Source organism: Coregonus clupeaformis, chromosome 27, assembly GCF_020615455.1.
Source record: "Coregonus clupeaformis isolate EN_2021a chromosome 27, ASM2061545v1, whole genome shotgun sequence".
NCBI classification, from domain to species: Eukaryota; Metazoa; Chordata; class Actinopteri; order Salmoniformes; family Salmonidae; genus Coregonus; species Coregonus clupeaformis.
The window spans coordinates 27,872,027-28,009,988 of record NC_059218.1 but is presented as its reverse complement, the minus strand read 5'-3'; the positions used below and the strand labels follow the sequence as shown (position 1 = coordinate 28,009,988).

Genomic DNA, 137,962 nt, shown 5'->3' with positions numbered 1-137,962 from the left:
TATATGATAGCAATTTGCATATACTCCAGAATGTTATGAAGAGTGATCAGATTAATTGCAATTAATTGCAAAGTCCCTCTTTGCCATGAAAATGAACTTAATCCCAAATAAACATTTAGACTGCAGTTAGAATAACAGACTGGAAGCTTTAAAAGGAGGGTGGTGCTTGAAATCATTGTTCTTCCTCTGTTAACCATGGTTACCTGCAAGGAAACACGTGCCGTCATCATTGCTTTGCACAAAAAGGGCTTCACAGGCAAGGATATTTCTGCTAGTAAGATTGCACCTAAATCAACCATTTATCGGATCATCAAGAACTTCAAGGAGAGAGGTTCAATTGTTGTGAAGAAGGCTTCAGGGCGCCCAAGAAAGTCCAGCAAGCGCCAGGACCGTCTCCTAAAGTTGATTCAGCTGCAGGATTGGGGTACCACCAGTGCAGAGCTTGCTCAGGAATGGCAGCAGGCAGGTGTGAGTGCATCTGCACGCACAGTGAGGCGAAGACTTTTGGAGGACGGCCTGGTGTCAAGAAGGGCAGTAAGGAAGCCACTTCTATCCAGGAAAAACATCAGGGACAGACAGATATTCTGCAAAAGGTACAGGGATTCGACTGCTGAGGACTGGGGTAAAGTCATTTTCTCGGATGAATCCCCTTTCCGATTGTTTGGGGCATCCGGAAAAAAGCTTGTCCAGAGAAGACAAGTTGAGCGCTACCATCAGTCCTGTGTCATGCCAACAGTAAAGCATCCTGAGACCATTCATGTGTGGGGTTGCTTCTCAGCCAAGGGAGTGGGCTCACTCACAATTTTGCCTAAGAACCCAGCCATGAATAAAGAATGGTACCAACACATCCTCCGAGAGCAACTTCTCCCAACCATCCAAGAACAGTTTGGTGACGAACAATGCCTTTTCCAGCATGATGGAGCACCTTGCCATAATGCAAAAGTGATAACTAAGTGTCTCGGGGAACAAAACATCAACATTTTGGGTCCATGGCCAGGAAATTCCCCAGACCTTAATCCCGTTGAGAACTTGTGGTCAATCCTCAAGAGGCGGGTGGACAAACAAAAACCCACAAATTCTGACAAACTCCAAGCATTGATTATGCAAGAATGGGCTGCCATCAGTCAGGATGTGGCCCAGATGTTAATTGACAGCATGCCAGGGCGGATTGCAGAGGTCTTGAAAAAGAAGGGTCAACACTGCAAATATTGACTCTTTGTGTAAACTTAATGTAATTGTCAATAAAAGCCTTTGACACTTATGGAATGCTTGTAATTATACTTCAGTATACCATAGTAACATCTGACAAAAATTTCAATAATGACAAAAGTTCAATTTTTTGCAATAACGTAACATGTGGGATGTATATTTTGGAATATAGGCGAAAAGCCTAATAACAATGACTATTGCAACAACAAAAAGTAGCTAGGTATTTACTTAATATATAGCCTTGATTAAAATTCTTGATTATAAATGGGATTTTATTCTCTCTCTCTCTCTCTCTCTCTCTCTCTCTCTCTCTCTCTCTCTCTCTCTCTCTCTCTCTCTCGCTCTCACAGACTCATTGTAACAGTTAATCTGACATAGTGGTGACGTCATCCTACAGCTTTGATTTGATTTCAGCCACATAGCAGGCTTACTCACCAGTAGATCTGAGCCAATTACTTCATTCATCATTTTTTCTACAGGGCAATTATAAACTTAAAAACCATCACATAATATCTTAAGCCTCCCCATTCACCCAAGGTCATAATGGTTATCTATCTATCTATCTATCTATCTATCTATCTATCTATCTATCTATCTATCTATCTATCTATCTATCTATCTATCTATCTATCTATCTATCTATCTATCTATCTATCTATCTATCTATCTATCTATCTATCTATCTATCTATCTATCTATCTATCTATCCATCCATCCAGTATATCAATTTTTCTATATGCTCATGGATGGATGGAGGGATGGAACACAGGTTTTTGTGTTCCACAGTAATCCCCAGTCAACAAGTCAGCCTGATCTCTTCATGCAGATTAAGGAGAAACGCCAGTAAATCTGGAAGGAGCCATACACTAACTAGGATCCTATATATAACGCTGCCTCAAAGGAGCTTATAGGAAAACAGCATAACAAAAGAGAGGACCCATTATGCAATACAGACTGTTTTCTTCTCTTTTTCTCTGCCTGCCTTTTAGATACCTGAATGTGTTTTTTTCCCAGGGATTTTCCACTAGGCCTACTGTGGGGTCAAATGTCAAGTTCGAATGAAGCACTAATCGCCTGTAGGATAAAACCATACCCTATTTCTGACACTGCTCATCCAAGGACCATATCCAGACCAAGGTCTTTGTAGCAATGCATCGTTGTTGGAGGGAAGTATGCATAAACAGAAGAGTACTATGTAGCCTGCTGAATGATGCTGCTGATGATACATATAACAATGTAATAAAAAAATTAAAACCTATAATAGTAACAACAACAAAACAATAAGAATGAAGGTTCTAGTTTTCATAATCATGAAATTATCTTTTAATAATAGTCTTTGTGCAATGTGTACAGTATAACCATGATCTACTCTGTTTCTCTGTAAGATTGTATATAATGTTAGACCACTCTATAGTTTTCTGTTGTAAAAGTAGAAAAACACTGCCAGCAGTCATGGTCTTGGAGGTCTTCCTTGGACATAAGGCCCCAGATGTGATTTCATTAAAGGGACCACCTTAAAAAGGCTGATGCTTTTATTCCACCACTCTCTGTGCACTGGGAAGCATCATTACAGGAGATTGGTAAAGTGTTAATGCACATGGGGCCCACTTGAGAGAGTGCTCGCAGTCAGATTTTAATGGTCCTCCACAAAAGGCTCCAGTGTTTACACCCCTATGTACGCCTGCCTTCAAAGCCTAGAGGTCTGGCCTGGCTTACTGTCTGAGAATACATGGAAGATGGAGACATGACACATGCCCTTCTTCTGAAAAGTGAGTCTCTTAAAGCACTCTCTCATCTCCCATCTCAGTGTTTTTGTGATGTTTCCCAAACAGACCAATCCTCTGTATCACCCTCGTGTACAGTAGAGCCAATCGGTTTTGGAGAGTTTACATTAATGTAGCTTATGTGTGTTGCTAAATATTGCTTGCTCTCCAGAGGGTAGTGCGATCTGCCCAATGCATCACCGGGGGCAAACTACCAGCCCTCCAGGACACCTACAGCAACCGATGTCACAGGAAGGCCAAAAAGATCATCAAGGACAACAACCACACGAGCCACTGCCTGTTCACCCCGCTATCATCCAGAAGGCGAGGTCAGTACAGGTGCATCAAAGCTGGGACAGAGAGACTGAAAAACAGCTTCTATCTCAAGGCCATCGGACTGTTAAATAGCCTTCACTAGCACATTAGAGGCTGCTATCTATATACATAGATTAGAAATCACTGGCCACTTTAATAAATGGAACACTAGTCACTTTAATAATGTTTACATCTTGCATTACTCATCTCATATGTATATACTGTATTCTATACTATTCTACTGTATCTTAGTCTATGCCGCTCTGACATTGCTCGTCCATATATTTATATAATCTTAATTCCATTGCTTTACTTAGATTTGTGTGTATTGGGTATATGTTGTGAAATTGTTCGATATTACTTGTTAGATATTACTGCACTGTCAGAGCTAGAAACACAAGCATTTCACTACACCTGCAATAACATCTGATAAACATGTGTATGTGACCAATACATTTGATTTGATTTGATTTTGATTTGATTGTGGCGCTATTCTGAGTTTATGGCTCACTCAAACGTGATATATAACGCAATATACTGTATAATAACAAAGTCTAAGTGGTGGGGAAAATGTCACATTCAGCCAACTGCACTTGCAAAGGCACAAACATGTTAAAAAACATGTTTAAATGTTAACATAACACAACATTTCTGCTCTTGACTTTGCAATGATTACTATTACCACAAGAGCTCCAAAGGTCAATCTTGTAGATGCAGCTAGAGTAAAAACAACCTTGCTGGTATCAGCAGAAAAAGTTTTGTTCTAAATAGGAGCACCATTTTTTTCAGATCCAACAAGTGTATTTTGTGAGTCAACTAAACAGGGCTATATTGGCAGCCGGGTCCACACACACACAGTGTCACTAAACGCCTGATGTCAGACTATAGAGTGAATCATCTGTGGAAAAGATAGTCCATTTCACAGCTGCAACACTTTCTAGGGAGACAAAATAATGTATTGCCATGCATCCTGCTTCCCCATGGGAGAATATTGGCCTCTCTCCATGCTGCCAGGTTGGCGCTTTTTAGCCAAGAAAGGGCTTTCTGTGATGTCACAGCATCCCTTACCTACAGAGGCAAAAGTTCCAGGGAGAAATGTGCCCGTCTGAACAGGTTGAGGTTGTAAAATCAGGAAGCCACATAAAACTAAGTGGAAACGTCAACTCAGTGCAACTAAACTGGGAGCAAGGGATTTGTGTTTGGATGTGTGTAAGTTTGTGTATATGTAGACCAGTATGCATCTATGCATTCTCTGCCCGTGTGTGTGTCCATCACCACATATTTACAAGTGTGTCCTCTCATGCATGTTAGTGTATTTGAATATGTGTGCACATGCAGGGTTTGTATAACTGCCAATGCACAGCTGAGTTTGGGGGAACTCACCCCAGGCCGCTTGGCTCGGCTCACCCATGCCACCCCTCTAACACCAGGTCTCCATTGTGTGCTTGTCGTGATCAATCATGTCCTCCAATGACTGACCTTGTGCGGGAGGGAGGGCACCAATCACACGCCCCATTACCCTGGCTTGGTTACTCCGAGCTCTAGTGGTCCCAGGACACTCAGCCTGTTGAGCCTGTTGGTGTATGAAGCATGGGGCCTTCACAGAAAGAGAGGGGATAGAAAGATGACTGGGGCTCATAGGCGTATACTGGGCTTTGGTCTCATAGACTGCTGAAAGGAGGGAGGAGAAACAACACTGACATGTGATATATGATGGGCTATAGTTTTTGTTGTAGTGTTGGAGTGAATATGTGAAAAGGTTGTTGGGATGACATGGGGAGGCTCACGAACAGCATCCAGATCTAGACTGGTCTGAAACAGCTGCTGTTGTCTGCTAAGAGAGGTGACCCAGGATAAGGCTGGGAAGGGGTTAACTTAGGCTGTGAAGGGGTTAATTTAGGACAGAGGATTTTAGGCTTATGGACACTAACTTCCTAGGTACCTGAAGTTTCTAAACCAGTGTCAAGCCAAAAAAACGATCACTGCTCAAATCTTAATAGAGAAAATATTACATCATGTTGTAACAGTCAGTCAGCAGAACAGTTAATTACTAGACAGAAAATGATCATAACAGATTCTATCACAATCTACTGTAAGTTAGCATAGTAGCAAATGGGAGCTAGCAACCCCTAGCTTTAACCAAAGCAAACAGCTCTCATTGTTTTGAAATGCCTCCATCTGTCAGGTTTCACTGGCCCGCAATAGGCATGGCTCCCCCAGCAGCTGGTGGCACTGCCCAACCGCTTTTCCGCTTGGCCCTCAGAATAACCGTATCGCTCACTCCGGCCGGCCCACACTGCTACGCTAACTGTCCCCCAGCCACAGGCCTGTCAGTCAGGGGGTCAGCCGGCCAGAGAGGGGGGAGAGGGGAGGAGAGGGATTGGAGGGGACGGGTGACACCATTGAGCCCTTTGTTACTCATCCCTGGGTAGGGAGGGGATGAAGGGGGAGTGGAGGGACTAACTGCCTGGTTAATATTTTGGGATAAAGAGACCAATTGTTGATATTAATTTTTATAGAACAATTGATGATATGATATGATGAGCAGTGATAGTACAGTATTTTCATTGTTGTTGAAGCTGTAGTTGGCATTGTTAAGGTACTGTAATATTGACGGTTCTATTGTAGCTTACTACAACTTTTCACTTATATGACAATATATGTTTCCAGAATTAATAATTCACCTTTTAATAAACAAACAGGTATATAAGTAAACATGAAAATGGATACAAAATAAAATGATAAACACAAATTGAACAAAGCTGAGCAACTGATTCAGACTTCATCCTCTCTTTATGAGTCTGCCATGGCCTCTTCTATGGTTGTGTCTTATCAATGATCTCCACAAGCGTTTAACTCAACAGCAGGTCCTCAGGGCCTGTGTGAGAGAGAGTGTGCTCAGCTCGGGTCTAAAGAGGCTGCCACCTCTACCCGACATCAACCTCTGAAATGAATATTGAGATGCTAATGACGTACAACACAGGGGACAAAGGCCCAACGCTACCACTGGACACCAATACAATGGCCCTTAATTCAAGTCCCTGACACTTTTACAACCCAACATGTGTCACTTGTTTCACACAGACAATGAAGGGACCAACAACTGTCCTTCCTTTTCGGAATCTCGCATGCTCACTTTTCCTTTTTGTCTTTTTCTGTCGTCTCTGCATGGCTGGCCAAGACTGACCTTCTGGGGACTCTTGGGTTTTGTTGGGCTTTGTTTCAGTGTGGAGTATCAGTCTTTTTAGTGCGACGACAGGCAACCCCAGGGCAGACACAATGTCGTGAGGTCAGGGTTCAAACCTCTTAGGCAGAGTTAAGGCTCTTCCCAGCTTGGGTTTGGGGATGCTGACCTGTCGAGGACATGCCTGTCTGGTTTATAGGTGGTCGTTGTGGGGTCTTCTGAGGGGCAACTACTGACACAGACGGACGGACAGCCAGGCAGACAGATGGACGGACGGATGGGCAGACAGCCAGATAGACGGAAAGACAAACAGACAGACACAAACAGGGACTGTTTAGGGACTGTAAGCTTTACGCCAATCTACGTTTAGATAAATTCATAATGGACTTGGAAAAAATATTACCCTTAACCATAACCCCCATATTTTGGTGGCTAACTGTACATAAGACCTGAGTTACAAATGATTAATTGCTAACCATCCTAACCTGAGCAAAGATAATTGCAGATCAGGGGTAGCCAATAATCTACAGCCAATGATGTTCCACTTTGTCCTATATTACTCATGGCATTACTCAATGATGAAAAGGAGAGGGCGATAGGAGACGGGATGTTGGTGCTTGGTACCAAAAAGATTGAAAAACACTCCACCCTCAACCATTGCACCCAAAACAACAAAAACAACCCTGAATCATTCCATATAAGAAGTAGATGTTATCCGAGGGTCAAGGTGTGTGCAATATTTAATTGTTGTATAAACAATTGTTGGTCAAAGTCACTTGTCTTTTCCAGGTGTTTATAACCCCCCATAACCTATAACTCCTAAACAAACACCTGGATAACTGAGAGTTATGATGACTTCCCATTGTAATTAAGGAGAGACAGGAGAGGAGAGACACTCAAGGTTGTGCCTCTGCTCAGGGACACTTCAGCAGGTCATCGGTGCCACTGGTGGCTCTTAATTGGATTCTTATTGAAATCTCTGTCTTGCCCTGCTCATCCCCCCACAGTTAGAGAGGTGAGATGAGACTCCCCACTCCCTTGCTTCCTTCTGCTTACCCAAAGATGAGATGAGGGCGATGAGTTATAGCTCTCGGTTTCCAGAATTACAGGGCTCCCATCCCCAAATACAAAGCCTCTGCATGTCCTCACACCCCTTGCTTCTCTCTCTCTCTCTCTCTCTCTCTCTCTCTCTCTCTCTCTCTCTCTCTCTCTCTCTCTCTCTCTCTCTCTCTCTCTCTCTCTCTCTCTCTCTCTCTCTCTCTCTCTCTCTCAGCAGTGACATTGCAGAGCAGGGCGAAACTCCTCTCCCCTAATGATGGATGTAATCATTTCGCTCCAAAATGAATGTATTTATTATTAGTAATTGATTTGCTGATTAATCATACTCGGTGTCAGAGCACGCTGGACAAACTGCCTGCCGCAAGAATCAGAGGGGTCAGGTGTTTAAAAGCCTGCATTTATCATGGTGTCGCTATTAGATGTCATTATTGCTGAGCTGGTCTTGATTCTGTAATTTAGAAAACAATTAATCGGAACACTCTGCAAATCACACACAGAGCCTGGGCTAAAAAAGCTAGTTGCTTGTCTTTGTGTGGTTGATATTTATATACTTTCCTCTTTCCTTGAACCTCCTCTAAATTCTATTTTAGTGTTATCTGGACTATGTTTATCCACCTTCCTTGCAATGGTAAGTGTCAAGAGGTTTGGAGAAGGAAGTCACCCTAAGGGCACAAACAGACTAACCCAAACAGACAAACTTAAACAGACTAACCCAAACAGGCTAAGAAAAATCAGGATGGGGGGGGTAAGGTTGTGGAGGGAGGAGAGAGGGAGGGGGACAGTTGTGGTAGTCTGGGGCATGCAAGCGTGTGTGAAAGAGAGGATGGGGATTTAAAAATCACGGATAAGAGACACCCGATGGACGACACACTACTCCCGGACAGTAATCCCATAGTCTCAGACTCGTGACCCACTTTCTTGGAGGAGTGGGACGGAGCAGCCGCAGGCCCTTGCCCAGCCCAGCCCAGGAGCCTCCAGAAGGCAGGGTGGAGGGGTTGGAGGGGTTGGGGTGATGGAGGGACCCCCAGACAAAGGGATGGACAGACTCCTGGTCCTTGGGGGCCTTTTGCTGCCACGGCTCTGTCCCAGTTCTTTGCCCAACATCGAAGTTTGATATATGTACTGTATGCTAACATCCATCCATAGACAGGCTGTTATGAAGGTGTCTGTCCCTACATGGGCTTTTGTCAAGGTGCTAGGGAAGAAAGAATGCACATAATGCTGGATCGCAGCGCTGAGCGCTACTAATGCTGCTCTCCAGTTCACTACTAGTTAGCACTTACATAGCTAAGTGTCACCTTTCACCCGTCAAGGAAACTGATATTTGCAGGTGTTTCAGATTTATAATGCATAATGGACAAAGTTTAGTGTTCTATCATTCATAAAGCAGACTGACAAGGCTAGCTACTCCAGAATAACCCTTAGAGGCTTGGGGCATCTGGTATGACCATCACCATCCTATCAGAGGCTTGACCCTTGTAGGACTATCCTATCAGACAGCTGAAGATGTCCCTTTGGATGCCCCTTGCACAGTTAGCACTATACCCCCTACTGCGAGTGCCATATAGGAGATACTCCCAGACCAAGGGGAAAGAAAATGGCGGACGAAGGGGAATCCAAGCCATTTCCTAATTAAAACAGTGAATTAATCGCTGATTATCCACCCATACAAGACAAAAGAAAAGAACAGCTTATCCTTTGTTTTATCTTACCTATTGTAAACACAGTGACTTAAGACAGGACGCGTGCCTGATGTAAAATGGGTCAACAATGCAGCGTTGAAACATTAGATCATGTTACTCTCTATATCTTTTAATTTTTGCACAACAACACACGCTGGTCTTACTTCTCTCTTTATCTTAATCTCTGGCAGACTTTAAGTGTCTGGCATCGGGGCAAAATCCCAAACTGGAGAGGAGCGCGTTTGGACTTAATCCCCTTACCCCTAGACTTGAGCCGCCCTCAATTCACCTCTCCCAAAGTAGGCCAAGAACCAAGAGCCGCATCACCGCCACCAAGCTCTTAGGCTCAGCGTCAAACATGATGCCAGCATGGACACATGCATGCACACTCATGCTTCCAGAGTGTACAGTATGACACACACACACACACACACACACACACACACACACACACACACACACACACACACACACACACACACACACACACACACACACACACACACACACACACACACACACACACACACACACACACACACACACCCCTGTGGCCTCCTCCACCCACCCCTCTGTGGCAGGCCTTGGCCCACATGGCTGCATGTAGCTGGGCTGACTGATTGGCTCAGTATGAGGGCAGCCGGCAAAGCACAGCTCCATCGCCTTTTCCAGGCTCAAGGCCTGCACCCCCAGATTAGACAGGGCACTTTCTTTGAATGCGAGTATCCAAGAACCCATACTAGTTCTAGATTCATTTTACAGTACAAACCAGCGCAAACTCTTGTGGTCCTCCGTAGCTCAATTGGTAGAGCATGGCGCTTGTAACGCCAGGGTAGTGGGTTCGATCCCCGGGACCACCCATACGTAAATTCATTGATTATTTATTCTCATGAGGTGCCAACTTCACAGGGCTGTGAGTGGAGTACTATGGGCTTGTCTCCAGGGAAACCAGTGTTTGTGAATGGCTGCCTAGATGACAGGCCTGTGACAGTGTTCCCTCAGCATATGGTCAGGTCTCCCAACTAAAAGGAAATGTAATGCAAAGTGTGGGGTGAATGATGCACATCACCTGAAATAACCTACCTGATATGTCCTCAATCAGGCAGCATTTTACCTTTTTGTCATTTAGCAGACACTGTTATCCAGAGCGCATACATTTTTTTACTTTTTCATACTGGTCCTCTGTGGGAATCAAACCCACAACCCTGGCTTTGCAGGCCCTGTGCTCTACCAACTGAATGACTATGAAGGACAATGTGCACACACTCTCACACAAACAAACACTCATCATTATGCTTTCTCAGCTATCAAGAGTCTCACAATAATGACATTAAAACAAGAATGACATGGTCAACAAATGAATAAATATCATCACTGCTGGACAAATATCTAGGAAAATATCAATGTAAAGTTCTGTCATCAATGATAAACTCTTAAATGCATTATCTCAGACAAGCATTTACATTATGGATACATAGGGCTCTATTCAATCTGTAACGCTGAAGCATTACAGATTCCGCGATAGAAATGTTAAGGTCATTTCCGATTAAGCCGACAGCATTTACCGTGAATGCAGTCTCTGCTAAATGTTTAAATTTCAATCACGCTGTAAATCTGAATTGTGGATTGAATAGCCTACCTGCAATCTTTAGAAAATATATTCAATTCCAGCATCCAATGACTTTTGTTGTAACTATCAGTAGGGAGACCAATGGGGCGGCGCACAATTGGCCCAGCGTCGTCCAGGGTAGGGGAGGGAATGGCAGGCAGGGAGGTAGCTCAGTTGATAGAGCATGGCGTTTGCAACGCCAGGGTTGTGGGTTCGTTTCCCACGGTGGGCCAGTATGAAAATAATAATGTATGCACTAACTGTAAGTCGCTCTGGATAAGAGCGTCAGCTAAATGACGTAAATGTAAATGTAAATGTATTTGCAAGCGCTTTGTTGGTTAATGTAGCAGTAAAGGATGACTGAACAACACTGCCACCCCCTGGCAGCCAGGCCAAACTACACTAAGGTTCTGAGAAAGTAAAAGAGAACGTTTGTATTTGTTAGGCAGCAGCTACTTTTCCTGGGGTTCGGCAAAATTAAGGCATTTATACAATTTTAAAAACATTACAATACATTCATTACAGAATTCACATCACACTAAGTGTGTGCCCTCAGGCCCATACTCCACTACCACATATCTACAACTCAAAATCCATGTGTACGTGTGTATATAGCCTATGTTATCATGTGTGTGCATGCATGTGTCTGTGCCTATATTTGTGTTGCTTCACAGTCCCCGCTGTTCCATAAGGTTTTTTAAATCAGTTTTTTAAAAATCTGATTCTACTACTTGCATCAGTTACCTGATGTGGAATAGAGTTCCATGTAGTCATGGCTCTATGTAGTACTGTGCGCCTCCCATAGTCTGTTCTGGACTTGGCAACTGTGAAGAGACCTCTGATGGGTGTCTGAGCAGTGTGCTAGTCGTTTAAACAGACAGCTCGGTGCTTTCAACATGTCAATACCTCTCACAAATATAAGTAGTGATGAAGTCAATCTCTCCTCTACTTTGAGCCAGGAGAGATTGACATGCATATTATTAATGTTTGCTCTCTGTGTACATCCAAGGGCCAGCCGTGCTTCCCTGTTCTGAGCAAATTGCAATTTTTGTAAGTCCCTCTTTGTGGCACCTAACCACATGACTGAACAGTAGTCCAGGTGCGACAAAACTAGAGCCTGTAGGACCTGCCTTGTTGATAGTGCTGTTAAGAAGCTAGAGCAGCGCTTTATTATGGATATACTTCTCCCCATCTTAGCTGCTGTTGTATCAATATGTTTTGACGATGACAGTTTACAATCCAGGGTTACTCCAAGCAGTTTATTCACCTCAACTTGCTCAATTTCCACATTATTTATTACAAGATTTAGTTGAGATTTAGGGTTTAGTGAATGATTTGTCCCAAATACAATGCTTTTAGTTTTTGAAATATTTAGGACTAACTTATTCCTTGCCACCCATTCTGAAACTAACTGCAGCTCTTTGTTAAGTGTTGCAGTCATTTCAGTTGCTGTAGTAGCTGACGTGTATAGTGTTGAGTCATCCACATACATAGACACAATGGCTTTACTCAAAGCCAGCGGCGTCGGCATGTCGTTAGTAAAGATTGAAAAAAGTAAGGGGCCTAGAAAGCTGCCCTGGGGAATTCCTGATTCTACCTGGATTATGTTGGAGAGGCTTCCATTAAAGAACACCCTCTGTGTTCTGTTAGACAGGTAACTCTTTATCCACAATATAGCAGGGGTTGTAAAGCCATAACATATTTTTCCAGCAGTAGACTATGATCGATAATGTCAAAAGCCGCACGGAAGTCTAACAAAACAGCCAATCACCCTATTTTTTCCCAATCGTTTACTAAGGGTTGGTAACAGGCTAATTGGTCGGCTATTTGAGCCAGTTTATTTTATTTTTTATTTATTTATTTATTTCACCTTTATTTAACCAGGTAAGCCAGTTGAGAACAGGTTCTCATTTACAACTGCGACCTGGCCAAGATAAAGCAAAGTAGTGCAATAAAAACAACACAGAGTTACATATGGGGTAAAAAACATAAAGTCAGAAATACAACAGAAAATATATATACAGTGTGTGCAAATGTAGCAAGTTATGGAGGTAAGGCAATAAATAGGCTATAGTGCAGAATAATTACAATAGTATTAACACTGGAATGCTAGATGTGCAAGAGATTAATAAAGAGCAAAATAAATAACAATATAGGGATGAGGTAGTTGGGTGGGCTAATTTCAGATGGGCTGTGTACAGGTGCAGTGATCGGTAAGGTGCTCTGACAACTGATGCTTAAAGTTATTGAGGGAGATAAGAGTCTCCAGCTTCAGAGATTTTTGCAATTCGTTCCAGTCATTGGCAGCAGAGAACTGGAAGGAATGGCGGCCAAAGGAGGTGTTGGCTTTGGGAATGACCAGTGAGATATACCTGCTGGAGCGCAGACTACGGGTGGGGCGGGGATTTGCCTAGCAATGATTTATAGATGGCCTGGAGCCAGTGGGTTTGACGACGAACACGTAGTGAGGACCAGCCAACAAGAGCGTACAGGTCACAGTGGTGGGTAGTGTATGGGGCTTTGGAGACAAAACGGATGGCACTGTGATAGACTACATCCAATTTGCTGAGTAGAGTGTTGGAGGCTATTTTGTAAATGACATCGCCGAAGTCAAGGATCGGTAGGATAGTCAGTTTTACGAGGGCATGTTTGGCAGCATGAGTGAAGGAGGCTTTGTTGCGAAATAGGAAGCCGATTCTAGATTTAACTTTGGATTGGAGATTCTTTATGTGAGTCTGGAAGTTGAGTTTACAGTCTAACCAGACACCTAGGTATTTGTAGTTGTCCACATACTCTAGGTCAGACCCGTCGAGAGTGGTGATTCTAGTCGGGTGGGCGGGTGCCAGCAGCGTTCGATTGAAAAGCATGCATTTAGTTTTACTAGTGTTTAAGAGCAGTTGGAGGCTACTGAAGGATTGTTGTATGGCATTGAAGCTCGTTTGGAGGTTTGTTAACACAGTGTCCAATGAAGGGCCAGATGTATACAAAATGGTGTCGTCTGCGTAGAGGTGGATCTGAGAGTCACCAGCAGCAAGAGCGACATCATTGATATACACGGAGAAAAGTGTCGGCCCAAGAATTGAACCCTGTGGCACCCCCATAGAGACTGCCATAGGTCCAGACAACAGGCCCTCCGATTTGACACACTGAACTCTATCTGAGAAGTAGTTGGTGAACCAGACGAGGCAGTCATTTGAGAAACCAAGGCTATTTAGTCTGCCAATAAGAATGCGGTGGTTGACAGAGTCGAAAGCCTTGGCCAGGTCGATGAAGACGGCTGCACAGTACTGTCTATTATCAATCGCGGTTATAATATCGTTTAGGACCTTGAGCGTGGCTGAAGTGCACCCGTGACCAGCTCGGAAACCGGATTGCATAGCGGAGAAGGTACGGTGGTATTCGAAATGGTCGATGATCTGTTTGTTAACTTGGCTTTCGAATACTTTCGAAAGGCAGGGCAGGATGGATATAGGTCTGTAGCAGTTTGGATCTAGAGTGTCACCCCCTTTGAAGAGGGGGATGACCGCGGCAGCTTTCCAATCTCTGGGGATCTCAGACGTTATGAAAGAGAGGTTGAACAGACTAGTAATAGGGGTTGCGACAATTTCGGCGGCTAGTTTTAGAAAGAAAGGGTCCAGATTGTCTATCCCAGCTGATTTGTAGGGGTCCAGATTTTGCAGCGCTTTCAAAACATCAGCTGTCTGAATTTGTGTGAAGGAGAAGCGGGGGGGGCATGGGCAAGTTGCAGCAGAGGGTGCAGAGTTGGTGGCCGGGTTAGTGGTAGCCAGATGGAAAGCATGGCCAGCTGTAGCAAAATGCTTGTTGAAATTCTCGATTATTGTAGATTTATCGGTGGTGATAGTGTTTCCTAGCCTCAGTGCAGTGGGCAGCTGGGAGGAAGTGCTCTTATTCTCCATGGACTTTACAGTGTCCCAAAACTTTTTGGAGTTAGTGCTACAGGATGCAAATTTCTGTTTGAAAAAGTTAGCCTTTGCTTTCCTGACTGCTTGTGTATATTGGTTCCTAACTTCCCTGAAAAGTTGCATATCGCGGGGGGCTATTTGATGCTAATGCTGTACGCCACAGGATGTTTTTGTGCTGGTCAAGGGCAGTCAAGTCTGAGGAGAACCAGGGGCTATATCGGTTCTTAGTTCTGTATTTTTTGAATGGGGCATGTTTATTTAAGATTGAGAGGAAATTACTTTTAAGGAACAACCAGGCATCCTCTACTGACGGAATGAGATCTATATCCATCCAGGATACCTGGGCCAGGTCAATTAGGAAGGCCTCCTCGCTAAAGTGTTTTAGGGAGCGTTTGACAGTGATGAGGGGTGGTCGTTTGACCGCGGACCCGTTACGGACGCAGGCAATAAGGCATTGATCGCTGAGATCCTGGTTGAAGACAGCTGAGGTGTATTTAGAGGGTATGTTAGTCAGGATGATATCTATGAGGGTACCCATGTTTACAGATTTAGGGTTGTACCTGGTAGGTTCGTTGATAATTTGCGTGAGGTTGAGGGCATCTAGCTTGGATTGTAGGATGGCTGGGGTATTAAGCATATCCCAATTTAGGTCACCAAGCAGTACAAACTCTGAGGATAAATGGGGGGCAATCAATTCACATATGGTGTCCAGGGCACAGCTGGGGGCTGAGGGGGGTCTGTAGCAAGCGGCCCATTTATCCTCAGAGTTTGTACTGCTGAGGGGGGTCTGTAGCTGAGGCTAAACATAAACAGGATGTAGTACCGTAAAAAGGAACAGTCCAGCAGATATCAGCTGTATAGCTGAGTTATCATAAGGTCCGGTGGTGAAGCACTAGTGAGTAAGAGGCCACGGCTAGCGTGTGCTAGCGGGCCAGGGCTAGCAGATGGATGGAATCTTCGTGGTTAACGTCGTAACCACATCAGACGATTTCGTCGGCAGACCAGTCGTGTAGGATCGGCGGGGCTCCGTGTCAACACTAGGTGGTCCCGTCCGGTTGACAGAGAGGTAGATAGCCGGGAGATGGGCATAGCTCAGGATGATTAGCCAGACCACAGCGTCCGTTTGTTGTAGCTAGCTGGTAGCGATGAATCCGGAGTTAAAGGTCCAGTGATTCAGTGATTCCGGCGGAAAAACTGATATGTTCTGGGTCGATAACGCGCTGTGCAGACTGGCCGAATATCCGGTGATCAATGTCCAGTGATTAAAATTAATCCACGCAAAAAAAATCCAATGTTCTGGGTGAAACACCGCTAGCTGTGGCTAATTGCAAGTAGCTAGTTAGCTGGCTAGCTAGTTTCAACTGGAGATTCTAGATTCTAGATAAAGGTAAGTCAATAATAGAATCCGTTCCACATTGAGTGAGGCGGGTTGCAGGAAAGTATATCTTGTAGAAGGATGAAAAGTCTGATAGGGAAATATGTATGAAAAATAGGGTATTTACAGGCTATTTACAGACATACGATAAAAACACAACTGCACTACTACGCCATCTTGGATACTTGATACTATTCTTAGGTAGCAGAATGACTTTTGCTTCCCTCCAGGCCTGAGGGCACACACTTTCTAGTAGGCTTAAATTGAAGATATGGCAAATAGGAGTGGCAATATCGTCCGCTATTATCCTCAGTGATTTTTCTATCCAACTTGTCAGACCCTGGTGGCTTGTCATTGTTGATAGACAACAATCATTTTTTCACCTCTTCCACACTCACTTTACGGAATTCCAAATTACAATTCTTGTCTTTCATAATTTGGTCAGATAAACTTGGATGTGTAGTGTCAGAGTTTGTTGCTGGCATGTCATGCCTAAGGTTGCTAATCTTGCCAATGAAAAAATCATTAAAGTAGTTGCCAATATCAGTCAGTTTTATAATGAATGATGGAGCTGAGTTTGCCTTTTTCCCCAAAATTTCATTGAAGGTTCTCCAAAGCTTTTTACTATAATTCTTTATGTCATTTATCTTTGTTTCATAGTGTAGTTTATTCTTATTTTTATCCAGTTTAGTCACACGATTTCTCAATTATTCAGTTTAGTCACACGATTTCTCGGTTGTGCAGCCAGACTTATTTGCCATTCCTTTTGCCTCATCCCTCTCAACCATAACATTTTTCAATTCCTCATCAATCCACAGGGATTTAATAGTTTTTACAGTCATTTTCTTAATGGGTGCATGCTTATTTGTAACTGGGATAGATCTGTCAAGTGCAACGTCTGTTTGCTCCTCATTACACACCACGGACCAACAAATATTCTTTACATCAACAACATATGAATCACTACAAAACATATTGTATGACCTCTTATACACTATATTAGGCCCAGCCTTTGGAACTTTGGTTTTCTTAGATATGGCTACTATATTGTGATCACTACATCCGATGGATCTGCATTTCTGCAGCATTAGTAAAGATGTGATCAATACATGTTGATGATTTCATTGCTGTGCTGTTTGTAACTACCCTGGTAGGTTGACTGATAACCTGAACCAGGTTGCAGGCACTGGTTACAGTTTGAAGCTTTTTCTTGAGTGGGCAGCTTGATGAAAGCCAGGAAATATTTAAATCACCCAGAAAATATACCTCTCTGTTGATATCACATACATTATCAAGCATTTCACACATGTTATCCAGATACTGACTGTTAGCACTTGGTGGCCTATAGCAGCTTCCCACAAGAATGGGCTTTAGGTGAGGCAGATGAACCTGTAGCCATATTACTTCAACGGTATTTAACATGAGATCCTCTCTAATCTTTACAGGAATGTGGTTCTGAATATAAACAGCAATACCTCCACCACTGGTATTTCTGTCTTTTCCGTAAATGTTATAACCTTGTATTGCTACCACTGTATTATCAAAGGTATTGTCTAAGTGCGTTTCAGAGATAGTTAGAATATGAATGTCATCTGTTACTAGCAAGTTATTAATTTCATGAACCTTGTTTCTTAAACTACATATGCTAATGTGGGCTATTTTGAGCACTTTTCTGGGATGCTTGCTTGTTTTCATTTCTTTACTGTGAAGCTTAGCAGAAGTAGATATTATCATGTTATTTATGTTAGTGCAGGGTGAGCTGCACACAGTGGACTTCATACTAGGGCACACCGCCTCAGTGATAACAGCATAAATCTGGTTCATAGACCCATGATTGCTGCATACAATAGCTGTAAGATCAGCAGAGGCATTCAGGGCAGTTAGAGGGACATCAATTAGTTTACTTACATTGTGTCTACCAATGCCCCTGGTATAATGTACATTTGCTAAAGCATTATGATGACTCAGCGACACAATGGTAGGGTTTAACTGAGCTGGGCTTGGGTCATTGATAAGTCATTGTCTCAATGCAGCCTTATAATGCTGTGAAAGGATCCAGGAACCCAAATGATTTGGGTGGATCCCATCCTCCTTATAAAACGTGTTTTGTTTCCAAAAGGTATCGAAATTGTCATCAAAGGTTACACCCATTGAGCTGCAATAATCACGTAGCCAGTTGTGAAGAGAAATAATCCTCATAACTGGATCCCATTATATGCACATTATAGTTGTGACGATAGGGATTGGTTGATGCTCAATGTTTAATTTAAATCTTTCTACCATCACATCTAAGCCAATATGACACCAATGTCGATGAAACATAGCAAATCAACTTGATTGGAGGTACACAACACACTCCCCGCCTCTCATTATTATCCGTACAGCCCTTACCGAGAACCACATATCAGAGTTTTTACAGGGTCATTAGTATTTGAGTTTCAGATAATATTTCTGTCGCCACCTAGCTCAAATTCTAGACATTGGATTAAAACGAGAGTATAGTGTCCATAAAGTGACAATTAGACTTCAAATTTGTCGGCTTGACTAAGTTTGCAGGTGCAACAGTTTGTATTAAAATGATAATTTATCGCTCTTATGTGCCCATTAAGAACCAACGATGTGCTACCTTTTTCAGACGAATCTCAGAGTTCTAAAACCGTGTCCAAAGCACTTGGGTTGTCGCACAAAAGCGGTAGTAGCAGGCTAACAGCTGGCTGTAGCTAGTTTACACCAGTCAGATGAGAGGCAAGCTACAAGCAAAGGAAGCTATATTTTTCTATGGAAGGTTTTTCAATGGCTAAAGTCATCTGTGTAAACTGACGACTTTGACACTTGTGTGTAATTAGAGCACAAACAAATAAGCACAAATAAGCTAGCGAATGTTCTTGCCTGCTATTATAGCCAGTTAGTTAGCCAACTAGCCAGTAGCTACAATCCAACAAGACTGTAGCTGTATGGACAGATCGCGCACCACAACTCAATGTTGACAATATATCCTACATTCTTCCACAAAGCAAAGTTAGCTAGCTAAGTAAAGTTAATAGTCAACACCAAACTTTGGGAACTTTGGGAAACTGCCATGCTGCTAATTTATAATACATGCAAGGGCATTGCTCATCTAGCTACTCCATACAGTCAAACTGGCCTGCTAACTACATGTGCAGCCAGATTTCAGTTTCAGCAAGACATGCTAACCTCTTACCATTACCAATAGCAGGGGAGGTTAGCATTCTTTTGGGGGTATGATATTTATGCCTCTGTAACTTTCTCATTCATAATTATTCATGATTTATTCATGATTATCCATCATCATGGTAGCATCCACATTAATGTAGAAGTGTTCAGAAACATGTTCTATTCTTATTTACAATAAAAGTGACTCCAAAATGACACAATACATTATTTAACATTCAATTCTACTGGGCACAACATCATCTGGAACACAACCAAAATAAACTGTAAATGAGTCACAAGCTTGATGTAGTCATTGCGTGCTAGGAATATGGGACCAAATACTAAACTTTTGGCTACTTTAATACACCTAAGTGAATTTGTCCAAATACGTAGGAAACCTCCAGATGCGGGGACTAGATACATAAAGTGCTGTCATTTCTAAACAGTACATTTTATCTCAAATCCAAAATGCTGGAGTATAGAGCAAAATTCAAAGTTTTAGCTTCACTGTCCAAATAAATACATAGGTGAGTGTGTCATTGAGAAAAATATATATTTCATAATAAAAAAGATTTGGTCAGTAGGTGTGCAACATAACAGCAGGTGGTGGTGTGTTGGACACAGTCACTCATATAGATAGAGATGTCTATAGAATCTGTCTACATTCCCAATTTCTGTAACCATTAGCTAATCTGTGTAATATTGACATTAGCTCAGAACCACTTGTTTTGCAAACATGGTCCTGATTTATCAATTGCTTGTCTGATCAATAGGCAGTTCATTAACTCTGTCAAATGAATATGTAGCTTAAAGTTACAGGTAATTGGCTAAATAATGGAAACACCAATGTAAAGTGTCTTAATATGAGCTGCCAGAACAGCTTCAATGCGCCTTGGCAAGTGTCTGGAACTCTATTGGAGGGATGTGACACCATTCTTCCATGATAAATTCCGTAATTTGGTATTTTGTTGATGGTGGTGGAAAACGCTGTCTCAGGCACCGCTCCAGAATCTCCCATAAGTGTTCAATGTGGTTGAGATCTGGTGATTGAGACACACAAGTTTCAAGTTTCACATTTTATTAGTTGTACAGTACAGGATACACATGGTATATACCATCCAACAAAACACTTACTTGCAGGTTCCTTCTCAACAATGTATCAACAATAAGAAATAATACAATATAAGAATACAAACATAAAGTAAATGGCTCAGTAGAATAGAATAACATTTTTAGCATAAGTATAATACAGAAAAAGTCACCATTTATAGTCCAATATTCACACGTGTTTTGGGGAAGGGGGGATTGGGGTGCAAGTGTTTAAATTGTGCAGTATTTAGAAATAATAATAAGAGTCTGGTAGCAGCAGTTGGGATGTGTGTGTAGCATGAATGTATGTGTGTATGTGTGTGTGTGTGTGTGTGTGTGTGGGTGGATGTGTGCATGAGTGAGTGCATGTGTGCTAAGGTGTGGAGTGTCAGTGCAGGTGGTCAGTCCAGTTCAAGTGTTCAGCAGTCTGATGGCTTGTAGATATCATACCTCATGCTCCGATACTGTCTGCCCGAGTGAACAGCTAGTGGCTGGGGTGTGTGGGGTCCCTGATGATGCTGTGGGCCTTCCTCAGGCACCATTTCGAGTAGATGTCCTGGATGGGTGGGCGCACAGTCCCAGTGCAGCGGTAGTATTTGTAGAGGACCCAGGGTGGAATGCCAAATGTATTTAGCCGCCTTAGGAAGTAGAGGCGCTGTTGCGCCTTCTTGACAAGAGTGGTGGTGTTGTTGGTCCATTTCAAGTCCTTGGTGATGTGGACGCCGAGGAACTTAAAACTGCTGACTCTCTCTACTGCAGTCTCATTGACGTGAATCGGGGCATGTTCCCTCCTCTGCTTCCTGAAGTCAACAATCAACTCTTTGTTTTGCTGACGTTGAGGGAGAGGTTGTTGATTTCCTGGCACCACAATGCCAGTTCACTTATCTCCCTCCCTATAGGCTGACTTGTCGTTGTTGGTTATCAGGCCTACAACCATGGTGTCGTCAGCAAACTTGGCTTTGTGAGTATTCACTCTTTTTAGAGTTTTCCTCACGTCAGCTTCGGAGAACGAAAGCACCTGGTCGTCCGGAGCAGCGAGAGTCTTCCTGGATGGCTCGGTATTGTCTGACTCAAAGTGAGCATAGAATGTGTTAAGCTCGTCTGGAAGGGAGGCTTCGGTGGGCACCACAAGCTGGATTTGCCTTTGTAGTCCGTGATAGTCTGTAGTCCTTGCCACATGCATCACGAGTCTGAGTTGTCAAACATCAATTCAAGTTTGAGTCTGTATTGTCTTTTTGTGTCCCTAATGGATTTGCGGAGCTGGTACCTGCTTGCCTTGTACGCGTCTCACGCCACTGAGTCATCTGGGTTTGTTCTGATGACATTGAATGTTGCAGTACGGGCCCTCAGCATGGTAAGGATATATCCGTTCATCCAGGGTTTTTGGTTTGGGTATGTCCGGATTGTTATTGTGGGTACAACATCATCAACTAATTTCCTAATGAAGCCTGTGACTGACAATGTATGTTCCTCAGTGTTGATGGATGAGTCCTGGGTGGATTCATCTTTGAACATATTCCTCGTTTGGGTGGGATTGGCGTGGGTTGTGGGGGGTGTCTGTGGATGGCTTTTGACCACTTTGTTGGATTCCTCATGTCTTACTAATTTTCTATTAAAATTGCCAATTTGGGTGCAATCAATTAACTTAATTTCTCAGACCAAATAATGTTTCAACAAAATAATGTTTCCGAAATGCTTATCTTATCCTTCTAACTATAGAAACGATTTCAGAACTAACATGACCCTGAGAAGAGTAGAAATACATTCTCAACTCAACAACTTTAATAAAGAAACAATAATCACATGATTTTGATAATTGACCACAGGCTTTATGGTTTGAAATCAATAAGGTAGCAATAAGGAACACATTGATAATGATGGATTTAGATACTACTATCTCCTAATCAGGGTTGGGGGGGAAATGGATTACATGTAATCAGTTGCATGTAATCTGATTTTTAAAAAGTAACTAACCAGCAAAAATATTGTAATCATATTACAGATACTTTTGAAAAACTAGATGACTTCTTTGATTACTTTTAAATTAAGAAAGGATGTTTGCGAAAAAATACATTATGACACCTTTCTGTTTTCTCAATGATATTCAATTCAGCATTTAAAAAGTTTAAGTTTGTTCCACCTGAGTGAGTCGGACCACAAATCAGAGAGCACTATGATGACAGACCAAATGCGTTTGATGGATCCTTTTTGTCTTCTTGTAATGGCTCTTAAGGGGAAAGTAATCCAAAAGTAACAGAAAGTAATCCGATTACTTTACTGATTACAATTTTGAACAGGTAACTACTAACTGTAACGAATTACATTTAGAAAGTAACCTACCAAACCCTGCTCCTAAATAGTGTACATCCCAAAAGTAGTATTACCTGTAGATACAAGTCCTCGTGCGTCTTTCAGTGTACAGTTATTTGATAGCGCTAAACAGATACTACACTCTACTGTGGGCATAAGGATAAAAAAATCTATTCATGTTTTTTTCATTTTTCTCTCAAAACATGACAATTGTCCAAATAACAACTTAAAAATCAGCTTTTCAGTCCACAAATTCTTTTCTGAGAACATCAATTAAATTAATTTGAAATTGCCTGTCACTAGGACAAAGGGATCATACTCTTATTAAGACTGCACTTCTTCAGATACAGAAAGCCCACTTATATGCCATTAGCGTGAAAAAAAAGGACAGAAAAAGATAAATAAACAATGACAATAACAAACAATGAACTAAAAACAATATGGATTTGAGGGGAATCATACTAAAAGAACATCCAGCCTAGCTATTTGAAATTTATCCCACTACATTTGAGCTCCTATATTGCACGTGCCCTCCCTGTCCCACACGAGAGGGCCGGCAGGCCATGTCTTTAAATCAAAACGCTAAGCTGCCAGTGCTCTAACCAGCTTACTGAAGTGGGTGAAAAAGGCATTATGGGAAAGCCAAAGTGGACACAAGTCAAAGGCAAAATGGCCATTAGAGTGAGGAGATTGGCCTGGGCTGGGGTATTGTCTTGGGGATTGTGGTGGCAGAGTGGGAGTTTTAAGAGGTTTTACAGGAGGGCTAAAAAACTTCAGCTCTGGTTGGATCCCTGAGATACAGTGGAGAGCAATGACAGAAATGCTGTGGATTTAAAGGGCTCATCCTCCTCTCGCTCTCTTTTTCTCTCCCCTTCCTCTTCCTCTTCTCCCAGCGTTGCTCCCAGATCCAGGCTTTGGGAAGATTTGTTCCTAATTTTTCATTATGCAAATTGGTTTTCCCTCCCAAAACCCCTGGCATCGTTTAGGTTCGCCAAAGAGATAGTTTTCATGTTAGGGCGATGCAGCACAGAATATGTAGCCAGATACTAAGCTAGTGTATTACACCCACTCACACACTGCCCTGCTTTCAGCTCCTATCCCTGAGCTGATGCAGAAGGCCAGGCATGTAGTGAGCTGTCCATCTGGGCTGATTATGGCAGGAATCTGTAAATTATGTGCAGGCGATTGTCCATGTAATTGGACCATAACAATGACCACCAGGTATAGCAGGGGTTATGTCTTTGTTAAACCTTGTAGGAAGGTCATTGGGTAGGTATAAGAAACATATAGGGGAACATTAGTTCTAATGACCCACAGATTATTTAAACCCGCACCTCACACCATCTATGTGAGTTTTTTTAGGTGATATTGTATTTGAAAAATATGTACTTGTCACGAATACCGCCGAGGCTGCTCCTCCTCCTTGTTCGGGCAGGCTTCGGCGTTCGTCGTCCCCGGAGTACTAGCTGCCACCGTTTGATGTTTTCGATGTTTGTTTGGTCATGTCTAGTTTAGTGCACCTATTTCGTATTCTGTCCTGATTATGTCACCTATAAGTTTCCCTGTGTTATGTTTTGTAATTGTGTGTTATTGTTCCACATGTCGTGTGTTGTAGGTTCGGTGCCTTGTCTTAGTTTAGTGTTTTACGCACTGCGCGTATTTTGTTCGCCTCCTGTGTTTGAGGCCGTTTCCTTTTGTGTCTATTTACAAGTCTAGTAAAGACGCTTTACTGATCCTCTGTGTCCTGCGATTGACTCACCACCGCATCCACATCAGCACATTCTCTGACAGTACTTGGTAAAAATCATACTACAATTCAAGAATAGAGGTGTGAATAGCCTACTGATGAGTATTGGTGCACCCCAGTGCAGACATTGTTCTGGACACATTGTTCAGGAATAAAATTAATATTCTCTCTGCTGTTAGTGTCAAGTGGGGTCAATTAACATCTGCATGTAAGAGCAGATGTAAAGAATTACACCACGCCTGTGACATTTCCCTCATTATTCCATCAAGATTCCAAAAACACAAAAGTTTCACAAAATTAATCTACATCTAGTTGATACATGATCTTGCTTTTTTATTTTGAATATGGTATCCATTGTATTTTCTTATAATTTTTTTGTGCACACAATGTACTCGAGTGGCAACAACAATAACAATGCATTAATGACAAGGTAATGGAGACAGATGGTTTTGTTTTTGTCAAATGGACAGTTACCAAAAAATACAAAAATAAAATACATTTGAGTTGCTCACTTTAAACCTAAAATCAGCTTACTCTCAATCTCATTTTGTCTTAGTTTTTTCTTGCAGCCCCATAATAAGCTGTTCTCTTTAGGAGTGACGAAATGAAAGCCCCTGGCGTACAGTCAGGGGCTTTCATAAAGTAGAAAACAAAAAAGCCAAGTGCCCTCCTGGGAAAAACAGCTTGTTTTTTGTATATCTGAGAAAACAATTTTAGGACTAATGAAATAGGTGTCTTGAGAAGCTTACTGTACTCCGCTGTTTCACACAATGATAAATACATAATATACCCCATTAAGATAAGTAGTTTCTATGTAAAATTATAGCAAAAAAATTTACTAATCTTTGCAGATATGTAACACGATACAAAACAAATATGTTTACTGACAAATACTATACAATATCTAGATTTTAATGTATTCTGGCTCGAAGGACCACATACAGAAAATGCTAAGGAATTATAAAAGGACTAAGTGCGTATGCCTGGTTCTCATTTGAATACATGTATTAATAATTCTCTCTAGCTTGCAAAATGTGGAAGCCTACAATCCATATTGGAAATTTTGGGTGAAACGGTACAGTATATTATAATATAGATAACTATTTGAATACTTATTCCTTACACCAGGACCAGAATGACCTGTATGATTGTTTGTGACTCTTTCCATTCAAATACTTATAGAAACACCCTCGAGCAATAACAATAACAACATGCTAAGTCTCATGAGTCCATATCTGATTAATTTTTGTATAGTATCTTAAATCAAAGAGTCCATACAACTACTTAATCCATACTGTTCCTCTTCTACATGCTCTATATTAAATTGCAGAATTCAAGGAAGACCTGCATTTGACAGGCTCAATAAGGGATGATCCTTAAGCCTATGCTCCAGACATATTTCATATTTGACCTGTTTATTTGGGGGGGTGGGGGGGGGGGTTCATTTTCTTAAATGGGGGGCATTATCAGTACAGGCCCCATTGGGATGCTACCGTGCTATAGTATAAACAACTATTCGTTTATTACATCAATGGTATTCCTGAAGATTTGTGCCTCATTAAATAGAGTTGCTGAAGCCTACATCCTCATCCCTTGACTACTTTGACAGATAGACTGCTGGGAAGGGGGGTGCGATTATGGAATAACTCTATGTAATTATCTCCTTATATGATAAGAGCATGGGGGTTATAAAGAGGGAGGGGGAGGCTGGGGAGAAGGGGTGATCCGGGGTGTTACAGTGTCAAGACCTAAGACGCTGTGAACAAAACAATAGGATGGATGGCAGCACGCCACGACAGCTTGAAGCCCAATTGTGGGGTGTGTTGATTTTTCAAAGTGACATCAAATCCGCTTATTAAAAGTGGGCTCTGAATGAATGAATACATTAGAGAAAATATCATCACTTTGCCTGGGCAACCAGTATGTGTATTACAGTAAATATGTGATATGTGAACTGGGGTCATTGAGTTAAGATCTTCACAGGCAGCACAATATTTTTGATTATAGAGAGATTACGAATTTCTGTGTAGTGTCATTCATGTGTGGCTGTGATAGGATTGGGTGGGAGACACGCGCCACGCGACGCTTAACTCCTTACACCCCCGTCTCACTGGGACCAGCCATGCAACAGCAAATTGGATATGATCATTATCCAGGGAGAGGGTGTGTGTGCAATGCCTGACCAAACATTGAGATGAGGCACAATGGAGAGTTAGTACAAGATTACATGTGTTGTCCTGGAAATGAACCCACACTATGCAGCAAATTAATAACTGCATGAGATCTGTATTTATTCTGCCCATCACATGTGATCCACTGCTTTGTAGGATGGCCTGTATGATGGTTCTTAAAACAAGATTAAGTAGATTAGGCAGAGAAGAACAGGGCTTTTGATTCTAATGATGTTTCATTTATAATCAAATACATGTAGGAGCTAGTCAGGATTAACTCAACAACATCATAAAAAATACACAGATTTGGTCACACTGTGTTTGATAGCTTTCGTGAGGATTTGACTCAGTTTTAACTCAGTTTTAAAGTTACTACATGGGACTGTGTGGAAGGTTAAAAAACAGTGGGAGAAATTTCTAGAGCTTTATCGTTCTACGATTGATATAACACTGCGCTCCAATGGCAAGCCAGAGTACTGCAGAGTTTCCACTAGATACCCCAGCCACAAGGTCAGATTCCACAGCCACAAAGTCAATTCTTGGTTTTAATTTAAGGTAAGGGTTGGGCACAAAGTTAGCAGTGTGTTTAAGGTTAGGGTTAGGCTTAAAATACATTTTAAGAAGATAAATTGTAGAAATGGGCGGGGTTTAGCCATAATTATTACTTTGTGGCTGTGTTAACTAGTGACGACTAACTACATTCGTATGAGGCAGTTTAGTTTTTTAAAGATTAACTCAGAGAACATTCTGACAATACATACCTCTGTAAATGTCTTTGTTGAAGAGATGTGAATAAGTAGTGAACACTTGATCACAAACGTTAAAATAGCCCTTAATTCTTCTCTTGGTTCCTGACTTCCTGGTTCTACTTGTTTCTTTCCAATCAGGATATAGATCTTGGGCGCCTCCCTGTGGCGTTACATAGTAACACAGGTTTTATAAATCCAGAAATGGAAGTGGAATACAATTTCTGCCTGTTCTATTTATGGGCAAGTGTCACACCCTGATCTGTTTCACCTGTCTTGTGCTTGTCGCCACCACCCACCAGGTGTCTCCCATTTGTTCTCATTATCCCCTGTGTATTTATACCGGTGTTTTCTGTCTGTCTGTTGCCAGTTCGTCTTGTCTTGTCAAGCCTACTAGCGTGTTGTGCCGTATGCCTGGGTTTGCCTAGTCCCTGTTTTCGAGTCCTCCCGGTTCCGACCTTTTCTGCCTGCCCTGACACTGAGCCCGCCTGCTATACCATTCAGCCTGCCCTGACTTCGAGCCTGCCTGCCGCCCTGTACCTTTCGGACTCAGACCTGGTTTACGAACTTCTGCCTGTCCTCGACCTGCCTCTTGCCTGCCCCTTGTATTTTAATAAATATCAGAGACTCTAACCATCTGCCTCCTGTGTCTGCATCTGGGTCTCATCCTGTGTCGTTAAGTATTTGTTCAGATTAGAATGGCAGAAAATAGAGAGAGGCCATATGAGTCATACGAGAGAGAGAGTCGCTTATATGGTTTGTTTATGTTTCAACTCACCAAAAAGAGGCATGGCAATACTCACTAAAAGAGAAATGTATAATGTATTACACCCTTTATTGCTTGATTGTTACACTGAAGTATTCCATGTTTACACATTGTAGTTTAACGTCTGTTTTAGTACAAGTGACTTTAGAAACTGGGAAGTGGGAAGACGTAAATCCGACATGATTGTGTTCAAGTGCTTTTGAAGTCAGAACAATTCTTCAACCGATAAGATTTTAGCTAGCTATAAGCTAGCTAACGTTGCTAATAATAAAGTTAGCTAGTTTGCTTAACATTGACAATACGATCAAACTAGCTACATTATCCATATTGATAAGGTAGGTTGTAGTTGTCAAAAACTGATTTGTTGTCCTCTTTTGGTTGAAAAGGTTAATGGTCAAATCAAATCAAATCAAATTTTATTGGCCACATGCGCCGAATACAACAGGTGCAGACATTACAGTGAAATGCTTACTTACAGCCCTTAACCAACAGTGCATTTATTTTTAACAAAAAGTAAAAATAAAACAACAACCAAAAAAGTGTTGAGAAAAAAAGAGCAGAAGTAAAATAAAATAACAGTAGGGAGGCTATATATACAGGGGGGTACCGGTGCAGAGTCAATGTGCGGGGGCACCGGCTAGTTGAGGTAGTTGAAGTAATATGTACATGTGGGTAGAGTTAAAGTGACTATGCATAAATAATTAACAGAGTAGCAGCAGCATAAAAGGATGGGGTGGGGGGGCAGTGCAAATAGTCCGGGTAGCCATGATTAGCTGTTCAGGAGTCTTATGGCTTGGGGGTAGAAGCTGTTGAGAAGTCTTTTGGACCTAGACTTGGCACTCCGGTACCGCTTGCCGTGCGGTAGCAGAGAGAACAGTCAATGACTAGGGTGGCTGGAGTCTTTGACAATTTTGAGGGACACCGCCTGGTATAGAGGTCCTGGATGGCAGGAAGCTTGGCCCCAGTGATGTACTGGGCCGTACGCACTACCCTCTGTAGTGCCTTGCGGTCGGAGGCCAAGCAGTTGCCATACCAGGCGGTCAGTGGTGAAACATCCCAACTCGTCAACTTGGGCAACAACATTTTCTCAGAGTTTCCCACTTGTAACTCCGACTTGGAGGGTCATTCAAGGGAAACTTCCCAGTCGGAGCTAGGAATTTCCGATAACTCCTATAGCACGTCAACGTGGCATAATCCATTCTCTGTAACAGTGACTTATTGACCCCTCAGCCCTGACCCTGGGATGGCGAAGAGACCAGAGGTGGCAGAACGGAGTGCTCGGTTGGGATGTAGGGTTTGAGCATAGCCTGAAGGCAGGTAGGGGCAGTTCACCTTGATGCTTTGTAGGCAAACACCAAGGCAAGCACCAAGCACCAGGATTATCTGCCAATAAGACGCCCCCACCATTCTCCCAATTCACGCCCCTCCCGCCAACCCAATGAGGGGATTCGATTAATGCCCCTGGCCTACCCCTGGTGAACCGGGTTAGCGTTGATTGCATTCGTTTTGGAACTGAGCTGCCTCCCCGGCGTGAGGCAGGTGCAGTGTTTTGGCTGAAGGAGAAGTCAGCTAAAAACAGAAGTGACGTAGGTTTAGCGTGTGCAGTAATGAATAAGATTGTGTTTTCACATGCAAACGTGATTGCTTTTGATTTTTCTTAAAACAACGCTTTATCCGCCTTCCCAAATGAAAACTAGTTAGAAAATTAAAACATATGTTTTGTGTAAAAGAGATGTTGTATGTTTCTGAATCGATTTCAGAAGGGCGCTCCTCCCACACTGCTTTTGTCTGTTCACGTCACGGGACATAGCCTGCCGCACTGTGGTTCAGCTTAATCGAACTCCCTCAGTGAATGCGTGATGAGCGAAATGAGAGTAAAAGTAGCATTGATGCTTTAGAAATATTTTGCTATATGGTGGTATCATTTCAGTAAATTAATTTGATTCAGCATTTGTTATATAATTTCATAAAAGGAGGGGGGCAGCGTTTCCTACCACACAGGCCTAAGTCAAACGAGGAGCACATACTGTATCTCAGATGCGTCAACAAGACAACCACAACTATGAGAGAGCTAACCACAGACATTCACAGAGGATCCAATGTTAGCTTCTTTGTGCAGTGTAGCTACTAGCTAGCCTATGAGCCCTCTTTAAAATACTACCCATCTGAAGCCTCCTGCTCAAGCGTTTACCTCTGTCATTCAGAATGGAAATGAGGCAGAATAGGCTCTAGGTTAAATGAACCAGAGGATTTTAAAGCTCACCTCAACCATGTTACTGTTGCCTAGCAGGCCTGGAATGAGCTTTGGATGACTTTTCCAGATTGATCAACAGACCTAATACTCTTTCAGAGTGACACAACCACCTTTGATGATTCAGTATATGGGTGGGAACCAGTGGGTCATTCTTAAAGGACAGCTTATTGCAATCCACTATTTTGTGAATCGCAACACATTCAAAAATAAAAGTCTGTTCTCAAGCACATTTAACCATATAAGCAAACACATCTCACATGCTCCTCTTGAGTCCAGTCCTATTGTTAGTTTGTTTATGTGTTTTCAGTTTATTCAGTTTTCCATATGCAAAGTTCTGACAGGTTTGATAACAGTGTTTATTCATAGAGATCAGATAGCAGTTAGTCACAAGAAGAGGGAAGCAATACTTGTGAAAAAGGTGCCGGTGGATAAACAAACACACATTCATTAGATATACAGTGTCAACATGTATGGCTGAGAATAGTACACACATACCGATTAAGTTTCATATACAGTCTGTCAACATAGCAAAGAGGACACATGCACATAATACTACTATTAGTGAGATCTACAGTGTGTCAACACCTTCTCCTCCCTCCTTAATCCTCCACCCTCTCCCCCTTCCTTCTCCCTCTCCATCTGGTCACACTCGCACATAACTACCCTACAAGACGGAGCTGCTCTTCCTCCCGGGGATGGCCTGCCCGCTCCAAGACCTCTCCATCACGGTTGACAACTCCACGGTGTCCCCCTCCCAGAGTGCAAAGAACCTTGGCGTGACCCTGGACAACACCCTGTTGTTCTCTGCAAACATCAAAGCAACGATTTGCTCCTCAATCAAATGTATTTATAAAGCCCTTTTTACATCAGCAGATGTCACAATGTGCTTATACAGAAACTCAGCCTAAACCCCAAACAGCAAGCAATGCAAATATAGAAGCACGGTGGCTAGGAAAAACTCCCCAGAAAGGCAGGAACCTAGGAAGAAATCTAGAGAGGAACTAGGCTCTGAGGGGTGACCAGTCCTCTTCTGGCTGTGCCGGGTGGAGATTATAAGAGTACATGGCCATTAAGGCCAGATTGTTCTTCAAGATATTCAAACGTTCATAGATGACCAGCAGGGTCAAATAATAATCACAGTGGTTGTAGAGGGTGCAACAGGTCAGCACCTCAGGAGTAAATGTCAGTTTGGCTTTTCATAGCCGAGCATTCAGAGGTCGAGACAGCAGGTGCGGTAGAGAGGGAGGGAGAGGGAGAGGGAGAGGGAGAGGGAGAGGGAGAGGGAGAGGGAGAGGGAGAGGGAGAGGGAGAGGGAGAGGGAGAGGGAGGGTCGAAAACAGCAGGTCCTGGACAAGGTAGCATGTCCGGTGAACAAGTCAGGGTTCCATAGCCACAGGCAAAACAGCAGAAACTGGATCAGCAGCATGGCCAGATGGACTGGGGATGGGGACAGCCAGGAGTTGTCAGGCCAGGTAGTCCTGAGGCGTGGTCCTAGGGCTCAGGTCCTCCGGGAGGGGAGAAAGAGAGATGGGAGAATAAGTGGGAGCATACTTAAGTTCACACAGGACACCAGATAAGACAGGAGAAATACACCAGACAGGACAGACTGACTCTAGCCCCCGGCATGTAGACTATTGCAGAATAGACTGAGACAGGGGGGGTCGAGGGACACTGTGGCCCCGTCTGATGATACCCTTGGACAGGACCAACAAGGCAGGATATAATCCCACCCACTTTGCCAAAGCACATCCCCCACACCACTAGAGGGATATCAACAGACCACCAACTTACTACCCTGAGACAAGGCTGAGTATAGCCCCCGAAGATCTCCCCCACTGCACGAGCCTGAGGGGGCGCAAAACCGGACAGGAAGATCGTGTCAGTTACTCAACCCACTAAAGTCAAGTATTGCGAAAAAAAAAAAGCCTGGCACGATGTGACACACCCCTCTTAGGGATGTCATGGGAGAGCACTAGTAAGCCAGTGACTCAGCCCCTGTAATAGGGTCAGCGGCAGAGAATCCCAGTGGAGAGAGGGGAGCCAGCCAGGCAGAGACAGCAATGGCAGTTCGTCACTCCAGTGCCTTGCCGTTCAACTTCGCACCCCTGGGCCAGCCTACACTCAACCATAGGATCTACTGAAGAGATGAGTCTTCAGTAAAGACTTAAAGGTCAAGACCGAGGCTGCATCTCTCACATGGATAGGCAGACCATTCCATAAAACTTGAGCTCTATACCAGAAAGCCCTGCATCCAGCTGTTTGCTTAGAAATTCTTGGGGCAATATTGAGGCCTGCATCTTGTGACCGTAGCGCGCATGTAGGTCTGTACAGCAGGACCAAATCGGAGAGATAGGTAGGAGCAAGTCCATGTAATGCTTTGTAGGTTAGCAGTAAAACCTTGAAATCAGTGCTAGCCTTAACAGCAAGCCAGCTAGCACTGGAGTAATATAATCAAATATTTTGGTTCTAGTCAAGATTCTGGCAGTCGTATTTAGCACTAACTTAAGTTTATTTAGTGCTTTATCGGGGTAGCCGGAGAGTAAAGCATTGCAGTAGTCTAATCTAGAAGTGACAAAAGCATGGATGAGCTTTTCTGCATATTTTTGGACAAAAGGTTTCTGATTTTTGCAATTTAACGAAGATGGAGAAAAGCTGTCCTTGAAATATTCTTGATATGTTCGTCAAAAGAGAGATCAAGGTCCAGAGTAATGCCGAGGTCCTTCACAGTTTTACTTGAGATGACTGTATAACCATCAAGATTAATTGTCAGATCAAACAGCAGATCTCTTTGTTTCTTGGGACCTAGAACTAGCATATATAGTGAAAACAAAAGTGGTCCTAAAACAGAACCTTAAGGAACACCGAAACGTGACATTGATTTGTCAGAGGACAAACCATCCACAGAAATGATCTGATATCTTTCCGACAGATAAGATCTAAACCAGGCAAGAACTTGTCCCTGTAGACCAATTAAGGTTTCCATTCTCTCCAAAAGAATGTGGTGATCGATGGTGTCAAATGCGGCACTAAGGTCTAGGAGCACAAGAACAGATGCAGAGCCTTGATCTGACACTGTTAAAAGCTAATTTACTACCTTCACAAGTGCGGTCTCAGTATTATGATGGGGTCTAAAACCAGACTGGAGCATTTCGTATACATTATTTGTCTTCAGGAAGGCAGTGTGTTTTATTTCAATTTTTTAAAAGAGGAATGGAAGATTCGATGCAGGCCAATAATTTGTTACAATTTTCCAGGTCAAGGTTTGGCTTTTTCAGGAGAGGCTTTATTACTGCCACTTTTAGTAAGTAAGTCCATGAATGTATCACTGCTGAAGTGAAGGCCATTCTCACCTGGGGAATGCTGCTTTTTAGTTAGCTTTGCGACAGTATCAAAAATACATTTTGGATTGTTTTATTCTCCTCAATCAGGTTGGAAAAGTAGGCTGATCGAGCAGCAGTCAGGGCTCTTTGATATTGCACGGTACTGTCTTTCCAAGCTAGTCTGTTTGGTAGAGCGCAATTTCCGTTCCAATTTTCTGGAAGCTTGCTTCAGGGCTCTGGTATTTTCTGTAAAACAGGGAGCTAATTTCTTCTGACAAATGTTTTTTGTTTTTAGAGGTGTGACTGCATCTAGGGTATTACGCAAGGTTAAGTTTAGATCCTCGGTTTGGTGATTTTTGTACTCCGACATCCTTGGGTAAGTGGAAGGATTCTGGAAGTGCGTCTAGGAATCTTTGGGTTCTCCGAGAATTTATAGCGTGGCTGTTGATAGTCCTTGGTTGGGGTCTGAACAGACTGTTTGTTGCGATTGCAAGCGTAATAAGATGGTGGTCCGATAGTCCAGGATTATGAGGCAAAACATTTAGATACACAATATTTATTCCACGGGACAAAACTAGATCCAAGGTATGATTCTGGCAATGCGTAGGTCCCGAGACATGTTGGACAAAACTTACTGCCTTTTGGAGTGGATCTGTGGACCTTTCCATGTGAATATTGAAAAAATTATAATATCATCTGCCATGACTATCAGGTCCGATAGGAATTCAGGGAACTCAGTGAGGAATGCTGTATACGGCCCAGGACGCCTGTAAAAAGTAGCTTTAAAAAGTGATTGAGTAGGCTGCATAGATATCACGACTAAAAGCTCAAAAGACAAAAAGCAGTCTTTTTTTTGTTCTTCGTAAATTGAAATTTGCTGTCGTAAGTGTTAGCAACACCTCCGCCTTTACGGGACGCGAGGGGGACATGGTCAGTAGTGTAACCAGGAGGAGAGGCCTCTTTTAAACACAGTAAATTCATCAGGCTTGAGCCATGTTTCAGTCAGGCCAATCACATCAAGTTTATGATCAATGATTAGTTAATTGACTATGACTGCCTTGGAAGTGAGGGATCTAACATTAAGTATGAAAAATTTATGACCTCACTAAACTCTAAGTCGCTCTGGATAAGAGCATCTGCTAAATTACTAAAATGTAAAATGTAAGTAGTGTTATTTTGAGATGTGAGATATTATCACAATCTCTTTCAATAATGACAGGAATGGAGGAGGTCTTTATTCCAGTGAGATTGCTAAAGTGAACACCGCCATGTTTAGTTTTGCCTGACCTAGATCGAGGCACATACACAGTCTCAATCGGGAAAGCTGGGCTAGTGGCAGTGTCCACTAAGCTGCTGCCTGGCCTGCACCCTATCTCATTGTGGAACTAGAGGAGTTAGAGCAGTGCTTAATTCGGAACAGGATCCGGCACCTCTCAGTTTTGGACTGTTTCTTTCCGGAATCTATTTGCCAGGATCCGATACCTCTCATGGCATGAAACATAATTTTCAATGTAAAAATTTGAATAAAAGCGATCAGAGTTAAATCAAGTTGCCTCTGCTGTAATTATCCTGCCCCCTAATTTTTTTTTGCCTAATGTTAAAACGTAGATTTTCAGCCTGCGCATGATATTCTAAGAATTGATTTGGGTTCGGCCAGCCCGGGTTTATGATTTGCGCAACATTGTAGCCTATAGAGACCATGTGGCAGTTGCTGTGGTGCGAGAGAGAAGCATGCCTATAGCCAAAATGAAATTCACTTTCCCCTCTTTCCCTCTCTCTGCTCTGATAGACATGAGCCTGTAACTACCATCTCTCCAAAGTTGTACTTCATCATTTATTTCCTTATAGAATCATAGCCATGGGAAGGGTGCTGGTGGTGCTGCAGCATTCCTGATCAATTGAAATAAATGTGCCAAAGTTATAGAATTACTGCCGTCTGTTCAGAAATAAATGAAATAATTCAGAATACTACACAAGGAGTAGGCCTATAATTTAGCCACAGAGGATCAATCTCTTTTAGATTAAAAAAAAAAAAGCCTAGCTGTGGATTGTGTGTAGCCCAATCGCAAGGCATTGCCTACAGGCTGGGAACGCGTGGCAAATCTGTAAGTGAATAACAACAGCATGCAGCCAAAACAGGACTTTCACAATATTTCAAATACAATCGTGGGATAGCACAGGTTGGAAAGCAAATGGCTCCTGCTGAAACAAAAATGCTTATCTGTCTGTAGGCTATTTTATTAACTTCCAAATAGGCCTATTGAGTGAACAGCATTGTTTTTACAAACTAAAATGAGTGAGAGAGGCTTTTGGCACAAGCACATCAGCCATTGCAGCATCATTGTGTGAGTCAGTGAAACTGGAAAGCTTTTTTAGGACTATAATTTCCTCCTCATATTGTACAATATGTGTGTCTCCTCCAACACCTCCACACGCCTAGGCCTAGGCTATTGATGGATTCAATACAAGGTCGTTTTTGTTGATCTCAGATTCTCAGTTTGTCAATGTATTAAAAAGTATTCTGCTAAAGTCTCCAGTCATGTAAAATAAAATAGAATTGCATGAAATGCGTTTATAAAAGGCCCAATTCTTCCCGGACCCTAGGCTTAAAAAAAAAATCTGCAAGCGCATCTACTCTACTGCTCAAGTCTAGACCACTATGCAAATGCGATGATATGCATGCAATGCTTTATTATAAAGCTGATTTTCCGGTACCTCAGAGCTCCCTAGGTCATCCTCCTCTCACGCTCACTTTTTGTTCCGTCACCTTCGGATTTACAAATTAAGCACTGAGTTAGAGCCATGACTATGTAGACAGATAAGATGAGAGCACACCTCCAGCTTGGATGGAGTCCATCACTCCTCATCAGGCCAGGCTTGGTCCTGTTTTTGGGGAAGTCCCAGAAAGAGGGCCAGTTATCTACAAATTATATCTTATGGGAGGGGCATCAAACCCCTGCAACATCTCCAGAATGCTGCAGCCCACCTGGTGTTCAACCTTCCTAAGTTCTCCCATGTTACTCCGCTCCTCCGCACACTCCACTGGCTTACAGTGGAAACTCGCATCCACTACAAGACCATGGTACTTGCCTACAGAGCAGCAAGAGGAACTGCCATTCCCTACCTTCAGGCTATGCTGAAACCCTACACCCCAACCCAAGCACTCCATTCTGCCACCTCCCGCTCAGCCCAGTCCAAGGTCTTCTCTGTCCTGGCACCCCAATGGTGGAACCAGCTTCCACTTGATGCTAGGACAGCAGAGTCCCTGCCCATTTTCCGAAAACATCTGAAATCCTACCTCTTCAAAGTGTATCTTAAATAATCCCACATCCCCCCCCTCGCACCCCCTCCTCATGCCCGTCCCCTCCTCACGCCCCTCCCACCCAATAAATAAAATAAATAATAACTTTCGTAAAATAACACTCGCACTTGACTTTTTCACCCTTACTAGCTCTGACTTTCCTGATAGCTACTATGACTGTGATATGTGGTTGTCCCACCTAGCTATCTTAAGACGAATGCACTAACTGTAAGTAGCTCTGGACAAGAGCATCTGCTAAATGACTAAAATTTTAATGTCAAGAGACAACGAGGGTGGCAGGGTTCTGTGGAAGCATAAGATTGTGTCGTCAGGGACGTAGCAGAGGTGTCACCCATTGGATCCTAGCCAATAAACCTAGCTTCATATACTAAATGTACAGGTGAAACTGTGGTCCTCTGTAGCTCAGCTGGTAGAGCACGGCGCTTGTAACGCCAAGGTAGTGGGTTTGATCCCCGGGACCACCCATACACAAAAATGTATGCACGCATGACTGCAAGTCGCTTTGGATAAAAGCGTCTGCTAAATGGCATATTGTTATTATTATTAAACTTAGTTTGCATTTGCAATAGTTGTAATCAATAATTAAACTCCTTAAGATCTTAAGATGTTATTAATTCAATTTTTACCCCCCCCCCCCCTCACTCTTGAGCGAAACTTGTCTATTGACACCATAAATGCCATGTTTCTCAAGAGATAATGACAGTTAAAAGGAAAATAACCGGACATTATTTTATATGATGTGGGGAAACGATTAAATGTAACGTGAAAATATGGTGAGAAAAGAAACTTGGAAAAGCTTCGATGTAAGCCAAATGGGGGAAGGGACCCTGTGAGAAAAACCCAGGTCTAGCTATGTGCTTTGAAAAGAGACCAGAAAAATGCTAGCGCTCAGCATACATTAAGACAGAGAAAGAGAACAAATAGAAGAGTGAGAAAAAGAGCCTCTGTGTGAGTGTGTGTGCCCATACGTGTGTATGTGTGTGACCTATGTATCAGACAGAGACAGAGACAATTTTGATTTCCCCTTTTGCAGTCAGCAGCCCTGCTTGTTCCCTCCCTCCCTCATACTCACACCAAACATGCATCACTCGCTGCTCTGTGACATCAGCAGCAGGGGAGGGGCTTGCCTTATATGGATTTATTTGCACAATACCTCACTTCCTCAGCAGCTGCCATTGCTGTGCTGAGAGAGAGGGAAGGAGGGAGAAAGAGAGTTAGAGAGAGCGTTAGAGAGAGCGTTAGAGAGAGCCGCTGGGAAGGAGGCAGTTGCAGCACAGGGAAGTCTTGAGCAGCTGGAGGAAATATTTGTGAAGGGTTAGCTACTGGAGGAGGCTGCCTATGGCTCAGTCTGCTAACACTGTGGACCAGGATCTGGCCAGCAAGAGGCTGCACTCGAGGTAGGACCTGACCCGGGGGGATGGGAGAGGGTTAGTGTGTTGTGGATTCCTGGACGGTCGGCACAGCCTGTTCTTAGTGGGGGGAGGAGAGAGGAAAGACCGGGAAAGAGGAGAGGGAGCGGCTGGGCTGAGAGACACAAGGGCTACCGGCTCGCTGCCTGAGGAGGAGTTAGACAGGGGGAGCTAACCTAGCCACAGCTCCCTGTGAGTAGGCTACAACTCCAGCCAAAGCCCCAATCCCAAGCCTCATTCCTGGCCTCGGTCCTGGATATCTTCTTAGCCTGTCCTCTCCCAGACTGATCTTGCTTCTGCTGTGGGCTCCTAAGTGAATGTGCAGACTGGAAGTTGCTGGCTGGTTGGGATTGGGCTCACACACACACACACACACACACACACACACACACAAAGGGTCAACTGAGCAAGCAGAGCACACAGCTGCTCAGTAAACTCTGTATCTGTGGTAGGTGGATTTGTATATGTAACAGTATGGCTGTCTAGGGGTGCAAGAATCTTCCTCCGTCTTTGCATGCATGTCGAGACAGCTATGCCTTTCTCTGTTCCCTTTCCCTCTGCTCTCTCTACTGCTGACTGTACTATATCAATTGGTTCCACACAGCTTTGAGGTTAAACATTGTGGGCATTTGAATTATAGACAGTACTGAGAGTATGACAGTGGAAAGAATGGTGTGTAGGTTTTATTGTAGATTTGAATGTCCTGAACTAATAAGGGTTACACAAAGTGTGTGGATCCCAAAATCCCCTCTAGTATGTTGGATTGATTAGCTTAACAAAAAGACACTGAGGACAAATCTGGATATACAGTATAAAGGATGACCACCAGACTTCATATTTGACCAGTTGGCCGTGTCAGGGATGGAATCTCTGACAATTTGTATTATTATATATATTTTTTAGGGGGTAGATCAGCTTTAATATTGCAGATAGATTGTAACTTCCATCAATGTAATTGTCTGCATCACTTCCAATCCCCCATATGTTTTTTTTTTCTCGCATATATATACAGTGGGGGAAAAAAGTATTTAGTCAGCCACCAATTGTGCAAGTTCTCCCACTTAAAAAGATGAGAGAGGCCTGTAATTTTCATCATAGGTACACATCAACTATGACAGATAAAATGAGATTTTTTTTCTCCAGAAAATCACATTGTAGGATTTTTAATGAATCTATTTGCAAATTATGGTGGAAAATAAGTATTTGGTCAATAACAAAAGTTTCTCAATACTTTGTTATATACTCTTTGTTGGCAATGACACAGGTCAAACGTTTTCTGTAAGTCTTCACAAGGTTTTCACACACTGTTGCTGGTATTTTTGCCCATTCCTCCATGCAGATCTCCTCTAGAGCAGTGATGTTTTGGGGCTGTCGCTGGGCAACACGGATTTTCAACTCCCTCCAAAGACTTTCTATGGGGTTGAGATCTGGAGACTGGCTAGGCCACTCCAGGACCTTGAAATGCTTCTTACGAAGCCACTCCTTCGTTGCCCGGGCGGTGTGTTTGTGATCATTGTCATGCTGAAAGACCCAGCCACGTTTCATCTTCAATGCCCTTGCTGATGGAAGGAGGTTTACACTCAAAATCTCATGATACATGGCCCCATTCATTCTTTCCTTTACACGGATCAGTCGTCCTGGTCCCTTTGCAGAAAAACAGCCCCAAAGCATGATGTTTCCACCCCCATGCTTCACAGTAGGTATGGTGTTCTTTGGATGCAACTCAGCATTCTTTGTCCTCCAAACACGACGAGTTGAGTTTTTACCAAAAAGTTATATTTTGGTTTCATCTGACCATATGACATTCTCCCAATCCTCTTCTGGATCATCCAAATGCACTCTAGCAAACTTCAGACGGGCCTGGATATGTACTGGCTTGAGTAGGGGGACACGTCTGGCACTGCAGGATTTGAGTCCCTGGTGGCGTAGTGTGTTACTGATGGTAGGCTTTGTTACTTTTGATCCCAGCTCTCTGCAGGTCATTCACTAGGTCCCCCCGTGTGGTTCTGGGATTTTTGCTCACCGTTCTTGTGATAATTTTGACCCCACGGGGTGAGATCTTGCGTGGAGCCCCAGATCGAGGGAGATTATCAGTGGTTTTGTATGTCTTCCATTTCCTAATAATTGCTCCCACAGTTGATTTCTTCAAACCAAGCTGCTTACCTATTGCAGATTCAGTCTTCCCAGCCTGGTGCAGGTCTACAATTTTGTTTCTGGTGTCCTTTGACAGCTCTTTGGTCTTGGCCATAGTGGAGTTTGGAGTGTGACTGTTTGAGGTTGTGGACAGGTGTCTTTTATACTGATAACAAGTTCAAACAGGTGCCATTAATACAGGTAACGAGTGGAGGACAGAGGAGCCTCTTAAAGAAGAAGTTACAGGTCTGTGAGAGCCAGAAATCTTGCTTGTTTGTAGGTGACCAAATACTTATTTTCCACCATAATTTGCAAATAAATTCATTAAAAATCCTACAATGTGATTTTCTGGAATTTCTTTTCTCAATTTGTCTGTCATAGTTGACGTGTACCTATGATGAAAATTACAGGCCTCTCTCATCTTTTTAAGTGGGAGAACTTGCACAATTGGTGGCTGACTAAATACTTTTTTTTCCCCACTGTATGTTTGTAAATTTACCAATAGAAAATACCATAGTGATTGAGTGTCCATATAGCTATACCATGATATTTGCAATGTTACTAAATAACCCTCCAATTGTTCTCCACTAATTCCCCCGCTAAAACCCTTCCCCATCCCAAGTTGGGCCGTCATCCCAGTGATCAGCATACCACCCCTGTCCCCCCGGATCCCTATGCCGCCTAGGGGCCAGGACCCATCCATCGAAAACATCACATAGTGCCAGCCACAAAACAGAAGCAGGTCAACCGCCAAAAGCATTTCCAATGCTCTCACCTCAATATATTTATATAGCTATTTAAAAAATATCTATTGAAATATCTTGCATATCTTATTTTCCATCATTATCAATTAATGTGCGAAATAATGTCGGCATTCATGTGTAGGATTTTAACCTATAACCCGAATTGCCATTGTATTACATTACATTTTTAACATACAACTACCACTTCAGCAAACAACCACTGTGATCAACCCCCCCCCCACTACACACTCAACCCCCCCCACAACCAGCCACCAAGATCAGATGCTCAATGGTTGATACATCCCAGAGCCCAACTCAAGAAAGGACCTGATTTACGAATGCATATACAGTTACAGCCGTTTGAGAAAGCATGCAAGATTGAGCAAAAGTGAACAACAATGTGAGATTTCATTAATCTATTTAATCTATGTTAAGTCCCAGGTGATGGAGATCAGATCCACCCTCTTCACTTGAGACACAAACACTGTAACCATTTGTAACCATTTTCCCAAGCATCTCCCCCATCGGGGGCTCTGGCTTTGTAGGAACAACCCTGCCAGGCAGGCTCAGAATCTTGAGGGGGCGGTGCTGTTCAAGTAGGTCTCTGACCGCATTTATTTATCTGTTTTAGGCTGCATATAGGAAATTCACAGCAGGTCCATAAAACAGATGGGAACTTCTCTTTGGTGTATGGGTTGCACGGTGGGTGTCCAGGATATAGGGTTGAGAATCGTTCCATCATGATAGGACAATAAAAAATAGATTAGATGTATACTATATTTAAAAATGTATATCCCTCATCTACACAAAATTGAAAGCTCCCTCTCACAACCCCTGCTCATAGACACCCTTTGGCTCTGGGATATGCAACCATTTCCCCTCTCACTCACTTAAGACTTTTCCAAACACAAAAACGCACTCCACATGGCTGATTGCGGAGGATAGGGGCTGAGCGTGCGCCTGCATCCCACACCTGCCGCAAGGGGGAAAGGACGCCAGGGAGAACACAGGACCAACCACAACAACCGTCCGCCAAAACAACAATTGCCTGCCAAAAATGCAATGTTCTAATTAGTTGTATTTGAAGATGTATTATTATGCTTGTTATCTTTTCTTGTTATATCGTCTTATCCTTTTATAAAATACTATACATGTTCTTTAATATTACAATCCCTATCATGGCTAGTATTGGGTGTTCCATTATTCGACTCCTCTATTAGAACTTTCAGAATAGCCATGGAGTAATCTTTGTGTCTCGGAACATTTGGTTGTCAATATATAGTTTATCGACAACGAGTGCAACACATTTCCCTTTTAATCTATTTTCCTGGAAGATTGGATACAGAACTTTGCGCCTTTCTGCAATCTCCCTCGGAAACTGATCATTCATGCCTATTTTCGTGCCAGCAAGTCTTTTACCTAGGCTTTTAACCATTGCTTTATCCTTAAAAAAAGCAAATTTGGCAACGATTGGATGCTCGTATTTCTGTCCTCTTTGTCCGAAATGGTGTACACGTTCGAGTTGGATTTTATCGACAGCCTCAAGTGGAATCTGCAGCGCTGTAAGAAGGAAGTCCTTCACAATATTCTCAGTTACTTCTCCCTCTTTTTCCTGAATACCCGTAAGTACTAGATTTTCTCTCATTGATCTAGTTTGGATGTCTAGTAAGGCTTCTTTCAGAAGGTTGTTCACCTTTTTAAGTTCCCTAACGTCCGTTTCCATCTTAGTGACTGTCACTTTAAATTTGTTGGTTTCTTTCTCCATTATCGCTGCTTTTTCGTCACTCATTTCAAGACTAGCTTTCAACTCCTTTACATCCTTACTGACCAGCTCTAGTATGCCCAGTTTGTAATTTATCGACTTCAACAGGTTGCTTTCCACACTTACCAGACCCAGTGGTGAAAAGCATAAATCATCTGTATCAGTCGAGGAGTCGCGTTTTCTCTTGGGGATTGGTTCTCCGCATTTCTCTTCCCGACATGTTTGGGTGTTGCGTGTTGTTGTACTATTTGTCGATATATTTCTCTAGCCTTATGATTTGTTTTGTGTTATTATCCAGATTGAATTTTATTAACTGCGAATATATGAAATGCTAATATTTAGTCTAATTTACTGATTTTTAATATTATGTTTTTATCTTGAGGTGATTTGTACCGCTGTCTATTCAATACGCCATCTTGTCTACGCGCGCGCGCCTATCGGTCCCACATCCAAAATGTTTGTCCCCCAAAACGTATTTGTTTGGTTTTGCACCTCATAGTCCACAAGCATCACTACCCCCGGATATGACACACAGTGGTTTATTGACTCACAACGGCCCTTTGAATCCAACCGTCCAACCACCAACCACCGTTCTAGAGTGATTCATGCACTGCATGTGTGTGTGTCAGTGGAGGCTCCTTGGAGGAGGAAGGGGAGGATCATCCTCTTCAGTGAATTTCATAAAAATAAAAATAGTGAAACATAAAAAAATGTATCCTTTTTAGATAAAACTACACTAAATATATTCACGTCACCAAATAATTGATTAAAACACACTGTTTTGCAATGAAGGTCTACAGTAGCCTCAACAGCACTCTGTAGGGTAGCACCATGATGTAGCCGGAGGACAGCTAGTTTCCGTCCTCCTCTGGGTACATTGACTTCAATACAAAACCTAGGAGGTTCATGGTTCTCACCCCCTTCCATAGAGTTACACAGTAATTATGACAACTTCCGGAGGACGTGCAGCATGAAATGACATGTTGTCCACCTAATCAAAGGCTCAGAGAATGAATCTAGTACTGAAAGCATAAGCTACAGCTAGCTAGCACAGCAGTGCATAAAATGTGGTGAATAATTGACTCAAAGAGAGAGAAAGACAATAGTGGAACAGTTTTGAACAAATTAATTTCTTCAAAAATGAAGGAGAAGCAAGAAAGCGAGAGAGAGAGCTATATTTCCTTGCATTTTTTTTCCGCTTTGACTTACTTAGCCAGTAAATGCAGCTAGCTAGATTAGCCTACTCAAACACCCGGCTCAAACAGAGAGGGATGCTATGTTAGCTAGCTGGCTATGGCTATCCAACACTGGAACTCTTCCAAATCAAGGTAAACTTTTGGTTTTATTAATTTATTGCCACAGGGGCTCACCGGTGTAACTGCTAAACTGCTTGCTGACTGTACACTGTACTGCATGATTGTAGCGGGTTTACTAACGCGTTAGTTCTATTAGCTATGTTGACTATGACGTTAGCTAATATGGTGACAACGATGTAGGCTGTGTGTACAGAGAGGTTAGCGGTTATGATATGAAGGTTTGGCTTGGAAAGGTTTTTTCACCTGGTCACAGACATCTGATGTGTTGTGCACTGAATTCCTCAAGCGAAGGTAAAAGGTGAGAGGAGGCAAGCGAGTAGATGCGAGAAGGAATTACTACCAATGTTCACTCAAATTTTTTCGCCACTGAGAAAATGTCAGGTCTGCTGAGCGCAAACTTGAACGTTGTGAAAATTCTGTGCAACTTCCAGTGCACGTTTACTGTAAACACTGAGTCTGTACCTGCTTTAAGTTACAGTTTTAACAGTGGCCAAGTAGGCTACTGTGGCTATTTGACCATACATAATGTAGGCCTACCAGAGTGGTCTACCATCAAAAACAATGGCGAAAATGCATTCCATAACATTTGAACATGGAGATAGAACAGCTATCATTCAGCCTACAGCAGCAGCCAATGTGTTGTGTTCAATGTTGGCCTACATTCCATGAGACTTTTGAAAAAAACATGCAGGGCTTGACATTAACCTGTTTATCCACTTGTCCTTCAGACAAGGAGGTGACTGAAAATGTTGTTGTGTTGTTTGATGTAAGAAACCACTTTACAAAATAAAATGCATTATTATTCCCATACCATTATTATAGAGAATCAGACAAATTATGCTACTCTCTGCCTATTGGCTACTTAGCTTATTCAAGCCTGTCTCAAAATACAACACTGCCCCTTTAAGACAAAAAAAAGCTATTTTGACTTGCTTTTAAAAGATTTGTGCTCTTGTAGGAAGCAATCGCTCCCCTATTTCTGATTACAAATGATCTATAACTGGGCTAATAACTCACTAACTTTAGGATATTAACAAAATGTGCACACGTGGTTACATGCAGCTTTGATATCAAAACAAGCGCATCTACTCACGACCACAGCTGTAAACACAGTCCAGTTCAAAGTAAATGGCACAGATCCATATATGGCAGTGGTCTATTTGCATACAGTGGCTTGCGAAAGTATTCACCCCCCTTGGCATTTTTCCTATTTTGTTGCCTTACAACCAGGAATTAACATGGATTTTTGGGGGGTTTGTATCATTTGATTTACACAACATGCCTACCACTTTGAAGATGCAAAATATTTTTTTTTGTGAAACACAAGAAATAAGACAAAAAAACAGAAACCTTGAGCGTGCATAACTATTCACCCACCCAAAGTCAATACTTTGTAGAGCCACATTTTGCAGCAATTACAGCTGCAAGTCTCTTGGGGTATGTCTCTATAAACTTGGCACATCTAGCCACTGGGATTTTTGTCCATTCTTCAAGGCAAAACTGCTCCAGCTCCTTCAAGTTGGATGGGTTTCGCTGGTGTACAGCAATCTTTAAGTCATACCACAGATTCTCAATTGTATTGAGGTCTGGGCTTTGACTAGGCCATTCCAAGACATTTAAATGTTTCCCCTTAAACCACTCGAGTGTTGCTTTAGCAGTATGCTTAGGGTCATTGTCCTGCTGGAAGGTGAACCTCCGTCCCAGTCTCAAATCTCTGGAAGACTGAAACAGGTTTTCCCTCAAGAATTTCCCTGTATTTAGCGCCATCCATCATTCCTTCATTTCTGACCAGTTTCCCAGTCCCTGCCGATGAAAAACATCCCCACAGCATGACGCTGCCACCACCATGCTTCACTGTGGGGATGGTGTTCTCGGGGTGAATAGAGGTGTTGGGTTTGCGCAACCTCGCGTTTTCCTTGATGGCCAGAAAGCTCAGTTTTAGTCTCATCTGACCAGAGTACCTTCTTCCATATGTTTGGGGAGTCTCCCACATGCCTTTTGGCGAACACCAAACGTGTTTGCTTATTTTTTTCTTTAAGCAATGGCTTTTTTTCTGGCCACTCTTCCATAAAGCCCAGCTCTGTGGAGTGTACGGCTTAAAAAGTGGTCCTATGGACAGATACTCCAATCTCCGCTGTGGAGTTTTGCAGCTCCTTCAGGGTTATCTTTGGTCTCTTTGTTGCCTCTCTGATTAATGCCCTCCTTGCCTGGTCCGTGAGTTTTGGTGGACGGCCCTCTCTTGGCATGTTTGTTGTGGTGCCATATTCGTTCCATTTTTTAATAATGGATTTAATGGCGCTCCGTGGGATGTTCAAAGTTTCAGATATTTTTTTAGAACCCAACCCTGATCTGTACTTCTCCACAACTTTGTCCCTGACCTGTTTGGAGAGCTCCTTGGTCTTCATGGTGCCGCTTGCTTGGTGGTGTCCCTTGCTTAGTGGTCTTGCAGATTCTGGGGCCTTTCAGAACAGTTGTGACAGATCATGTGACGCTTAGATTGCACACAGGTGGACTTTATTTAACTAATTATATGACTTCTGAAGGTAATTGGTTGCACCAGATCTTTTTTAGGGGCTTCATAACAAAGGGGGTGAATACATATGCACGCACCACTTTTCCGTTGTTTATTTTTTTGAATTTCTTGAAACAAGTTATTTTTTTCATTTCACTTCACCAATTTGGACTATTTTGTGTATGTGCATTACATGAAATCCAAATAAAAATCCATTTAAATTACAGGTTGTAATGCAACAAAATAGGAAAAACGCCAAGGGGGATGAATACTTTTGCAAGGCACTGTATAGGCCTACTGCAGCTCTGATTGGTGGTTATTCTGCACCGGTCTGTGTAGAGTACGGGCTGAGTTATGTGCAATAGAATCCTACTCTGAAGCGTTCTGCTTATAGCAAAACCTCTTGCATATTTAGTTTTGTTTCTTTATGTTGCATTGAAAGTGGCTAATATTGCTTTCATTCGATCACAATTGCCACAGTAAAGGGAAACGTTTATAGTGTTAACTAACAGGGAAAACTCTAAAAAGTTGAGTGAAATTCAATCTCGTGCTTCTCTCAGTGGGCTGATATTTCTTCTGCGCGGCAGTCCCGGGGAGCTGCGCGGAAGTCTCGGGCTACTGCACGCCCGCGAGCAGCTTAGAGGAAACATTGATTACAACGAGCAAAGTGATCATGCTGTTTGTATGTGGCTGCTATGAAAGAGAATTGTGTTTGCGTGTGATCAGGAGTGTATTCATTCCACCGATTCTGTTGAAAAACTTTTCTTAAATGGAAGCAAATGGATTCAATAGATACTCTTGTTTGGAACTGTTTGACTAATGATTACACCCTAGATCAGCTAGATGCAGGCAAGAGTGTGCAAGGTGGTATTGAATGTGTCACTGTCTGTCACCTTGATTACTCAATTATTTCTCTCAACCTGTGCACCTACTTTGTAAACTTTCATTCATAGGCTAGGTTGTAGCAACCTCATGATGGATATAGGGAAAATTACAGCATCATGTAGTAGCCTAAACCTAACGATCTTACATTGAGCTGGGTGAATGGAAAATGAATGACAGTCAATCAATATGCTGTAATAGAAATAAGGTTATGCTCATTAAAATATTTTTCCATTATCTATTGCATTCAATTGATGTAGATATACTACAAGAGGATTCAGTTGACCTCTACGGCCCTGTAATATCCTCAATCAAAGTGCGCCATAGCTTTTAGAGAACATTCTATTTTGAGAGGCATTGAAAATATGGCAAATTAGTATTGCTCTAATGTGATGTAGTATTGTATTTTTGGTTACATTCTTCTAATTTTTATCCCATTTATCCTATGCACAGTAATATCTGTTGACCCCATGTAATAGTATGTAGCAAGAGAATAAGTGAGATGGAGAGAAGGAGAAGACCGGGATCAGCCAAAACTGAGACATGTAATGAGGTTTCCCTGACAACCAGCCTTGCCTCTGTAATTATGGGTGGATTAATACTCTGAGCACAGAGCTCCTGAGCCAAGCAAGGATCCAGCCAAGAGAACAGTACATTATCATAACACCCAGAATCATCTTAAAACCCTTAAAACCCATACATGCTAATAATGTAATGTAATTTATTTCAGTGCATTTTTCTTGTTATTTCCTTTACTACCTTTGTTTCTATTTGTCTTGTCTGTGGGTCTGTATGTCTGTGTGTGTCTGTCTGTCTGTCTGTCTCTCCCTCCCTCTCTCCCTCTCTCTGTCTCTGTCTCTCTCTCTCTGTTGGAAGGTCAATGTTAGTCACACTCATTTTTTGTTAGGATTTGGCATGGCTTTCCCTCTCTCACTCGTTCAACTCAACTGTCCAAGGGAAAGGTCATGCAAAAATAACCCTGATTACGCAATCAAAACAAAGACTTCCATTTTGATTTGCACTATAATGCTCGACTACTGCTGGGGTGTGGAGATGGAGCACATAGATGAAGCATCTACCTGTTTAACTGGAAACAGTGTATATACATTATATATACAAAAGTATGTGGACACCCCTTCAAATTAGTAGATTCGGCTATTTCAGCCACACCCGTTGCTGACAGGTGTATAAAATCGAGAACACAGCCATGCAATCTTCATAGACAAACATTGGCAGTAGAATGACCTTACTGAAGAGCTCAGTGACGCACCTTTCCAACAAGTCAGTCAGTTTGTCAGATTTCTGCCTTGCTAGAGCTGCCCCGGTCAATTGTAATTTCTATTATTGTGACGTGGAAATGTCTAGGAGCTTGGTTGCAACACTCACTACCGAGTCACAAACTGCCTCTGGAAGCAATGTCATCACAAGAACTGTTCGTCGGGAGCTTCATGAAATGGGTTTCCATGGCTGAGCTGCTGCACACAAGCAATGACAAGCGTCAGCTGGAGTGGTGTAAAGCTCGCCTCCATTGGACTCTGGAGCAGTGGAAACGCATTCTTTGGAGTGATGAATCACGCTTCACCATCTGGCAGTCCGACGGACGAATTTGGGTTTGGCGGATGCCAGGAGAACACTACCTTCCCCAATGCATAGTGCCAACTGTAAGGTTTGGTGGAGGAGGCATAATGGTCTGGGGCTGTTTGGGGAAGGCCCTTTCCTGTTTCAGCATGACAATGCCCCCGTGCACAAAGAGAGGTCCATACAGAAATGGTTTGTCGAGATCGGTGTGGAAGAACATGACTGGCCTGCAAAAAACCCTGAACTCAACCCCATCAAACACCTTTCAGATGAATTGGAACGCCGACTGAGAGCCAGGCCTAATCGCCCAACATCAGTGCCCAACCTCACTAATGCTGTTGTGGCTGAATGGAAGCAAGTCGCCACAGCAATGTTCCAACATCTAGTGGAAAGGAGTGGAGGCTGTTATAGCAGCAAAGGGAGGACCAACTCCATATTAAGGCGCATGATTTTGGAATGAGATGTTCGACGAGCAGTTATCCACATACTTTTGGTCATGTAGTGTACTTTCCCCATATAACTTGTCTTCAGGGAAGAGCAAGCATACTCTACATAGGACTTGTAAAATTCACAGCCAACATCTGTGAACTTTATGCAAGGCAAGAGACATCCAAGTATCCATATATGTTCACACTACTGGGTCGTTCCACGAAAAGAGTGCCTTTTGCACCCCTTTGATATTTTACGTAGAAATTGTGCACCAATATTAAAAGCCTTTAATATAGACCACATGGAGAATTCCATAAATCTGATTTTCTATATGAATAAAGACTTGCATTAAGTTATCACCATAATTGTAAAGCCCTAGTTATTGTATTGCTTTGACAAAGTCACTTCTGAAGATTATTATTTATTTAATCTGATTAGGGATTCATTTACATCTGTGTGTCATTTTAAGGTCAACCCTGTTACGTGAACTGAAGTCTCGTTTTAATATAGGGAAAGTATTCCTTTTTTAAATGTATTTCAAAAGAAACATTGAACTTCTAATAGTCAAATAATAGTGTGAAAGCAGGTGAGCTGGTTCTACTCTTTTTGGCCATTTTGTGGTGTTTTGTGGTGGGAAACTGAGCGGGTCGAGCATAACACGTCAACCCTGTTACCCATAAATAGACAGGCTAGAAATGTTTTAACAATTGCATTTTTTTGTGAAGCTTACAGTGCCTTGCAAAAATATTCATCCCCCTTGGCGTTTTTTCTATTTTGTTGCATTACAACCTGTAATTTAAATGGATTTTTATTTGGATTTCATGTAATGCACATACACAAAATAGTCCAAATTGGTGAAGTGAAATGAAAAAAATAACTTGTTTCAAAAAATTCTAAAAAATAAATAACGGAAAAGTGGTGCGTGCATTTGTATTCACCCCCTTTGCTATGAAGCCCCTAAATAAGATCTGGTGCAACCAATTACCTTCAGAAGTCACACAATTAGTTAAATAAAGTCCACCTGTGTGCAGTCTGTGTCACATGATCTGTCACATGATCTCAGTATATATACAGTGGGAGAACAAGTATTTGATACACTGCCGATTTTGCAGGTTTTCCTACTTACAAAGCATGTAGAGGTCTGTAATTTTGATCATAGGTACACTTCAACTGTGAGAGACGGAATCTAAAACAACAATCCAGAAAATCACATTGTATGATTTTTAAGTAATTAATTTGCATTTTATTGCATGACATAAGTATTTGATCACCTACCAACCAGTAAGAATTCCGGCTCTCACAGGCCTGTTAGTTTTTCTTTAAGAAGCCCTCCTGTTCTCCATTCATTACCTGTATTAACTGCACCTGTTTGAACTCGTTACCTGTATAAAAGACACCTGTCCACACACTCAATCAAACAGACTCCAACCTCTCCACAATGGCCAAGACCAGAGAGCTGTGTAAGGACATCAGGGATAAAATTGTAGACCTGCTGGGATGGGCTACAGGACAATATAATATAAATAATATAAATAATAATAATATGCCATTTAGCAGACGCTTTTATCCAAAGCGACTTACAGTCATGCGTGCATACATTTATTTTATTTTATTTTTATTTTTATTTTTTGTGTATGGGTGGTCCCGGGGATCGAACCCACTACCTTGGCGTTACAAGCGCTGTGCTCTACCAGCTGAGCTACAGAGGACCACAATAGGCAAGCAGCTTGGTGAGAAGGCAACAACTGTTGGCGGAATTATTAGAAAATGGAAGAAGTTCAAGATGACGGTCAATCACCCTCAGTCTGGGGCTCCATGCAAGATCTCACCTCGTGGGGCATCAATGATCATGAGGAAGGTGAGGGATCAGCCCAGAACTACACGGCAGGACCTGGTCAATGACCTGAGGAGAGCTGGGACCACAGTCTCAAAGAAAACCATTAGTAGCACACTACGCCGTCAAGGATTAAAATCCTGCAGCGCACGCAAGGTCCCCCTGCTCAAGCCAGCGCATGTCCAGGCCCCTCTGAAGTTTGCCAATGACCATCTGGATGATCCAGAGGAGGAATGGGAGAAGGTCATGTGGTCTGATGAGACAAAAATAGAGCTTTTTGGTCTAAACTCCACTCGCCGTGTTTGGAGGAAGAAGGATGAATACAACCCCAAGAACACCATCCCAACCGTGAAGCATGGAGGTGGAAACATAATTCTTTGGGGATGCTTTTCTGCAAAGGGGACAGGACGACTGCACCGTATTGAGGGGAGGATGGATGGGGCCATGTATCACGAGATCTTGGCCAACAACCTCCTTCCCTCAGTAAGAGCATTGAAGATGGGTCGTGGCTGGGTCTTCCAGCATGACAACGACCCGAAACACACAGCCAGGGCAACTAAGGAGTGGCTCCATAAGAAGCATCTCAAGGTCCTGGAGTGGCCTAGCCAGTCTTCAGACCTGAACCCAATAGAAAATCTTTGGAGGTAGCTGAAAGTTCGTATTGCCCAGCGACAGCCCCGAAACCTGAAGGATCTGGAGAAGGTCTGTTTGGAGGAGTGGGCCAAAATCCCTGCTGCAGTGTGTGCAAACCTGGTCAAGACCTACAGGAAACGTATGATCTCTGTAATTGCAAACAAAGGTTTCTATACCAAATATTAAGTTCTGCTTTTCTGATGTATCAAATACTTATGTCATGCAATAAAATGCAAATGAATTACTTAAAAATCATACAATGTGATTTTCTGGATTTTTGTTTTAGATTCCGTCTTTCACAGTTGAAGTGAACCTATGATAAAAAAAATTACAGACCTCTACATGCTTTGTAAGTAGAAAAACCTGCAAAATCGGCAGTGTATCAAATACTTGTTGTCCCCACTGTTCACCTGTTCTGAAAGGCACCAGAGTCTGCAACACCACTAAGCAAGAGGCACCACCAAACTTAGATTCTAAGTTAGATTTTAAAAAAATATTCAGAAACATTGAACATCCCACGGAGCACCATTAAATCCATTATTAAAAAATTGAAAGAATATGGCACCACAACAAACCTGCCAAGAGAGGGCCGCCCAATCAGAGAGGCAACAGAGACCAAAGATAACCCTGAAGGAGCTGCAAAGCTCCACAGCGGAGATTGGAGTATCTGTCCATAGGACCACTTTTTAAGCTGTACACTCCACAGAGCTGGGCTTTACGGAAGAGTGGGCAGAAAAAAAGCCATTGCTTAAAGAAAAAAATAAGCAAACACGTTTGGTGTTCGCCAAAAGGCATGTGGGAGACTCCCCAAACATGTGGAAGAAGGTACTCTGGTCAGATGAGACTAAAATTGAGCTTTTTGGCCATCAAGGAAAACGCTAGGTCTGGCGCAAACCCAACACCTCTCATCACCCCGAGAACACCATCCCCACAGTGAAGCATGGTGGTGGCAGCATCATGCTGTGGGGATGTTTTTCATCGGCAGGGACTGGGAAACTGGTCAGAATTTGAAGGAATGATGGATGCCGCTAAATACAGGGAAATTCTTGAGGGAAAACCTGTTTCAGTCTTCCAGAGATTTGAGACTGGGACGGAGGTTCACCTTCCAGCAGGACAATGACCCTAAGCATACTGCTAAAGCAACACTCAAGTGGTTTAAGGGGAAACATTTAAATGTCTTGGAATGGCCTAGTCAAAGCCCAGACCTCAATACAATTGAGAATCTGTGGTATGACTTAAAGATTGCTGTACACCAGCGGAACCCATCCAACTTGAAGGAGCTGGAGCAGGAGCAGTTTTGACTTGAAGAATGGGCAAAAATCCCAGTGGCTAGATGTGTCAAGCTTATAGAGACATACCCCAAGAGACTTGCAGCTGTAATTGCTGCAAAAGGTGGCTCTACAAAGTATTGACTTTTAGGGGGGTGAATAGTTATGCACGCTCAAGGTTTCTTATTTTTTTTCTTGTTTGTTTCACAAAAATCTTCACAAAAATCTTCAAAGTGGTAGGCATGTTGTTTAAATCAAATGATACAAACTCGCAAAAAATCAATTTTAATTCCAGTTTGTAAGGCAACAGAATAGGAAAAATGCCTAGGGGGGTGAATACTTTCGCAAGCCACTGTATGTTCAATTTCCACTCCCTGTTGCACAAAACCAGCTTCCATTCCCCCTGTCACAAGTGGATTCACGGCTGATTCAAGATGAAATCGTCAAACCTGTTACGGTCAACCCTGTTACGGTCAACCCTGTTAATTTATTTGGCACTTAATAGGCCCTCGCTATACTTTTTTCAATAAAATGTTAGCTCTTGAAATGGGAAAACTTGTTTTTTATTAAGTTGAATTTGTGCTCTTAATGACAATGTAAAGATGTTTTTACATCGACTTCTCAAAAGGCACTGAATTGATGGAACAACCCTACTGCTTTGTGGCTCAGAGGCATGATGGTGTTTTATGACACATGCTGTGTGATTATTGTTTGTCTGGAAGGCTTCTAAATTCAGTGGTTTAAGCTAAACAGCTCTCCCCTTGCTTGTTTTTTTTTTCTCTCTCTCTGTTTGTGTGTGTTGTAATTTCCTTATCCTTAACTATAATATAAAGTAATTCATGAAGACAGCCAAGGTAAAAAAATAAAATGCTACAATAATAAAAACCCTCCCTTTCCAGACTAAACCATAATTCCACTACCCATTTTAGAACACCAAATCACAATATCTACAATAAGACCACATTACAGATTTTTCTACTGGGATATTATGGGGACTCAGCGTTGACTTTGTGTTACTATGCAGAGACCAACCGTCACTGAGGGAAAATATTATTATTCCTTTTAAAATACTATTTTTGGCCCTGAGTAACCATGGCTCCCCTTTTGATCCCACCAGAAACGAAATGTCCTTCTCTCTCTGGTGTACGTCTGGCATTTCTTTGGACCTCACTCCTGGAGAGGACTTTATATTATTGGACAGTTTCAGAGTTAATCTTTGGAGGTTTTTCCTGGCTCAGATTGGGTCTGCGTTCAGTAGCCAAACTGCGTGGAACGTTGCAGATAGAAATCCCATGAATAGATCTGATGTGATTCCTTGTTCTAACAGAGAGGTGTGTTTATTCTACATACCATGCTGTATCTCTATCTGAACGTAACAAAATGTTGCGTCCTGCTGAATACACCCCTGGCTCCTTCAGTAACCTTACAGTGCAAATGACAATTCGGATATCAAATGCCTGGGTAAATATTAAACTAAACCTTGCCTGTGTTATAATATTTTTGTTTTCTCCCTCGGAATCCTCCTAGTCCTAACTCATTTTATGATCTGTTCTTCTCTGGAAAACATAATTTATGTTTTTCCCCTGCACTGAATAAATGTTCAGGCCACACAGCAAAGCGCAAACACCGATATACAGTAACTACTGATATAGGGTTTAATGAGTGTCCTCCGTAGGTTTGTTTATAATGCCATTTGGCCGGGTATGAGAGCATCACATTTGTGATGCATTGTGGGTGAATGGTGACAGTCTGACTGATCTACAAATAATAATAAGTAGGTATTTTAGGATGCGAGGTGATTTGTAGATCAGTCAGTCTGCAGTCACTACCTGGTAAGACTACTCCCTGGTTGGCCTACTTGTTCGTAAGTCTCCAGGTTGTGTTTTCAGGGCTCTGACCTGTCTCTGACTCTGACTATACGGTTGGTCAGTAGCACAATCGTCTCAGCACTTTCAGCTAATTGTCCTTCTCTCTTTAATCACACTGGACTCCAATGCTAATGTGCCGTCATTTGAGATTAGGCTAACTACAAGCATGAAAGGCTGTGGTAATGCAGTGTAGGTTGCAGCTTATGATTTTAAAGAATGCAAACAAGACAAAACCAAACTCTTGCATCTTCACTGGTTACGTTTTTAAACAGTGTTCCAGTAAGGTGGTGGTGAAGGGATGTACAGAAATCTACCATTTTCACTAACCAAGACAAAATAAGAAATGTAGGGCTACAACAGTAGCTAACCAATGAAAAAGCTGAAGGATAAAAACATTGACAGGAACCTGAGTGGTGTACTACGAATCTAGCTAGATGTACTCTGTCTTTTCTGAAGTTAGCTATAGCTTCACATTCCAGCTCAGGCTTCATCCATATTACGAAGGTGGAAATTGCTTGTCCGCCTGCTGCTAACTCTAGCAGGCTTGTAACTGCGTGTGCATGTTAAACATGGCTAATCGAACGCCAAACTCTTTCATTGAGACAATACTGAACCATCAATCTATGGGCGAGTCAGTGCCACATTGTTATTTTTGCTGAAATCAACATGAAAGAAAAGTTATCTTGCAAATTCAGGAGGCTATGGTGTGAAATAGGCTATTAGAAGTGCCGTCTGTCTTTCTTTTATTAACTTACGTATCATTAATGCCGTCTTTGGTGTGCTTGTCAATGCAGGAGCACCTTTTTCCCCCACTCCTATAGATGAAATAATTGTTTAAAGTCATACAAAAGTTTTACTGTGCGTGAAGTCCTGTCATTACTAAATGTGTACTGTGATAGGTATTTTTTTTTACACAAAAAACATTTGATGAATGAAATATTTAAAGCTGCATTATGTAACTTTTTGGGCGACCCTACCAAATTCACATAGAAATGTTAGTTATTGATCTGTCATTCTCATTGAAAGCAAGTCTAAGAAGCGGTAGATGTGTTCTATGTGCACTTTTTCTATGCTTCCCGTTCTTAAGTTTTGTTTTTGTGTCTTTTACATTCGGTTTTGTACACCAGCTTCAAACAGCTGATAATACAATATTTTGGGTTATTGAAAAGATACTGTATAATTTCACAGCGGTTTAGATGGTACAATGATTCTCTATACTAAACATTGCTTGTTTTGTCACATAAACTAAAATTAGGCCAGCTATTAGACTTTTTGCAATCAGGAAATGGCCGAGCGATTTCTGCATATTGCACCTTTAATCAGTTGTCTTCCTCAAATGAAGGGGATGATGATGCAATCTTTGCGAGAGGGAGGGAATCTGATTTCATTGGTCATCAACTTGCGGCTCAGACACTTCATTCAGGCTAAGTGGAGTTAGCCTGCCCTGAAACAGGTTAGTTCTGAAGGATTCATTGCTGTAGAAATGTACCTGGCTAAAAGCTGTGAGACTTTCGTGTCACTGGTTATCCCAAGTTGAACTAAGAGTTGACCAAAGTTAGCTCGCTAACTCCTCAAACCAGATTCTTAGTACACCACTCAGACCTTTGAGAGGGAGCCTATCCTCTTATGGCTGGCTAGGCATAGCTATGAAGGTCAAACAATTGTCAGGTCAGTTTTAAGTGCACAAGGTTTCCCTCCCTCTGATTTTGACCACCAGCCATGAGAGCCCAAAGATCAAAGACAAGGCTCTGGGGTGTGGACATGGAGCTAATAGAGAGACACTGGCCTGGTAGAAACCCTAACCTAACCTACCCAGAAGCCAGTGCTGTGATCAAAACACTCAGCTCACTGCCCCTTTGTGATCACAAGACAGCAGGAGTGCTCAACTCCTAGACAATGGCCCAGCTGTCTGTGATGAATTGGTAATTAATTGATCTATTCCCGTCATTTGTTGGCTTAGGGGTCCACACAGTCTCAGGCCCTATGTCACAGTACACCAGAGGTTTTAAACCTGTTTGGAGTTTTCACTTATGTTTCTTCTTCTAAAAGGAACAAAATGATATATTTAAGTTTAATGTAGATTTCTCTCTCCTCCTCTTCAGACTATAGGAGCTATAGGGGCTAAATGATCCATCTAAGCTAAAACCTCTTAGCCCTCTTATCCTCCCCAATTCTAACCCAGTAACCCTTGGAGACCAACAGCCAGTTTGTCCTGTTTTCCCTTCCAGAGGCCTGTACTTCTCTCTATGTTTCTCTTTGCCAATCAAATGAGAACTGATTATATAACTCGGGCTCTTTACTCATCAAAAGCACCCTAATGCATGAAATAGAGCAGGCAAAAATATAATGCCAAATATTCCATATTTAATGGGATCAAAACCAATTGTGTACTGACTGCAATTTGTTTTGGATTTGTAAACCTGTGTTTATCTTTAGTGAAGATTGTATATAATGTAAGATATCAAGGGTAGGGGTGTGTGTTCGGGGAATGCAATCAAACTTTCTTCAAAGATATTCTTCCCCATGTCACCTCCCTGCTTTTACCCTTCTACCTCTGGGGCTGGTCAATGTGCCAGACCATGTGCTGTGGCCCTATTAGAATATATGTCAGGGTCAGCAGATAGCTGGATTAGACCAGACTGCCTGGATCGCTGTATGTCCTCCACAGAGGAGCTGCAGATCATTGGATTAAGGTTCGGATTAGATTCTCTCTCTCTCTCACTCACTCACTCACTCACTCACTGGGGCACCGGTTCTGCTGAGACGCTGGTGTCACACTGTTGTCACCCGCTGTCACCCAGGATCCTCGCTCCAAGACACTTCCCCTTCTCTCAGTGTGGCTCAGCAGAAATAGATAGACTACAGCACTCAGTCACTCAGTGCTGGTTGAGAGATGGACTGTACAATATTACCTAGGCAGGACAACACAATACAGTCATTTACTGACTCACCTGTTAACCTGCCTCTTACAGTGCTTCTGTAGAATTGTGGAGTTTTGCTTTTGTGGATATCCATAGAAGACATCTGTGGTGTTGAAAGGAGTAACATTGTTTCTTTGTTAGGAGTTTGTGGATTCTAATTTGAAGGTGTTTTTGGGATCCTTGTCATTGTTCGGATCGCTTCAGAGGTTCATCATAAGTACTTTGGGCAGCATTTGGGGACACCTGAGCAACAGATGTTGTGCTTGGCTTTAAAGCGTGCATAGTATCTCCAATGGGTTTCTGTCCAAGTGGTCTGGCTGCACTGTTGCTGACATTGGCGTATTTGACTACTGGAATAATCAATTGAATCTGACGTGGCTGTTGGACATCTGCTTGCATATTGACTTATCGGGGACACACAAAGCCCCCCCATCTCAAAACTGGTTGTGTGTGTGTATGCGTGTCCTGGTTGGAGCAGAGTATTGCTATGTTTTTGCACCTGGATTCTCTAGCAGAACTCTGGAGTATAACATTAGCATATGTGAAATGTTGCATTCACGTTCACCTCCACACCCTAAAGTTTGACCTTACGCCACATATCCCTGAGGCTAAGGAGTGCCTTTCAGTGCCTTAAGTTGACCTGGTACCCCATGTCGTCTGACTCTTGCCATCTCACCGGGGCCCAGAGAGCTGTGTGCAGGCTGGTCCACCGGGGCCCCAGACCGCGGGCCCTGCTGAGGCCCATAAGGCTGGAGCTGGGGGTGTATGTGGATAAGACCTGCACTAAACAGAAACACAGGTATTGGTGGAAGTCCTGCCGACAGCAGGCTCAGACGTAGCACTTAATTTCACTGTACTATTATGCTATTTGCTCAAGATATCGCGTAGATGCTGACTGCTACTGTATAGGTTGGCTACTTATTTCAAGTCATTCCATTTCCAACCTATTTGGGACAAATCAGTGTCAGGTGGTGCATAAGTCATACGTCTTACAGTACTTAACAAGTTATTTATGCCAATGAATCCCTTGGAAATTGATGAAAATAGTAATTTTTGTGTATTAATACCATGTAATTTGTAAGTAAATACCAGTGAAGTAGTGTACTGTCAAATAAATAGCTACTAATCATATTTACCTCTAGATTAAACTGTGGGGCTAATCTACACTCAACTCTAGAGTGAGCTGGCTGAAGAACCAGTGTCGTATCTTTTGCGTTTTTAACGATAACATAACAGAATCCACATTGGTATTTCATTTAATTTGCTTTCATCGTACTGTAGCAATGATTCTCAGATGACTGTGGGGAAGGTCTTGGAATAGACTCAGGAATGAGGCTTGCTGAGCGATTATGCCAGATTTCTGTGGAATGGATTTCAGACCACGGGTACTAAAAGAATGAAGTAGAACTCATTTTCCTTGAAAACAAATGTCTGTCACAGTGCTGTACAATCACATCAGGCTTCAGGCATCGTTGAAAAGGCAGTGGGAGTAAGATATTTAACTTTACAAATATTTTGGATAGTTTTGTATGGCAAAAACTGTTATGCAAAGTTCAGAAAGAGGGTAGGCATGCATATTATTATGTAACAATGGTAACATAACTAAGGCATTCTGGAGAGTGAGAGGGAATGGAGTGACTGTGTACCTCAGAGCCTTGTGACTTGGCTCTACAGCAGTTATTTCTGGCATATACTGTATATGGCATGTATACTGTAATTCTAAAGAGAATATAGTTATTATGTTGACTAAACCCAGACTCTTGATAATTGTAGTCTTGGGCTATATGTTGGAGGCCCTACAGTATGCTGAATAATATTTAGCTTTGACAACATTGACAAAAAGCCTGTGTTTGATTGGGCAAGGAAATCTGTAAATGACTCCAAGGAGCATGTTCATTGGTCATGAGGTTTTGTGTGTAGTGATATGAATTCAGTCTCCTTCCTTATTGTCAGTGTGGAGATGAGGTGTTTCCCATTGTTTCACTCTAATGACCCCCACTGCAGCCTTTAAGACCTGCATCACTTCAACACTAGCCTGGTTAAACCAGACTGAACTAGAATGTGTGGGCTGGACAGCTCTGGGAGGCTGAGACCCTCATTCTCAATGCAGGGAAGGAAAGATGTGTCAGTTATCTTTACCATATCAACTGGACTTTAAATAGTAGCATTATGGAAAGATAGAGATGAGATAGAGGAGCTGAAAGGACAATGTCTCCAAGGTGCTCATGTCAGAGTGACGGTGATTCTTCTGACACTCTTGCCATGGTAACTGCACATGCATTCAGACACTGTTGCCATGGAGACAAAAACCACGTTTCCATCTACAGTTTTTATGCGAGTAAAGTCACACCGGGAAAAAAAATCATGACAGCTGTGATGGAAACAGGTAGTTTCGGTACAATTTTATAAATGCCGACAGATGATTTGTTCGTTCGACATGGTGGGATCTTTTTGTGTTATTACTAGGGCTGTCAAATGATTAAAATTTTTAATCAAATTAATCAGAATTTTCAGTGGATTAATCATGATTAATCACTATTTGCAATTACACCTGAATCCTAACCATTTTTTTTCTGAAATGCATACGATGTCCCACTCACGTGCAACAGACAGGAACTGTTCTTTACAAGCCTCCGCAAAATGACGCTCCTCAGTTTTTAATATAGTCAGCGCAAAAGACTTCAGTTCCCACGTGTCACTGATTAAATGTGCAGTTACTCCGAGGTAATTGTTGTTACTCACTGATGTCCAATGGTCTCCTGTCAGGGCGATATGATTTACTTGAGCCAAGACCTCTTTCCTTTTCGTTTTCATAGAGCTCGTGGATTTTCTTCATAACTGTGGCTCTTGACGGTGGCTTATAGAATGAGTCTTGAGACGCCACTTGCAAAACATCAAGGAAACCTGAGTCTTCTACAATGCTAATGGGTCTACAATCCTTTGCAATCCATTTTGCTATTGTGTTGGTCAAATTATCTGAGGTTGATTTTGTTAATTGCCTGCAAACATTCAGCGTGGTCTGGCGCAAACCACTTGCTGAATCTGACGGCCCAGCAAACGCATGTTTGGCGTTGACATGGTACTTCAAGCTTGAACAGCTCCGGTGAAATTGAAACTCCTTCTTACAAATCTTGCAAATAACCTTGTACTTGTTAACTGTACCATCATCATTCTTTTTATATTTGTATCCGTCAATAGGCTCACCTTGCTCCATCTCGCCTCTAGCTCCCAACCACTTTCCTGACCTGAATAATTTGTCACACTGCGCATGCGTGAAATGCGTTAAAAAAATTGACGTAATTAACAGCAAACAACTAATTAACGTCGTTAACGCGCTATTTTTGACAGCCCTAGTTATTACATTTAATTATGTGGGAAATGGTGGTGGAAACACCTACACTACCGGTCAAAAGTTTTAGAACACCTACTCATTCAAGGGTTTTTCTTAATTTTTTAAATTTTCTACATTGTTGAATAATAGTGAAGACATCAAAACTATAAAATAACACATATGGAATCATGTAGTAACCAAAAAAGTGTTAAACAAATCAAAATATATTTTATATTTGAGATTCTTCAAATAGCCACCCTTTGCCTTGATGACAGCTTTGCAGACTCTTGGCATGCTCTCAACCAGCTTCATGAGGTTGTCACCTGGAATGCATTTCAATAAATAGCTGTGCCTTTTTAAAAGTTGATTTGTGGAATTTCTTTCCTTAATGCGTTTGAGCCAATCAGTTGTGTTGTGACAAGGTGGTGGGGGGGTATACAGAAGATAGCCCTATTTGGGAAAAGACCAAGTCCATATTATGGCAAGAACAGCTCAAATAAGCAAAGAGAAACGACAGTCCATCATTACTTTAAGACATGAAGGTCAGTCAATACGGAACATTTCAAGAACTTTGAAAGTTTCTTCAAGTGCAGTCGCAAAAACCATCAAGCGCTATGATGAAACTGGCTCTCATGAGGACCGCCACAGGAATGGAAGACCCAGAGTTACCTCTGCTGCGGAGGATAAGTTAGAGTTACCAGCTTCAGAAATTGCAGCCCAAATAAATGCTTGACAGAGTTCAAGTAACAGACACATCTCAACATCAACTGTTCAGAAGAGACTGTGTGAATCAGGCCTTCATGGTCGAATTGCTGCAAAGAAACCACTACTAAAGGACACCAATAATAAGAAGAGACTTGCTTGGGCCAAGAGACACGAGCAATGGACATTGGACAGGTGGAAATGTGTCCTTTGGTCTCGAGTCCAAATTGGAGATTTTTGGTTCCAACCGCCGTGTCTTTGTGAGACATGGTGTGGGTGAACGGATGATCTCCGCATGTGTATTTCCCACCGTAAAGCATGGAGGAGGAGGTATTATGGTGTGGGGGTGCTTTGCTGGTGACACTGTCTGTGATTTATTTAGAATTCAAGGCACACTTAACCAGCATGGCTACCACAGCATTCTACAGCGATACACCATCCCATCTGGTTTGGGTTTAGTGGGACTATCATTTGTTTTTCAGCAGGACAATGACCCAACACACCTCCAGGCTGTGTAAGGGCTATTTTACCAAGAAGGAGAGTGGTTGGAGTGATGCATCAGATGACCTGACCTCCACAATCCCCCGACCTCAACCAAATTGAGATGGTTTGGGATGAGTTGGACTGCAGAGTGAAGGAAAAGCAGCCAACAAGTGCTCAGCATATTGTGACGTCACGAGAGGCTACACAGCTTTCAGCGGGATTGCTCAAGTAGTGCAAGGAGACAAGGTTCAAACAAAACAAGGATTTTATTATAGGTCTTGGGAAATTAACGAAAATATAACAAAATTCTGTTCTCTTGTGGCTCTTTAAGGGTTAACAGTTCAGGGATGTCTCTTCCACATCCAAAATCATAATTCTCACTCGCTCAGATAACCTTTCCCCAGCCTTACTGTAGTCCACGTTGCAGCTAGTGGCCAACCCAGCAAAAAGTCCTTCCAAATGTCTCTCACGTATTTCCACAGGTGCATATATCCAAAGGTGAGTATTTTCCCAAAGGTAAGTATCTCCAAATCCTTATATTCCCCATGGAAGTGGACGTGCAGCACTCTTGTCCTCCAGAGAGCCCAGGTTGGAGACTGTGTCTCTTCACCCCCCACACACTCCCTCAGTGTGTCTCTTCCCTTCCCAAACCTTCAGCTCATCAGCTCCTCATTTGTTTCAGCTGCGTGGGAAGATTGGCCATAGAGGGGTGGAGTTCCCGACCATACCAGCAGATGGAGCCATAGCTGTCTGGGTTTGCAGCCACCTCAGGGGGATGTAACGTCCCTCCAGGACACAGCCTCTCGTGACATCACACATCCCCCTCTCGGGACCGACGTCCTCGTCGGGTAAAGGCAGCGAAGAAGGCATCACGCCGGGAGAGGGCGTCCGCATTGCCGTGGTGCTTGCCAGACTGCTCTCTCTTCAACTCCTCCAACTCTAGGACCAGGGACTCAGCCTCCTGTTGTCTCTCCTTGAGTTTCTTACTGAACGCATCAGCCTTGGTTTTAGCAGAGTTTAGCTTCTGTTGAGCAGCTTTCAGTTCCTTCTCTCTCTCTGCCTCCGCATTCTTCATCTTGTTCTCCAACACCTTGTACTTCTCCTCTGCCTTCTTCTGGACCTCCTTACTACTGCGCAGGGTCTCCTCACACTCCTCGATGGTCCTGCGCAGCCTCTCCAGCTCCCCCTGTTGCTTATGGAAGGAGCTCTGTTGGAGTTTAGCCTGGAGGATATCTAACTCTTCTGTCTTCATGTCTAACTGTTGCTTTAACAAACGATACCTCTCAGCGGTCCCCTTCAGACCAGACAGTTCTTTGTCCAGATTCTGTAGCTCCGTCTCTGTGTCGGTCTGGGCACCTGCCATCCCTATCAGAGCCCGGGCGGGAGTGAGTAATTCGGAGGATTGCACCGGAGCCTTCCCAGGATGAGTCTTGCCTCTCCGTTTCCGAGGTACTCGGGTTATCCTCTCCTGAGACTCTCTCCAGAGTGGGTAAAAGGCTGGGCAGTCTCGTCCAATTAGGACAGGGACGGGGAGGGAATCAACCACCCCGCCGTCGTGTGTATGGTTCCCCGTGTGCTGGTCATTGTAAGTTCAGTAATGGGGTATTCTCTGGTGTCCCCATGGACACAGGAAACTGGGAGGACTTTCCCCGGGGTCAGACACGTTGGGCCCACCAAATCCTTACGCACCAGGGTGGCCCGGCTACCAGAATCCAGTAAGGCCTCCACATCATGGTGATTCACAGTTACCGGGCAGGTGGGGGGTCGATCTGGGCCGCCATCTACGACTCCCAAGAGCGAGGCAAAACGGTGTGTGGGTGCTGAGCTGGAGGACTCCGCAGTGGGCATAGGTTCATCGGCTGGTTTCCCACACTGCCAGGAGATATGTCCCATCTCCCCACACCGGTAACACTGTCGAGTTTCCCCCTCCTGGTGTACTCTTCTTGGACCCGCCTGGTTTCTGGCTCCCCCTGGAGCCGGGATAAGTCCGGACGTGGCTGGGTTCGAGACCTTGGGGTCCTTTGGACGGGTTCTTCCCATTTGTGGTGGGGCCGCCCTCCTGGGGTCTTTTCGGGAAGCATTCAGCATCTCCGCTGTGGCCTGGTACTTTTCCACAGCTTCCACGGTCAGATCAGCCGTGGTCAAGGCCTGTTGACTGATGACCCGTTTTGCCTCATAAGGCAGGGGCGCGTAGGTAACGATCCACCACAACGGCCTCCACCACCGCCGCTGCTGTATTCCTCTGCGGATCCAGCCATTTCCTTGCGATTCGGACAAGTTCATGCATCTGCGCCCGAGGAGGTTGGTCTGGTTGGAAGGTCCAGCTGTGAAAGCGCTGGGCCATACCAAACTTTGTGAGTCCATCTCTGCTGAGGATCTCAGACTTCAGGGCATCATAGTCAGTAACCTGGTCAGGGCCCAGGTCCCGGACAGCATTCAGCGATTCCCCGGTTAGAAAGGGGGCTAACAGACCAACCCACTGTTGCTTGGGCCAGGCTTCCCTAGTGGCCGTGGCCTCAAATGCATGCAGGTATGCCTCAATGTCATCGGTAGCTCCCATCTTAGATATAAAGTCACTTGCCTTTATTGGGCGGGTATTTTGGACCACCCTCTGTCTCTGCAACTGCAATTCCTCTGCCTTCAGAAGGTTGGCTTTCTTTTGCTCCTCCAAGAGAGCCACGTTTGCTTGCATCTGGGCTTGCTGGCCAGCAACAAGGGCTTTCAATATGTCCTCCATTTCAGTCGGCGGGGAGCCTACGGCCAACTTGGAAAACTGGGTGATCAAACCTTCGGTATCCTCCTCTGACAGGCACTATTAACGCTTGAGCGTGCCCGTATTCTCCACCATCTGTGACGTCACGAGAGGCTACACAGCTTTCAGCGGGATTGCTCAAGTAGTGCAAGGAGACAAGGTTCAAACAAAACAAGGATTTTATTATAGGTCTTGGGAAATTAACGAAAATATAACAAAATTCTGTTCTCTTGTGGCTCTTTAAGGGTTAACAGTTCAGGGATGTCTCTTCCACATCCAAAATCATAATTCTCACTCGCTCAGATAACTTTTCCCCAGCCTTACTGTAGTCCACGTTGCAGCTAGTGGCCAACCCAGCAAAAAGTCCTTCCAAATGTCTCTCACGTATTTCCACAGGTGCATATATCCAAAGGTGAGTATTTTCCCAAAGGTAAGTATCTCCAAATCCTTATATTCCCCATGGAAGTGGACGTGCAGCACTCTTGTCCTCCAGAGAGCCCAGGTTGGAGACTGTGTCTCTTCACCCCCCACACACTCCCTCAGTGTGTCTCTTCCCTTCCCAAACCTTCAGCTCATCAGCTCCTCATTTGTTTCAGCTGCGTGGGAAGATTGGCCATAGAGGGGTGGAGTTCCCGACCATACCAGCAGATGGAGCCATAGCTGTCTGGGTTTGCAGCCACCTCAGGGGGATGTAACGTCCCTCCAGGACACAGCCTCTCGTGACATCACAATATGTAGGAACTCCTTCAAGACTGTTGGAAAAGCATTCCAGGTGAAGCGGGCGGAGGCGGCAGGTAGCTTAGTGGTTAAGAGCGTTGTGCCAGTAACCAAAAGGTTGCTGGTTCTAATCCCCGAGCCGACTAGGTGAAAAATCTGTCTGTGCCCTTGAGCAAGGCACTTAACCCTAATTGCTCCTGTAAGTCGCTCTGGATAAGAGCGTCTGCTAAATGACTAAAATGTACATGTAAATGAAGCTGGTTGAGAGAATGCCAAGAGTCTGCGAAGCTGTCATCAAGGCAAAGGGTAGCTATTTGAATATTTTATGATTTGTTTAGCACTTTTTTGGTTACTACATGATTCCATATGTGTTATTTCATAGTTTTGATGTCTTCACTATTATTCTACAACATAGAAAATAGTAAAAAGAAAGAAAAACCCTTGAATGAGTAGGTGTTCTAAAGCTTTTGACCGGTAGTGTATATGCGCAAATATTGATATAATAACCATAATATCATAACCATAAAAAGTAAACTTGGAGTCACGCGATTATAAAATGTGTGGTCCTCCCACTATGACTAGGGAAACTATGCAGTTTATTAAGTTATGATGAACTTCACAGGGTGGTGAAAGTGCACAGAGATCTTGATGCTCCTTTCCAAGACATATCAAGGGTCTTATTCTGGTGACATGATGATCAATGCTTGACTGCCGTTTAACAAATAAAAATATTCTTGCTCTTATCCATAATAATCTCATCATGTAGATAAGCCTACCCTCACAGCCTACCCGCACTGTATTTGCTAGCTGTTGGCTAGAGCGCAACCACCAAGACCAGAGTAGTCACAAAAACGTTTGTGTTAAATAGCAAATGTGCCAAAACTATTAGTAGAGTTGAAAATGCGATGGAAACACATTGAACTTTAGATTTGTATTCAGTACATGAAAATGTACATTTTGTGTGCACTACGTCATCACACACTGACTTTTATCCTCAACAAGTCTGTTTGGTGGAAACACACCATTGGTGGGAAATTGCACCGTTTTCTTTATACGGATTTTAGAATGTTTGCATGAAAATCTGTCGCCAATTGGATGGAAACCTAGCTATTGTGACAGAGTTTTCGGACACAATTGCCATGGTAACGTCAGAGGGACACTGATGTTATTTCTCTCTTTCTCTGTCCATCTGTGTATGTGTGTATTCAGGATGGAGGCTTCATGTCTGGAATTGGCCCTGGAGGGAGAGAGGCTGTGTAAGGCGGGGGACTTTAAAGGGGGGACAGCGTTTTTCGAGGCGGCTGTGCAGGTGGGAACAGAAGACCTGAAGACCCTCAGTGCCATCTACAGCCAGCTGGGCAACGCCTACTTCTACCTGAAGGAATACGGCAAGGCCCTGGAGTACCACAGACACGACCTCACTCTGGCCAGGTGAGGCCACGGAATACCAGGCAACATCATGTCTGATCATGGATTCAAATTGTAGTTGAAGGATTTCAACATGTTTAAAAGATAAATTGTATAGACTGCAATGAATGTGTATTTAATTTATACTGAAGTCATTCATAAAGCATAAGAGAGTAAACAGTTATCATTCATTATGGGTTGGATACTGTACAGAGTTGCCCTGCTAGATAAATATGAGAGTTTGATATTGTTAATTTTGATGAGGGACCCCCTTGGTATTTAGCTCAGATGGCTAAGCCTGTCTCCTGTGGAGAGGGGTGCAGTTGGTAGCCTGGCAGGGAGGCGATTACAAAGCCAGGGGGCTGCTGCCTTGATACATTACAATAACAGCAGGACAACTGGAACCCTGTCCTAAGAAGGAAGGTACCTGTCAGACAGTTAGATAATCAAATCAATAAAGCTCTAAGTAATATAACAATATATATATGCCATTTAGCAGATGCCTTTATCCAAAAGCAACTTACAGTCATGCGTGCATAAATGTTTCGCATGGGTGGTCCCAGGGGTAATCGAACCCACAATCTTGACGTTGCAAGCGCCATGCTCCTCTAACTGTGTTTTTGTACTGACAATGACAGCAATGGATTTGGCAAGACAGCAATAACGGATCTGGAACACAGGCTATGATTGATTATAACTTGAAAACCATGACTGATAATGAGATATGGTCTCTATTCTCAGGACAATAGGGGACAGGATAGGGGAAGGGAAAGCCAGCGGTAACCTTGGAAACACGCTGAAGGTTTTAGGGCGCTTCGACGAGGCGGCAGTGTGCTGTCAGAGACACCTGGACATCTCTCAAGAGCAAGGGGACAAGGTAGCGTACACACACACACACTCAAACACACACACACCGGCATCACATTGGATTGGAGGATTGCATCTGTTTAGTACCTTTCATCAGATTTTGAGGAGCGGCTTGTTGTATTGAAAATAACTGTTGAGTGTGGTCCATGCTATTTCAGTTGAAAAATTCCTTAATGTCTTCCAATGTCTCTATTTGTATTCTAAAGTTGCTCATTGCTTTCTCCCTTTTCCCTTTCTGGCCAGGTGGGAGAGGCAAGGGCTTTGTATAATATAGGGAACGTGTTCCATGCCAAGGGGAAGCAGCAGTTATGGGGCTGCACCCAGGACCCTGGGGACCTCCCACCAGACGTCAGAGATACACTGCAAAGAGCTACTGGCTTCTACGAGTGAGTGTTATGCTCTATACACGTGTTAATGAACACACACATACTCTACACACATATGAACACAAGCTTACACACAGCACAGCACAGCACATACACCATACATATATCCCACTGGGATAGCTCCTTCAAAATCCTTCTCTGCGGGCAATTAACACTACTTTAATCAGTCTGTGAAGGAGAGGGATAAAAGTGAATAACCTTTACAGTTAAAAACAATTACTGTAGTACACAATCCCTTGTGGACACACTGAGATGCTTCCTCAGGGCTTTTGTTTGGTATGACAACACGCTGACAGGCCAGTTGCCTATGTCAAAGCTTTCATACAGTGAGGGAAAAAGTATTTGATCCCCTGCTGATTTTGTACGTTTGCCCACTGACAAAAACATGATCAGTCTATAATTTTAATGGTAGGTTTATTTGAACAGTGAGAGACAGAATAACAACAGAAACATCCAGAAAAACGTATGTCAAAAATGTTATAAATTGATTTGCATTTTAATGAGGGAAATAAGTATTTGACCCCTCTGCAAAACATGACTTAGTACTTGGTGGCAAAACCCTTGTTGGCAATCAGAGGTCAGACGTTTCTTGTAGTTGGCCATCAGGTTTGCACACATCTCAGGAGGGATTTTGTTCCACTCCTCTTTGCAGATCTTCTCCAAGTCATTAAGGTTTCGAGGCTGATGTTTGGCAACTTGAACCTTCAGCTCCCTCCACAGATTTTCTATGGGATTAAGGTCTGGAGACTGGCTAGGCCACTCCAGGACCTTAATGTGCTTCTTCTTGAGCCACTCCTTTGTTGCCTTGGCCGTGTGTTTTGGGTCATTGTCATGCTGGAATACCCATCCATGACCCATTTTCAATGCCCTGGCTGAGGGAAGGAGGTTCTCACCCAAGATTTGACGGTACATGGCCCCGTTTATCGTCCCTTTGATGCGGTGAAGTTGTCCTGTCCCCTTAGCAGAAAAAAAACCCCAAAGCATAATGTTTCCACCTCCATGTTTGACGGTGGGGATGGTGTTCTTGGGGTCATAGGCAGCATTCCTCCTCCTCCAAACACGGTGAGTTGAGTTGATGCCAAAGAGCTCGATTTTGGTCTCATCTAACCACAACACTTTCACCCAGTTCTCCTCTGAATTATTCAGATGTTCATTGGCAAACCTCAGACGGGCCTGTATATGTGCTTTCTTGAGCAGGGGGACCTTGCGGGCGCTGCAGGATTTCAGTCCTTCACGGCGTAGTGTGTTACCAATTGTTTTCTTGGTGACTATGGTCCCAGCTGCCTTGAGATCATTGACAAGATCCTCCTGTATAGTTCTAGGGTGATTCCTCACCGTTCTCATGATCATTGCAACTCCAACGAGGTGAGATCTTGCATGGAGCCCCAGGCCGAGGGAGATTAACAGTTATTTTGTGTTTCTTCCATTTTGCGAATAATCGCTCCAGCTGTTGTCACCTTCTCACCAAGCTGCTTGGCGATGGTCTTGTAGCCCATTCCAGCCTTGTGTAGGTGTACTCCTGAGTGGCGCAGTGGTCTAAGGCACTGCATCGCAGTGCTAACTGTGCCACTAGAGATCCTGGTTCGAATCCAGGCTCTGTCGCAGCCGGCCGCGACCGGGAGACTCATGGGCGGCGCACAATTGGCCCAGCGTTGTCCAGGGTAGGGGAGGGAATGGCCGGCAGGGATGTAGCTCAGTTGATAGAGCATGGCGTTTGCAATGCCAGGGTTGTGGGTTTGATTCCCACGGGGGGCAAGTATAAAAAAATAAATGTATTCACTAACTGTAAGTCGCTCTGGATAAGAGCGTCTGCTAAATGACTAAAATGTAAATACAATCTTGTCCCTGACATCATTGGAGAGCTCTTTGGTCTTGGCCATGTTGGAGAGTTTGGAATCTGATTGATTGATTGCTTCTTTAAGAGTGTGCTCCTAATCTCAGCTCGTTACCTGTATAAAAGATACCTGGGAGCCAGAAATCTTTCTGATTGAGAGGGGGTCAAATACTTATTTCCCTCGTTAAAATGCAAATCAATTTATAACATTTTTGACATGCGTTTTTCTGGATTTTGTTGTTGTTATTCTGTCTCTCACTGTTCAAATAAACCTACCATTAAAAATATAGACTGATCATTTATTTGTCAGTGGGCAAACGTACAAAATCAGCAGGGGATCAAATACTTTTTTCCCTCACTGTAACTACTGATGTACTGTAGGCTACTGTAAACGTTGTGTATCCAGGAGGTACAAAATACTGTATACAGTGCCTTCAGAAAATATTCATACCCCTTGATTTATTCCACATTTTGTTGTGTTACAGCCTGAATTCAAAATGGATTAAACATATTTTTTTGCTCACCCATCTACACACAATACCCCATAATGACAAAGTGAAAACATGTTTTCAGAAATATCTCATTTACATAAGTATTCACACCCCTGAGTCAATACTTTGTAGAAACAGCTAGGGCAGCAACTACAGCTGTGAGTCTTTCTGTGTAAGTCTTGGATTGTGCAACGTTTGCCTATTATTCTTTTCAAAATTCTTCAAGCTCTGTCAAATTGATTTTTGATCATTGCTAGAGAACCATTTTCAGGTCTTGCCATTGATTTTCATGTAGATTTAATTCAAAACTGTAACTCGGCCACTCAGGAACATTCACTGTCTTCTTGGTAAGCAACTCCAGTGTAGATTTGACCTGTTTTAGGTCATTCTCCTGCTGAAAGGTCAATTCATCTCCCAGTGTCTGGTGGAAAGCAGACTAAAACAGTTTTTTTTATGCTGAAAAACTCCCCAGTCCTTAATGGTTACAAGCACACCCATAACATGATGCAGCCACCACTATGCTTGAAAATATGGAGAGTGGTACTCAGTAATGTGTTGTACTGGACTTTGTATTCAGGCAAAAAGGTAATTGTTTTGCCACAATTTTTGCAGTGTTACTTTAGTGCCTTGTTGCAACCAGGATGCATGTTTTGGAATATTTTTATTCTGTACAAGCTTCCTTCTTTTCACTTTGTCAATTAGTTTAGAATTGTGGAGTAACTACAATGTTGTTGATCCATTCTCAGTTTTCTCCTATCACAGCAATTAAAATCTATAACTGTTTTTAAGTCACCATCGGCCTCATGGTGAAATCCCTGAACGGTTTCCTTCCTCGCCGGCAACGGAGTTAGGAAAGACGCCTGTATCTTTGTAGTGACTGGGGGTATTGATAAACCATCTAAAGTGTAATTAACAACTTCACCATGCTCAAAGGGATATTCAATGTCTGCTTTTAATTTTATTTTACCCATCTACCAATAGGTGCCCTTCTTTGCGAGGCGTTGGAAAACATCCCTGGTCATTGTGGTTGAATCTGTGTTTGAAATTCACTGCTCGACTGAGGGACCTTACAGATAATTGTATGTGTGGGGTACAGAGATGAGGTAGTCATTTAAAAATCATGTTAAACACTGTTATTGCACACAGCGTGAGTCCATGCAACTTATAATGTGACTTGTTAAACACATTTTTACTCTTGAATTTATTTAGGCTTGCCATAACAAAGGGGTTGAATACTTATTGACTCAAGACATTTCAGCTTTTCATTTTTTATGAATTTGTAAAAATATCAAAAAACATAATTCCACTTTGACATTATGGGGTATTGTGTGTAGGCCAGTGACAAATAAATCTCAATTTAATCCATTGTAAATTCAGGATGTACCACAACAAAGTGTGGAAAAAGTTGAGGGGTGTGAATACTTTCTGAAGGCACTGTAGAATGTTCACTCCAAGACAACAACAATGTGACTTTGTATAATTTGTGTAAAACACAATTGTAACAAACTCAAGTCCTCCTCTCTTCTAAAGGATGAACCTGTGTCTGGTCAAAGAGCTGGGCGACAGAGCCGCTCAGGGGAGGGCCTTTGGTAACCTAGGCAACACTCACTACCTGTTGGGAAATTTTTTGGAGGCCATCAAATTCCACAGACAGGTGAGATACATATACATATCCCTGGGACAGTAGTCAACGTCATCTGATGTACTAGTAAAGAGATACACACAATAGTGTGACATACAGTTGAAGTCAGAAGTTTACATACACTTAGGTTGGAGTCATTAAAACTCGTTTTTCAACCACTCTACAAATTTCTTGTTAACAAACTATAGTTTGGCAAGTCAGTTAGGACATCTACTTTGTGCATGACACAAGTAATTTTTCCAACAATTGTTTACGGAAAGATTTTTTCACTTATACAGTAATTCACTGTATCACAATTCCAGTGGGTCAGAAGTTTACATACACTAAGTTGACTGTGCCTTTAAACAGTCCCCTGTAGCTCAGTTGGTAGAGCATGGCACTTGCAACGCCAGGGTTGTGGGTTCGTTTCCCATGGGGGGCCAGTATGAAAATGTATGCACTCACTAACTGTAAGTCGCTCTGGATAAGAGCGTCTGCTAAATGACTCAAATGTAAAAATGTAAACGGCTTGGAAAATTCCAGAAAATTATGTCATGGCTTTAGAAGCTTCTGATGGGCTAATAGACATAATTTGAGTCGATTGGAGGTGTACCTGTAGATGTATTTCAAGGCTTACCTTCAAACTCAGTGCCTCTTTGCTTGACATCATGGGAAAATCAAAATAAATCAGCCAAGACCTCAGAAAGAAAATTGTAGACCTCCACAAGTCTGGTTCATCCTTGGGAGCAATTTCCAAACGCCTGAAGGTACCACGTTCATCTGTACAAACAATAGTACGCAAGTATAAACACCATGGGACCACGCAGCTGTCATACCGCTCAGGAAGGAGACGCGTTCTGTCTCCTAGAGATGAACATACTTTGGTGCGAAAAGTGCAAATCAATCCCATAACAACAGCAAAGGACCTTGTGAAGATGCTGGAGGAAACGGGTACAAAAGTATGTATATCCACAGTAAAACGAGTCCTATATCGACATAACCTGAAAGGCCGCTCAGCAAGGAGCCACTGCTCCAAAACCGCCATAAAATGCCAGACTACGGTTTGCAACTGCACATGGGGACAAAGATCGTACTTTTTGGAGAAATGTCCTCTGGTCTGATGAAACAAAAATAGAACTGTTTGGGCATAATGACCATCGTTATGTTTGGAGGAAAAAGGGGGGGCTTACAAGCCGAAGAACACCACCCCAACCGTGAAGCACGGGGGTGGCAGCATCATGCTGTGGGGATGCTTTGCCTCAGGAGGGACTGGTGCACTTCACAAAATAGATGGCATCATGAGGAAGGAAAATGATGTGGATATATTGAAGCAACATCTCAAGACATCAGTCAGGAAGTTAAAGCTTGGTCGCAAATGGGTCTTCCAAATGGACAATGACCTCAAGTATATTTCCAAAGTTGTGGCAAAATGGCTTAAGGACAACAAAGTCAAGGTATCGGAGTGGCCATCACAAAGCCCTGACCTCAATCCTATAGAAGATTTGTGGGCAGAACTGAAAAAGCGTGTGCGAGCAAGGAGGCCTACAAACCTGACTCAGTTACACCAGCTCTGTCAGGAGGAATGGGCCAAAATTAACCCAACTTATTGTGGGAAGCTTGTGGAAGGCTAGCCGAAACGTTTGACCCAAGTTAAACAAATTAAAGGCAATGCTACCAAATACTAATTGAGTGTATGTAAACTTCTGACCAACTGGGAATGTGACGAAAGAAATAAAAGCTGAAATAAATAATTCTCTCTACTATTATTCTGATATTTCACATTCTTAAAATAAAGTGGTGATCCTAACTGACCTAAGACAGGGAATTTTTTTCATTAAATGTCAGGAATTGTGAAAAACTGAGTTTAAATGTATTTGGGTGTGTACATTTCCGACTTCAACTGTAAGTGTGACATTACATAATGAATGGAAGGTGTTTTCACACTAGATCATTTCGCCCCTGGGTGAAAACACATAAGAGACATTTGCCTTTGAAAATGAGTTCAATGTAAAGTGTATGACATACTTACAAAACATACAAGTATCAGTTTTGTAGCACAATATTGCTCCATCAATAGGGTAAAGACTGGTCAAGGCCAACAATATAGACACATACAGTACATTTACAAGAAAATATATCAACTTTATTTTGTTCACAGAGACTCTCCATTGCCAAGGAGTTCGGTGACAAAGCAGCAGAACGTAGAGCCTATAGTAACCTAGGCAACGCTCTGATTTTCCTGGGCCAGTTCAACACTGCCACGGAGTACTACAGGTCAGTAGAGACTACAACACTGACACCTAGTGGACATGATGTGTGTCAACCAATGAGGCTCAGAGCGCTACGTGATATGTTAGACTTCATTACCTGCATGCATTCAAATCTAATAATGTTTTAGATCAATATAATGTATGAGATTAATTCATAATAAGAATGTGTCATTTAAAATAAATTGTTGGAATTGTGTGTGGGATAGTAAAAAACACGATCTAACTTTAAATATATCTGTTCTCCTCTTTTTCCATTCATCACCCTCTCTCCCTCTGTATAAATCTAATTTCCTCTACCTCTCTCTCTCTTCCATCCAGGAAAACTCTGCAGCTGTCTCGTCAGTTAAAGGACCAGGTGATGGAGGCCCAGGCATGTTACAGCCTGGGGAACACCTACACTTTGCTGCAGCAGTACGAGAGAGCCATAGACTACCACCTCAAACACCTCCTCATAGCCCAGGAGCTCACTGACAGGTACACACACCTACAGTGAGGGAAAAAAGTATTTGATCCCCTGCTGATTTTGTACGTTTGCCCACTGACAAAGACATGATCTGTCTATAATTTTAATGGTAGGTTTATTTGAACAGTGAGAGACAGAATAACAACAAAAACATCCAGAGAAACGCATGTCAAAAATGTTATAAATGTATTTGCTTTTTAATGAGGGAAATAAGTATTTGACCCCTCTGCAAAACATGACTTAGTACTTGGTGGCAAAACCCTTGTTGGCAATCACAGAGGTCAGACGCTTCTTGTAGTTGGCCATCAGGTTTGCACACATCTCAGGAGGGATTTTGTCCCACTCCTCTTTGCAGATCTTCTCCAAGTCATTAAGGTTCCGAGGCTGACGTTTGGCAACTCGAACCTTCAGCTCCCTCCACAGATTTTCTATGGGATTAAGGTCTGGAGACTGGCTAGGCCACTCAGGACCTTAATGTGCTTCTTCTTGAGCCACTCCTTTGTTGCCTTGGCTGTGTGTTTTGGGTCATTGTCATGCTGGAATACCCATCCACGACCAATTTTCAATGCCCTGGCTGAGGGAAGGAGGTTCTCACCCAAGATTTGACGGTACATGGCCCCGTCCATCGTCCCTTTGATGCGGTGAAGTTGTCCTGTCCCCTTAGCAGAAAAACACCCCAAAAGCATAATGTTTCCACCTCCATGTTTGACGGTGGGGATGGTGTTCTTGGGGTCATAGGCAGCATTCCTCCTCCTCCAAACACGGCGAGTTGAGTTGATGCCAAAGAGCTCGATTTTGGTCTCATCTGACCACAACACTTTCACCCAGTTCTCCTTTGAATCATTCAGATGTTCATTGGCAAACTTCAGACAGGCCTGTATATGTGCTTTCTTGAGCAGGGGGACCTTGCGGGCGCTGCAGGATTTCAGTCCTTCACGGCGTAGTGTGTTACCAATTGTTTTCTTGGTGACTATGGTCCCAGCTGCCTTGATCATTGACAAGATCCTCCCGTGTAGTTCTGGGCTGATTCCTCACCGTTCTCATGATCATTGCAACTCCACGAGGTGAGATCTTGCATGGAGCCCCAGGCCGAGGGAGATTGACAGTTATTTTGTGTTTCTTCCATTTGCGAATAATCGCACCAACTGTTGTCACCTTCTCACCAAGCTGCTTGGCGATGGTCTTGTAGCCCATTCCAGCCTTGTGTAGGTCTACAATCTTGTCCCTGCATCCTTGGAGAGCTATTTGGTCTTGGCCATGGTGGAGAGTTTGAATCTGATTGATTGATTGCTTCTGTGGACAGGTGTCTTTTATACAGGTTACAAGCTGAGATTAGGAGCACTCCCTTTAAAAGTGTGCTCCTAATCTCAGCTCGTTACCTGTATAAAATACACCTGGGAGCCAGAAATCTTTCTGATTGAGAGGGGGTCAAATACTTATTCCCCTCATTAAAATGCAAATCAATTTATAACATTTTTGACATGTTTTTCTGGATTTTTTTGTTGTTATTCATCCTCTCACTGTTCAAATAAACCTACCATTAAAATTATACACTGATCATTTCTTTGTCAGTGTGCAAACGTACAAAATCAGCAGGGGATCAAATACAATACACTTTTTTCCCTCACTGTATGTGCACACTCAAATGCAGTCACACACAGACACACACACACACACACACACACATAAACACTTCCACGCAAGCACACAAGCAAGCATGCACACATGCACCACAGGAGGTTGGTGGCACCTTAATTGGGGAGGATGGGCTCGTGGTAATGGCTGGAGAGGAATCAGTGGAATAGTATCAAATACATCAAGCACATTGTTTGATGCCATTTGCTCCGTTCCAGCCATCATTATGAGCCGTCCTCCCCTCAGCAGTCTCAACTGACATGCACACAAACCTTAAAACCTTAACATGATTATCATTATGGTGTTTGATTTGTTTCTTCTCTAACTGTACGTGTTGATAGGGTTGGAGAGGGTCGTGCCTGCTGGAGTCTGGGAAATGCCTATGTGTCTTTAGGGAATCATCGCCAGGCCCTGCACTATGCCCGCAAACACCTGGATATCTCCAGAGAGGTAACCACTGCATTTTTAAGGAGTTATATTACTATTTATTTTCAAGACCAATATATTTGTCGTTGCTATTATCAGACTAACAATAATCAAACAGTGAAATCCCATAAACCTGTAGTCAATAAGGTCTCTCTTTCTCCCTTCTCCCTCGCTCAGATTGGGGACAGGAATGGCGAGTTGACAGCCAGGATGAATGTGGAGCAGCTGATGGAGGCTCTGGGGGTCAACGAGAGTGACCTTTCACCCTGCGGGTCAGAGTTCGAGGTGCAAGGTAAAAGGGAGATTTCCTTCTATGGTTCTACCTTGAACTTGTATGTTCAGTGTGAGAGGGAGACTTAAGGCGAAGTAAACATCGGTGCTCGCATACTCCCTTAAAATACAGTGCATTCGGAAAGTATTCAGACCCCTTGACTTTTTCCACATTTTGTTACGTTACAGCCTCATCAATCTACACACAATACCCCATAATGACAAAGTTAAAACAAGTTGTTAGAAATTTGTTGCAAATTTATATATATATATATATATATACCGTATATAAAAAAATAATAATGAAATATCACATTTACATAAGTGTTTAAACATAAGTGTTCAACCCTTTGTTGAAGCACCTTTGACAGCGATTACAGCCTCAATTCTTCTTTGGTATGACGCTACAAGCTTGGTACACCTGTATTTGGGGAGTTTCTTCCATTCTTCTCTGCAGATCCTTCTCTGTCAGGTTGGATGGGGAGCGTCGCTGCATAGATATTTTCAAGTCTCTCCAGAGATGTTAGATTGGGTTCAAGTCCGGGCTCTGGCTGGGCCACTCAAGGACATTCAGAGACTTGTCCCGAAGCCACTCCTGCGTTGTCTTGACTGTGTGCTTAGGGTCGTTGTCCTGTTGGAAGGTGAACCTTCGCCCCAGTCTGAGGTCCTGAGCGCTCTGGAGCAGGTTTTCATCAAGGATCTCCCTGTACTTTGCTCTGTTCATCTGTCCCTCGATCCTGACGGGTCTCCCAGTCCCTGCCACTGAAAAACATCCCCACAGCATGATGCTGCCACCACCATGCTTCACCGTAGGGATGGTGCCAGGTTTCCTCCAGACGTGACGCTTGGCATTCAGGCCAAAGAGTTCAATCTTGGTTTCATCAGACCAGAGAATCTAGTTTCTCATGGTCTGAGAGTCCTTTAGGTGCCTTTTGGCAAACTCCAAGCGGGCTGTCAAGTGCTTTTTAGTGAGGAGTGGCTTCTGTCTTCACAGAGGAACTCTGGAGCTCTGTCAGAGTGACCATCGGGTTCTTGGTTACCACCCTGACCAAGGCCCTTCTCCCCTGATTGCTCAGTTTGACTGTGCGGCCAGCTCTAGGAAGAGTCTTGGTGGTTCCACACTTCTTCCATTTAAGAATGATGGAGGCCACTGTGTTCTTGGTGACCTTCAATGCTGCAGAAGTTTGTTGGTACCCTTCCCCAGATCTGTGCCTCGACACAATCTTGTCTCTGAGCTCTACGGACAATTTCTTCGACCTCATGGCTTGGTGTTTCCTCTGACATGCACTGTCAATTGTGGGACCTTAAATAGGCAGGTGTGTGCCTTTCCAAATCATGTCCAATCAATTGAATTTTGCCACAAGTTGTAGAAACATCTCAAGGATGATCAATGGAAACAGGATGCACCTGAGCTCAATTTCGAGTCTCATAGCAAAGGGACTGAATACTTACTGTTTTAAATTTTTTATAAACCTGTTTTCACGTTGTCATTATGGGGTATTGTGTGTAGATTGATGAGGGAAAACATTTATTTAATCCATTTTAGAATAAGGCTGTAATGTAACAAAAGTCAAGGGGTCTGAATACTTTCAGAATGCACTGTACCTTCGCTTAAAAACAAGAAAAAAACTGCAATATTATTGTTTGTCCCTCTTGAGATGCCGTATCAACAACATAGCCAGTACTCTTCCTCAAAATAGTCCAAATTAATCTAAGATAACTCAAGAAATCTGTAATTGATTTTGATGTTTTTGCCGAGAAGGTCTTAGTCGCACAATTTTACATCTAACTGAGATCTTTGGTGCAGTATTTCTCAATTGAAAAAAAGTGCATGAAAACTCGTTGAATGACAACAAAGACTTCATTGGAGAATCCCTACTGTTAACCAATCACAGACAAAGAGGTGTAGACTTCGGCTACCGAACTTCAACTTGCCTTAATAAAAACATTGTGTGTTTGAACAGCCGGAAAACCCCCCCCCCCACAACATCACAAAATGTAATCATAATATATGAGCGAACTGTTTAGACTGGGAAGCATACAGTAATCTTAACAGTATAGAAATGATGACCACGTGCCAGAGTCTGGTGTAGCGGTGAATGCTCCCAACCTTGGACCACACATGCCCCCTGGTGACGGGGGTTTGAACCTTTAAAAAATTAGAAGAAATGCATACATAAATGATGACCACTGGAGTTGTTTGGGAAAAGGATAAAGTTCGCCATAGACACTGGTTTGAGTCTATATGTGTGTTTGTCCCCTTGATGGTTCAGTGGAGGAATTGAGGAGAGTAAAATGATTCTAGATAAGAGCCTTATAGGGCTAATTCTACCTGGAGCTCTAAAATCATAACATGTTGAACTAACAGTCCAAATTAATTAATCTACTTTTGTTGTTCATTTGAGTAGATTTTCAATTTTACCTATGCCTGCACTTTTTTGAAACATGAGTTAATCCCTATGTGGATAAGAAATACAGATAAAAAGACAAGGTGATGCTTATATTTCTTTTGATAACCGACCCAGCCGTACTTTGTCAGGGTGATACTAATGACCACAGTAATAACAATTATCAACATGGAAAGCCCTATATAGTAATTTCTGCTTATGACCAGCCCTGGTCCACATGCAGAGGCACTGCCCAGCTCTCTCTCCACCTCCTTACCACACCCCGCCCTCACACAACCCTGGGCACAGACTCTCTCTCTCTCTCTATCGCACACACGCTCAGAAGGAAAACGTCACACCACTCCTCCAGCCAAACTCTTTAAGTTGAGAGAGAGAGGCAGGAGCTGTGATGGGTTCTCACAGGATACTTACTGGATGCCGCAAATGGAATAAAACTATAGACTAATAACAATTATAGCAACTGTTTATTTTCAATTTATGCGACTGACAACAATTACTTTACCATAGCTCTTCGGAGTATGAGGTAAGCCTTTGAATTCTTTGAATGCTATGGAGCTGTAAAGAATAGTCAAGCGGTTTGAATGTATACTTGAGAAGGCTTCTGTGAAATGTTATAAACCCATTCTCTATTCAATTGGTTGAGGGAGATGTATGTATATGTCAGAGGTGGAATGAGATTTGCAAAGCTCAGAATAAGCTTTAGAGAATGCATACAATATCTCAGAGCCTGGGTCTTAGATAGATGATGTATGCATAATAATGTCTCATTGTGCTTCTGTCAACAGACTCCTTCTCTGCTGATAATGCATCTCAGTGAATGCATTATGTATGACCCTCTAAAAGGACTTCTGTAGAAGTATAGAGTCATCATTTCAGCTTGATTGTTGTGAGGTTGGATTCAATCAATCGCGGATCAGATGATGGAGATGTTTTATTTTTTACATTTACATTTTATTCATTTAGCAGATTATCTTATCCAGAGTGACTTATAGTTGCATTCATCTTAAGATAGCTAGTTGGGAAAACCACATCACAGGCATAGAAAGTACATTTTTCCTCAATAAAGTAGCTATCAGTAGAGTCAGAACTAGGGGGGGGGGGGGGTCAAGATACTGTTTGAAGGGTTTCAGATGTTTTTGGAAGATGGGCAGGGACTCTGCTGTCCTAGCTTCAGGGGGAAGCTGGTTCCACCATTGAGGTGCCAGGACAGAGAAGAGCTTGGACTGGGCTGAGCGGGAGTTGCCCTCTCACAGTGGTGGGAGGGCCAAGAGACCTGAGGTAGCAGAACGGAGCGTTCGGGTTGGGGTGTAGGGTTTGAGCATAGCTTGAAGGTAGGGAGGGGCAGTTCCTCTTGCTGTTCTGTAGGTAAGCACCATGGTCTTGAAGTGGATGCAAGCTTCGACTGGAAGCCAGTGGAGTGTGCGGAGGAGCGGGGTGACATGAGAGAACTTGGGAAGGTTGAAATCATTCTGGATAAGTTGCAGAGGTTTGATGGCACAAGCGGGGAGCCCAGCCAATAGCGAGTTGCAGTAGTCCAGACGGGAGAGGACAAGTGATTGGATTAGGACTTGCGCCGCTTCCTGTGTGAGGTAGGAGCGAGTCACTGCTTTGATGTTTGCAGAGAACGACAGGCTGTTGTCCAGGGTCACGCCAAGGTTCTTTGCACTCTGGGAATGCGACACTGTGGAGTTGTCAACAGTGATGGAGAGGTCTTTGAGCTGGCAGGCCTTCCCAGAGGGGCAAGAGCAGCTCCGTCTTGTTGAGGTTGAGCTTGAGGTGGTGGGCCGACATCCAAGTTGAGATATCTGCCAGGCACGCAGAGATGCGTGTTGCCACCTGGGTGTCAGAACGGGGGAAGGAGAAAAGTAGTTGTGTCATCCGCATCGCAATGATAGGAGAGACCATGTGAGGATATGACGAAGCCGAGTGACTTGGTGTATAGAGAGAAGAGGAGAGGGCCTAGAACCGAGCTCTGGGGGACATCAGTAGCGAGAGTACGTGTTGCAGACACAGATCCTCTCCACATCACCTGGTAGGAACGGCCTGCCAGGTAGGATGCAATCCAAGAGTGTGCAGAGCCTGAGACGCCCAGCCCTGAGAGGGTGGAGAGGAGGATCTGATGGTTCACGGTATCGACGGCAGCGGATAGATTTAGGAGGATGAGAACAGAGGAGAGAGAGTCAGCTTTGGCAGTGCGGAGAGCCTCCGTGACACAGAGAAGAGCAGTCTCGGTTGAGTGACCCGTCTTGAAGCTGGTTAGGGTCAAGAAGCTCGTTCTGAGAGAGATAATGAGAAAGTTGATCAGAGACAGCACACTCAAGTGTTTTGGAAAGAAAAGAAAGAAGGGATATAGGTCTATAGTTTTGGACATCAGATGAGTCGAGTGTTGGTTTCTTGAGGAGGGGAGCGACTCTGGACATTTTGAAGTAAGAGGGGACGCAGCCAGTGGTCAGGGATGAGTTGATTAGGGAAGTGAGGAATAGGAGAAGGTCTCCAGAGATGATCTGGAGAAGGGAGGAGCGGATAGGGTCGAGTGGGCATGTTGTCGGGTGGCCAGACCTCACTAGTCGCAGGATGTCATCTGGAGAGAGAGGGGAGAAAGAGGTCAAGGCGTAGGGTAGTTCTGTGTGTGAGTCCAGTGGAATCAATAGGCTGAGTGAATGAGCAGCGGATGTTGTCAACCTTGTTTTCAAAGTGGTTGACAAAATCGTCCACAAAGAGGGCATAGGAACAGGTCAAATAACAATACTATATGCTTTTAAACAATTTAATTTGGAAATGTATTTCAAAATACATATGCTGAAGTCATTTGAATGATTCTTTACATTTTCTAAAAATCTCAACTTTGACATTGGAAGTATGATAGATAATGACAATCTTAACATTTCAATGTGACCTGCCTAGACACTTGTACTAACTATGTTGACACCAAAGTTCATGCATTTACACCAAACAGTGGCGCATTTTGATATTGTACTAAATATAGTACAAGGATGTGAATGGGTTTTAATGTTTCTCCCAGACCGACATGCACTACATCTGTCAATGTGTTTTACTCATTCACGTATAGTTATACAAATGACGTTCTACATGTAGTAAGACTTGAAAGAAACTCCATGTATTGTCTTTATCTTACCCATTTATGTCATTGAGATAGCTTGTAAACAAATATCCAGGCAATATACTCTGTATTCCTAGAGAACGGCAATGTTCTAAGGCTATGACAGGAGAAAGATAAAGGGGTCATGTGAGACATAGTCTGATGAAGGTAGACTGATAGATTGATTAGGATGGAATGTTGAGTGGTCATTGTTTGAGGTCACTTGAGGTAATTCCGGGCCATTGCATCTTCCATTGAGTCCGGGTATGGGAGGAAAGGGTGAGTCAGGTGGACACAGGCCTGCTCTGCGTATGGAGAGGACATGATGGATGTTTATTTGAAACAGAGAGTGTCTGTTTGGAGCAGCAGGCCCATGCAGTACAGACTGTGGTTAGGTGGGACCCGAGCCCTGGCGTCCTGGCACTGCCACCTCACAGAATCGAAATACAATGAGAAGAACAGACATTCAGGTTGTTATAATGGCGATGAAGTTTGGAGTATTGCAGTTTGCGATTCATGGCTGCTAAGTGTTTTCTATGCAAGAATAACGTTATGCCTTACTGGTTTGACAATTTGTAAATAGTAAGTAATTTAGGACCGTGTTCTGTCTATTCATTTGTGGGGAATTCCGATCCGAGTTAAGCCAGCGTAAATGGAACATAATTCCCTTTTTATGCACCTTTCTCTCTATACATATTCTGACCTTGCTATTAACCTGCTATTCGTTTGGGGTGGAGATAAAAAAAATTAAGGTGTTGCGGTGTGTCTTCAGATATTCTGACCTTGACTTAATTCCCTCATAATTCCACCACATTTACACATGATGAAAAGATGAATAAGGTCGAGCAACCTGTCAGTTCCAAGTGGAACAACATCTACTGGATTTTTCCCGATAGAAATAACACCATTATCCATGCACTGTAATTTACAAATTGATAAGAACTATTGATAAGAGCTAGGTAAATGAGTAAGCCATTTGGATAAGGGGATTGTAAATATGAATTACAATTGTTTTAGATATATTTTACCTTTATGATCACTAGAGACAAATGTGAAACAAGTCATATTGCAGCAAACTGAAGCATATCAACATACTGTATCACCTTTTCCACAGCGAAGTTTATAAAATGCTGGCCTTACAACTTGGGATGAAATTGGGAGACCCAAGCTATAGGCTTCTGTAGCCATGCGCAAATGACAGTACAGCGCCAAACCTACAGAGTTGATTTATGATTACTAGAATGTGTTAATTATATGCACAGACTTTTCACTGTATTTTTAAAAACAATTTGTATCATGTTATATATTAGCCGCGATCGGTAGCCACCGTCAGTTATACCCACATACATTTATAACTTTTTTAAGGGGTTAGATCAGCTTTAATATTGCAGATAGATAGTAGCTTCCATCAATGTAATTGTCTGCATCACTTCCACTTCCAATCCAAAAATGTTATAAATTGATTTTCATTTTAATGAGGGAAATAAGTATTTGACCCCCTCTCAATCAGAAAGATTTCTGGCTCCCAGGTGTCTTTTATACAGGTAACGAGCTGAGATTAGGAGCACACTCTTAAAGGGAGTGCTCCTAATCTCATCGTGTTACCTGTATAAAAGACACCTGTCCACAGAAGCAATCAATCAATCAGATTCCAAACTCTCTACCATGGCCAAGACCAAAGAGCTCTCCAAGGATGTCAGGGACAAGATTGTAGACCTACACAAGGCTGGAATGGGCTACAAGACCATCTCCAAGCAGCTTGGTGAGAAGGTGACAACAGTTGGTGCGATTATTCGCAAATGGAAGAAACACAAAATAACTGTCAATCTCCCTCAGCCTGGGGCTCCATGCAAGATCTCACCTCGTGGAGTTGCAATGATCATGAGAACGGTGAGGAATCAGCCCAGAACTACACGGGAGGATCTTGTCAATGATCTCAAGGCAGCTGGGACCATAGTCACCAAGAAAACAATTGGTAACACACTACGCCGTGAAGGACTGAAATCCTGCAGTGCCCGCAAGGTCCCCCTGCTCAAGAAAGCACATATACAGGCCCGTCTGAAGTTTGAATGAACATCTGAATGATTCAGAGGAGAACTGGGTGAAAGTGTTGTGGTCAGATGAGACCAAAATTGTAAAGTGGTTATCCCACTGGCTATAGGGTGAACGCACCAATTTGTGAGTCGCTCTGGCTAAGAGCGTCTGCTAAATGACGTTAATGTGCCCTTGAGCAAGGCACTTAACCCTAATTGCTCCTGTAAGTCGCTCTGGATAAGAGCGTCTGCTAAATGACTAAAATGTAATGTAAATGTAAAATGGAGCTCTTTGGCATCAACTCAACTCGCCGTGTTTGGAGGAGGAGGAATGCTGCCTATGACCCCAAGAACACCATCCCCACCGTCAAACATGGAGGTGGAAACATTATGCTTTGGGGATGTTTTTCTGCTAAGGGGACAGGACAACTTCACTGCATCAAAGGGACGATGGACGGGGCCATGTACCATCAAATCTTGGGTGAGAACCTCCTTCCCTCAGCCAGGGCATTGAAAATGGGTCGTGGATGGGTATTCCAGCATGACAATGACCCAAAACACACGGCCAAGGCAACAAAGGAGTGGCTCAAGAAGAAGCACATTAAGGTCCTGGCCTAGCCAGTCTCCAGACCTTAATCCCATATAAAATCTGTGGAGGGAGCTGAAGGTTCAAGTTGCCAAATGTCAGCTTCGAAACCTTAATGACTTGGAGAAGATCTGCAAAGAGGAGTGTGACAAAATCCCTCCTGAGATGAGTGCAAACCTGGTGGTCAACTACAAGAAACGTCTGACCTCTGTGATTGCCAACAAGGGTTTTGCCACCAAGTACTAAGTCATGTTTTGCAGAGGGGTAAAATACTTATTTCCCTCATTAAAATGCAAATCAATTCATAACATTTTTGACATGCGTTTTTCAGGATTTTTTTGTTGTTATTCTGTCTCTCACTGTTCAAATAAACCTACCATTAAAATTAGAGACTGATCATGCCTTTGTCAGTGGGCAAATGTACAAAATCAGCAGGGGATCAAATACTTTTTTCCCTCACTGTATATTATTTGCAAATATACACTACCATTCAAATGTTTGGACATACCTCCTCATTCAAGGGTTTTTCTTTATTTTGTACTATTTTTTGCATTGTAGAATAATAGTGGCGATATCAAAACTATGAAATAACATATATTGAATCATATAGTAACCAAAAAAGTGTTAAACAAATATATTTTAGATTTGAGATTCTTCAAATAGCCACCCTTTGCCTTGATGACAGCTTTGCACACTCTTGGCATTCTCTCAACCAGCTTCACCTAGAATGCTTTTCCAACTGTCTTGAAGGAGTTCCCACATATGCTGAGCACTTGTTGGCTGCTCTTCCTTCACTCTGTGGTCAGACTCATCCCAAACCATCTCAATTGGGTTGAGGTCGGGGGATTGTGGAGGCCAGGTTATCTGATGCAGCACTCCATCACTCTCCTTCTTGGTCAAATAGCCCTTACACCGCCTGGAGGTGTGTTGGGTCATTGTCCTGTTGAAAAACAAATTATAGTCCCACTAAGCCCAAACCAGATGGGATGGTGTATCGCTGCAGAATGCTGTGGTAGCCATGCAGGTTAAGTGTGCCTTGAATTCTAAATAAATCACAACACCATAACACCTCCTCCTCCATGCTTTACGGTGGGAAATACATTTGCGGAGATCATCTGTTCACCCACACCGCATCTCACAAAGACACATCTCCAATTTGGACTCCAGACCAAAGGACAAATTTCCACCGTTCTAATGTCCATTGCTCATGTTTCTTGGCCCAAACACGTGGTTTCTTTGCAGCAAATCGACCATGAAGGCCTGATTCACACAGTCCCCTCTGAACAGTTGATGTTGAGATGTGTCTGTTACTTGAACTCTATGAAGCATTTATTTGGTCTGCAATTTCTGAGGCTGTCCTCATGAGAGCCAGTTTCATCATAGCGCTTGATGGGTTTTGCGACTGCACTTAAAGAAACTTTCAAAGTTCTTGAAATGTTCCTTATTGACTGACCTTCATGTCTTAAAGTAATGATGGACTATCGTTTCTCTTTGCTTATTTGAGCTGTTCTTAATATGGTTTGGTCTTTTACCAAATAGGGCTATCTTCTGTATACCCCCCCTACCTTGTCACAACACAACTGATTGGCTCAAACGCATTAAGAAGGAAAGAAATTCCACCTTTTAACTTTTAAGAAGGCACACCTGTTAATTGAAATGCATTCCAGGTGACTACCTCATGAAGCTGGTTGAGAGAATGGCAAGAGTGTGCAAAGCTGTCATCAAGGCAAAGGGTGGCTATTTGAAGAATCTCAAATATAAAATATATTTAATTGGTTTAACACTTTTTTGGTTACTACATGATTCCATATGTGTTATTTCATAGTTTTGATGTCTTCAGTATTATTCTCCAAAGTACAAAATAGTAAAAATTAAGAAAAACCCTTGAATGAGTAGGTGTATCCAAACTTTTGACTGATAGTGTAAGTATAACTTTTGTATGACTGAAGCCTTTAGTGAGAGGTCTAATGCTTTAATATTTAATCATTTCTTCCCTCCGAATTCATATTCATTATACAAATAGGCCCATTTAATTTCATCTGGCTTGCCGTTCCAAATAAAATATTTTTTTCTCATATAATTAAAACAGCTGTTTGCTAGCTGTAGACAAGGCCATAAGCAGGTAAACTGGGATATGACTAAAGAGTTAATCAGGTGGATTTTTCCACATATAGGTATTTACCTTTCCATGGTAGCAAGATCTTATCTATTTTTGGTAACTTTCTATTATAGTTTATTGGAGTGAGATCATTTATTTATTTCGGGATATGTATACCTAGTATATCCACATCACCATCAGACCATTTTATTGGTAAACTACACGGTAATGTAAAAGTTGTATTTTTTAGTGATCCAATACGTAATATAGTACACTTATCATAATTTGGTTGTATTCCAGAGAGGTTAGAAACATTATCTAGATCCTCTATGAGGCTGTGGAGGGATCCAAGTTGTGGATTTAAAAGAAAACATGAATCACCAGCGTACAATTGACACCTTCGTAATCCCTTGATATTATTGTTGGATCTGATTTTAATAGCTAACATTTCGATGGCCATAATAAATAGATATGCCGATAATGGACAACCTTGTTTTACTCCTCTTGACAGTTTAAAACTTTCAGAGAAGTAGCCATTATTTACTATTTTACACCTAGGGTTACTATACATGATTTTAACCCATTTTATAAGAGATTTTCCAAAATTGAAATGTTCCAGGCATTTATATATAAACTCCAGTCGTACTTTATCAAAAGCCTTTTCAAAGTCAGCTATGAATAGCAGGCCTGGTTTCCCAGATTTTTCATAGTGTTCTATTGTTTCCAGTACTTGCCTTATATTCCAATGTATCGTCCATGTAAAAAACCTGTCTGATTAGAATTAATAATGTCCGACAATACCTTTTTAATTCTATGCGCTATACATTTTGCTAGAATTTTTGCATCACAACACTGAAGTGTAAGGGGCCTCCAATTTTATAAATGGACTGGATCTTTATATTTCACACTTGTGTCCTGTTTCAGTAATAATTAAATCAGATTTTCTTGTTGAGTGTCTGATAATCTACCATTTACATAGGAGTGGTTAAAACATGCTAATAACAGTCCTCTGAGTATATCAAAAAAGGTTTGGTATACCTCAACTGGTATGCCATTCAGCCCTGGAGTTTTCCTGGACTTAAAGGCTTTAATTGCATCAAGAAGTTCCTCCTCTGTAATTTTGCCTGCACATGAATCCTTCTGGACGGCTGCTAATTTTACATTATCAATAGAAAAAAAATCCATACAATTAGCTTCGGTTAGAGGAGATGGAGGCGACTGAAACGAAAACATATGCTTAAAGTATCATATGCTTCCTCTTTCAAAATATAATTTGGTGAATCATGGGTGACTCTGCCATTTGTAACCGGTTTCAGTAAATTATTTTTGGTAGCATTTCTATGTTTGGTGCATTTTTCCCCATATTCCATCCAGTTTGCTTTATTTTTATAATATACTACACTTGCTCTTTCTTGAATAAGTTCCTCCATTTCTTTTTGTTTTTCCTTTAACTTATTCTGAGCCTCTATGGTACAGTTTTTATTGCTATCTGTCTGTTCTGTTAGACCTTCTATTTCCTTTGTTAGTATGGACTCTTTTGACCTAAATTGCCTTTGTCTTCGAGATGAGTACTGAATTGCATGGCCTCTAAATAAGGGGATTTTCTGTACGGAAAAATTCAGTTATAAATTCCTCTGTCCTGGTTAAAAACAAGTTATCATCCAATAGGCTTTGATTACATTTCCAATATCCTCACCCACGTGGAAATTCAGTAAGAGTAATGTATATGCCAATTATCTGATGGTCCAACCGCATTCTGTCCCCTATCAACACTTTTTAAACTTTTGGTGCCAACAAGAATGACATAAGAAAGAAGTCAAGACGACTAGCTTGATTGAGCCTCCGCCATGTATATCTCACTAGGTCAGGATATTTAAGCCTCCATATATCCACTAGTTCCAATATATCCATGACATTCATGATTTCCTTAAGAGCATGAGGGTGATAGTTTGTAGTGTGATTTCCTTTACGATCCATTGAGGTATTTCAAACAGTTTTATAATCTCCCACCATAATAATAGAGTCTTGTATTGCTTGCAGGGTTGATCATTTATTATATATATTTTCAAAGAAGCATGGATCATCATTATTTGGGACGTAAAGGTTAATGAGCCATATCTGTTTATGGTCCAATAACATATTTAAAATCATCCATCTACCTTGCGGATCTGTTTGGACAGTTTGCACATTCGTATCAAAATGACTGTTAATTAATATCATTAATATTAATGTCACTACTTTAGTGTTACGTTTTGCATCATTCGATTACATCGTTAGTTTACCGTTCATTCCTCTGTCACGTTCGTGTGGTTGTTCTTGAGGATCCCTAGCAATAGTGGATCATATTAGGCTAACGTGTGTTAGTTGTGCAATAATTTCGGACATTTGAATCATGATGGAACGCAGACTATACATAAGTTTAAAAACTGGAGCCTGGCGCACGGTTCACGACGACTGGACCGTTGTCGTCACAGTTCCATGATTAGTGAGGATTATTAGGTAAGATCTATAGGACTACTGTTCAACCCCTATTGTACACTTTTCTCACCTTCCAATATTTCATGGTTTGAACAATTGAATATGGCAACTTTCAGGATGAATAAAAAAAGAAAACAGGTTTGGAGAGCCTTTACGCACACTTTACGCACAAAATAAAAAACAGGTTTGGAGAGCCATGTAAAGGCATAAAGGCTCTCCAAACCTGTTTAAATTGTTTTATTTCCTAACCCTAAATAATATACAAGATCAGAGTATTTTTGTATCTATCAATTGGTGCTGAAAAGGAGTCGAATATATGTGTATTTACATGGCTTTCTTTCATTGATCCCTAATATTCAGAACCGTTCTCTCCATATATTCTAGTGAGTATTGAGACAATTAAAATTAAAAAGTACACCAAATTTAAAGGGATGGCTTTAGATAAATGTACTGAAAACCCTATTGAATGAAAACTCAATGGGAAAAACTGTTGGCCAGCAAGTGGGAGGGTTTTCAGCGGTTGAATTAAATGTATTCAGCGTGCGCAAGGGCACCACGCCTGCAAAGCCTGTTACACACCTGCATGTCTGCAAGTCTGAATACCAACTACTGAGAAGTGTAAGGGAAAGGTGTACATTTCCTAAGTCTGAATTGGGCCCTTGATGTGCATGTCTGAGATAACTAGGCCTTCAGTGAGTCAGTACACTGGACATGTGCGAGCCAAAGGGAACAAGTGTAGATAGATTTGGGATGAAACCAACATACCTTTTTAGATAAATAAACTAAGTTAGGTGATTATGTCCCAGTCCAGACAGGCATAACACAGACCATGAATGACAACAAAATATTTGGTTGTGTACACTTGTTGGGTACGGTGTAGAGTGAGTGATGGTAATCATCAATCATTACATGTTCTGCTCTAAACAAATACACAGATGGGTTCTCTGATGCACATAACAAAAACACATTGAAAATAGAGGTGTCAACTTTTGAAAAATTAGGCCCCAGACACGTTTCAAATCCATTGGTCAGATCATGAAGCACAAATAAAAACGTTCAGAATAATGATAATAACATAACTTTATAAATGTAATTGCTAATTCATTCTAATATTGCTACAGCTAATGATACAACCAAATACATACAGTTCATAGTGTTTTCTTTTTTTACTTTCCAAGTGTCACATGACTGATAGATCTATGCAGATAGTACAAGCATGAGAAGTGGACTGCAGAAGTGGACGTACAGGGTATGTCGGTAGGGCTGTGACAAATGGTACAATTATTGTCATAATTGAATGGTTTTAACCGCTTGGAATTTTTGGAAATTAAGCTTCTCTTCCCGATTTACCAACTCTAACCACTTCATGTAAAAATGACAAACTCATATTACGTAAACTATATATTTACTTGAATATAAAGTTGAATCCCCCTTCCCCTAAAATAAATGTATTAAGATGATTATGAAGATTTTTTAAATTAATTTTTTTAGTTCACGGTTATTGTCGTTTACACGATTTATACAATAATTCTCGGTATCTCAGTGAAGGCCATCCAGCTCACACCCTGGCCCAACATTCCCTATGGGTGCATGGCTCGTAAAGGGCCCCTTATCCATAGTATTTCTGCTTGGCTGTCTGACTGAAACTCGTCCTCACCACACATCACAAGACCATCTGTTTGAGCTGTATGGGAAACATTCTAAATATTTGTTTTGGTTTTATGTTTATAAAGGTTTATCTAACGGTTGAGCAAAGTAGTTTTTGAATGGTCACCCTACAGAACTTTTTGTAATACATCAATGTTAGAGGCATTGGTAAGATATACAGTGAGGGGAAAAAAGTATTTGATCCCCTGCTGATTTTGTATGTTTGCACACTGACAAAGAAATGATCAGTCTATAATTCTAATGGTAGGTTTATTTGAACAGTGAGAGACAGAATAACAACAAAATAATCCAGAAAAACGCATGTCAAAAATGTTATGAATTGATTTGCATTTTAATGAGGGAAATAGGTATTTGACCCCTCTGCAAAACATGACTTAGTACTTGGTGGCAAAACCCTTGTTGGCAATCACAGAGGTCAGATGTTTGTTGTAGTTGGCCACCAGGTTTGCACACATCTCAGGAGGGATTTTGTCCCACTCCTCTTTGCAGATCTTCTCCAAGTCATTAAGGTTTCGAGGCTGATGTTTGGCAACTCGAACCTTCAGCTCCCTCCACAGATTTTATATGGGATTAAGGTCTGGAGACTGGCTAGGCCACTCCAGGACCTTAATGTGCTTCTTCTTGAGCCACTCCTTTGTTGCCTTGGCCGTGTGTTTTGGGTCATTGTCATGCTGGAATACCCATCCATGACCCATTTTCAATGCCCTGGCTGAGGGAAGGAGGTTCTCACCCAAGATTTGACGGTACATGGCCCCGTCCATCGTCCCTTTGATGCGGTGAAGTTGTCCTGTCCCCTTAGCAGAAAAACATCCCCAAAGCATAATGTTTCCACCTCCATGTTTGACGGTGGGGATGGTGTTCTTGGGGTCATAGGCAGCATTCCTCCTCCTCCAAACACGGCGAGTTGAGTTGATGCCAAAGAGCTCGATTTTGGTCTCATCTGACCACAACACTTTCACCCAGTTCTCCTCTGAATCATTCAGATGTTCATTGGCAAACTTCAGACGGGCATGTACAGTGGGGATAAAAATGATTTAGTCAGCCACCAATTGTGCAAGTTCTCCCACTTAAAAAGATGAGAGAGGCCTGTAATTTTCATCATAGGTACACGTCAACTATGACAGACAAATTGAGATTTTTTTTCTCCAGAAAATCACATTGTAGGATTTTTAATGAATTTATTTGCAAATTATGGTGGAAAATAAGTATTTGGTCACCTACAAACAAGCAAGATTTCTGGCTCTCACAGACCTGTAACTTCTTCTTTAAGAGGCTCCTCTGTCCTCCACTCGTTACCTGTATTAATGGCACCTGTTTGAACTTGTTATCAGTATAAAAGACACCTGTCCTCGACCTCAAACAGTCACACTCCAAACTCCACTATGGCCAAGACCAAAGAGATGTCAAAGGACACCAGAAACAAAATTGTAGACCTGCACCAGGCTGGGAAGACTGAATCTGCAATAGGTAAGCAGCTTGGTTTGAAGAAATCAACTGTGGGAGCAATTATTAGGAAATGGAAGACATACAAGACCACTGATAATCTCCCTCGATCTGGGGCTCCACGCAAGATCTCACCCCGTGGGGTCAAAATGATCACAAGAACGGTGAGTAAAAATCCCAGAACCACACGGGGGACCTAGTGAATGACCTGCAGAGAGCTGGGACCAACGTAACAAAGCCTACCATCAGTAACACACTACGCCGCCAGGGACTCAAATCCTGCAGTGCCAGACGTGTCCCCCTGCTTAAGCCAGTACATGTCCAGGCCCGTCTGAAGTTTGCTAGAGTGCATTTGGATGATCCAGAAGAGGATTGGGAGAATGTCATATGGTCAGATGAAACCAAAATAGAACTTTTTGGTAAAAACTCAACTCAAAAAACTCATGGGGGTGGAAACATCATGCTTTGGGGCTGTTTTTCTGCAAAGGGACCAGGACGACTGATCCGTGTAAAGGAAAGAATGAATGGGGCCATGTATCGTGAGATTTTGAGTGAAAACCTCCTTCCATCAGCAAGGGCATTGAAGATGAAACGTGGCTGGGTCTTTCAGCATGACAATGATCCCAAACACACCGCCCGGGCAACGAAGGAGTGGCTTCGTAAGAAGCATTTCAAGGTCCTGGAGTGGCCTAGCCAGTCTCCAAATCTCAACCCCATAGAAAATCTTTGGAGGGAGTTGAAAGTCTGTGTTGCCCAGCGACAGCCCCAAAACATCACTGCTCTAGAGGAGATATGCATGGAGGAATGGGCCAGAATACCAGCAACAGTGTGTGAAAACCTTGTGAAGACTTACAGAAAACGTTTGACCTGTGTGATTGCTAACAAAGGATATATAACAAAGTATTGAGAAACTTTTGTTATTGACCAAATACTTATTTTCCACCATAATTTGCAAATAAATTCATTAAAAATCCTACAATGTGATTTTCTGGATTTTTTTTCCTCATTTTGTCTGTCATAGTTGACGTGTACCTATCATGAAAATTACAGGCCTCTCTCATCTTTTTAAGTTCCCCACTGTATATGTGCTTTCTTGAGCAGGGGGACCTTGTGTGCGCTGCAGGATTTCAGTCCTTCACGGCGTAGTGTGTTACCAATTGTTTGACAAGATCCTCCCGTGTAGTTCTGGGCTGATTCCTCACGTTCTCATGATCATTGCAACTCCACGAGGTGAGAACTTGCATGGAGCCCCAGGCCGAGGGAGATTGACAGTTATTTTGTGTTTCTTCCATTTGCGAATAATCGCACCAACTGTTGTCACCTTTTCACCAAGCTGCTTGGCGATGGTCTTGTAGCCCATTCCAGCCTTGTGTAGGTCTACAATCTTGTCCCTGACATCCTTGGAGAGCTCTTTGGTCTTGGCCATGGTGGAGAGTTTGGAATCTGATTGATTGCTTCTGTGGACAGGTGTCTTTTATACAGGTAACAAGCTGAGATTAGGAGTACTCCCTTTAAGAGTGTGCTCCTAATCTCAGCTCGTTACCTGTATAAAAGACACCTGGGAGCCTGAAATCTTTCTGATTGAGAGGGGGTCAAATACTTATTTCCCTCATTAAAATGCTAATGAATTTCTAACATTTTTGACATGCGTTTTTCTGGATTTTTTTGTTGTTATTCTGTCTCTCACTATTCAAATAAACCTACCATTAAAATTATAGACTGATCATTTCTTTGTCAGTGGGCAAACTTAAAAAATCAGCAGGGGATCAAATACTTTTTTCCCTCACTGTAACGTTACTGCACCCTCTATAAGGGGTTTGTAAACTATTTTTAAACTGTTGATGATGCATACTTAAAACCTCTTAGATGTAAAGTCCCCTGTTTAGGGGACCTGCGTGGATCTGGTACTGGTTCCGACTGACATGTTTGCTTACAAATGGACCTATGGACACCGTAGATCGAAATGGGGTAACCCTGGTAATGATAGCCCTGGTTCCCACAGACGCAGTAGTATATTTTGTCCGCCTGTGTGAGGTGGATGTGAAATCTATATAGTACATTCAGAGATCGATTTATAGCCATTAATCTAAAATAATTCATAGATAAAAACGTTATTTTAAATTTTTAAGCTAGAGCTCTGTGTGACGGTCACAGAGGTGGGGGCAGATGTTTTGATCAAGAGAGACTTTTAGAAAATATGCACATTTTCTCCAACACTAAACATACAAATATGTATTGTTATAAGGAAGGTGACATCTTATAGTGGCTTTATAATTTGATTATGCTATATTTAGAAAACATGTCATTTCAAGCCTTATTCATTCAGTTTTGTTGAATAGGAATTACGTCATAAAGTATTTAGTAGTTTCATATTTTTATCATATTTGTACTGTGTACTTGAGCTTGTGTCCTCAGAAGTGACTACACCTCAGCAATCTATAACTATTTTTACCAGAAAGGTGAGATGTTAACCTTTCTTGGAGTATGCAGCATTACTAGTTATTGTTTATGGTCCTCTCATAATAAATATTTTATTTCAGGGATTACGTAGATTACATTTTAGATTACATGTATTAATAGATTCAATCATGAACTAATAAATATGAATGAAATATCTGTACATACTTTAACGACCCTAGCCTTGATGAGCGTGTTACTATGTCTCTGAGGTGTGATTGTGGATAAGGTGTTTGTCTTGGGTCAGGCGACCCGGGTTAAAGCCCCGCTCAATACTGTCCCTCTCATTCGTTACAGTACTAAAGGGCACACTAAACCGTCCATACACACAAAACCGTCCATTGACAACTTTACAAAGGGTATCTTATGCTTTAATGTCCTCTTTTGCTCTCTTCTTTGTTCTAGGAGCCAGACCCAAAATCACCAAGAGAAACAGTATGGACAGTGTTGAACTGTGGAAATACTCGTCAGATAAGGCAAAAACAGTCATTTTGTTGATTCCATTGAGTTTTCGTTTTCTCACATAATTTCTCTGCCATTTTATAAAATAACAGCATTCACATGTAAAATCAATAAAAATCCAATGGTATACTTAACTTTCCCTGCAGAATGGAGACAGCCAGGACTTGAACAGTATATCTCGGAGATCCAAGAGTCAACAGTCTCAGCCAGGCAGAGGGAAGGGCTACCCCGACAGCCAGTCCTCAGACGAGAGGCAGTGGTTTGACTCACCTGTGGATGCCGATGAAATCACAGTCCAAGTCCTGCCTCCAGTGAGTAGCCATATCTTCATTTTCAATTTCAAATAAGTTCTGAAAAACATAGTTAACCATAAAATATAATTTTCCATCCACGCAACCAATGTTTATCCGAGTAGATTTATATTGTTAACTTTCTTTTTAAATTGCCTACTAGCCCACTCGTTGACATACAGTGCATTCGGAAAGTATTCAGACCCCTTTACTTTTTCCACATTTTGTTACGTTTCAGCCTTATTCTAAAATTGATTAATTAAATTTTTTTCCTCATCAATCTACACACAATACCCTATAATGACAAAACAAAAACAGGTTTTAGGAATTTTTTGCAAATGTATTAAACATTTAAAACAGAAATACCTAATTTACATAAGTACTCAGACCTTTTGCTATGAGACTCGAAATTAAGCTCAGGTGCATCCTGTTTCCATTGATCATCCTTGAGATGTTTCTACAACTTGATTGGAGTCCACCTCTAGTAAATTCAATTGATTGGACATGATTTGGAAAGGCACACACCTGTCTATACAGTGAGGGAAAAATGTATTTGATCCCCTGCTGATTTTGTACGTTTGCCCACTGACAAAGAAATGATCAGTCTATAATTTTAATGGTAGGTTTATTTGAACAGTGAGAGACAGAATAACAACTAAAAAATCCAGAAAAACACATGTCAAAAATGTTATAAATTGATTTGCATTTTAATGAGGGAAATAAGTATTTGACCCCCTCTCAATCAGAAAGATTTCTGGCTCCCAGGTGTCTTTTTATACAGGTAACGAGCTGAGATTAGGAGCACACTCTTAAAGGGAGTGCTCCTAATCTCAGCTTGTTACGTGTATAAAAGACACCTGTCCACAGAAGCAATCAATCAATCAGATTCCAAACTCTCCACCATGGCCAAGATCAAAGAGCTCTCCAAGGATGTCAGGGACAAGATTGTAAACCTACACAAGGCTGGAATGGTCTACAAGACCATCGCCAAGCAGCTTGGTGAGAAGGTGACAACAGTTGGTGCGATTATTCGCAAATGGAAGAAACACAAAATAACTGTCAATCTCCCTCGGCCTGGGGCTCCATGCAAGATCTCACCTCATGGAGTTGCAATGATCATGAGAACGGTGAGGAATCACCCTAGAACTACACGGGAGGATCTTGTCAATGATCTCAAGGCAGCTGGGACCATAGTCACCAAGAAAACAATTGGTAACACACTACGCCGTGAAGGACTGAAATCCTGCAGCGCCCGCAAGGTCCCCCTGCTCAAGAAAGCACATATACAGGCCCGTCTGAAGTTTGCCAATGAACTTCTGAACGATTCAGAGGAGAACTGGGTGAAAGTGTTGTGATCAGATGAGACCAAAATCAAGCTCTTTGGCATCAACTCAACTCGCCGTGTTTGTAGGAGGAGGAATGCTGCCTATGACCCCAAGAACACCATCCCCACCTTCAAACATGGAGGTGGAAACATTATGATTTCGGGGGTGTTTTTCTGCTAAGGGGAGAGGTCAACTTCACCGCATCAAAGGGTCGACGGACGGGGCCATGTACCGTCAAATCTTGGGTGAGAACCTCCTTCCCTCAGCCAGGGCATTGAAAATGGGTCGTGGATGGGTATTCCAGCATGACAATGACCCAAAACACACGGCCAAGGCAACAAAGGAGTGGCTCAAGAAGAAGCACATTAAGGTCCTGGAGTGGCCTAGCCAGTCTCCAGACCTTAATCCCATAGAATATCTGTGGAGGGAGCTGAAGGTTCAAGTTGCCAAACGTCAGCCTCGAAACCTTAATGACTTGGAGAAGATCTGCAAAGAGGAGTGGGACAAAATCCCTCCCGAGATGTGTGCAAACCTGGTGGCCAACTACAAGAAACGTCTGACCTCTGTGATTGCCAACAAGGGTTTTGCCACCAAGTACTAAGTCATGTTTTGCAGAGGGGTCAAATACTTATTTCCCTCATTAAAATGCAAATCAATTGATAACATTTTTGACATGCGTTTTTCAGGATTTTTTGTTGTTGTTATTCTGTCTCTCACTGTTCAAATAAACCTACCATTCAAATTATAGACTGATCATGTCTTTGTCAGTGGGAAAACGTACAAAATCAGCAGGGGATCAAATACTTTTTTCCCTCACTGTATAAGGTCCCACAGTTGACAGTGCATGTCAGAGCAAAATCCAAGCCATGAGGTCAAAGGAATTGTCCGTAGATCTCAGAGACAAAAATGTCTGCAGCATTGAAGGTCCCCAAGAACACAGTGGCCTCCATCATTCTTAAATGGAAGAAGTTTGGAACCACCAAGACTCTTCCTACAGCTGGCCGGCTAGCCAAACTGAGCAATCGGGGGAGAAGGGCCTTGGTCAGGGAGGTGACCAAGAACCTAATGGTCACTCTGATGGGAGCTTCAGAGTTCCTCTGTGGAGATGGGAGAACTTTCCAGAAGGACAACCATCTCTGCAGCACTCCACCAATCAGGCCTTTATGGTAAAGTGGCCAGGCGGAAGCCACTCCTCAGTAAAAGGCACATGACAGCCCACTTGGAGTTTGCCAAAAGGCACCTAAAGACTCTCAGACCATGAGAAACAAGATTCTCTGGTCTGATAAAACCAAGATTGAACTCTTTGGCCTGAATGCCAAGCGTCACATCTGGAGGAAACCTGGCACCATCCCTACGGGTGAAGCATCATGCTGTGGGGATGTATTTCAGCGGCAGGGACTGGGAGACTAGTCAGCATTGAGGGAAAACTGAACGGAGCAAAGTACAGAGACATCCTTGATGAAAACCTGCTCCAGAGCGCTCAGGACATCAGACTGGGGCGAGCGTATACCTTCCAACAGGAGAACGACCCTAAGCACACAGCCAAGACAATGCAGGAGTGGCTTCAGGACAAGTCTCTGAATGTCCTTGAGTTGCCCAGCCAGAGCCCGGACTTGAACCCGATCGAACATCTCTGGAGAGACCTGAAAATAGCTGTGCAGCGACGCTCCCCATCCAACCTGACAGAGCTTGAGAGGATATGCAGAGAAGAATGGGAGAAACTCCCCAAATACATGTGTGCCAAGCTTATAGCGTCATACCCAAGAATACTCTAGGGTGTAATCGCTGCCAAAGGTGCTTCAACAAAGTACTGAGTAAAGGGTCTGAATACTTATGTAAATGTTATATTTCCGTTTTTTATTTTTTTATAAATTTGCAAAAATTCCTTAACCTGTTTTTGCTTTGTCATTATGGGGTGTTGTGTGTAGATTGATGAGTGGGAAAAAACAATTTAATCCATTTTAGAATAAGGCTCTAAATACTTTCTGAACGCACTGTATAACTTAACTTCCTCATTATGTCCCTGCCTAACAATAACATGCACCTGGTGTTTACTAGTCATGTTGATTTAATTTATCTTAATTTATAATAATAATAATATAATATGCCATTTAGCAGACGCTTTTATCCAAAGCGACTTACAGTCATGCGTGCATACATTTTTGTGTATGGGTGGTCCCGGGGATTGAACCCACTACCTTGGCGTTACAAGCGCCGTGCTCTACCAGCTGAGCTACAGAGGACCAGAGGACCACAATTTATTTAATTGATCTCTTAACTTGGAGAAACTACCAGAGGAAATGAGATCAGTCAAACTCATCCCTTTCTCAGCTCCACTAAAAGGCATAAATTACAAAGACTATTGTTTTCAATGTGTAGCCTAGCTCTATAATGGGCTCAGAGACACAATTACTTGAAGTGTGTTAGCTTTAGCAGACGGTAGCGATAGCACCTCTGAGTAGCTTGTTTCTCCTTAAAGCCCTAATTAAATCTCACGTTTTCCTCCTAGTATCAAAGTGTTCTACTGAAAGGCATTATCTACTGACTCTAGCTTCAGTTTCCTCTCTGCGTTTTAGGAACCGGCAGCCTTTTAAACAATCAATGAAAGCTAACCTGACGGCTAAAATGACATAAATGTGGTTAGCGCACTGAAGCTGGTAGCTGAAGCCTGTAAGTCCTTGCATCTTTGCACCTTTAGTCTGAGATTTACATCATGATAATAGCGGCAAGGGAAAGTGCCATAGGTGAGAATGATGTGATTAATGAGGGTTAATGGACAGTCTAGATCTCCAGGTTCTTCCTGGTAGAGACAGAGGAGTGCTGTGTCTGATGGTGCCAGAAGAAATCAGCGTCCAGGAATAACACAAAGTTAACCTGCAGGCCTTTCTGACTGCTCTAGATTGTTTACAACAATATTCCTTTGTGCTTCCGTTATCCTTAGGACATCCTCGGCCAGCGTCAGCCAAAGCGGTTGTGCTTTGCTGTCATTTGGCATTTGAGGCGGCCAACCATGCGTCCCGGTTCTGTGATACTGCTAATAGTTGCCAGTTCCTCTGTGGCTTATCTTTCTCTTGTCTCCAGAACTAAGGTCAATAATGATGACTTGAACTGACAATAAAAAGGGTATTTGATCTTTGGTCTATTTTTTCACACCAGGTCACAAGTTGTTCTTCTAAAAAAATGCGAGGGGAAAGGGTCGATGTTACAGACTGGTTTTTTATTCTCGATGTTGTTTTCGGTTGGTTCTGTTTGCGTGTGGCGCACACAGATTAGAATCTTCTTCTTTGGTGGAGTTTAACGGTGGTTGGCATCCAATATGTTGCATTACCGCCCCAATTGTAAAGTATATATCCATTACACTTTGTGATACAAAATGGGAAAATGGGAAATGAAAGAAATACATATACTTTTTTTTTTATTACCCTACACTCATTAAAACCCAGCACCTTATTCCACTACTTTAACCCTATCTGATTCTACCCCAGGCCAATGGCCTGAGAGGACGAGACACTACCACTCAACACACCCTGTAACTCTTCTGAAGTCAAATCTCATACCCCCAAGTACTTTTCTGCAGCTGCTACCACAACTATTTTCTGTGACTTATGTTCTATCTCTGCAGTACAGTTGATAACCATTGCTATCAACGCTAAGAAGCCAACCTTACTGAAACATGTATCACTCATTGGCCTATCCCTCTGTTCTGGCACAGATCTACTATTCACAGGGACCCTCAGAATACCTCACCCTTGATCCACCCTCCTCTACTTTCTTCACTGCCTCAGCATAAGACATCTTCTGCACTACTCTGACCCTGGCCATCTCAACCTGCGTCTCTCGCACCGGACACCTCCGATCCCCAGCAACATGGGCACCCCTACAGTTGACACAACTTTTTCCACCGAAACTACACATTCCTCTGTCCCATGTCTTCCTGCACACTTCCCACATCTTGGAATCTCCCTCCTACACACTGCTACAACATGCCCATAAACGTGACACCTATAACACTGCAGTGTATTTGGCACAAAGACTCTAACAGCATAACTGATATATCCTAACATTACTTTGTCAGGTAAAGACCCTGAATCAAAGCTCAAAAGAACAGACTGCGTCACCTCTGTATCTGCATCGCACCAAACAGCGAGCGTCACAAACACCAGGAATCAAGGATTGCTACCTACATTAATGAGCACAAAGATATCACACTTGAGAAAGCTGCAGTCCTTGCAGATGAGTTTGTGGTGATATAAAAATACCTTCACAAACAGGGCACCAAGAACTAATATCTCTACACAAAAAACAATCCAAAGAAGTCATCTCCCACTACAAGGTTTTTGTCTTTTCCACCAGTACCCAGAGACAAGGATGGACAGAAAACTGGTTATTCGTATTTGCCAGTTTGTCATTACTGCCATGAGAAAGGCCATATTTGTCTCTCAGTGTCCTAAATTGAAACAGAACATTTTGAGAGAAAAAGCTTTCTTCTTGTGGGAGCCCTCCAGCCCATTACGCCTCTGGTTGGGACTGGTTTATCTCCTAAACAAGATCAGATTTGAATGAACCCTTTGTTTCAGAAGGGTTTGCGTCTCTGCAGAGTGGTGATACTGTTAAACAGCCAATGAAGATACTGGCAGACACTGGGGCAGCCCAGTCCTTCATTTTGTCTGACACTTCAGCAACTGGTGACAGTGTGTTTGTTCAAGGCGTGGAGATGGGTTGCATGGAAGTTCCTTTGTGTAATGCGGAACGCGAGTCTGATCTTGTTTCTGGTCCCGTGGTCGTTGGAGTGAAGCCTACCCTACCTGAGGAGGGGTTCTTGTTCATTTTAGGCAATGATTTGGCTGGAGGGAAGGTTGTGCCGAATTCTGTTGTTTGTTAGGTGCCCAGTGGAGGAGCGTGATGGGTTATCAGAGAAATACCCTAGAGTGTTCCCAGCGGGTGCTTTTACACGTGTTATGTCTAAGAAGATTGCAGAGAGCAAGTCTAGTTTTGAGGAGGATGTCAGTAGTCCCACCATGTTTGATCTGTCTGAAACATTTATGTGTGGTCCTGATTTTGCAGCCTGGTCTCAGTGACTAGATGTAACATAGTACACGTTATCCGGGATACAAAAATTTGTATGAAATGCTACGTTTTGTATGCTTACATAAGACAGATGTTTACTTAAGGCAAATAATAAAGTAGGGTGGTTGGTCGGGGTGCATGGGTGGGTGTATAACGCGAACATCTAGTTCAAATCTCATCACGGACAACTTTAGCATTTTAGCTAATAAGTAACTTTTCAACTACTTACTACTTTTAACTACTTTGCAACTACTTAGCATGTTAGCTAACCCTAACCCTAACCTTAACCCTTTAACCTAACTCCTAAACTTAACCCTAACCCCTAGCCTAGTTAACGTTAGCCAGCTAGCTAACGTTAACCACCTAGCCACCTAGCTAGAATTCGTAACATATCATACGTTTTTCAAATTCGTAACATATATTGTATGTTTTAGGAATTGGTAGCATATTGGAAGTTTTTCTAATTTGTAACATACGAAATGGGTGATGGATAGGCACAAATTAATACATACCATACGAAACGTAACATATCATACTAAAATGAGTGTTGAAAACCCCAAAGGTGAGAAAGTTGGTAGGACCTCTTCGATGTCTAGGAAGCAGCTGAATGCTGAACAGAGAAAATATGCTTCCCTCTCCCTTCTTTTTGCGGAAATACTGTACATCCAGAGGAGGAATTTGATGAAGTTCGTGTGGGTTACTTTGACAGAGATGATGTTAAGAGGTGAGAAAATGGCGTTCCCACGCCACTTTTAGTCAAGGCTACTGGCCCCAGTGTATCTCAAATTGTCGTTCCAGTTACACTCCGACAAGAGATACTGTACTTAGGTTGGCTCACGATGGTAGTATTGCAGGCCATCTTGGGGACACATTTGGTTAGCTCTTCCACTTTAAGTTGTCAGAACAAAGCCTGAAACTTTTGTTCAGCTCTGTTTGGTTTGGTCCACTTTCTATTTTCTCCATATCCTAAGTTGGGGTGGGATTTTCTTTTAGCTTGCCTTTTCTTAGACTCATTTTGTGGACACCCATGGTGGGTGTCTTTTAGGACCCATTTTCTAGTTGCTTGTCAAATTTGTGTGGGCACCCCCATGGGTGTTTTTCAGAACCCATAAAAAAAACACCTGTATCGTTTTGGTTGTCAGTGTTTCTTTTTGTTAGTTCCCTTTTCTGTGAGTGATGACATTTTGAGTTTGTCTTAGTGGGAACGTAACCGTCGGTCCATTGAGAAAATGTTTTACAATCGCATGGACCTGGGCTGAGAATGTTTCTTCTTTTGCTGGTCTATTTGTAAATTCCTCACAGAAGAGCATTTTAATGAATTTATTGCTGCTATAGATCAAATGATTTAAAAGATGGCATGATTGAACCCAATGTGATGTTCCATTGTGCATGTGCCAGAACTGTGTCTAGGCAGTGCTCAGAGTTTGCTGTTACCATGATTTGTTGGTGGCTGGGAGTCTGTGCTGTGTTGCTGCGATGGCATGCAACCTATTTACCACCGTACCCCTGTGCACCCCTCTTTTCTGCTTACTGTCCACCCATCCCCCATGCCTCGGCTGACAATGTGACCTTCATAATGAGTTATTTTCCCACAGTGGGAGAGAGAGAGGGAGAGCTGCAACTGAGACAAAGATGACCTGCGGGAGGGAGGGAGAGAGGGAGAGAGGGAGAGAGGGAGTGACGGAGAGAGAGATACAGAGAGAGAGATAGATACAGAGAGGAGTAGAGAGAGATACAGAGAGGAGTAGAGAGAGATACAGAGAGAGAGATAGATACAGAGAGGAGTAGAGAGAGATACAGAGAGGAGTAGAGAGAGAGGAGTAGAGAGGGATGGAGTGCGGGAGAAAGGGAGAGAAACGGACAGAGAGGAAGAGAGGGGGAGAGCAAGGGAGAGAGGGACGGAGAGAGGGAGAGAGAAAGAGACAGGGGGAGAGAGGGAGAGGGGGAGATAGGGAGTGAGATGGAAGAGAGGGAGGGGAAAGAACGTGAGTGAGAGAGAGAGGAAGAGCTGGGAGAGGAGGGGAAGAGGGGTAAAGAGGGAGAGAGGGAAAAAACTGGGAGGGATGGGGGAAGCGAGCACAGTGAGGGAAGGGTGGAAAAGAGGAGAGTGGTGAGGGAAAGGGGGAAGAGAGGGGAGTGTGAGTCAGATGTGTGGAGAGTGAGGGAAGAGGAGAGCGCTCAGAGAGAGAAAGGGTGAAGAGTGAAGAAAAGGAAAGAGAGGTGCTTGTGTGGTAAGACACTTCATACTCTTTATCTATATGATTGTTTGATGGATGATAGTGTTTCTATCTATCTAACTAGTCTCTCTAAGTTTTGGCTTGTGCTAGCCTAAATGTCTGTGTTTCTTGCTTTGCCAGAGAGTCTGACACATTTTGTGGCAATTAAATGCTTTTACGATGCCCAGTAAAGTGAATGTTTGAAGTGTAGTCTAATTTTGGTTTGAAGTTTTCACAAGAAAAGTTGCTGCTGAAAATGTCACCGCTTATAGCATCATCACTGTTGTATCGTACTACTGAACATTATAGTCTCTGACCTGATTCTGGTTATCTTATTCACTGTGAGTTGCCCTTTATCCATATCACACTATACCAAGTTGAGTCTTAAAGGTTCTCAATTATCAATGCAAATGTTTAGTAAATCTAATTTGCTACCAGAACGTAATAGGATTGTGCGTTATGTGCATCCAGTTCTATTTGTGTGGCGATAATGCTTGGTGTTGATTGTGCCATTATGGTGTGTCATTATGGTGTGACGTCCAGGGGGATAATGACACCATCAGCCATTACTGATCCATGATGTGTCCTATGGCTTACCGCCTTTGATGCCTACCATTAACCTGCCCAGGCATTTATCATCAACATGGAGGCAGGATCACACACTACTTCAATGCAGAGAATCATGCTAATTTCTGCTGAGGGTGGAAATTGGAGATGGCCATAGTACTGGGATGTTGATGCTTAGAGGAGACTGTGGAGGATTTATATGTGTACTGTATAAAGAGGTTGTGCTATGTTGGATGACCCAAATAAACAAAACTGATGTAGTGGTCCTCTGTAGCTCAGCTGGTAGAGCACGGTGCTTGTAACGCCAGGGTAGTGGGTTCGATCCCCGGGACCACCCATACACAAAAAAAAATTATGCACGCATGACTGTAAGTCGCTTTGGATAAAAGCGTCTGCTAAATGGCATATTATATATTATTATATTATTCAGTAAATAGTGATGAATATTAATGTTTACATTGGAATTAGCTCATTGTAACAGTATACATTATTTGTAACATATTCATCAACATTTTAACATTGAGGTGTTGATAGCTTTAAAAGTCTAGTTTCGTTATTCATGTAAAATGTTAAGTGGGCAAGAAAGGAGGTTTATTTGTACATTATGTCATGTGACGGATTGAGCAATAGGTATATACCCTATGTAGGGCATTCTCAGCCCTGAGGACCATAATTGGTCAGATTGTGAGAGCACTGTTATGCGCTATTCCAGGCAGTATCAAAGGCATTTTGTGTCCAAAGTGCTATCAAAAGGTATAGAACAACTCAAACAACAACAACTCGATTCATAATGCTACACACAGGTCACCGAAATGGTGGAGAGCCAATAATTGTAGTGCCATTGATTGCATTGGGCTAAAACTGGAGAATCACACTAATAGCCAATCCATGGAGACAAACAGACAGACTGTGAATCTACGCTGAGTATACCAAACATTAGGAACACTGAATATCCCTTTAAGCATGGTGAAGTTTTAAATACACTTTGGATGGTGTATCAATACACCCAGTCACTACAAAGATACAGGTGTCCTTCCTAACTCAGATGCCAGAGAGAAAGGCACTAACGTAAAAAAGCAAAAAATGTGGCAAAGAAATGCACTTTATGCAAAGTGTTGGGTTTGGGGCAAATCCAACACATTACATCACTGAGTACCATTCTTCATATTTTCAAGCATGGTGGTAGCTGGTGGCTGCATCATGTTATGGGTATGTTTGCAATCGTTAAGGACTGGGGAGGTTTTTTTTTGATAAAAAGAAACAGAATAGAGCTAAGCACAGGCAAAATCCTAGCAATGGGGTTGAGGTCAGGGCTCTGTGCAGTCCAGTCAAGATCTTCCACACCGATCTCAACAAACCATTTCTGTATGGACTTCACTTTGTGCACGGGGACATTGTCATGCTGAAACAGGAAAGGCCCTTCCCTAAACTGTTGCCACAAAGTTGGAAGCACAGAATCGTCTAGAATGTCATTGTATGCTGTAGCGTTAAGATTTCCCTTCACTGGAACTAAGGGGCCTAGCCCGAACCATGAAAAACAGTCCCAGACCATTATTCCTCCTCCACCAAACTTTACAGTTGGCACTATGCATTATGGCAGGTAGCGTTCTCCTGGCATCCGCCAAACCCAGATTCATCCGTCGGACTGCCAGATGGTGAAGCGTGATTCGCAATTCAACGGCTCAGACACAAGACGTATGTGGCAGGGTCTACAGACAATCACGGACTACAAAAGGAAAACCAGCCACGTCGCCGACACCGACGTCTCGCTTCCAGACAAGCTAAACACCTTCTTCGCCCGCTTTGAGGAAGACTACTACCAAGGACTGTGGCTTCTCCTTCTCCGTGGCCAACATGATTAAGACATTTAAGCATGTTAACCCCCGCAAGGCTGCCGGCCCAGACGGAATCCCTAGCCGCGTCCTCAGAGCATGCGCAGACCAGCTGGCTGGTGTGTTTATGGACATATTCAATCTCTCCCTTTCCCAGTCTGCTGTTCCCACATGCTGTTGGCCACCATTGTTCCTGTACCCATGAAAGCAAAGGTAACTGAACTAAATTGCCCTGTAGCACTCACCTCTGTCATCATGAAGTGCTTTGAGAGACTAGTCAAGGATCATATCACCTCTACCTTACCTGTCACCCTAGACCCACTTCAATTTGCTTACCGCCCCAATGGATCCACAGACGATGCAATCGCCTGCACACTGCCCTATCCCATCTGGACAAGAGGAATACCTATGTAAGAATGTTGTTCATTGACTATAGCTCAGCATTCAACACCATAGTACCCTCCAAGCTCATCATTAAGCTCGAGGCCCTGGGTCTGAACCCCGCTCTGTGCAACTGGGTCCTGGACTTCCTGACGGGCCGCCCCCAGGTGGTGAAGGTAGGAAACAACATCTCCACTTCACTGATCCTCAACACTGGGGCCCCACAAAGGTGCGTGCTCAGCCCCCTCCTGTACTCCCTGTTCACCCATGACTGCGTAGCCAAGCACGCCTTCAACTCAATCATCAAGTTTGCAGACGACACAACAGTAGTAGGCTTGATTACCAACAATGACGAGACCGCCTACAGGGAGGAGGTGAGGGCTCTGGGAGTGTGGTGCCAGGAAAATAACCTCTCACTCCCTGTTCACCCATGACTGCGTAGCCAAGCACGCCTTCAACTCAATCATCAAGTTTGCAGACGACACAACAGTAGTAGGCTTGATTACCAACAATGACGAGACCGCCTACAGGGAGGAGGTGAGGGCTCTGGGAGTGTGGTGCCAGGAAAATAACCTTTCACTCATTTAAATTTTTACATTTTTAGTCATTTAGCAGACGCTCTTATCCAGAGCGACTTACAGTTAGTGAACGCATTTTTTAAAATTCTTTAAAAAAATATATATACTGGCCCCCCATGGGAATCGAACCCACAACCCTGACGTTGCAAACGCCATGCTCTATCAACTGAGCTACATCCCTGCCGGCCATTCCCTCCCCTACCCTGGACGACGCTGGGCCAATTGTGCGCCGCCCCATGGGTCTCCCGGTCGCGGCCGACTGCGACAGAGCCTGGATTCGAACCAGGATCTCTAGTGGCACAGTTTGCACTGCGATGCAGTGCCTTAGACCACTGCGCAACTCAGGAGTACTCTCAATGTCAACAAAACAAAGGAGATGATCGTGGACTTCAGGAAACAGCCGAGGGTGCACCCCCCTATCCACATTGACGGGACAGCAGTGAAGGTGGAAAGCTTCAAGTTTCTTGGCGTACACATCACCGACAAACTGAAATGGTCCACCCACGCAGACAGTGTGGTGAAGAAGGCACAACAGAGCCTCTTCAACCTCAGGAGGCTGAAAAAATTAGGCTTGGCACCTAAAACCCTCACAAACTTTTACAGAAGCCCAATTGAGAGCATCCTGTTGGGCTGTATCACCACCTGGTACGGCAACTGCACCGCCCGCAACTGCAGGGCTCTCCAGAGGGTGGTGCGGTCTGCCGAACGCATTATCGGGGGCAAACTACCCGCCTTCCAAGACACATACAGCACCCGATGTCACAGGAAGGACAAAAAGATCATCAAGGACATCAACCACCCGAGCCACTGCCTGTTCACCCCGCTATCATCCAGAAGGCGAGGTCAGTACAGGTGCATCAAAGCTGGGACCGAGAGAATGAAAAACAGCTTCTATCTCATGGCCATCAGACTGTTAAATAGCCATCACTAGCACATTAGAGGCTGCTGCTGCCTATTGAAATCACTGGCCACTTTAAGAAATGGAACACTAGTCACTTTAATAATGTTTTGTGACGTCACGAGAGGCTACACAGCTTTCAGCGGGATTGCTCAAGTAGTGCAAGGAGACAAGGTTCAAACAAAACAAGGATTTTATTATAGGTCTTGGGAAATTAACGAAAATATAACAAAATTCTGTTCTCTTGTGGCTCTTTAAGGGTTAACAGTTCAGGGATGTCTCTTCCACATCCAAAATCATAATTCTCACTCGCTCAGATAACTTTTCCCCAGCCTTACTGTAGTCCACGTTGCAGCTAGTGGCCAACCCAGAAAAAAGTCCTTCCAAATGTCTCTCACGTATTTCCACAGGTGCATATATCCAAAGGTGAGTATTTCCCAAAGGTAAGTATCTCCAAATCCTTATATTCCTCATGGAAGTGGACGTGCAGCACTCTTGTCCTCCAGAGAGCCCAGCTTGGAGACTGTGTCTCTTCCCTTCCCAAACCTTCAGCTCATCAGCTCCTCATTTGTTTCAGCTGCGTGGGAAGATTGGCCATAGAGGGGTGGAGTTCCCGACCATACCAGCAGATGGAGCCATAGCTGTCTGGGTTTGCAGCCACCTCAGGGGGATGTAACGTCCCTCCAGGACACAGCCTCTCGTGACATCACACATCCCCCTCCCTCGGGACCGACGTCCTCGTCGGGTAAAGGCAGCGAAGAAGGCATCACGCCGGGAGAGGGCGTCCGCATTGCCGTGGTGCTTGCCAGACTGCTCTCTCTTCAACTCCTCCAACTCTAGGACCAGGGACTCAGCCTCCTGTTGTCTCTCCTTGAGTTTCTTACTGAACGCATCAGCCTTGGTTTTAGCAGAGTTTAGCTTCTGTTGAGCAGCTTTCAGTTCCTTCTCTCTCTCTGCCTCCGCATTCTTCATCTTGTTCTCCAACACCTTGTACTTCTCCTCTGCCTTCTTCTGGACCTCCTTACTACTGCGCAGGGTCTCCTCACACTCCTCGATGGTCCTGCGCAGCCTCTCCAGCTCCTCCTGTTGCTTAGGGAAGGAGCTCTGTTGGAGTTTAGCCTGGAGGATATCTAACTCTTCTGTCTTCATGTCTAACTGTTGCTTTAACAAACGATACCTCTCAGCGGTCCCCTTCAGACCAGACAGTTCTTTGTCCAGATTCTGTAGCTCCGTCTCTGTGTCGGTCTGGGCACCTGCCATCCCTATCAGAGCCCGGGCGGGAGTGGGTGCTGAGCTGGAGGACTCCGCAGTGGGCATAGGTTCATCGGCTGGTTTCCCACACTGCCAGGAGATATGTCCCATCTCCCCACACCGGTAACACTGTCGAGTTTCCCCCTCCTGGTGTACTCTTCTTGGACCCGCCTGGTTTCTGGCTCCCCCTGGAGCCGGGATAAGTCCTGACGTGGCTGGGTTCGAGACCTTGGGGTCCTTTGGACGGGTTCTTCCCATTTGTGGTGGGGCCGCACTCCTGGGGTCTTTTCGGGAAGCATTCAGCATCTCCGCTGTGGCCTGGTACTTTTCCACAGCTTCCACGGTCAGATCAGCCGTGGTCAAGGCCTGTTGACTGATGACCCGTTTTGCCTCATAAGGCAGGGGCGCGTAGGTAACGATCCACCACAACGGCCTCCACCACCGCCGCTGCTGTATTCCTCTGCGGATCCAGCCATTTCCTTGCGATTCGGACAAGTTCATGCATCTGCGCCCGAGGAGGTTGGTCTGGTTGGAAGGTCCAGCTGTGAAAGCGCTGGGCCATACCAAACTTTGTGAGTCCATATCTGCTGAGGATCTCAGACTTCAGGGCATCATAGTCAGTAACCTGGTCAGGGCCCAGGTCCCGGACAGCATTCAGCGATTCCCGGTTAGAAAGGGCTAACAGCCCAACCCACTGTTGCTTGGGCCAGGCTTCCCTAGTGGCCGTGGCCTCAAATGCATGCAGGTATGCCTCAATGTCATCGGTAGCTCCCATCTTAGATATAAAGTCACTTGCCTTTATTGGCGGGTATTTTGGACCACCCTCTGTCTCTGCAACTGCAATTCCTCTGCCTTCAGAAGGTTGGCTTTCTTTTGCTCCTCCAAGAGAGCCACGTTTGCTTGCATCTGGGCTTGCTGGCCAGCAACAAGGGCTTTCAATATGTCCTCCATTTCAGTCGGCGGGGAGCCTACGGCCAACTTGGAAAACTGGGTGATCAAACCTTCGGTATCCTCCTCTGACATGCACTATTAACGCTTGAGCGTGCCCGTATTCTCCACCATCTGTGACGTCACGAGAGGCTACACAGCTTTCAGCGGGATTGCTCAAGTAGTGCAAGGAGACAAGGTTCAAACAAAACAAGGATTTTATTATAGGTCTTGGGAAATTAACGAAAATATAACAAAATTCTGTTCTCTTGTGGCTCTTTAAGGGTTAACAGTTCAGGGATGTCTCTTCCACATCCAAAATCATAATTCTCACTCGCTCAGATAACTTTTCCCCAGCCTTACTGTAGTCCACGTTGCAGCTAGTGGCCAACCCAGAAAAAAGTCCTTCCAAATGTCTCTCACGTATTTCCACAGGTGCATATATCCAAAGGTGAGTATTTCCCAAAGGTAAGTATCTCCAAATCCTTATATTCCTCATGGAAGTGGACGTGCAGCACTCTTGTCCTCCAGAGAGCCCAGCTTGGAGACTGTGTCTCTTCCCTTCCCAAACCTTCAGCTCATCAGCTCCTCATTTGTTTCAGCTGCGTGGGAAGATTGGCCATAGAGGGGTGGAGTTCCCGACCATACCAGCAGATGGAGCCATAGCTGTCTGGGTTTGCAGCCACCTCAGGGGGATGTAACGTCCCTCCAGGACACAGCCTCTCGTGACATCACAGTTTACATATTTTGCACTACTCATCTCATATGTACAGTTGAAGTCGGAAGTCATTAAAACTTGTTTTTCAACCACTCCACAAATGTCTTGTTAACAAACTATAGTTTTGGCAAGTCGGTTAGGACATATACTTTGTGCGTGACACAAGTCATTTTTCCAACAATTGTTTACAGACAGATTATTTCACTTATAATTCACTGCATCACAATTCCAGTGGGTCAGAAGTTTACATACACTAAGTTGACTGTGCCTTTAAACAGCTTGGACAATTCCAGAAAATTATGTCATGGCTTTAGAAGCTTCTGATAGGCTAATTGAAATAATTTGAGTCAATTGGAGGTATACCTGTGGATGTATTTCAAGGCCTACCTTCAAACTCAGTGCCTCTTTGCTTGACATCATGGGAAAATCAAAAGAAATCAGCCAAGACCTCAGAAAAAAATGTGTAGACCTCCACAAGTCTGGTTCATCCTTGGGAGCAATTTCCAAACGCCTGAAGGTACGCAAGTATAAACACCATGGGACCACGCTGCCGTCGTACCGCTTAGGAAGGAGACGCGTTCTGTCTCCTAGAGATGAACGTACTTTGGTGCGAAAAGTGCAAAGCAATCCCAGAACAACAGCAAAGGACCTTGTGAAGATGCTGGAGGAAACAGGTACAAAAGTATCTATATCCGCAGTACAACAAGTCCTATATCGACATAACCTGAAAGGCCGCTCAGCAAGGAAGAAGCCACTGCTCCAAAACCGCCATAAAAAAGCCAGACTACGGTTTGCAACTGCACATGGGGACAAAGATCGTACTTTTTGGAGAAATGTCCTCTGGTCTGATGAAACAAAAATAGAACTGTTTGGGCATAATGACCATCGTTATGTTTGGAGGAAAAAGGGGGGTCTTGCAAGCCGAAGAACACCATCCCAACCGTGAAGCACGGGGGTGGCAGACCTCAACCCTATAGAAAATTTGTGAGCAGAACTGAAAAAGCGTGTGCGAGCAAGGAGGCCTACAAACCTGACTCAGTTACACCAGCTCTGTCAGGAGGAATGGGCCAAAATTCACCCAACTTATTGTGGGAAGCTTGTGGAAGGTTACCCGAAAAGTTTGACCCAAGTTAAACAATTTAAAGGCAATGCTACCAAATACTAATTGAGTGTATGTAAACTTCTGACCCACTTGGAATGTGATAAAAGAAAGAAAAGCTGGAATAAAACATTCTCTCTACTATTATTCTGACATTTCACATTCTTAAAATAAAGTGGTGATCCTAACTGACCTAAGACAGGGAATTTTTGATAGGATTAAATGTCAGGAATTGTGAAAAACTGAGTTTAAATGTATTTGGCTAAGGTGTATGTAAACCGCCGACTTCAACTGTATATACTGCATTCTATTCTATAATATTCGACTGTATCTTAGTCCATGCCGCTCTGTCATTGCTTGTCCATATATGTATATTTTCTTAAATTCCATTCCTTACTAGTTTTGTGTGTATTAGGTATATGTTGTGAAATTGTTAGATATTACTTGTTAGATATTACTGAACTGTCGGAGCTAGAAGCACAAGCATTTCACTACACCCGCTATAACTGCTAAACACGTGTATGTTGGAAAGGTTGCATCCTATGACGGTGCCACGTTGAAAGTCACTGAGCTCTTCAGTAAGGCATTCTACTGTCAGTGTTTGTCTTTGGAGACTGCATGGCTGTGTGCTTCATTTTATACACCTGTCAGCAGAAATAGCCTAATCCAGTAATTTGAAGGGGTGTCCACATACTTTTGTATATCTATCTATCTATCTATCTATCTATCTATCTCTAATCTGCGAAGGAGACCGTGATCTCAGCATGACTCTTTGTTTAAATTAAGGTTAAATAAAATCTGGAACACCACTCGCCCCAAAACAGGCATCCTCTTATACAAGCCAAACAGGAAGCACATAAACAGGATATAAGAGACAAGTGGGTCAGTGTGTGTGGGATGAGGGGTTGTGCTGCCTGTTATATCACTTAGCGTCCATGTCCCTCTGTTTCAGAAGCTAGGTCGTGACCCCTCTGATGAGGACTGCTTCTTCGACCTCCTCAGCAAGTTCCAGAGCAGCCGCATGGACGACCAGCGCTGCCACCTCGACGACCCGAATGGAGAGAACGGAGAAAATGGCGAGAACGGAGGGGCCGTCTCTCTCAATGAAATGCTAGGTAGGTTAGCGAATTAGTGCTGTTACGACGGTCTAAAGCTAGAGGATCCCTGATACTTATTGGGAATTCCATTACTTCCATTCCTTTGACATCAATGCATGACTCAATGCATCACTCAAAGCACACATTGCTGGACATCTCTAGTCCGAAATGTGTGGCTTTGATTTTTTTGGGTCAATTACAGTAAATGAAAATAATCCTCCTCCCTTTTCTCTCAGATTCAGCGCTCATCACCTCGCCCCAGACAGAGGAACTGTTTGACCTGATCGTCAGCTCCCAGAGCCGTCGCCTGGACGACCAGCGGGTCAGTGTCAGCAACCTGCCCGGCCTCAGGATCACCCACAACAACCTGGGCCACCTGTGTGTTGACGCAGACCCCCAGGAGCCCAGTGATGACTTCTTCAACATGCTCATCAAGTGCCAGGTAAGGCCATGTCTCACTGCCTCAGAATCTCTATGGGTTGAATCTTAACCTTAGATCTGTGCTAATAACTTTCATTTTCGTGTTGAGTCTGAGAGTCTCCCATTGACATCCATCAATTCATAATTTAGGTAAAAGACCCAAATATTTGTGCTTATCTCAGGTTATGCATTCATAAATTGCAGCACTCATGAATTGCAATTTTAGATGTCTGTCTCTCCTTCTCTGTCACTATTTATCTCACTCTCCTGGTCTAAACCCAGTCCTCCAGGATCGATGACCAGCGGTGCTCCCCACCAGAAGGGGGGCCCCGGGCCCCCACGGTGCCTGACGAGGACTTCTTCAGTCTGATCCAGAGGGCACAGGCCAAGCGCATGGACGAACAGCGGGTCCACCTCCCCTCAGAAGAACAGGACGGGCCCGACTCCGACCCATCCAGGGACTCCAGCTAGGGGCCCAAGCAAACAGCCCTGGGGGCAGGATTCGAGACTGCGACCAAAACACTTGCATTTGCGACCCTTTGACTTGGCAATGTAAAACCAATTTTTCTTTGGTCACTAGGTTGCCAGTGAAAATGTTTTGCTTGTCATGTTAGTTTTTGGTTCACAATGTGCTTTTTTCTATTATCAAGATTTATTCAAACAGCAGTGGGCAGCAACAATGGGTATGCAAACCAGGTATTCCACATTTTTTATAGGGCCCTACAACTGTAGACTGACTGTTCAAAATCGCCAACACTAACCAGGTTTCCATCCAACCTTTTTATGTGAGTTAAGTACATGTCGGATAAAAAAAATTCAGGACAGGCCTGATGTAAACAGCTAATTTATCGGTAAAACAAAATACGCTACACAAGGTGGGATCTTTTTGTGTCTGTAAAATCAATTATGTGAGGAATGGTGGTGGAAACGCCTTTATGCACAAATATTGATATAATAATCATCATATCGAAGTAAACATGGACTCACGCGATGATATGTTGTGTGGTCATCCCACTACGACTTGGGAAACATGCAGTTTATTAGGCTACAGATGAAATAAGTTATGATGAACTTCACATGGTGATGAAAGTGCACGGTAATGAGCTTGATGCTCCTGTCCAATAAATATTGAGGGTGTTATTCTGGTGACATGATGCTTGGCTGCCATTTGACAAATAATAATCTGCCATTTATCTATAATAATCTCATCATGTAGGCTATACCCGCACTGTATCTGCGAGCTGTTGGCTAGAGCGCACGTGCAAAGACGAGTGGGCACATTCGCTATATAACTCAATTTATTTTGTGACAAAACCATCAGTAGACTTGAAAATGTGATGGAAACCCATTAAACTTTTTTATTTTTATTTCATAACCTGAAATATACGCACAGCCTTTTATCCGTAACAAGTCAATTTGATGGAAACACATCTCTGGTGGGAAAAGGCGCATTAGAATATTCGCATGAAAATCTGTCGCCAATTGGATGGAAACCTAGCTATTAACACAATTTTTGAGATTGCGCAAGGTTTTATTTTTTCCCTCCAAACAATCATGATATTGTCAAGTTAAAATGTAATTATTTCTGTTTGGAGGGTAAATCATTATAAGCTATTTACTCTGCCCACAAATTAAAAATAACATTTAAATGATGCATGCATCATCCGCTTTACCGGGCCAGTATTCATTTCATTGGAGCCAGTAGCTCCCAGTTGGCACTGGCCCGGTGTGCCACTGGCAAAATTAATTGAGAGGAGAATCGGGATTGAAGTAAATTAGATTGATGTGTGATGCAAGATCCAAACACAATGTGCAATAGGTGGCACTCTTTCAGCTGTTGTGAATCTATTTAGGTTTGAAAGCTGTACAAATCCGATAGAGGTGAAACTGAATTTATAGGAGAAATCTATGTGAATGAGGTGTTTCGCTAGGGTTTGAGACGACAAAAAGAAATGCGAGATATTGATATTTACCCCATCTACTGCCTTAATCCGTTTTTTTCAAACTCAGATTGTATTCCTAAGTGTCAGGGGTCTGTGGTTTCGAAGCGCATAATGGAGTAGTATTCGGTTTGAAGGATGACGATGATTGCTGCTGGTATTATTGGTGACAAACAGTATTGGCTATAGTTTGTAGTGGCAAAATTACATTCAGTGTTAGACAACAGCTCAAGAGACTACAGGAAGAATTATAAAACAGCATGGTTAGTCAAGGTCTATTCATTATAGAGTTCATTTCCTCTGGAGTACAAACAGGTTTAAAAAAAAAAAAAAAAAAAGCATTTTTTCAAAATAGTCAAAGAAAATACATTTTTATGTATAATAGTTACAAAATATCAAGAAAATATTGTTTTAGAGATAGTTGAATCAAGCTCGAATCAATGTGCATCTCTTCAGTTAGGCCATGGAAGTGCCATTAGTGCAGTATATAGGCAGTATACTGATTGCAATCAACAAATGTCTAATGATTATGTATGCACTCACTAACTAAACTATGGATAAGAGCGTCTGCTAAATGACTAAAATGTAATGTAATGATTAAGCCCCCACAATGCCATCAACTTGATTAACTTGTCTCTGACCAATGAGCTTAGAGCTGACAGTCCAATGGATCGGGGACTTTTTTAGGACAGCACAGGAGTATATGTATAGCCTATGCACACATAATCCTGTGTTATGCAGGGATCTCCTGCTACAATGCCATAGCTGTTAGTCTTCAGTTTCCAACCGTCTACGAGGGGTTAGTCATATATTCTGCTGGTATACTGTCCCTTTGTGGTGAAACATGTGTACTACAGCTGTCTTGTGTACATCATTGGAAATGACAGACTTCCGTAATTCCTGAATAGTGAAGGTTGAGGGTGTAATCTTGTGCGCAAGTATAATGATTTTAAGCACTTTTTATTATTTCAGTGACAAGCTATACTTAATTGTACAGTATATACGTTGCATATTTTTTTCAGATCATTATGTAAAGGTTAGAGTATATTTGCAAAAAATGTTAGTGCCTATTGTATTTCTATTCTCTTGTGGTTATCAGAGTTATCCTGTAGCAGACCCAGTGGACCAAAGACAGGTGCAAACTGGAGAAATTAATCAAAAACGGCTTGTAGTAAGATCTAAACGTACAGAAACGTGTTGCCTAACAGATGATCCACGATGGACATTTTTGTTGCTTTTCCTCTTTGGGACTCCATTTGTAAATGTGTTAGTTTTACCATGTAGCTCTATTTTGTACCTCAAGGGTCATGACCCTAACCCAGGGTGGGTCATAAACCTAACTCAGGATGGGTCGTGATCTATATGATTCATCTCGATCTCTGTAATAAGAGGCTTACAAGGTCCCAACTGTTTTCCAAACAGAGCTAATTTCCTCTATTTTTTCATCTCTTGTAAGGATAAACTTGGTCCAGATCTATCCGGTACGCTTCTATTTGTCACTACCATATGTACATATATTTTCTTTTTTTGTATTTGAGGACATGAAGATGTCCCGTCTGCTTTTAATAAAATATTGATTCAAATGTTTTATGTGCCTCTGTAGTCATGTCCCGTCAACAGTGTTCCATACATTACCATAAGAAAGTATGCTTTCAAACAACCGTCTTTGCTTCAACTTCAACACATTGCATGTATGTGTTGTTGTGTTGTGCCTACCTTTTTTTGATTACACCCCATACTATATTGCAGAACCATTCTTACGTCCACACCCAATTGGTGCAGTGTATGATTCAATTTTCCCCCACCCAAAGTGGATAGTCTTTAGATATCCGATATGTAACGTTTTACATCATCATTATCAAATTAGTCTCCTCGCCCAGACAAGAACGACTCCTTATAACAGCAACTAAAAACAAGGTCATAAAAAAGGATGGGGAGTGTAATTGACTTGCCCTTGGTTGGGCGAGGCACAGTGAACTGACCAAACATGTTGGTTTGCTTTTCTCTGTTTTCCAAAGGAGATTACATAACAGTGACCAGAATGCAAAGAGATGCAGTGCTCTTTATTCAGCTTGAGTTGTGGTTCACCTTAGCACAATGGCTCTTTTCCTGTTTATTGCAAAGAGACAGATGCATCATTGTTATTTTATTGTTTGAGAGTCCTTTGATAATTCCTGGCATTTCCTGCACATAAACAGCCTCTCATCTATGACGTTACAGGAGAGGCTGACTATGGGAAAACATTTTGAGCAAAGGCAAAGTAATTCCCATACATCTCAAGTCTTCTGCTGGAACAGACCACAAACCTCCTACGTAGCGCCACCCCCTCCCCAGCAGTTGGTTCTGTCCGTATTAAAGGAACAACATATCAATCTGCAGTTAGCTGATAATCCCCCTCTAACTGACTTCCTCATTAGCTTGGTCTCTCCCTAGCTTCCTAGTTCACTCTCTCTCTTCCCCTCGATTACACAACCTCTCCTCAATGAAGCAGGGTGTAAAATGTAAATGCAAAGGGAGCCGCCATGGATCGAACACACACAACACATGATGACAATAGCTAATTCTTACAGCAGTTGCAGGCACACTGCCCACAAACCCCAACCTCCCCCTCCCACTCCTCCTCTCTCTCCCTCTTTTCCCAGAATGCACTGGTATCTGAGCAGGCTGAGCTGTGCTATAAAAAGTGGAGGAGGGGGAGGGAGAGCTGCCGTGCAGCAGGGACACTGCTCAGACACACACAGGATCCAGGGACAGTCACACTTGTGGACAGAGCCGCAACGTTACAGAGAGGTCAGTACAGAGGACAGACAGCCACACAATGGCAGCGGTGCAGAGGAATAAAAAGCGCAGGAAGCAGGGCTTGGGGCATAATTGTGCCGCAGGAACACAGAGAGGGGCTTGTGAGGGAATAGTGGGCAGGGCTGCTTGACAGACTGGAGAGAGACAGAGAGGGAGAGAGAGTGGCACTGTGAAGTGGCGCCTGACCCTAGCTGTAAGTGCTTCTCTGATGCAATGCATTTAGAGGCTATGGAAGGCTGAGGAAAAGGGCAGCTGAGGCACTTGCATACTGTATGTAGCATTGTCCTCATTCTGCTATTTACATTTTAGTCATTTAGCAGACGCTCTTATCCAGAGCGACTTACAGTTAGTGAGTGCATATATTTTCATGCTATGGTGTAAGAATGTCAGAGCCAAATGAAGTGTGTGTCATTCTATGTGTCATCCACCATGGCTGTGAATGGACTAGACCATGCCTGTACTGCATGCACAGTAGGAGATCAAAAGAACAGGCTTGGCTGTTTTCTACTATTTTTCATCCTTCATTGTCCATGGCAGAAACAACGTGCTCCTATGCCTGTCAGGTTGCTCATTCCCATCAACCCGCTGTCATGTTATTTGCAATATGCCACGTTGCATTGATGCGGGGTGTTGCATACCTTTTCATGCTATTGATTCTTCTCAGTTAATGGTAAAGATCCAAACCAGAAAGGCCCTACAGCCTGGAACTCACACACACCACACAGCTACAGTACACATCCTTCTCTCCCTCTCTCTTCACCCCCCCCTCTCTCTCTGTAAAGACCACAGAATATCTTAACTCAGACTGGGCTGATGATGTCAAAAAGCTCTCCTGCTTTCCCTTAAAGGGATATCACCACTATTAATGGAGCAGTACCACAGGAGGACCACATACAATACAGTACATCACCTGCTTTGCATAACAGAGAGCTGTGGACACTGCAGTTGTATTGACAGATTATGTACTTATTGCTAAATACTCTTTGCTACACTTACATTGGCTTTACCAGCTAAGCAAGTGCAATCCAGCCTTCAATGTGCTTTCTGCGAATGGTTGACATGGTATCTGGGAACAGCTGCAGAGGGGACAGACAGGGTCTTTTTATAGCTGAACTGCATGACCGGAGACACCAATAACATGCTGGGGAAAGAGAGAGGTGCATTGGATATCCACAGACTTGAGTTAGGGGCGAGTGGGTTAGCAGATGCTTCTTGGTACAGGTTTTACGCACGTGGCTTACATGAGGAAACTGAATGGGTTGATTCTGGAGCATTCAGATGACGCTGACCTTGGTGCTGAAACATTACAGTGTCTGTGGAATCACGTTGTATTAATTGAAAAAAGTCCATTGCAGGAAGCAGTGCAATATTTTGAATGTATGCTTCTTTTGTGCATATGGAACATTTCTGGGATCTTTTATTTCAGCTCATGAAACATGGGACCAGCACTTTACATGTTGTGTTTATACAGTTTGGGAACCACTGCAGTAGAGCACAGTAGAGTACAGCACTGTATGGTATGGTACAGTGCAAGACAGAGTTTTATTCAGTACAGTAGAGTAAAGTAGAGTACAGTAGAGTACACTAGACTAAAGTACGCTACAGTACAGTATAGTTTAATTCGGTAGAGTACAGTACAGTATAGTTTAATTCGGTAGAGTACAGTACAGTTTAGTTCAGTAGAGTAGAGTACATTAGAGTAAAGTAGGGTGCAATACAGTACACTATACTTTACTTTTCTTTACTGTACTGTGTACTCTACTGTAATATAATGTACTCTGCTGTGCTCTACTGTACTGTGCGGTACTGCCCAAACTTGCGAAACATAGATGTCTATGATTGCTTCAGATTTGGTCTGGTCCGGATCGGACCAAATCTGAACCAATTATAGACTTCTATGTTTGGGCCAAATAAAGTCAGGACTGGACCAGAAAAAAAGATGCTCGGTCTGGACAGGACCAAAAAAGACATCCAAAAGACATCACCGTTGGTAAATACTTAGTGTAAAAAACGTGTAGAAAACATAACAGTCAACGTAATGGCCGATGTAAGGGGTCAACATAGTGCTGTGTACCACAATATAGCACACGTCACGTAACACCTCATGTGAAGTTAACCATACTTTTTATATATTTGTCCTATTTCACACATGTACATGTGTGTATTATACACGTGTGAATTGGAAATGTGGTTTTTGCATATCCCAACTCCCCTTGAGACACCCTCAGAGAGTGGGGTCACGGCCAGGGTCTGCCATGATTAACCCCAGCTGCTTGGGCAGTACCCAGTCCTCCCCTGATTGGAGGAGGTGTGTGTTTGGCATGCCAAGGAGGCTGCACAGCCTAGTGAGGGCACCATAATAGGCCAGGGTGGGAGTCCCAAAGGGGCACAGAGATGACTCAGACGCCTGGGTGACATTTACAAAGGACACAGGGTCAACAGCTCTACATAAAACTTGCCACCCTGGACCTGGACTACAGAGTCCTACCACTTCTTTCTTTCTCCTCTGTGAGTGGGGTAGAATAATCTTATCAAGTACTGGCTGCCATATTGAAGCACTTTTCCAAGGGTGAAATTTATACTTGAGCTTGTCTGTGGAACAGGTCTGAGCTGTGACTTTTTTTCTGGTGGATTATAAAAAATCACAAAGAAAATGAAAGGACATCTACGCTTAGCAAATTAAGATGCTACTAGTCACCTGCCTACCTGTGTCTTTGGCAGTGTCACTGGAAAATTAATCATAGGATTTTTTAAACCAGAAATGCCCATAGTGTGTTGTTGGTAACCTGTGAGTTTATGCACTGAAAATGATTACCACGACACGAGCAAACATGCAACCATTATTCTACTCACCCCGAAATGAACCTAATATTCTGATTTCTCCATGGAGTTCAACTCAGGACACTCTCAACCGCAGGTTGACTTTTATTGTCATGAGTCTTGTCCTGGAGGCAGAACTGAGAGAATTCCCCTTAGAGAGGCCAGCTGCAGTCAAAATGGGCTATATTGTACAAATTCATGAAAACAAAAATCAGCTTTTTGGTCTTAATTTAAGGTTAAAGTTAGCATTAGGGTTAGGCATTAGGGTTAGCAGTGTGGTTATGGTTAGGGTTAGGCATTAGGGTTAGACATTAGGGTTAGCAGTGTGGTTAAGGTTAGGGTTAGGCATTAGGGTTAGACATTAGGGTTAGCAGTGTGGTTAAGGTTAGGGTTAGGCATTAGGGTTAGCAGTGTGGTTAAGGTTAGGGTTAGGCATTAGGGTTAGCAGTGTGGTTAAGGTTAGGGTTAGGCATTAGGGTTAGCAGTGTGGTTAGGGTTAGGCATTAGGGTTAGCAGTGTGGTTACGGTTAGGGTTAGACATTAGGGTTAGCAGTGTGGTTAAGGTTAGGGTTAGACATTAGGGTTAGCAGTGTGGTTAAGGTTAGGGTTAGGCATTAGGGTTAGCAGTGTGGTTACGGGTTAGGGTTAGCAGTGTGGTTACGGTTAGGGTTAAGGTCAGGTTTAAAATAAGATTGTATGACTTTGTGGCTGTGCCAGCTAGTGACCACTCCGCAAAGTTTCCTCCAGAACAGCTACTCTTCCTGGGGTCCAAACAGACTATGGTAACCCCATTTTTTTAAACATTTGAGTCACTTAGTGTTCTTATTTACATTTACGTCATTTAGCAGACACTCTTATCCAGAGCGACTTACAGTTAGTGCATACGTAATTTTTTATTTTTCATACCGGCCCCCCGTGGGAATCGAACCCACAACCCTGGCGTTGCAAACGCCATGCTCTACCAACTGAGCTACATCCCTGCCGGCCATTCCCTCCCCTACCCTGGACGACACTGGGCCAATTGTGCGCCGCCCCATGGGTCTCCCGGTCGCGGCCGGCTACGACAGAGCCTGGATTTGAACCAGGATCTCTAGTGGCACAGCTAGCACTGCGATGCAGTGCCTAAGACCACTGCGCCACTCAGGAGGTCTTATCCAGAGCGACTTACAGGAGCAATTAGGGTTAAGTGCTTTGCTCAAGGGCACAGACAGATTTTTCACCTAGTTGGCTCTGGGATTCAAACTAGCGACGTTTCAGTTACTGGCCCAACGCTCTTAACCTAACGCAAGGAGACTTCTTACTTTCTCGCTGAAAACCCAAATTGTAGGGTCAGCTTCTCCTATCCCAAGACACACTGAGTTTTACACTTACATTTACATTTACATTTTAGTCATTTAGCAGACGCTCTTATCCAGAGCGACTTACAGTTAGTGAGTGCATACATTTTCATACTTATCCCTCAACAACTGATTGAAAAGCACCCTCCCTACCACCGCCTTTGTTTCAGCCAGCAATGACTGATTCTTGGTCAACTCGTGTCAGACCTTTTCATTTATTCCACAACAATTTATACAGGATCAGTTTTCTCTCCAACTGTTTAGCCAGTTGTTTCAGGCATATTCAAAATAACCACACACCTAGGCTTCACCCTCGTCACATGACCCAGGCATGCAGCCATTTGAGCTGAGAGATCTGTTTACACATGCCATCCTGATGCACCCAGAAATGATCCTCCCTCCTCCTCCGGCCCTCTGGGACTTAGGAAGGCCTGAAGAAAACGCACAGGGAACATTATTTTATATCTTATTTGGTCATATTAACTCATATTTACTGCAATCAGAAATATTCAGATTCCATTCCATAATACAGTTTTTGCGCAGGGATGGTACTATGCTCTGGTCTTGATTTTTGGGGGGTGTTAAGGAACATCAGGTTCAGCTATAATTTCTGGTTGAGGGGTATAACCGGCTGCTGAGTGATCAGATACTGTACTGTACCTCTCATTGATTCTGTCCATCTTGAGTTATGTGGAAGATGCTAATGCAGCTGTAATTTACACTGGGGTCCTGAGTAATGCTTCTGACTTTACATGATGCTGACTTTACTTGATGCTGCATTCTAATGATTCCCTTCTGTGGACTGGGTTTATTGTTCCTAAGTCAAGTTATATTCAAGTTACATAATATACAAATGGTATTGTGTTTGTTCTGCAAAATACTTGGTCAATCAGAGATGTGGAGTCTGAGGAAACTTTATTCTCACATAAATTATAAGAAAGTAACAATTTCAGGCTGAAGTGGTTTAGACATTTCCTCTTTTGCTTGGACATCAACTGTCTTAATGTCAAAACTAAGAAAGAGTATAGGCTTTACTGCAATAATATGAGCATTTATTCAGATTAGATTATGTAATTTGCTGTAATTCTTTTGACAGGGACAAGTAAGTATACTAACACAGCATTCAATTGAAATCAACTGCTTTGGAGGACACAACAATATAAAAAAATGATAAGCTACTGACTGATATTACTGTATTTGGTTCTCTTTGAAATAGGAAAATGAGACTGTGTATCTATTTGCATGGAGTCAAATTCAGTCTAGGAAGTGGTACTAGCTCTGAATGTGCAAGCTAACTTTTTCTCTGTCTTCTATTTCAGTTAAAAATAATAGCCCTTACAGATCAAGATGGCAGGTAATTATGACAATTGATAAATATGTCGGTCTCCTTTTACATAAAACTTTTTTCATGGGAGAGGTACTTGTGTTCTAAGCAATGATTTATATATACACTAGATGACTTTGTGGGGGTGCTGTGATGAAGCCACTGCGTCTCCATCTTGGCACTCTCCCACGTTGTAAAAAATATTTTGAAAACTATGGAAATGCATTTATTAATGTCTTTATTCATTTTTGCAATGGTTATTCTATTACAGACAGTTTAATGCATAATTTAAAATTATATTGTGAGCTAAACATAATAAAATGTAAATATATATAAAAACATTTGTCTTAAAGTATACTGTTTTGAGATTACTAATGTTACTGTCCCCAGTACAATAAAAAAATACTTAAATATATGTAATTTTGTCCTTAAAACATTGAATTGAAATACTGTAGAATTCCACTCATTCCTAAGGAAATCACCTACTGGGGAGTGCCAATATGGCCAACCGGTGGCTTCAAAGCCTCTCAATAACGTAATTGGTCCTAAGTGTATGCTTAGGATATGGTGCCCTCTTCTGGTTATTTATGATATTGTAACAGCTGAAAGGAACATACTGTACCTTCACAGTCAACACAACATTCATATGGGAAAATAGATTATATGAGTTCGTAGCTATACATTCTATTGTTGTTTATTATTCGATGAGGGAACATTCAAGGTGAAAGAGATTTCTTAGCTACTTCTTATAGCTACTGCGTATAGCTACTACTTATCAGTGACAGAGTGCCTTCAGAAAGTATTCATACCCATTGACTTATTCCACATTTTGTTGTGTTAGGAATGATTAAACCATGCTGTCACGGCAAAATACAATTCAAAATTGATTAAAAATATGTTTGTTCTCACCCATCTACACACAATACTCCATAATGACAAAGTGAAAACCTGCTCTAAGAAAAATGTTGCTATTTTCTTGAAAATGAAATACATACATATTTTATTTACATAAGTATTCACACTCCTTTGCTATGACACTCCAAATTGAGCTCAGGTGCATCCAATTTCCTTTGATCGTCCTTAAGATGTCATTACAACTTCATTTGAGTCCATCTGTGGCCAATTCAATTGTTGGGACACGATTTAGAAAGAAACACGTATCTGTCTCTATAAGGTCCCACAGTTGACAGTGCATGTCAGAGCAGAAACTATACCATGAATTTCAAGGAACTGTCTGTAGATCTCTGAGAATTGTGATGAAGCATATATCTGGGGAGGGGTATAAAACAAATTCTAAAGTTTCGAAGAGCACAGTGGTCTCCATCATTGGGAAATTGAAAAAATATGGAACTAGCCAGACTCTGCCTAGAGCTGGCCATCCGACCAAACTGAGCATCCGGGCAAGAAGGACCTTGGTCAGGGATGTGACCAAGAACCCAATGACCACTCTGATAGAACTACAGTTGATTGGCTGAGATGGGAGAACCTGCCAGAAGGACAACAGTCTCTACAGCACTTCACCAATCTCAGGTTTATGGGAGAGTGGCTAGATGGAAGCCACTCCTGAGAAAAAGGCACATGACAGCACGCCTGGAGTTTGCAAAAAGGCACGTGAAAGACTGAGCTCATAAGGCAAAAGATTCTGTGCTCTGATGAGACAGAAATTGAACTCTTTGGCCTGAATGCAAAGCGCTATGTCTGGAGAAAACCAGGCACAGCTCATCACCCGTCTAACACCATCCCTACCATGAAGCATGGTGGTGGCAGCATCATGCTATGGAATGCTTTTCAGTGGTAGGGAATGGGAGACTGGTAAGGATAGAGGGGACAGTGAATGGTGCCAAATACAGGCAAATCCTTGATGAGAACCTGCTTCAGAGTGTAAACAACCTTAGACTGGGATTAAGATTTATGTTCCAAAAGGATAATGACCCCAAGCATACAGCCAAAGCAACGTTGGAATGGCTTCAGAACAAGAATGTGAAAGTATTTTAGTGGCCCAGCCAAAGCCCAGATTTAAATCCCATTGAAAATCTGTGGAAAGACTTAAAGATTGCTATTCACTGCCGCTCCCCATCTAACTTAACAGAGGTTGAAAAAATCTGCAAGGAAGAATGGCAGAAAATCCCCAAATCCAGATGTGCAAAGCTGATACAGACTTACCCAAGACGACTCAAAGCTTTAATCGCCGCCAATGGTGCATCTACAAAGTATTGACTCAGGGGGTTCATTTACAATAAATGTGCAAACAATTCTAAAAACATGTTTTCCCTTTGTCATTATGGGGTATTGTGTGTAGATGGCTGAGAAAAAAATTGATTTAATCCATTTTGAATTCAGGCTGTAACAACAAAAGGTGGAATAAGTCAAGGGGGGTGAATACTTTCTGAAGGCACTTGAGATATAGATAGGTTTACACTGCTTGTGCTTGACTCTTATCCAATCCAGATGTACAAATCTCAAAAGCCTTTAATAAAAGGTACTTTTGGATTCCCTAGTGACTCAAACACTGCATATTCTCATGTGGAATAACTCAGACCATTATGCATAAATACGCCACATTGCTACCAAATGTGTGTGACTACAGTGAATTTGGCTGATCTTAGCCCAGAGCTAGCTAGGGGCAATTTTCTATGTGGTCACAAAGCATTGTGAAGTGGTTGGCGAAGGTTGCCAAGGTAACTCCATTGTATATAAGTCCAAGAAGGCAGAGGTTCCATGTCAAGATGGGTTGCTCAGCCAGCTGCTCCAGACAAATTGTCCATTCTGATGATGGTTTGTTACACTCTTACAAAAACTTTGAGTGAACTTGGTTTACTCTCAGCAAGCTGCAGGGTTAATCAGTAATCGTCTGAAGTTGTTTCTAGAACTACCAGCTATGTTTCTCTGTTGTCTCTGTTCCTTCTAGACAAAATCAAGGACGCCAAGATCATCTTCGTTGTAGGTGAGTGAAATAATATAATATATAATCTTATTTTCTTCTTTCAAAATCAACACTATCGGGCAACACAGCACAAAATGCATGTTCTAAATGTCTGATATAAGGTGTAGTCAACACTTCTCTTGAAAGAATGCACTAAAGTAAACAGTAAATATACACAACAGCCCTGTGTCATAAACCAACCACCACTAAAGTTATGGTTAGATGGGATTCACCAACCAACCAACACTAACCCCTGTCCTCCTTGTATGTGTCCCCTAGGTGGGCCTGGCTCTGGTAAGGGCACCCAGTGTGAGAAGGTGGTGGCCAAGTATGGCTACACCCACCTATCTTCTGGGGACCTGCTGCGTGCTGAGGTAGCATCCGGCTCCGAGAGGGGCAAGACCCTCCAGGCCATCATGCAGAAGGGAGAGCTCGTACCCCTGGTAAGTGGCTGGGACAGTGCACACAGTCATCCCTAAAGCAGTTACTATGTAATAACATGTTAACAATGTTGTTACTACAGTAATTATAGTCTAACTACACAGGTTTAAGGTATAACGTACAGTTTGTGCTGAATTCCTTGCAATAAGTACCAATAAATCAGGTTAATACTCATTTTAATCAGATATTGTGTTCACCAAGGGTTGGAACCGGTTCAGGGAACAGAACCAAAAACAGGAAAATAATTACATTATTTGAGGAACAGAACCCAAACCGAAAACGAAAGTGATCTATACTGTTCCGGAACAGAATTGTTATTTTAAAAGCATGGGTACCAGTTAATAACGTTCCTTTATGTTCCCGGGCATTTTTTCCCAGTCGCAACAAAGCGCCTATGCAAAGCCCTCACTATGTCACTCAAACTTATTCCAGCGTCTGCCTGTCAGCTGGAAATCTTTGCCAGTGGGTGTGCGTATGTGTAGGTTAACTGCCCCTCCTCTCTGAAGCATAGGTTACTGTAGCCTAATGATGACGTTAGAAGCCTAATTCAAAAAATTGGGAGAGATGTTTAATTAGTGAAGAATGGATTTACTTTTTCAATGCTAGTTAAGGATACTATAGTTTTCACCTTTCACATTGGATTTATTAACCACAAAAAGGTAAGACGTGTTTTTAATTATTGTGCTGCTCTGCACACACAAGCTTGTTAGCTAGCTAGCTAACATTTGCTCTGGTCCAACGTTAAACCAACTCGGAAGTTCAAATACATTCAAAGTTCCTCCATAGAAGCCGCTCCTCCGTAGGTATAATTCTGTGGGCCTAATTCAGATAATACATGTCATAACAAGATGCCCAGCGCTTCAAAGCAAGCTTCCCCCATCCTCTCTCGCTCTCTCCTCATCCTCAACATTTCAGTTGCATCTCGCGCCCTACACTGTGACTGGCAGCATAGTGTGTGTGTTGATCTTTCATTATGATTAAACCATGCTGTCACGGCAAAATACAATTTGCTCTTAATGACTTTCCTATATAGATTAAGTCACTTACCCGCTCCACAGCAAGCTGCTCCATCCACACTGATTGGTGAAGTCATTTCATGTCGAACTAAATGTAAAAAATATATATATTTCAGAGGTTTAAAAAGGAACAGAAAGGAATGATATAAACTGGTACCTTCTTTTGGTTAGAACCGGTTCATAACTTTATTTTGCTGGTCGGAACAGTGGAACAGAACAAAAAAAATAATGGTTCTGTTCAGAACGAAACGATTGGAAAATAATTCTGGTTCCAAACCCTGGTGATCACAAGTTACTTTATGTCACTTTTCGACACAGAAGTGAAATTGTTCAAACATCTTTCTATGAAGGTGCGTGTGTTTCATGTCAATAAATAGTACATGTGCCCCCCTCCAGGACACAGTCTTGGACATGATCAAGGACGCCATGATCGCTAAGGCTGACGTGTCCAAGGGCTTCCTCATTGACGGCTATCCCCGTGAGGTCAAGCAGGGCGAGGAGTTTGAGAAGAAAGTAAGACGAGACAGGAACATGGATTCACATTCAGAAAATCCATATTTTTACATTGCTGTGCAATTAGGTTGCAGCAGTGCAAAAAAACTCAGAACGCAAGTTGAGAAACCTATGCACTTATGAGGTGTCCCGTCCTTTCAAAAATCACCAATAGCTCAATATCCCTCAATTTCCCACAGTTCTTCTCTCAAAATATATTTTTCTTTAGCACATCACCTCCCACTTAAGAGGACTATATCATTTCAACAACCTTTTTAAAGTTGTCCTGACCATTATGTTTATCTTCTCACAGATCGGAGCCCCCTGCTTGCTGCTGTACATTGACGCCAAGGGTGAGACCATGGTCAAGAGGCTGATGAAGCGCGGTGAGACCAGCGGTCGCGCTGATGACAACGAGGAGACGATCAAGAAGCGCTTGGACCTCTACTACAAAGCCACTGAGCCAGTCATCGCCTTCTACTCCAGCCGCGGCATCGTCAGGAAGGTAAGACTGTCGGCACTAGTTATAGGCTACTGTCATTGGTTGAATCCACAGGAGGTTGACGGCACCTTAATTGGGGAGAACAGGCTCGTGGTAATGGCTGGTGCGGAATGAGTGTTTAATGCCATTACATTTGTTCCGTTCCAGCCATTATTATGAGCCGTCCTCCCCTCAGCAGCCTCCACTGGTTGAATCCCAACATAAGAGAGAGAGATAGAGAGTGTCATAGAACAGTGTAAGATAAACAGTGTAAGATAAACAAAATAAATAAGTGGCATGTAAAAAAAGATATACATTGTGACAATATACCCAAGTGTCTGACCTCGCATCTCTTGTAAACTCTGAAAACTCAACTCTCTCTCTCAAAATTCTCATCATTTTACAATGATGACGCCACCGACATCTCATTTCATGCCTTTCTCTCTCTCATTCTCCTCAGATTGACTCTGAGCTGCCCGTGGATGAAGTCTTCGGACACGTCGCCAAAGCTATCGATGACCTGAAGTAAAAAGCAACACGACTGGATATGAACATTGTTTTGGTCATTATTTTCTAAAAGTCCATCTTATGCCGAAGAAAGTAACAATCTGCTGAGTCACCACCCACAGGGCACACACTGGTTGAATCAACGTTGTTTCCACGTCATTTCAATTCAATTAAGTTGAACCAATGTGGAATAGACATTGAATTGATGTCTGTGCCCAGTGGGCTTGGTTATAATGAAAGACCATTAAGGAACAGCGCTGCCTTAATTTAACACTGTACTCCCTCTCCAGCAATAATCTCCTGTTTCAGTCCACCAACCACAACAGACACCCATATACGGCCATATTCACAAGAATGTCATAACTTCCTGAGAGTGTACTGTTCACTTCCTGTTTGTCCGCCATGTCTTCTCCACACTTCCTGTACAGTATGTCTATGTGTGTGTGTGTGTGCATGTACAATGCCTGCCTGGGGTGGCTCTGGGCTACACTCTCTGCTCCTGTGCCGCCAAATAGACACCGGAGTATATGGGAAAGCATGGAGACTAGACTCCTTTATGGCTGGTGCTAAACGCCATGCAGTGACAGACATGGCAGCAGGCCATTACATCATACAGGCTTTCAGGATATAGTATAGTTCTCCCACAGCAGGAAAATAGTACAATAGTAACCAACCATTGTAAAAGAAAATACAGCAGGCCCATGTTCTTATTTATTTCACTGTCTAACACCTCATGATATGTCCCATTACATCACATAACAGATAAGCTATAAAATATTATGCATAACATAAAAGCTATCCTTAAGATTTAAATAAATAAGCACTACGATTGTAATCTTTACATGGTATTATTTGCAGGTGCCTATTTGAAAATGTCACAATGTCTATCATCAAGTGATGTTACTGTAGTAGGATAGTGCAGCGCCCTTTGATCTGCTGCCGTTATTCATGTATGTTTAGCCCAACAGGCCGCCAGATGGTGCTATTATTCCTTATGTCGTTTGTCATCTGGTGACAAATGACCCAAGGAATAACAGCGCCATCTGGCGGCCGGTTGGGTAATGTGTTTTGGCGCAGGAGATTTGTTTTCCTTTCCGAAGGAAGTAAATATTACTTTGCAGTTGTAATCTGTTGCTGGAAAACTATACCATCCAATTAGGATGAACTAATCCAATCTCCTCGAAAGGTAAGTTCTTACTTTTGTAGTGGCTAACCTAACCCAATAATGTACTAAAGGAGCCTAACGTTACTCCTTATAGTCCAAGGACCTTAAATGTTCTGTTTAGAGGCAAATTGGCTCTGGCAGCTAAAACAGCCAAACACTCCATCTAAATGTGAATCGATTCTCAATTGCGGCTCGGTTCTAGAAACAAAAAGCCCTCTACTTACATATCATATCAAAATAATTTCACAAATACAAAAAATATACTGTTAACCGGTTTTAACACAGTTGAAGCCAACAGTATTTTTCAGAGACAACACATTTGTGGCATCTGTTTTCCGTTTACATACAGGTGTTTGGAGACGCATATAGCTAATTAGCACAGGCATGCCTCTGTCTTCTGTCTGTTTTCCGTAAACAAGTGCTGTAACTTGGAAATATGGCCATGTGGGAACCCTAACCCCAACCCTATAAAGGTGTGTATAGTTGAACCTTTTGTTTTTTGAAAATAATTTCTCACTGATATGAAAGATACATTCCTTATGTTTCTAAAACTGTACCACAAGCGATGCGTTTTAACGTTTAGAGTGAGCGTCGGGGGTCTTAACCAAAATTCCCAGGCCAGAAGATACCATCTTCAATAGGCACTAAAAGTAGTTATCATCTATGAATGGGTTATGGATAACCTAGTTAAACGTTCCTGCTAGACACTCTAGCTCAGGTAGGATTGCAAATGTTCATAAACGTGTGCAAAACAACCCGCTTTCCAAACGTGGATCTTTGGTCGGGTCTTTTAACCATTTATTAGCAGCATAGATAAAAACAGAACACGATTCCATACTTAATTAATTACATAATTACTGTAAGTCCATATCATAGATTCCATTGACCCAGCATATAGTACTTTAGTGTAAAAATGAGTGGAATATGCAAAGTCAGACAAACTATAGACAACCCAACACAACACACGTAAGTAGGCCAGTTAACTGCTTCTACAGTCTGCCTGACTTGCAAATGATTTGAAAAAATACTGCACTCTAGTGGGCAAAAACTTGATGATCAAACCTATTGCCGCATATACCAGGGGTAGGCAACCCTGGTCTTGGAGTGCAGTGTAGCTTAGTTGGTAGAGCATGGCGCTTGCATGCTAGAGTTGTGGGTTTGATTCCCATGGGAGACCAGTTTGAAAATGTATGCACTCACTACTGTAAGTTGCTCTGGATAAGAGTGTCAGCTAAATGACTAAAATGTGCTGCAGGTGCTTCATGTTTTTGGTTTAACTGACCTGGAATTTAGGCTATCACTGGGCCTCCCGCATGGAGCAGCTGTCTAAGGCACTGCATTGCAGTGCTAGAGTCCCATAGGGCGGCGCTCTAGCGACTCCTTGTGGTGGGTCGGGCACCTGCAGGCTGACCTCGGTTGTCAGTTGAACTGTGTTTCCTCCGACACATTGGTGTGGCTGGCTTCCGGGTTAAGTGGGTGGGTGTTAAGAAGCGCGGTTTGGCAGGTCATGTTTCGGAGGACGCATATCGACCTTTGCCTCCCGAGCCCGTTGGGGAGCTGCAGCGATGGGACAAGATCGAAAAAGGGGGTAAAAAATAACAATTTAGGCAATCACTGAACTGCTCAGTTGGTCAGGTGTGGTGCCTAGTTGTAACAAAATCCTGCAGTACCTGCAGCGCTCCAGGAACAGGGTTGCCTACCCCTGGCATATACCATTAAAAAAACATGCTACCATAAAATAAAACAGCTCTTTCAGAAACCATGAAGCATAGTTTCAACATAGTCATACATCAAAACTATCCCTGAAACATCCCAACTTTACCCACTCAATAACAACCTTTTCAAAATCCATGCATGGCCCATAACAACAAAATCCCCACTTTACTAAAAGTGCTGAAGTGAGCATGCAGACACAACAGGATGTAGAGACACTGCTACACCAGTACATCCAGTGTGTTATTGGAACTTCCCACCTCCTGTACCTCACATCTCACACACAGCCCTCAGTAGGCTCACAAACACTTTCTAGCAGGTATCCGGGCTATCCTCCAAGGAGCGCTCTGCTCACGACTCCATGGCTACACTGGAAGGGGGATAAGGGGGGAAGAGAAAGAGGAAATTAGCTTCTTAGGGAGAGGATGTGTCCATTGGAAAGCCAATTAGAAAAGGCGTCAGTAAGCACTTTTATGAAGTCAGCAAGAGCGTGAGGAATGTCACGACTGTACCTAGTTTGAAGGTAGGGGTAACAATAAGGGAGAATGAGGGAGGGGGTGATTGCGTGTGTGTGCCATCACATATTAGGATACCAAAATGGGCCAGTTCAATCAGCCTTTCACATAGTAGCCTACATTACATAAAACATATACGACAGAAAAAATGCACTTTACAATGCATTCCTTTCACCAGCCATCATACAAATCAGTGGAGGCTGGTAGAGTGAGAAAAGGGGAGGATAGACAAATGCTTGATAGGCCTATATCACAGGAGGTTGGTGGCACCTTAATTGGGGAGGATGGGTTTGTGGTAATGGCTGGAGCGGAATTGTGGAATGGTATCAAATACATCAAATACATGGTTTGGTGCCATTCCATTCACCCCGTTCAAGCCATTATTATGAGCCGTCCTTCCGTCAACAACCTCCACTGGCCTACATGTACACCTGCAGCCTTAGGCCAATACTATGAATCAAAGAAAACCCAACGAGGGCCTCCATGATTTAACAAATGCACTGTATGACCTCCAGCTCCAGCCTTGCCTATCTCCCACGTCATGTTTCAAAGCCCTTTGCTAACACACTGCCTTGCCCCAGAACCCATGAGAGTCATAAGGAAACCTGTGAGCTGGCGCATGGACACTTTTACAAACGTCCCCCTCAGACTGACGTGCTGCTGGCTGGCGACATGGAAACCCATGGCACCATGCTGAAACCCGCGTCGACCCGCTGGACCAGCGATGACAGACGATGACCACAGAGCGGTGGATTGCTTCCTGTTATTGAAGGACTACAGAGAAGTACCCCCCCCCTCCCCTCGGTGGCCCACTGCAGATAGAAGGGAAGTGTCGCTCGCAGCTTATAGAGGAGACGCATCTTAAATGCCGAGGTGTACGTGCAGTCTGTCTGGTGCGCCTGGGACGTTGCTATGCCAGGCATGTGGGTGTTTATCTATCTAGCTGTCTGTGATGAATGGCCAATGTACTGTAGACCTCCTCGTGTCTACTTCCATGTAGAGGGGTGTCTACAACAAGCTGAACGTGTGTGCATGTTTTATTGAACAGGATTTGAGTTATGTGATATATGAATGTTTCCTGTTCTTCCCTTGAGTCATGTAGTCAAGAATGTTATCTAAGGTATCTCCCCTTTAAGTCTGGTGTCAACAATCTGAAATGTATAAATTTTTCGTAGTATAAAGGGCATGAGTCATGATCTGGAATCATGAGGCAAGTGTTTTTGTAGGCTACATAGCATCCTATAATCAAGTTCTTTCACAGGACTGGTACTATAGCAAACATGTATAGGCTACAAAACACATTGAGGAATAATCATATTCCGAATGTACACATACACTAAATGACCAAAAGTATGTGGACACCTGCTCGTCGAACATCTCATTCCAAAATTATGGACATTAATATGGAGTTGGTCCCCCCTTTGCTGCTATAACAGCCTACACTCTTCCGGGAAGGCTTTCTACTAGATGTTGGAACATTTCTACTGAGACTTGCTTCCATTAAGCCACAAGAGCATTAGTGCGGTCAGACACTGATGTTGGGCGATTAGGCCTGGCTCGCAGTCGTCATTCCAATTCATCCCAAAGGTGTTCGATGGGGTTGAGGTCAGGGCTCTGTGCAGGCCAGTCAAGTTCTTCCACACCGATCTCAACAAACCATTTATTTTCTGTATGGACCTCGCTTTGTGCATGGGGGCATTGTAATGCTGAATCAGGAAAGGTCCTTCCCTAAAATGTTGCCACAAAGTTGGAAGCACAGAATCGTCTAGAATGTCATTGTATGCAGTAGCATTAAGATTTCCCTTCACTGGAACTAAATGGCCTAGCCCGAACCATTATGCCTCCTCCACCAAACTTTACAGTTGGCACTATGCATTGGGGCAGGTAGCATTCTCCTGGCATCCGCCAAACCCAGATTCGTCCTTCAGACTGCCAGATGCTGAAGTGTGATTCATCACTCCAGAGAACGCGTTTCTACTGCCGGTAAGCTTTACACCACTCCATCTGACGCTCGGCATCGCTCCGGACGAACAGTTATTGTGCTGACGTTGCTTCCAGGGGCAGTTTGGAACAAAAAAAAAATTGGAACAAAAATAAATGAAAAAAAAAAAAAAAATGGAACTCGGTAGTGAGTGTTGCAACTGAGGACAGATTATTTTTACACGCTACACGCTTCAGCACTCGGCGGTTCCGTTCTGTGAGCTTGTGTGGCTTACCACTTCGCGGCTGAGCCGTTGTTGCTCCTAGACGTTTCCACTTAACAATAACAGTGCTTACAGTTGACCGGGGCAGCTCTAGCAGGGAATACATTTGACGAACTGACTTGTTTGGAAGGTGGCGTCCTACGACGGTGCCATGTTGAAAGTCACTGAGCTCATCAGTAAGGCCATTCTACTGCCAATGTTTGTCTATGGAGATTGCATGGCTGTGCGCTCACTTTTATCCACCTGTCAGCAACGGGTGTGGCTGAAATAGCCGAATCCACTAATTTGAAGGGGTGTCCACATACTTTTGTATATACTGTATAGTGTTCCTTTTATTTATTTTTTATTGAACCTTTATTTAACTAGGCATGTCAGTTAAGAACCAATTCTTATTTACAATGACGGCCTACCAAAGGCAAAAGGCCTCCTGCGGGGATGGGGGATTAAAAATAAAAATATAGGACAAAACACACATCACGACAAGAGAGACACCACAACACTACATAAAGAGAGACCTAAGACAACAGCATAGCATGGCAGCAACACATGACAACACAGCATGGTAACAACACCACATGACAACAACATGGTAGCAACACAACATGGTAGCAGCACAAAACATGGTACAAACATTATTGGGCACAGACAACAGCACACAGGCAAGAAGGTAGAGACAACAATACATCACGCGAAGCAGTCACAACTGTCAGTAAGAGTGTCCATGATTGAGTCTTTGAATGAAGAGATGGAGATAAAACTTTCCAGTTTGAGTGTTTTTTGCAGCTCGTTCCAGTACTTGTACTGCAGTGGATGCTGCTGAGGGGAGGACGGCTCATAACAATGGCTGGAACGGAGCCAATGGAATTGCATCAATTGGAAACCATGTGTTTGATGTTGTTGATACCATTCCATCTATTCCAGCCAT

At 42.9% G+C, this 137,962-nt stretch overlaps 2 protein-coding genes across 3 annotated transcripts; both read left to right on the top strand.

Moving 5' to 3' along the window:
• The first annotated feature begins 38,204 nt into the window (after positions 1-38,204).
• LOC121541692 (G-protein-signaling modulator 1-like) lies at positions 38,205-116,303 on the top strand. Of its 2 annotated transcripts, none has more exons than XM_041850933.1 (14): positions 38,205-38,415; positions 67,501-67,722; positions 68,440-68,575; positions 68,809-68,951; positions 72,807-72,930; positions 75,056-75,171; positions 75,486-75,641; positions 77,607-77,715; positions 77,869-77,983; positions 96,638-96,708; positions 96,841-97,005; positions 114,799-114,958; positions 115,177-115,382; positions 115,643-116,303. In XM_041850933.1, exons 1-14 carry the CDS (start codon positions 38,357-38,359, stop codon positions 115,829-115,831), a joined length of 1,971 nt encoding a protein of 656 aa, XP_041706867.1. In that variant the 5' UTR covers positions 38,205-38,356; the 3' UTR covers positions 115,832-116,303. The 2 variants fall into 2 exon arrangements, with proteins under 2 accessions (XP_041706867.1, XP_041706866.1); XM_041850932.1 differs by having other exon boundaries at positions 114,796-114,958.
• Positions 116,304-119,985: 3,682 nt separating this feature from the next.
• LOC121541691 (adenylate kinase isoenzyme 1) lies at positions 119,986-133,093 on the top strand. The gene is made up of 7 exons (XM_041850930.1): positions 119,986-120,090; positions 125,576-125,610; positions 128,489-128,524; positions 128,783-128,946; positions 130,357-130,473; positions 130,766-130,957; positions 131,394-133,093. Exons 2-7 carry the CDS (start codon positions 125,604-125,606, stop codon positions 131,460-131,462), a joined length of 585 nt encoding a protein of 194 aa, XP_041706864.1. The 5' UTR covers positions 119,986-120,090; positions 125,576-125,603; the 3' UTR covers positions 131,463-133,093.
• The last annotated feature ends 4,869 nt before the right edge of the window (positions 133,094-137,962 follow it).

Excerpts from the sequence above, each read along its gene's own strand:
- LOC121541692 (XM_041850932.1), top strand. The coding sequence starts at position 38,357 with ATGGCTCAGTCTGCTAACACTGTGGACCAGGATCTGGCCAGCAAGAGG. Across the intron at positions 77,716-77,868 it reads ACCTGGATATCTCCAGAGAG|ATTGGGGACAGGAATGGCGA; the intron begins GTAACCACTGCA and ends TCCCTCGCTCAG. Across the intron at positions 115,383-115,642 it reads ACATGCTCATCAAGTGCCAG|TCCTCCAGGATCGATGACCA; the intron begins GTAAGGCCATGT and ends GTCTAAACCCAG.
- LOC121541691 (XM_041850930.1), top strand. Across the intron at positions 128,525-128,782 it reads CAAGATCATCTTCGTTGTAG|GTGGGCCTGGCTCTGGTAAG; the intron begins GTGAGTGAAATA and ends TGTGTCCCCTAG. Across the intron at positions 128,947-130,356 it reads AGGGAGAGCTCGTACCCCTG|GACACAGTCTTGGACATGAT; the intron begins GTAAGTGGCTGG and ends GCCCCCCTCCAG.